This window comes from Poromitra crassiceps, assembly GCF_964638095.1.
Source record: "Poromitra crassiceps genome assembly, chromosome: 2".
Lineage (NCBI taxonomy): Eukaryota > Metazoa > Chordata > Actinopteri > Beryciformes > Melamphaidae > Poromitra > Poromitra crassiceps.
Genome location: NC_139624.1, coordinates 89,816,269 through 89,960,447, shown reverse-complemented (window position 1 = coordinate 89,960,447; position 144,179 = coordinate 89,816,269). Strand labels below are relative to the sequence as shown.

Sequence of the window (144,179 nt, the reverse complement as noted above, 5' to 3'; positions counted from 1 at the left end):
ACAGTTTTAATATGGAAGATCCTTCCCCCCCCCCCACATGTTCATTATGTTCCTCATTGTTGCTCTATTGTTGCATCAGCGATTGAGTGCAAAAACCAATCCCCAAAACCAATCTCCTCTCCTAAGCTTTCTATAGGTGCAGCGCTCCTTTTTACACACAGGTCCCATTAATCACACACATAAAAAACACACAGCCCTACTTCAGCCCTCATTCAAACCTCATTCAGACAGAGTTAAAGGTCTCATAGATTCTTAAAAAGCAAGCGGGGTGGGAGGTGAAGAGGGAGGAGTGGGAGAGAAAGGCACTGAAGAGCAAAGACGAAAGAGGCAGATGAAAAGAAAAGAGAGAGGACAAAAGCACAAAAAGGACTTAAGGTTGTGAAGCGATGACAGGTGCATTGACTTTGCAAACAGATCAAAGTGATGACAGGTGCATTGACTTTGCAAACAGATCAAAGTGATGACAGGTGCATTGACTTTGTAAAGAGATCAAAGTGATGACAGGTGCATTGACTTTGCAAACAGATCAAAGTGATGACAGGTGCATTGACTTTGCAAACAGATCAAAGTGATGACAGGTGCATTGACTTTGCAAACAGATCAAAGTGATGACAGGTGCATTGACTTTGCAAAGAGATCAAAGTGATGACAGGTGCATTGACTTTGGAAAGAGATCAAAGTGATGGCAGGTGCATTGACTTTGTAAAGAGATCAAAGTGATGACAGGTGCATTGACTTTGGAAGGAGATCAAAGTGATGACAGGTGTATTGACTTTGTAAAGAGATCAAAGTGATGGCAGGTGCATTGACTTTGTAAAGAGATCAAAGTGATGACAGGTGCATTGACTTTGGAAGGAGATCAAAGTGATGACAGGTGTATTGACTTTGTAAAGAGATCAAAGTGATGACAGGTGCATTGACTTTGGAAAGAGATCAAAGTGATGACAGGTGTATTGACTTTGTAAAGAGATCAAAGTGATGACAGGTGCATTGACTTTGTAAAGAGATCAAAGTGATGACAGGTGCATTGACTTTGGAAAGAGATCAAAGTGATGACAGGTGTATTGACTTTGTAAAGAGATCAAAGTGATGACAGGTGCATTGACTTTGTAAAGAGACCAAAGTGATGACAGGTGCATTGACTTTGGAAAGAGATCAAAGTGAGGACAGGTGCATTGACTTTGGAAAGCGATCAAAGTGATGACAGGTGCATTGACTTTACAAAGAGATCAAAGTGATGACAGGTGCAATGACTTTACAAAGAGATCAAAGTGATGACAGGTGCATTGATGACAGGTGCATTGACTTTTAAAGAGATCAAAGTGATGACAGGTGCATTGACTTTGTAAAGAGATCAAAGTGATGACAGGTGCATTGACTTTGGAAAGAGATCAAAGTGATGAAAGGTGCATTGACTTTGGAAAGAGATCAAAGTGATGACAGGTGCATTGACTTTGGAAAGAGATCAAAGTGATGACAGGTGCATTGACTTTGGAAAGAGATCAAAGTGATGACAGGTGCATTGACTTTGGAAAGAGATCAAAGTGATGAAAGGTGCATTGACTTTGGAAAGAGATCAAAGTGATGAAAGGTGCATTGACTTTGGAAAGAGATCAAAGTGATGAAAGGTGCATTGACTTTGGAAAGAGATCAAAGTGATGACAGGTGCATTGACTTTGGAAAGAGATCAAAGTGATGAAAGGTGCATTGACTTTGGAAAGAGATCAAAGTGATGACAGGTGCATTGACTTTGGAAAGAGATCAAAGTGATGACAGGTGCATTGACTTTGGAAAGAGATCAAAGTGATGAAAGGTGCATTGACTTTGGAAAGAGATCAAAGTGATGACAGGTGCATTGACTTTGGAAAGAGATCAAAGTGATGAAAGGTGCATTGACTTTGGAAAGAGATCAAAGTGATGACAGGTGCATTGACTTTGGAAAGAGATCAAAGTGATGACAGGTGGATTGACTTTGGAAAGAGATCAAAGTGATGGTATATGTCAGACGGGGTGCCAGAATAACAAAATTTGCATTGTACGTTTCTGCTATCCATGGAGAATGTTTCTGAAACAAAAAATATGTTGCATATCACGTTTACATGTATATCAACATTATATATCTGCTATTGAAAACTTTGGTCTTAATCAAACGTAAAAGTTTGTTAAACACCTGTAAATCAAGCAATCAATTTTATATTTATATAGCGCCAAATCATAACAAGTTATCCCAAGGCGCTTTACAAAAGAGCAGGTAGAAGACCAGGCTCTTTATTTTAGACCCAACAATTGAAACAATTCTCACATGCACTGGCCATTTGACTGCGAGGTCATATGGCAAGTGAAACAATTACCCAACAAGAGCAGCACTTGGCGATGGTGGCAAGGAAAAGACTCCTTTAACGGGGAAGAAAACCTTGAGCAGACCTGGCTCTTGGTGGGCGTTCATCTGCCCTGAGCGGTTGGGTTGAGAGATAGAGAGAGAGAGAGAGAGAGAGAGAGAGAGAGAGATGCACAGTAATGGCAGTAATAATATCATTAACAACTATAATAAGTAAGAGCATTTATTAGTAATGCAGTTACAACAGTAAAGGGGATAATGTGTCTGTCATTCCTGTTCTTAGCCTTCAGAATTACATATTACATATTATGTGCTGTAGACTACATATGCAATGACAGATGAAAGGGAGACGGAATCACAAAGGGGTTTTCATTTTTGGTAACGCGAAAGTACTCAGAGTACTCTAATGAGTTACTTTTCCCAGAAGGTAATGCAGTAACATAACAGATTACTTTTTAACGGAGGTAACTAGTAATGTAACAAGTTACCTGTAAAAGTAACATTCCCCAACACTGGTGATAGAGCAGCAAAACAGAGATTTATTTATATGAAAATGTCACGGTGTGATGAGGCCAGAAGAGGCGCCAGGGATGTGATCTAAAATAAGAAAGAAAACATTTTTTTCATTTCAGCTCGACTTTAAGCTTACAGTTTGCTGATACAATTCGGTGTCTGAACTGTTGAGAGTGCTATTTCTTTTTATGTTTCAGCCTTCATTTGGCCTATCGTTGAGATTGATGGTGAGTGTATTGTCATTAATTGTCATTGTAGTGTGTAGACTAGGTCTGATCAGTTGTGGCACAACAGCACTGTTGATCCTTCTGGACATGTCATGGCCCTATGATCAATCCAGCTCAACCAAACATATGTGATGGGAGGAGCCCACTTGATAATCCAGATGACAGACAGGACAAGGCCGACTGCCACATACTGGGCAGGTACGTCGTGTCCTCTGTATTGGCAGATTTTGAGATAACAGATATTGGGATATCGACTATCAATATTTTTCAAAGGCAAGTCATGAAGGACCACATACTTATGTTCAATTTATATTCAAATGCACTCATCCCAAAATATACCCTTGGAAGAGTTCTCGATAGTTTGACGGGTCTTGAATTTCATGTCTCAATTAATCTAGCACATTTTACTTTTTATCTTTTATAATCTAGTACAGGTATAAGGGGTTGTATCACAGCATCGAAGCTGATACTTAGTGTCTCTCAAAACATGAATAATCACAAACAAACACTGTGCCACAAGCTCCTGATACAAAATGCATAATCCCCATTGCTCTGAACTCCTGTGACATGAAAGATGCTATTTTAAATCCTTGGATTAACGAGCACATCTCCACGCATAGCGATGCCACTCCATTGATCTCACCCCGTGGGTGTAATGGAAGAGTCCAGTGTGACGTTTTGGAAAATGTGCTGTGGGGAATGACCTTCAGAGGAATCCTAAAAACTAAAACAAGCAGTGTCCCACTATTTTCCCTGCAGTCTGCGTGTTTATATGTCTGTGTGAACTGCATGGAGATAAAGGCCCCAGGGGCTGGAGGGAGCCGGCCTTCTCCCCCTGGAGGAGGGGTTGTAAGTGAGGGCTTGAACTGCTTGCTGTTCACAGTCCATGTCTCTTTTGTGGCCGTGTGAGTTAATCTTGCATTTCCCCCATTTTTTGTCATTCTCACCCCCCTCTCTTTTGTTCTGTCCCTCATCATGCACACATAAAACTTCCTCAGAGCCAGCAAATGATTATTTACTGACACAGATTACAAGTCAGATTCAAGGAAGAGACATTTGCGTCCAGCTAAATTTCTGCAGTAAAGATAATGGATGTTATATAGAGGGATTCTGTTAGTCTGCAAGAGCTAGGGTTCCCAACCACCGGGCCGCGGATTATATAATAATATATATAATTATATATATATATATATATATATATATACTGTATATATATATATATATAATTAAAATTGACAACCGGTCCGCGACTTTTTTTTCCATCTATCTACTGGTCCGCGACACAAAAAAGGTTGGGAACCCCTGTGCTAGAGCACGCAGATGCAGCAGTTAATGATACTGTAGACTTTTGTCCATATGGGATCTTCACTATAGTCTGTTCCATTTTGAAATCTTTACATGAAGACTTTAAGGGCTCTATCTTCGCAACCGCGCTATTTGCGTTTTGTACCTGCGAGCCGGGTGTGCCGAATGATAAAACCAGGCGTCGCCTGGCTTATGCTATCATCTGTAGGCACGCAAACCATTATTATAGGACTATAGCGCTTAGACGAGTTGAAACTACCTCGGTCGTGCACTCTTATTCTCCGCTGCTTGAGGACGCAGTGCAGGGGCACCTTGGATACATCATTAAAATACAAACACAAAACAACTATTATTCATTAAAAAACTTGTATTACATGTAAAGTGCCACAAACATGCTATCTTTTTTTTACCTGCCACTCTCCCTCTCTCTCTTCAGAACCTCATGCACGGCACTCACGCACGCGTGTGCACACACACACACACACACACACACACACACACACACACACACACACACACACGCACGCACACACACACAAAGTACAATATTGCCTAGATGTGCCAGCAGCGCACCGGGCCTCCGTCATTAGATCCCCTGCAATTCCAAATTTGGAATTGGATTTCTGTTGTCAGAAAAGATGCCAATGAACTGATGCCCAAATGCACATGTTGCATCGGCCTATGAACTACGCTCAACGCCAGACGCAGCCCAGAGTAGTGGGCGTGGACCAGCGCACTTGATATTTTGGTATCGGCGCTACACGCAGCCTTAAGCATTACACCCACGCCTTTTAAGCGTAAAATTATGCACTATCTGCTCATTGGGTAAGTGCATTAAACGAATCACATGCTTCACTTTTCAGCTCCAATTCCACTGAGCGATCCAGTCCAGCTTCAGAAAAGCAGAGGGCTCTGATCTCCCCCCCTCCCTTTTATCCCCTCTGTCTGTCTCCATATAGAGGCTATTATTCCATATTATTCTCAAACCAATCTAACTGCAGTTTAAATACTGCAAGCATGTAAATACGCTACACTATAGCAAGATCAAAGTGAAAAGAATGTTCTAAACGCATCAGCTAGAAAAATATAGCCTATCCCTATGATGAGATTAATTAGATTGGTGAAAGTTTGTCCAGAATGATATCGTTTTGCTACCTTTTCTTCTCCCCTGCTGCACAGGTAGGATGATGCACATAAATATAGCCTACATTATGTAAAGTCATTGCATAAATGTGTTTTTATTGTAAAACTAAAATGTGAAGTAGAGCCAATTTATTGGAGCGGACATCACAGTAGGAGAGTAGAACCGCATTACACTGTCACTCATCTAAATCATGTTAAATCTGCAAGGGATATTATAGCCCCAATATGACATATATGTTTCACATAGGGTGGTGTTTTCATTTCGATGTTTTATTTGCTCCAATATTGAAATGTTCTACAATTGCAGGTTGTGTTCACATTACACATTACTTAGATCTACCTTTATATCTATTTCGGCTCATTTGGTTGCTATTTATTAGCAAAATGGATTAGCCCAATGCATGCTGGGAGATTTCACATGTGTGGCTGTGTTGCAGGGAAGCCAGGCAGTGAATGTTTGCCCAGAATGATCTCGTTTTCTCTCGCCTTCACTGCACAGGTAGGTAGGATGATGCAACACCCTCTGAATGTCACGGGCTCAAAACTGTCACGGGCTCAAAACTGTCATGTTAGAAAAAACGGTCATGTTGTTATACTATGTACGGTATAACAACTTCTTTTTTCTATCGGACTTGTGTTGTGTCTGTCTGAGCGAGGGAGTCAGAGAGAGAGAGAACCGGCAAACTTTTTTTCAAGCAGTCGTATTGTGCCTGTCAGACTGATGAGCAAGAGAGAGGGAGTGACACAGAGAAGGGTGACAGAGGAGAGGCAGAGGAGCGCTCCGCGCAAACGGCGCACTGAATAGGCCTGGTTTTCAAAAGCGCAAAGCCCTAAATTAACGCCAGGAGGGAAGATATCATTAGGCCGGTATTTAAGGCCGAAACGCCCATTCTGGCCTATTCTGGGACTGCGCCACCCCTATTTCGCGTAAAGCACATTTCGGGGGCCTAAAGCCATGTTGCTATCTTTCCAAGGCAGGCGCAAGGCGCGTTTTTTTGCATTTAAGGCCAGTTTCTGCGCCTACGGCCTGTGGGAAAATAGAGCCCATAGGCTACCAACACGCAGCTCTCTCTGCCTGGCAGGAATAAAAAACTATATATATATATATACTGAAATCCAACGAATTATTCAACTAAATCTGTCAGATGTTCTGTGAGAAAAATCTGCAGACAAATCAAAAGAGAGAGTGTAAAATGTACGCTACTAGCGCACAAACCCATTATCATTTTCTCTCTCACACACTCTCCAAATCCCTCTCTTTCTCTGCCTCGCTTTGTCCTTATCTCTCACAGGTGGATTCATACCTCCATAGAGAAATGGAAAGAAAATCACTTGAAAAGCCCCCAAATAATAATAATAATAATAATAATAATAATAATAATAATAATAATAATAATAATAATAATAATAATAATAATAATAGACAAGGAGACTCTGTTGGAAGTGTTAAGAAACAGCTCAAAACGTATTTTTATGGCCTTGCTTTGAATTAATTTACCCCTATTTAATAATTATTTTATATTGTTGTGATGTCTGTTTTTTCTTATTGTGATGTATTTTCATTTTGTTGTGTTTTTGGTTGTAATCTTGACATGTTTCACTCATCATCAAAGGACAAATATTATGAGAGATGAGATGAGATGAGAGATAAATGGTGGTGAGATGGTGAGATTAGTGAGTAGATGCCTATCTATAATGAGCGGTGTGTTTTCGATATGTCTAATGCTCTCATTTGGCATTTGCGCAAATGAATTGAAGGGAATGAAAGAAGCTGATTGGTTGTGTGGATGTAACCCCCTCACCATACCTGTCATGATTTGCAGACATATTTCAAGGGATAGTTTCAAGGGATTTGGGGAAAATTGGCTATTTTTCCCTGCCTAACCAGATGACTCATGAATGGCATTAGCTTAGTTTAACCGCTGTACGCGTATGGTATCAAGTACTGTAGCATCTTCTCTGTGTGGTGGAATGGTTAGCTTAGTTTAACTGCTCTATGTATGCCTACATGTATGGGATCCAGAGCAGCTGCTCTGTGTGCTGGATCGAAACTTAAGACTCACATCCAAACGGTCTCCTAAACAGCAGCAGTGCTCCATCCAGAGAAAAGTTAAAAGTTGACCTTACCTCTGAAGCTAAAGTTCTAGTTCACCCACCTTATTCACCACAACACTGGCCAGAACATTCTTGAAACAACAGTAGATATTTGAGACTAATACACGTCTCTGGTTTCACAGTTTTATTTTGGCCACATTGTGTTCAAATGTTGAGATCACACATACAACATCCCATCGCAAAAGCAAAGTGTGCAGACCTGGCTCCATGATAAAGGCATTGAGGGGGGAGGGCAAGGGGAGGGCAGACCCAAAGCTTAGGACCCCTGAGGACGATCTATTGTATTCTACTAGTTTAGTCAAAAACAGGCAGGATGCAGGCCAGTGGTCAGGCCAAACAGCTTTATCTGTGTGTATACACGGCAAATCTCCACAGGGCCAAGACCAAACACCAGATAAAGCCAAACATCCTTCCCAAGAACTGAAAAACAGTCGAGAAAGAAGCTGTGTGCGGATAAATTAAGACCTATTGTGTTTCAAACTAGAATACAGTCTCTCCTCCATCTCTCTCTCTGTCGCTTCATTAGGCAATTTAGGAGTTTGTTTTCTATAAGGCGGACAGCTTGTGATGATAAACATGATTCAAATCTGCACATTCAGTACATGTTGTCTAATCATTGTAATTTTACTAGATTGATAAGGAGTGTAGTTTTTAATGCATGCAAAAACCTAGACTCTCTGTGTTTGTCTAGTTGTAGAGTCAACAATTACATTAATGGTTAATGTGACTGCATTTTGCACACTTGTCATGTTTCGGTAGATACAACATACATGTCTAGATCTTCAATTGTTGAAATTACACATTAAGTTGTGCGTGTTTATAAGCCACATTCTATAACTATTTAACTATTTTTTTCTTTTCTCTGCAAGACCCAATTTCCCCACAGCATCATTAAAATGCCATCTTGTCTTAGTCACAGTATCAAGAGAAACAATTGGATATTGTAGGAAATCTATGAGGATAAATCCTCATCTGATATTTGATCATTAACACTAAGTACATTAAATGAATATAGCTGTCAAAAACAAAAGAAGATATTGTATACTGCATCGATGAAGCTCTATTCATAACAAGAAGGGTAGGGCTATTTTAAGAAATATTTTGCCTGAGATAAATTAATTTTACTTGACATTAGTATTGAAACATGCTGGTAGGATGGGGAAACTGGTTTCACCTCCAGCACCAAGCTGTTAAAAGAAAAGAAAGTTTATTAGAGCTTAAATACTGGCACAAAACAGACATTTCTAGGCCAAGTGTAGATTAACATCATCACATTGGACTGATGAAGTAGCCTGGGTAAACCTAGTCTCTCCCCAGACTCAAATATGACGTTGAATCGCTGCACTCCACATACATACTACATAAGTGAGTCTGTGCCAGTTCACAGCCACTGCTGTTTTTTGAAGGCGGGTTGAAATTGAATGAGTGACAGGTCGTAGCACCGATGAGAGAGCGGTTCGAAAAATGGGTTGCACCTCCCATGTTGTCTGATCGCAAAGTCGTTACTGATTGGAGAGGACTGAATCCATCACTTACTCACTAGTCTCTTAAAACAGACTGTCTCATCTACATCCGGCGAATGCAGCTATATACAGTCTGTACGTTACACCCCCAGAACACGCACAAGGAAGTTGGGAAAAAAACCTTCAGACTGGAAGGAAGTTCTACGGAATCCGACCAATCACGACACGCGAATGCGGCATATTGGATTCTGATTGGACTAATGAGCGGAAGACCCGCCTTTCTGCTTCCCATTCCGGTTGGTGCATGATTCTCCCCCACGAAGTACAGACGGATTACAGACAGTAATTTAATTTCAAATTTTTATTAGGATTAACCCCTTGAGATGTATCATCTCGTTTTCGAGGGGGTCCCAACATAGTCAGACATTACAAACAGTACAATAAGGAGACATAGTAGACAACAAAAAGATAAATAACATAGTGTATCAGACCCAGAGAGAGATCTGCAGCATGCAGTAACATAGTGTATCAGACCCAGAGAGAGATCTGCAGCATGCAGTAACATAGTGTATCAGACCCAGAGAGAGCTCTGCAGCATGCAGTAACGTAGTGTATCAGACCCAGAGAGAGCTCTGCAGCATGCAGTAACATAGTGTATCAGACCCAGAGAGAGATCTGCAGCATGCAGTAACATAGTGTATCAGACCCAGAGAGAGATCTGCAGCATGCAGTAACATAGTGTATCAGACCCAGAGAGAGCTCTGCAGCATGCAGTAACGTAGTGTATCAGACCCAGAGAGAGATCTGCAGCATGCAGTAATGTAGTGTATCAGACCCAGAGAGAGATCTGCAGCATGTAGTAACGTAGTGTATCAGACCCAGAGAGAGATCTGCAGCATGCAGTAACGTAGTATATCAGACCCAGAGAGAGATCTGCAGCATGCAGTAACGTAGTGTATCAGACCCAGAGAGAGATCTGCAGCATGCAGTAACATAGTGTATCAGCGTAAGAACTCTCATGGGTCTGGCGTTGAGACTAGGGTAAACCCAGCCTTCACGTGACCTTTACTATCAGTCACTTACATTACAGGCATAGTCTGTGACGTCACGTTGAAGGCTGGGTTCACCCAGGCTAATGAAGCGCTGTGTGTTTGCCATCCACTCACAGCTTGTTGAATTTGATATGATAAACGAGCATTAAAACAAGGCAATAAGATAAACATAACCGTGTCATTGCCAAGAGGTCAGTGGTGATTTGGACCCTCGGACCACAGAATCTGTCACACCTGCAGACATCATCATTCACTTGGACGGGGAGAGCCAATCATGGTGGGTAATACAGGTGCTAATTGTTTACCCAGCGTGTCGTTGGCTCTACTGTATTTTTCGACTCTTATTTGCTGTTGCCCAATGACGAGACGAGGAGGATGTCATGCTGAACCGCGAGTCCTGCAAGTCCAAGTAAAGTCTCAAGTCTTTGGTCACATATTAGACCTTCCCTTAACGTTAATACACACAAAAATAAAGATTGTTTACAAGTCACAAATCTCAAGTCCAAGTAAAGTCTGAAGTCTTTGAGGACAAGTCTCAAGTCACTGTGTGTGACTTAAGTGGGACTCAAGTCCAAGCCCCCATCTCTGAGTCTGCACCACACGCACGCACGCACGCACGCTCGTACGTACGTATGAACATACGCACACACACACACACACACACACACACACACACACACACACACACACACACACACACACACACACACACACACACACACACACACACACTTGACCTCCATGCCAAATTGCAGCCCTCTCCCCCTGCCATCCTGCATTTCGAAATTGAATGTGAATAAGACGTGATTGTCCAACATTGCAGAACTGTTCACACAAATACTGATGACTTCAGCATTAATTATTTTGGTTGCAGTGTCGCAAATTCCTGGAGTGACTGATTCATCTTCCGCTGCTGCAGCATTTTGACACTGAATCGAAATTCTTGTCATTTTTTCCTTGGTGTTGGTTGTGAACTATGCAGCTCTGGTGTTGGTTGTGAACTTGGCAGCTCTGGTGTTGGTTGGTGAACTTGGCAGCTCTCGTGTTGGTTGGTGAACTTGGCAGCTCTGGTGAACTTGGCAGCTATGGTGTTGGTTGGTGAACTTGGCAGCTCTGGTGAACTTGGCAGCTCTGGTGTTGGTTGGTGAACTTGGCAGCTCTCGTGTTGGTTGGTGAACTTGGCAGCTCTGGTGAACTTGGCAGCTATGGTGTTGGTTGGTGAACTTGGCAGCTCTGGTGAACTTGGCAGCTCTGGTGTTGGTTGGTGAACTTGGCAGCTCTCGTGTTGGTTGGTGAACTTGGCAGCTCTGGTGAACTTGACAGCTCTGGTGTTGCTTGTGAACTTGGCAGCTCTGGTGTTGGTTGTGAACGTGGCAGCTCTGGTGTTGGTTGTGAACTTGGCAGCTCTGGTGTTGGTTGTGAACTTGGCAGCTCTGTTGTTGGTTGGTGAACTTGGCAGCTCTGGGTTGGTTGTGAACGTGGCAGCTCTGGTGTTGGTTGGTGAACTTGGCAGCTCTGGTGTTGGTTGGTGAACTTGGCGGGCTCTGGTGTTGGTTGGTCAACTTGGCAGCTCTAGTGTTCCTTGGTGAACTCTTAACACTGCATTACATGGTGGTGGTACATGCCGGGACCACGATCTGGACCACTCTACCGCCTTGCACGTATCCACCTTACTTCTAGCTGCCCTGATGCCTTATGTGAAATATGGGCGCTTCTTCCGGTGTAATCCTCCCAGCCCCCTCCCACTGTTACGTTGTTGACATGGACACAACATAGCCCGTCTGTAAACGATGTTTCAAAGCTGCAGGCAGGCAAACCGCGAACGGAACAAATCACATCCAGCTTGGCCAAAAATCTCACAGATGAATATCCCGAGTTGTTCAAAGAGCAACAGAAATAGCGGATGTGATAGATAACATTATTACATTCCCTCAAATAAGTCTTCAAACGAGTGAGCATCGGAGTTTTGAGGAAATGCGCCAGCTGCAACAATCAGTCACATTCGAGACCGGACCTTGCACCCATAATTATTTCACAGCGGGGCATTCAAAAATAAGGTGGATAAAAACTGATATTTAAGTATGTCCGTGCTGTCCAAAGGAGAAGGGGTGGGATTGGCAGACCTGTCTTACAACGTTGTCATGACGAGGGAACCGGTTTGGCTGTTACTGTGCCCCATTTGTAACCCCTACCCAAACCATGAGCCTAACTTTAACCAAGTTGTTTTACTTTCCTAACCTAATGAGGAAAGGCGATGCAGTTTCAAGCAGGAAACGGTGTCACACGACCGGGGGCCCTATTCTCCCACAGGCCTTCGGCGCTAAAACGGGCCTTAAACGCAAAAAAACGTGCCTTGCGCCTGTTTTGGGACAATATCAATATGGCTTTACGCTGCCAAATGCGCTTTAGGCCGAATGGGCGTGGCGCAGTCCCAGAATGGGCCAAAGTGGGCGTGTCGGCGCTAAATACCTATCTTCCGAGCTGGCGTTAATTTAGCGCCTTGCGCCTTTGAAAAGCAGGCCTATTCCTCCCCTCTCTCCTCTGTCACCCTTACCTGTGTCACTCTCTCCCTCTCTCCTACTGACAGGAGCAGGCATTGGTGTGCGTTTACCAGTTTATTGTGAAATAAATCCTTCCGCGTTGAGTTACTGTCACAAGCCTGTGTGACAACGCGTCCAGCCTGGGTAAAACAACTCCGTGTACCGCTTTGAGGCTGCAGGCAGTCTGACAGGCACAATACGACTGTCTCTCTCTGACTGCCTGTGAATGCCCCAGCATGCAATTGGGTACTCAATTTCGCTACTAAATAGCAACTAAATGAGGCGAAATAGATAGGCCTATAAAAGGTCGATCTAAAATAATGTGTAATGGTAACACAGCCTGCAATTGTAGAACATTTCAATATTGGACCAAATAAATAATCGAAATTAAAACACCACCCTAAGTGAAACATATATGTCCTCCTGGGCCTATATATATCCTTTGTCGATTTAACGTCATTTAGATAAGTGTCAGAGGAACGCGCTTCAGAACGCGCTTCTACTGTCATGTGCTATACTGTGATGTCCGCTCCAATAACTTTGCCCAACTTCACATTTAGTTTTACAATAAAAACACATTTATGCAATGACTTTACATAATGTAGGGTATATTTATGTGCATCATTCTACCTGCAGCAGGGGAGAGAAAACGATATCATTCTGAACAAACTTTCACCAATATAAAATTAATCTCATCATATAGGGATAGGCTATATTTTTGTAGCTGATGCCTTTAGAACATTATTTTCACTTTGATCTTGCTATAGTGTAGCGTATGTACATGCTTGCAGTATTGAAACTGCAGTTAGATTGGTTTGAGAAGCATAATAATATGGAATAATAGCCTATAATGCAGACAGACAGACTGGATGAAGGGAGGGGGGGGGGGGCAGAGCGTTTGGCTTTCGTCTGGTTTTGCGGGATCACTGGAATTGGAGCTAAAAAGGCAAGCGTGCGATTCGTTTATTGCACTTATCCAATGAGCATGACGGTGCATAATTTTACGCCTAAAAGGCGTGGTTGTAATGCTTTGGGCTGCATCTAGCGCCAGCACGACGATATCAAGTGCGCCTTTCCACGCCCACTGCTTTGCGCTGCGGCTGGCGCTCGGCCTAGAAACTGCGCCGCTGCAACGATAGAGCCCCCGGGGCCTCTGAACAAGGCTGCTTGGTGCTGGGCGGGGGGGGGAGGGAGGGAGGCGGCTTCACCTTGATGCCGGTGTCTGTGTTGGAGGAACGTAACCACTGTCAGCTAAAAATGGCGAGAATTTTAACACAGCCCCGGCACGTAATTTTAACACATCACATGCCACCACCACATAATGTATTTAATTGTCCATGGTCCAGCCAGCCTGATTTTTTTTTCATTTCATTTTATTGTTTATTTAAATCAGGGACAGTTCACAGCAAATGTGCAGTGTCAGATTGTAGCTAAAAGCTAATTCGCATCCGTCGTCCCTGGACGCACAAAGGCTTGTGCGCACATAGTTCACATTAAAATCAGAAGGTCCTAAATCTATACACAATAATAAAATACAGCATAATAAAAGGTAAAAGCCATAAAATTCAATACATACACATGTACAAAAGTAAATTTAAAAGTCAATGTCATAATTACAACAGGCCATGAGGCCACCCATTCTGCCCTCAATGGCCACACGCCTGGCCCTCTCTTAAAAACTTTTTCACTGTGAATTTAAAACCTTTAAAAGAACCGCAATTTCTTACCTCTATTGGCAGGGTGTTCCACAGACCAGCGGCCCTGATTGAAAATGCCGATTGGTTAAATTTGCTATTTCTAAAGGCTGTGGAACAGTCCCCTCTGGTGGAGGCTCTTGTAGCTCGCCCACCTGTGTTACGGGTAACAAACTTGTTGAATGGGGGGGGGGGGGGGGGGGGGGGTGAGGCCATTGAGGATTCTATACATAAGACAGAGGTTAGCCATCATCAGGAAGTTATCAAAGGTCAGGAGGTCATGTTTCCTGATAATCTCACAGTGATGGAAACTATTTGGCTTCTTGTCAAAGACCTTCAGTGCCTGTTTATACAGAGTGGAGAGTGGCTTTATTGCCGTTTTGACAGCCTGAGACCAGGTAGTTACACAGTATGACATATGCGACAAGATGAAGGAATGCAGATACATCTTTGCCGCCTCAGTGCTCAGCTGGTCCCGGATGTAACGAAACTGCCGGAGGTTGCGTTTGACAGACCCCACTGTTTTTTTTATTTGTTTTTTGAAGGTGAGATTACTATCTAAAATAATGCCAAGATATTTGAATTCTTGGACAACCTCCACCCTCTGGCCCTTGACAAAGATGTCAGGTGGGGGAGTGTTATTGCGTCTTATCGAGAAATACATATTTACAGTTTTCGTTACATTCAGGGTCAGGCATGATTCATCAAGCCAGGCACCCAGCTGTTCCATGACGCCTGTAAGCACAGTTGCAGCCTTCGATTTCGTGGCAGCATGTACATAAATGACCGTATCATCCGCATACATCTGCACCTTTACATCGGGGCAGATGAGGGGGAGGTCATTTATGTATATGCCGAAGAAGACAGGACCCAAAACCGATCCTTGGGGGACCCCCGTGTTACACTCTGAAAGTGAGGACGTATGGCCATTGATTCTGGTACAGTGTTTTCTGTTATCAAAATATGATGACATCCACTTCATGGTGTGGGCTGAGATGTTATGTTTAGAGAGTTTTGATAGCAGTACATTATGGTTGACTGTGTCGAATGCCTTCTTCAGGTCAATGAAGATTGCCCCGACTACACCCCCTTTGTCTAACATGCTCTTTATTTCCTCTATAAAGTAGCAGTTAGCCGTTTCAGTGGAGTGTAGTGGCCTGAAACCAAACTGCATGGGATGAAGTGGATGGTGGCCGGAATTCAAGTGTGCTGTTAACTGGGATGCAACCACTTTTTCCATCACTTTAGATAGGATGGGCAAGATGCTAATCGGTCTATAATTAGCTAGTTCAGAGCGGTCGCCACTCTTGAAGATGGGAGAGATGACTGCCACTTTTAGAGCATCCGGAAAAACAGCGTCATTAAAAGACCGATTAATCAGCTTGGAGATTGTGGAACACATAGTAGTTGCACTCCTCTTAAACAAACCAGAATCAAGGCCATACACGTCCAGAGCGTTAGAGGTCCTCAGGGCCGATAGGGTTTTTAACACCTCCTGTTCAGTTGGCTCGCTCAGGGAGAAGACAGGGTGGGCGTGGTCAGGTGGACTTATCACACCTGTCCTGTAGCCAAATGTTGTGGCCAGCTCCACGACCGAGTCTCTGAAGAACTCATTGAAGGATATAGCAATAGTTTTCTCATCTTGTGTTAAGATGTTATTTATTCTAATTTCAAGGTGTTTGGGGGCCTTGTCACCCTTTTTGGTTATATTGTTAATGTGTTTCCATATTAACTGACTATTGCCCTTGGCTTGAGTTAAGATGTTAACAAAGAAAGTTGCTTTGGCCCGTCTAAGAGCAATTACCACTCTATTTCTCAGGCCTTTGAAGACCATTAGATCAGTGGCAAGGCCAGATTTTAGCGCCGTCTTCAAAGCGTGGTCCCTTTTTTTCATTAGGGACCATTCTGTTTCAGTCAGCCAGGGGAGATGCATTTTTTTTCCTTTATTGGGGATTTTTTTCATGAATTTATTTTTAATTACGGTAGGTTTATTTGTTTTAGAAACTCTTGGCAGGAGCCCCCCAGATCCTCCCCCGAGGGTAAGCCGCCCCAATTGAACTGTTCCAGGGCCGAGTCCAACCTGGTTAGGTCCTTCTTAGGAACTCTGTAGGCTATTTGGTTTCTTTTACTTCCATATGTAAACCTATTTTTATTTAATTTGCGTGAAATAAGAGTGATATTATGGTCAGAAATGCCAGTTATTAAGTTGTAGGATTTTAGGATTCTGTCGGGTTTATTGGAGAAGATTAGGTCAATTTGCGTTTTGGTTGTTTTTGCTATCCATGTGGGTCCGTTTGTCAGCTGCGTGTAATCGAACGTGTCAGTAATGCCTTTGAGCGTCTTCCTTCCTGCTTTATCTGCCCAATTTATATTAAAATCCCCGACCAGGAGGACTTCCTTCCCTGTGCTTAGGAGTTCCTTTAAAATCGCTTTAAAACTGATATAAAATCGAGTGTTTGCAGATGGGGGGCGGTAAATACCAGACAATTGTCCAAGTCCCTCTGATCCGAGTCCCAAGCGAGTCTCAAGTCAATTGGTCCCGAGTCTCAAGCAAGTCCCAAGTCTTTCCTTTTGTCGGCAAGTCAAGTCAAGTCAAGTCACAATGTTATTTCAAGTCAAGTCTCGAGTCGAGTCACAGGTTATGTCAAGTCGAGTCACAGGTTAGAAAAAATGACAAGGCAGAGATTAGGCTGCAGACGTGCGCGTTCACGTTAATACGTGCTTGTTGCCAAGCAACACACTTCTCTCAGACAGCTGACAGACAGCTCCAACTCAGCTCAAACTTATAGAGTTGTATTCAAAGCATAGAAACGTTCTCACAGCTCAATTTAACATCGCCAACACAAGCAGTTTGATCACAAGTGCAATCAGTAGCCTACTGAATGCGATGGCAGACTGCGCACTGCGGGCAGTTGACGAAGTCAGGAAGAAATTGAAAGATCTTCCGACGCATCAGCTTAAAACCCGCCGACAAGCGGAGGTCCTGCGCCCAAAACGTCTATATTTACAGCACATATCGATCGATATTTTGGGAGAAGATTCCGGCCGCATCACGCGCAGATCAAGATGAGACAGCTGTCAGTGAGTAGCTACGCATTTGGGTGTAACTTTTACGCCTGCTCCATACACAGACGCAGCGCATACAGGGTGCACTAGTCATAAAATTAAGTTAGTCGTAACTTTGAGTTCTACATCGGACGTAGCGTGTAAACCTAGGCGTACGCCCAGCTGGTGCACTCGGCTGATCTTGTCACAAGTCCGAGTCGAGTTTCGAGTCATTTTCTTCCAAGTCCGAGTTGAGTTTCAAGTATTTACCTTCCAAGTCTGAGTCGAGTCGGAAGTCGTCAAATTTGCGACTCGAGTCGACTCGAGTCCGAGTCCCTATGACTCGAGTCCAATTGTCTGGTAAATACCCACGACCACGAACGACATTCTAGACTCCAACTATGTCATCATGTGTGTGATGCAGCATGGATTGTCCCATCTTACTGTATTGCTGACTGTGTGCCGACAATGCACCACCAAACCAGTTGAATTCTTTCTAAACAGGATATGTTGTGACATCACCCGCCCCCGTACTTCCCGTTGCGTCAAACTTTATTTTTTCCAGTCTGGCCGAGAATGAAGCCACACTCTATACCACTCTCAATCAGGAAGTCACCAAATGAGTCATGAATGGGTAGCCTATCACACCCTCACATGTCTGTAGACAGACACATGGGCTCACCTGGCTCCAGGAGAGACGCGATCAGACGAGGTAATTGGTGCATAGTTGGAGTCTAAATGTGAAGAATGTGCATCTATGATTGTGCATATAAACGTAGGCTAATGTGAGGTTGTTTGTGTGTGTGTGTGTCTTTGAGCGAGTGTGTGTGTGTGTGTGTGTGTGTGTGTGTGTGTGTGCGTGTGCGTGCGTGCGTGCGCATGCGTGCATGCGTGCGTGCGTCTGTGCGTGTGTGCGTGCGCGCGTGCGTCTGTGCGTGTGTGCGTGCGCGCGTGAGAGAGAGCATGTGACTTTGAGTGTGAGAATGGGTGTAAACAGGAAGCTGAAGCTGGGGGAACTCTGGTTTTAGAAAAAGCCACTCCTTTGAAACAGTCTTTTGTACTCGGTCTGGCAGGATGCAACACCCAAAATACAACAAGGCACCACCACGTCACCGGAAAAGTGAAACCCACTTTTAGTGAGCTTACAAAATACCTTGGAGATGCTTACACCTCTCTGTGAAACAGTACAAATTCAACCAGAGAGACGTGTTTCTAGAATGACAATGATTTATTAGATGATTAGATACATGAGCCTGTAGGCACATTACATATACAGTAGATATATTTTGGCGATTAGACTCCATCATGACGTCAGCTTGATTATGACGTCATGATCAGCAGGGGTAGATGCAGCCAGGAGTAGGATTGAATATCCCCCCTGTGGACTCTACCTGGTGGTGGTGAAGGTAGTCTTGGACTTGCTGGAGAAAGCTTCTGAATCTGAAGACCTCGGAGAGGACTGGAAGAGAATGGGGTGGAGGAGGGACGCGGGAACGCACTGAAACCCAGCAGACCACACATAGAGAAACAGGGCACTTTTAGCTATGACAGGTAGACGATGATAGGCGGAATGGGAAGATGTGTCTTACTCTGATTGGCTTAATCCAAGCATTACCCCCCAAAAACAGTGACGCTAGGTAGAAGTGGGAAAGGGGTGATTGATGACAGAGTTTTATGAATGAGTGGGCGTGACAATTAAAGGTTTTCTCCGAACCGGGAAAGAAGTGAATGACGACAGAAGGGATGAATGAGTGCCCGTGACAATTAGGGAGTTTCTCCTAGAAGCAGAAAAGCAGGGTGATTAAGGCCATGTCCACACGGAGATGGAGGCGATCTTTTTTTTTTCGTTTAAGAAAAGTTTTCCATAAACACGGAATCGTTTGAAGAAATGTGTGTATCCACATGAAACCACTGAATACCACTGAAACCGCTGTACTGTATATGCCAGGCCGGTAAGTGGCGCTGTAACGCTGCCGCGTGCCATGTGGTCGTCAAACCTCTCACTTCACTATTCACGTTGTATTTGCGAGGGATATATATAGAGCATCCCGAGTATGTCCGTTACACTCAGGGTTTACATTTCATTTAATTTCATTTTGTCCAATATTAAAATATTCCAGAATTGCATGTTGTAATAAAAATAAATATTATTTCTATCTAACACGTTTAGCCTGATTTTGTTTGTGTTATTGTAAAAACCTAGCCGCCGCTAAGCCTTCTGGGAAATAACCGATGAAGGGAGGGGAGGGGTGGATGGGAAGAGTCAGCTGTGGAGCCCTGAGGATGTTGTACACACTGTTCTCCGTGTCCACTTGTTGCTGACGGTGGTAATAGAGGAGCATTATATTTTGCTGCAAGAGCCCTAACAGGCTCAGTAGCTGCTGTAGCACGAACGCTAGTGCACTGTAAGCCTAAATTGTTGGAGAGTGGTGGGGCTATGGCGTCATCGGTTCAGGAAAGATGCGTATGGGATGTAAACACGGAAATGCAAGGGCGTCTTCAGATTTATTCACTCTGGGACCCGGTTTCAAAAATTAGCGTATACTCCCAGAACGTATACTCCCAGAACGCTGGTTCCGTCTGGACGAAACGTCTATACGAGAAAAAACTTTAGCGGATACACCTAAACTCGTCTCCGTGTGGACATGGCCTAAGAAGTGTGTATGACGACTAGAGGGTTTCTCCTAGGAGAGTGAATGAATGAAAAGAGAGTGAATGAATGACACTACAGGTCTCTCTTAAAGAATTTTCGCTAAGCTTCATATGACTACTGGCAAATTTTGCATGCCAATGCTTCTCTTTGTCCCCAGAAATTCACTGTATGTATATAAGCTCGCTTATTTTACCCATCCTGAATTATTGTGCGGAAGTCTGGGGGAATACCTATAAAAGTACCCTTCAGACATTATGCACACTGCAAAAAAAAGCAATAAGGATTGTTCATAAGGTAGGTTATTTGGAACACACTAACGCACTATTTATAAAGTCAAATGCATTGAAACTGATGGATTTGATTGATTCGAAAACTGCACTAATTATGTTCAAAGCGAGGAACAATCTATTTCCTGGTAATATTCAAAAAATGTTTGCAGACAGAGAAGGATGCTATGATTTAAGAGGTAAATATAATTTGAAACAGCCGTGTGCTCGCACTACTCTTAAGAGCATGTGTATTACAGTCTATGGGGTGACTCTTTGGAACAGACTGGATGACAGGATCAAAGAAAGTTCTAGTATCTCTATTTTCAAATCTAATTAAAAAAAATATGTAATCAAGAAATACATTGAATCTTGAGTTACTGTGATTCTTGCTGTTTTTTGGCAATGTCCTTTTTTCTTCCTGGTAGAGAATTACTGTGTTATTGGTGGATGTATGTACCTGGTCTGATGTGTATTCTGTACATTAATATACATACTGTATATGTATAAAAATTATTGTATGTGTAATGAGGTTATTATGCATATAATGTATAATACATGGTGTACATGATGTAAATTATATTGTAATATACATTATGTAAAGAATTGTTGTGTACATTGGATGGATTCTTGGATGCATTGGTTCAACACAGGTTGATATCAAAGCATTGGGTTTTTGGGGTAATGTTGGATTGTATTATTGGGAATGGGTATTGATAGGGATTTGTAGGTGGATTTATGATGTATGTGTATGGGTAAGTTTGTGTACGTTTGTGTATATACATGCATACATATGTATGTATGTGTATGCATGAGCATGTGGGGAGGAGCGTGAGAGTTGGGATATGCATATAATATAGGGATGTATGAATTTGTTTATGAATGATTTGGGGGCAGGACTCGATAAGCCTAGGCTTCTTCCTGCCCCTTTTCAAACAGTTCACCTTTTTTATGTTTGAGTTTACGTATTTTCCTTTTGATGAAGTCTATTAGACTGTTATGTTTACTGTTTTTTTTCACTTTATGTATTGTTTTCACTGTTTGAAATAAATCGTTTCAATCAAATCAATCAATCAATCAATCAATCAATCAATAAGCAGCTTTTGGATGTTTTGATTGCAAATTATATTAGAAGCAGGGACTATGCCATAGATTTGGGGTTTTAGGGAATTGATGTCCCTGCATTTAAATTTGACATCCAAATGCAACATCTGGCAGGTAATATGATGCTGAATAGCTAACAATGCATACTTGCATGTCTGATGCATCTAATGTGAACAGCCAACAATGCACATTTTCACACACTACATAATATATGCATAGATTGCAAACTGCAAACATCTGAAGCTGTAAATCTGTCAATACTCAACATCAGATTTCAATCAAATGAACTGGAGTTCTGCATGATGCTGTATCTTTATCTTCAGCATGGTGTCTTTGTTGTTCTCATATCTGGATCCATTCTTTGCTTGCAGCAATGATCCATTTTGAAGATGGAAAGCAAAGTCTAAATGGGATATAGTTTCTGACTTTCTTTCTTTTTTTATCTCAATGTAATGAATATTACTGTAACAGCCAAAGTTTCTCCGTTCTTCATCTAGATTTGACAACTTCATCTTGCAGTAGCTTAAAAGGCCAAAAATAATTCACAATTTAATTATTTAATTTTCAAAATGAACCGATTAATTTTTGATGAAAGTTCTATTAATATAATAAATAGCCTGGGAGGTAGTAGGCTACATGCATAGTTAATGCAGAGTTACAAGTATTTAATTTAAATCCTTCAAGTAGTGAGAACAGGTTACAGTATAGGCTATGGAAGCAGGCTTATACCATACTAATACAGTTGTTATTGGGAACATGATGCAAGATGGTGCAAAAGTTGGACTAAAGTCCTGACCTTAGTTTGGATATTTGGACACATGGAGACAGACACACACACACACACACACACACACACAGGCACGCGCACGTTAAGGATGCTGTGCTTATTACAAGGCTTAAATGAATGTGGTTATGACTCTGTGGAACGACCAGTCTGTTCCAACTCAACAGTGTGTGTTGGGTCCTTTGACCCGCTGACACACTCCAGCTGTGCGGTGATGCAGCCAGGGCTGTACAGGGAGGCCGGACACAGCAGGGCTGAAGGAAAGGGAGGAGAGGGGAAGGTCCAGAGGTGAAGCAATAAGAGAGGATGAGACAGGAGGGGAAATGAGGAAGAGTCACATCAGATAAGATGAAAACCAATTAAAAAGAAAGGTTGGAGCAGCGGGTTTGTGTTGGGAAATGGTTTGTAAGTGTAAGTCAGGGGACGGGACAATAGGTCATCTTTTCTGGTCTTGCCCCAAACTCAAGAGTTTCTGGGAAGACATTTTTCATTTCTAAAGTGACATATACAACAGACAGCTAATCCCTGACCGCTGTGATATCAGGTTGCTCCAACTCTGTGACTCTTCTGTCCCCCAGCATTACAACAAGCCCTCATGATTGGTATGAGTGAAAAGGGTTATCCTGCCAGAGTGGAAATCCCTTGTGTGCTTTAAAAATTGGTTAAATTACTTCTTTACCTGGAAGAAATTCGATATGCTACTCTGTCCAATACCCACCCCAAGTTTCTTCAAATCTAGGGGCCCTTTAGTGAACATCCGCACAAATTCTAACTTCCGGAAAGGGGTCATTCTCAGGATGGCGAGTGTGTGTTGCTGGTTAAAAAAAATCTGAATTTACATTTTGGGCTCATGATTACAATGAAAATACCCCAAAATCCAGAATACCTACTCCGGAGCAGGTTAGCTGTGCAGCATAAGTTGCCATGGTGATCTATCTCTGTAAGAAGTGAACTAGCGTCGTAGCATGGCAAACCCAGGGTTAAACCTGAAGTTAGCTCGCTAAGCCACTAATCTTGCTTCATGGTACAGGCCCAGGCATCAGCGCTGTTGGTGCAACTGACGTTAAGTCAGTGGCGTGCCGTCCATTAGGCGAACTAGGCAAATGCTAGGGGCGCTTGAGCCGTTAGGGGCGCCAGAGAGGGTAAAAAAAAAAAAAAAAAAAAATTACAAATACTTTTTCATGATAATAGGCCTACTATTATTTTACAATAGTAGACAAAAAATAAGCACAACAACGTCTTAAGTCTTTAAATAATAGTGAAATCATTTTTCTAATTCTGGCTTTCTGGCTGCCTGGGCTGCAGCACTTTCACCATGGTCCCTAATCCATACCACCCCACCCCCTGCGCGGCCGCGCCCCCTTCTACCTGCTCGGAGCTTTTTCCCAGAGTGGGGGAAGGGAGCTGGAAGGTGGGTGCTGAGGGTGCTGCAGCACCCCCTGGTGGCAAGAAATGGGATTTTCGAAATTGTTGGATTTGGCTGTCTTGTGTTTACTGTATACCACCACCAACAAGATGCATTAAAAAACAGTTTGTGCTTCCCAGCTCTAATCTTATTTCATACGCTCTCTCTTCAAAAGTGTTTGATTTTCATCATAATCTGGTTTTCCATAATAATAATAATAAGTTCAGTGTTTATGCCTGTGTTGCTGTCTGTTCTAGTGTAAAACGACTAAAGGGAGAGCAGGTGCTTACATGAAAGTGAGTGAGAAAAGGAGAAGATACTGAATAATGACATCACAACAGTATAATCCTAATGTTAATTTAAAATTAAATATTCTTCTAAATATGGATGAAAGTCCAAAAAACGTCAAATTTTCTTCGGCGCTGCCCTTCCGGGCAGCACCGAGAATCCCTTCCTTACAGCACCCGCCACCTAAAAGTGCTTCCAGCGCCACTGGGGAAGGGCGATTTTGAGCCTGCACTGCAGTGGTGGAATTAGCTGTGATATAATTTTTATTATATTTTCTTTGGGGGAGGGGGGAGGCGGGGGCACCAGCAAAAATCTTGCCTAGGGCACCAACTTGGTCAGGCACGCCACTGCGTTAAGTCCACTCTAAAGACTGGTCTTAACAAAGACCAACTTAGCAGTTAGGACCAGGCATAGTAAAGAGCAGTTGGTGCAATCCAGCCCTGGACTAGAGGGAGAGCCATAAACCCTGGCAACTAATTGTATCGGTCTGTATACTGTACTGTAATGTATTGCATTGTGCTTTGATCCACAAGGATTTCAGTTCTCTAGCCCTTGTCTTGGGGCTTCCTTGACCTCACTTGGTTTTGGCTCCATGGATTATTTCTGACCCTCAACTCATTTGTGGACATTTAATTGTACGGACTGACATGAGCACTTTTCTGTGAGCTGGCAGCTTGTTTGTTTTATTTTTGTTCTATCTTGTCTTGTCTTTTTGTTTGTTTTTTGTTGTTGTCATTTTTGTTTTTTGTTGTAAAACAAAAAAAATCATAAATAAAATATGTAAAAAATGTCAAGGGTCTTGGGGGGGGGGCAATACACAATGTTTTACTGTATGTAGCATAAAGGACCTGGGTTGATAGGCTTGTTAATCAATCAGTCCTCCAGAAAATACATTTTTATGGATTTCTCTGCAAAAAATGGCAAAACAGGTTCCTTAACTTGCAATTTTTGCCAATTCCTGCAATTTTCCCAAAAAAAATCACATAAAACTTTGCAAATTGCATTGACATTTTTGAGAAAAGTCGCTATATAGACAAAAAGCATAAAAAAATATCATCCCCCCCTCCCCAGCAAGTTTGATCAATACCAATGAGGTTTATAGAGTGAGTGTGTGTGTGTGTGGGGGGGGGGGGGGGTCAGCAGAGGGGAGGAGGAGGAGAGTGGGAACTGCAGAGGGTGAGGGATTGGGAGGACGTCCTGTTTGGGTCATGTGCAGCATAGCGTTTTACTGTGGGAAAGGCTGGGGAAAGTGTGTGTGTGTGTGTGTGTGTGTGTGTGTGTGTGTGTGTGTGTGTGTGTGTGTGTGTGTGTGTGTGTGTGTGTGTGTGTGTGTGTGTGTGTGTGTGTGTGTGTGTGTGTGTGTGACACAGTAATATGTGGTAGTGGTCTCTGAGAAGAAGGAGCACTCTGAAAGTTGTGGCGTCCACTCTCAGGCCTCTTCACACAAGCACACTGTTGGTCATTAATTACAGGACAAAAACATGTCACTTGACCCATACAGTAATAGGTCTCTCACTGTGTACATTACATCAAAAAATAGAACCACCATTTCTGTGTGTGTGTGTGTGTGTGTGTGTGTGTGTGCGTGCGCGTGCGTGCGTGCGTGCGTGCGTGCGTGCGTGTGTGTGTGTGTGTGTGTGTGTGTGTGTGCGTGCGTGCATGCGCACGCGTGTGTTTGTCAGGGTTGTGATCAGAGCAGGAAACACTGGGAGGAAAGTGGGGAGATGGTATAGCCTCTGTTAAGCATTGACCCAATCCGATCTGCTTATTGCTTACATTTAACGTTTGTCTAGGGGCAGACGGGTATTGACACTCAACACTCTGAAATACGGAACATTACAGGCTGGATTTATCAATGACAGAGAGCGGTGCACTCACCAAGCTAGCTGCCTGCCTCTGGTCGGGAAGCATCTGGTTGGTCACGAACCCAGGGCCAGAATTAATGTGCATAAAGTGTTTTCGACCAATGAGTGAATGCTCCATAACGTAACTTAAAAACTGAGACCAGCCACGTCTCTGCGTTCATCTGTTCTGAATTCTATTAGCAGACTTCGGGAGGACTCAGGCCAAGGTTTTACGGAAAATCGGGAGGATGTGACATTTCTGCGCATTCACGAGCCTGCCTCTCAGCAATTATTCAGCCATTAAATACACCAATGAAGAAGAATATACACAGCAGGCGCGGACTGGCTAATCGGGCACTTCGGGCAGATGCCCGGTGGCGTGGCCTGGCATGGCCTGCAATTTTTTTTATTTATTTTTTGCAGGCCATGCCACTCACTGAACAGCAGGCCAGTATGTATAAGTGTTCCTAGTTGCGCAGATTGCAGGCAGGCAGGCTGCAGGCAGCCAGGCAGGGAGGAATGAGTTAACTTTTCAGTCAGAAGCTGCTGAGACCCCAGCGCAGGTGGGCGGGGCTTGCTGTTCAATGGTGCCAAAATGGAGAAGAAAAGAGGTGCAGAGAGGTGGAAAGCAAGGAGCCTATGTTGTGTCTTGGCCTAAACTACAATATCAGTCGTATTTTTATTTATTTATTTATTTATTTATTTATTTATTTATTTATTTATTTATTTATTTATTTATGTATTTATTTATTTATTTATTTATTTATTTATTTATTTATATTAGGCTATATAAAAAATCCCATTGATCAAATGTAAACAGTATAGTGGCTAAACTGAAAGTATGGGTTGGATTGCTTTTGGGGTTTTCTTGACAAAAGTGGAGAAGGAGGCAGAAGCAGCACTAGCACTGCAGCAGGTCCTACTGCAGAGCTGGAGGTGGTGTTGAACTTATCAGAATCAGGAACCTTCAGGTAGGCTACAATTTCAGAGCATAAAGTGAAACATGTAGGCTTTATGCTTATTGCTTTCACATTAATGTGCTTTATGGGATTATCAGTAGGACTGCACAATACAGTTTAAAGTGGAGATGAAGCAGTTTGATTTTTTGTATTTGCATTTAACCTCAGACAAGCCAAGACAGGACACTGCACTCTTCCTTAAATGAAGTTTGCTGTGAAGCTTTTGTACAGAGGCATTTTTTTGTTTTTACGTCTTCATATTATACTTGCAGTTATCTAGGCAATGTTGAATTCTATTAGTGAACAAATAGGTAACATGTAACATCACGTTAGCATTATATTCACCAAATCTAGCTTCAAACGGCCCAAATTTTGTGTGTCCGCATGTGTTGGCCTGGCCTGCATGGTATCTAATGCCCGGCCTGAATTATGGTCCCAGTCCGCCCCTGATACACAGGCTAACATTTCGTTAGCTAATGCAGTCAACAAACGTCAGCAAACAACCTGCAACAACACAGTCTAAAAAGTCCACACAGAAAAAGAAAAATATATTTATCTAGTGAAGCCTGTCTGGCCAAACAGCAGCAATGTGACCGATGTATATAATATATAACGTTATCTGTCTCATACCTCTTTTGTGGGCTTAAATATAATTATCTGATTGTGTGTGTGTGTGTAAATGGTAAATGGCCTGCATTTATATAGCGCTTTTATCCAAAGCGCTTTACAATCAGTAGGTTCATTCATCCATTCACACACCGATGGCGGCAGGCTACCACGCAGGGTGCTGGCACACCATCAGGAGCAATTTGGGGTTCAGTATCTTGCCCAAGGACACTTCGACATGCAGACTGGAGGAAGCGGGAATCGAACCACCGACCTCTTTTTTCCAAAGCGATTAGTGGACGACCCGCTCTACCTCCTGAGCTACAGCCACTGTGTGTGTGTGTGTGTGTGTGTGTGTGTGTGTGTGTGTGTGTGTGTGTGTGTGTGTGTGTGTGTGTGTGTGTGTGTATGTTTGTATGTATGTACAGTATATATATATATATATATATATATATATATATATATATATATATATATATATATATATATACATACATACATATATTATACTTATATATATATATATAAAAGGAAGTGGAAGAAGAAGAAGAAGAAGAAGAAGAAGAAGAAGAAGAAGAAGAAGAAGAAGAAGAAGAAGAAGAAGAAGAAGAAGAAGAAAAGAAGCTAATTTGCAGTGTAAAAATAGCCTACATATTTATTGTTGGAGTCTTGGTTGTTGATGGCATGTGGGTTTTTTTTGTGAGCTGCTGTGTCAGCCTGATTACTGATAAGTGCCACTTGTGCGTGACTGACTCAGATGATTTGCCACTAAGCAAACTGAAGAAGGGCATCTGGCCTGAAACATTTGTGCAGGCAATACAATTTAAATAGCCTATCAAACTTATTGGAGTGCTGTCCTGGAGTAATTCCTTTTAGGCCCTGTGCTCTAGAAACATTTAGTAATATTTAAAATATAAAATACATTCTAATCATTTTCTGAATTGGGGTGTAAATAGTCACATGAGCTATTTACACCTGGGTACAAATAGACACATGGGTTATTTACACCCAGGTGTGAATAGGTGTGAATAGTCACACCTGGTCACAATCTGCCATAATTAAGGCAGATTCCCCAAAACTGGATTTGTGGGCATGAAAATTGTCAAATTGCAACTTCAATCTTAAAATGTGGCATTGGTATTGGCCTTGAAAAACCCATATCCATGGAGCCAAAGTGCTTTGTGTAGCCTCTCCTGAAGCCTTGCCATGGGCCATCACAACACGGCGGCCCTATGTGGAAGCATGGCACTCTCGCACATCCTGCGCCGCTCTGGGTTCGAAAACCACTCAGTCAACCCACTTCCCTGTATTCTTCTGTCAACTCTGGGAAAAAGTCTTAATATCCTTCCTGCCTCAGAGACGGCGAGGGCGCTGTGAGAAGCCATCCTCAAGAGTCTCCCCCTTTACCTCGGAATCAACTATTGTCTTTCTCTGTTTGTGCCCCCAAAACCCTGTTGTTATGATTCTCAACACAAAAACCCTGTTGTTATGATTCTCAACACAAAACCCTGTTGTTATGATTCTCAACACAAAACCCTGTTGTTATGATTCTCAACACAAAAACCCTGTTGTTATGATTCTCAACACAAAAACCCTGTTGTTATGATTCTCAACACAAAACCCTGTTGTTATGATTCTCAACACAAAACCCTGTTGTTATGATTCTCAACACAAAACCCTGTTGTTATGATTCTCAACACAAAAACCCTGTTGTTATGATTCTCAACACAAAACCCTGTTGTTATGATTCTCAACACAAAAACCCTGTTGTTATGATTCTCAACACAAAAACCCTGTTGTTAGGATTCTCAACACAAAAACCCTGTTGTTATGATTCTCAACACAAAAACCCTGTTGTTAGGATTCTCAACACAAAAACCCTGTTGTTAGGATTCTCAACACAAAAACCCTGTTGTTAGGATTCTCAACACAAAAACCCTGTTGTTAGGATTCTCAACACAAAAACCCTGTTGTTATGATTCTCAACACAAAAACCCTGTTGTTAGGATTCTCAACACAAAACCCTGTTGTTATGATTCTCAACACAAAAACCCTGTTGTTATGATTCTCAACACAAAAACCCTGTTGTTATGATTCTCAACACAAAAACCCTGTTGTTAGGATTCTCAACACAAAAACCCTGTTGTTATGATTCTCAACACAAAAACCCTGTTGTTAGGATTCTCAACACAAAAACCCTGTTGTTAGGATTCTCAACACAAAACCCTGTTGTTATGATTCTCAACACAAAAACCCTGTTGTTATGATTCTCAACATAAAAACCCTGTTGTTAGGATTCTCAACACAAAAACCCTGTTGTTATGATTCTCAACACAAAAACCCTGTTGTTATGATTCTCAACACAAAAACCCTGTTGTTATGATTCTCAACACAAAAACGGGGGGGGGGGGGGTGGAATCTCCTGCCATTGCTGTATTAATTAATACCCGATATCTCGCTGTTGATTTGTTTAGGTGGAGTCAGCAGTGATATTCTTATTGTTTTGCGGCTTGAGTTTTTAGTTGGCAGCTTCGTTGCTGGGAGCACAGACTGAGCGTCGACACCAGTCTCCTGACTGTATTGTTTGAGTTTATTTATATGCTGCAAAAACTCAGATAGCATAAGCCGAGTGGCTTGGTTGACTTTATATTGTTTAAATGTTTGGTTTGGACATTATTTGGTTTACTCAGATTGCAAGTCTGATGCTTCAACCGTTCTGCTATTTTGTGGTGGTGGTGGTGGTGGTGCGTGTTATCTTCGAGGGGTTCTTTATGAGTCAAGACACATTCACACATGCACCTACACACTCATATCTATACATTGAGGAGTCCACACACACACACTCACACATACACATGTACACACACTCTTATCTCTATACATTGAGGTGTTTTGACTGAAGAATGCGGTGAAGTTCACAAAAAGCTGTACAGCTGTAGGCTACCGTTCGGTACGGTTTCGGTACAAGTACGGTACTATACAGTATGAATACACGTACCTTTACACACACACATATATATATATATATACACACACACATACATATACACATACATATATATATATATATATATATATATATATATATATATATATATATATATATATATATATATATATATATATATACAGTATATATGTATATAGAGAGAGAGAGAGAGAGAGAGAGAGAGGAAGAGAGAGAGAGAGATACAGGGGGAATCTCATTGAGAGCAATGCTCTTTTTCAGGAGCACCCTGATCACATTCACACATACTGTACATTCACACCTGGAAGCTGACCCAGGGGCCTGTAATACAAAGCAAGATTAGTGGCTTAGCCAGGTAACTTCAGGTTTAACCCTGGGTTTGCCATCCTACGACGTTAGTTCACTTCTTACCGCGATAGAACTCCATGGCAATCATGCTGCACTGCTAACCTGCTCCGTAAAGTTAAGTTCAGAGGATAAGATCAAAATGCATGAAAGACCCAATTCTGACAAATCAGCTCTCTGGAAACAGCGAGTCACCATTCATATAGGATCCCATCCTTATTTGTTTGTGGTTACATTTTGTCTTTACAGTAAATTTATATATTTGATCTGTTCGAGATAAATAAAGATCAAGTCAAATTAAACAAGGGCACCGAAAATGAAACTGCCTGCACTTCCAGACATTTCCCTCACTTCCGCGTCACTTGCGTTTCCAGGGTGTTTGCGGGAACATTGGTCCTGAATGTGAACTGACAGTGTGTTCCCAGTGTGTTTGCGGGAAAATTGGTCCTGAATTTGTAGTATTGCCAAATTCTGCATCCACAACCCCTCTACCCCCTTTATTGTGTATCTCCATTTTAGGGGGGAAGTGGATACTACTGCTGCTGTGATCAAAGCAATCTGGGGCAGGTATTATAATTCTAGGTCAAAACCATAAATAGAACAGTAAATAATTTGATCAGATAACGACCAGATGACTTCAAATTGTAATCTTTGACAGTCCCCTCTGGATCTGCCAGTGTAAGCTGTTAATGACGTCATTTCCTTCGGACAGTGATGGATGTTCTCACTCACAAACACACACACACACACACACACACACACACACACACACACACACACACACGTACACACGTACACACACACACACACACACACACACACACACACACACACACACACACACACACACACACACACACACACACACACACACACACACACACACTTCCCTGATGACAAATCACAGGAATCAAAAGGAGACATTTTATCACCAGTAGCTGCAACAGAATCCCTGCTGAGCTTTCAACCACAGCAACAATACAGGCAGCAGGCACCGCAGGCTTGGTTTGCATCTGTCAGGTGGGTGGGGCTAAATGTACACATGTTCCCTGAGATGGAAAACATGCATGCCCTGCAGCGAAGTGTCAAACATCTGAGGGGTCGTTTTAAATGACATTTTGAAAGGATTTTGAATCAGAGGGGGTGTTTGATGCTGTTCATGCTTTAGCCATGAAACTTCAATTAAAGGTCCCATTTCATGCTATTTTTAAAACATGTCTCATGGGTCTTTAAAACAAAGTTATGAATTCTGTTCAATTCATTTTCCCATTCTATGCAGCTATATGCTACAGAGAACAAGGTTTGTCTTGCGCATTCAGTTTGGCGGGGGCAGCGCTGTAAGTGGGCAAATTAAATGACTGTGATGTTGTGATGTCACAACGTCACAGAAGTCAAAACGGCATTTGGAGGCATTTTTTTGTATCATGGCTGATGTGGCTTTATCTAGAGATGTGTTTCAATGTTGTTTATATATAGCATGTCCGAGTCCTTTAAAATCAAAGGGTGTATTCACACCGGTCTCATTTGGAGCAGTTGTTTCCGAAACAGGGGGCGTTTTCCCCCTTGGTGCGGTTTGTTTGAACATGTGTGAGCACAGCAATCGCACTCTGATGCGGGACAAAACAAGCAAGCCGAGAGTGCCAAGAAAGCGTGGTCTTGCTCTCCTCTTCCAAACCAACTCTGGAGTGGTTCGTTTGTGGGGATTTCTTATAAACCAGCTCCCGTAGCCAGCTGTGTGTAATGGCCTGAGAAGTGAGAACGAGCATTTTTAACGGTTAAAATCAACATCTTCATTCTTCGGATCATATTTTGGCGACACGTGAAACTAGCATTTAAATGGATACGCTTTTGGGGATTTTTGCATGATTGCAATCAGCAGCAGTTCGGACTCGACCAACTTACTTCTGGTCTCCATATGGTAAATGAAAACAAATTTGTGATCATCAGAGCCAGTCTTCTTCTGTGATACAATGCAGTGGATGCGATGTCTTCCTAGGCTATTCAATTATTTATTAATATTTTATTCCTGACAGGACAGGTGTCGATATGCATAATCCTCTGGAGTCTCCGTGATAATAATAGCAGAAGTTGCGAGACGTCTTGTTTCATCTTTACCAAAAAAAAAAGTGTATTTATTTTTTAATTGTGGGATGGTTAGATAAATAAATAAATAAATAAATAAATAAATAAATAAATAAATAAATAAATAAATAAATAAACAAACTCTTTCTCCCCCTTCTCTCCCACCCAACACACACACACACACACACACACACACACACACACACATTCTTATAATCTTATAAAAATCTCTGGGAATTATTTTTTTCAATCCCGGGAGGCTATTACCGGAGTCTGCTGGCCAGTCCAGAAAGTTTGGCAATCCTATGTGGACCGTTTGATTTGTGGCTGTGTGAACACAAATGAACAAAGGCATGAATACAAAAATTTTATCAATTAAGCCCCTGAATCAAAATGCCCAAAGAAGCAAGGAAATGATGATGTACACAAAATGTGACTTTTAGAGATGTGGTGTGTAGCATTTTAAACATCAACACATAATTATCATTGTGATTTCTTGGTATAATAAAACCAAGTTAAGAAAACTAATGGGTAACACTTTACAATAACGTACACAAATAATGTAGTAGTTACTAGTAAACTAATCATTAACTAATAGTTAGTTAATGAGTAGCTAATGAATAATTTGTCATTAGTCAATCACTAGTTAATCATAGTTAATGAGTAGGTAGTCATTAGTTAATGATTAGTATCTAAGTTCCTGAGTAGAGTAGTTAATCATTACTTAATGATTACTAAATTTCAGCTCGTGAAATATAGTAGTTAATCATTATTTACTGATTAGTCGGTCAGTTCCATGAGTAGAGTAGTTAATCGTTAATGATTAATAAATTATCAGTTCGTGAATATATTAGTTAATCATTAGTTAAGGTCACATTGTGAGTATAGTAGTTAATCATTAGTTCATGATCAGTTGTTAGTTCCTTAGTAGGCCTAGAGCAGGGGTGGCCAAACTTTTTTGGTTGTGGGCCGCATGCAGACAAATATAAGGAGTTGCGGGCCAAACAATATTAAGCGCGGCAGTTTTCGCGGCAAAAAATATTAGACCTGAAAAACCCTTGTGCCATCAAAAATTGAATTTCTACCTAAATATATGACCATAGATAGTAAATGACACATAGTTTATAGATGTGCTCGCCTATTACAATGGGTATTTCTGTATGTTTAAAAAAAAAAAATCCTGTGCCAACAGGTTAAGACAGAGATAATTTAACATAACATTAGTATTAAACATTCATTCAGTATTAAGAATGTTTAAAAATAAATGGACCAGGTCAGGGTAGGTCCGTGTACCTTCCGTTCATTCTATTTCCAATTCTGAAACGCAAATCGGAAAACAAAAAAACACGCATTTTTCTTTTTTCAATATTTTTAAACAAACAAACAAGAGCCGTTTTCCATTAAAATATAGCCATAAAATTGGATTTTGTGTTGTTTTCCTATTATGGATTTTTATATTCCCAGATAAACACGAAGAATCCAATCTATGTTAATCCAAAATGCAAAAATGCGGGGATTTCTTAATATCCGTATTATTACAAGGTGAACCGGAAGCAGTATGACCGGAAGCAGTATTTTAGCCTTTTTCCGCGATTAGCACGTCTTCAGCACAACAGTAGCAGATTCGGTTGGCGGCAGGAGTCTGAAGACTGTCTGGACGAGATGGTGTCCCTCGAGCCCTATGGAAATTTAATTAGAGAAATGATTGCTCAAAATCTCTCGCACGCGGACATTTCCACGAATTTATTACAATTAGGTGTGCAGCAAGGATGTTCTGAAATGAGTGTCAGGAGATTTTGTGGACATCACAACATTTCCAGGAGGGGACATGTATCCGACACAAAATTAGAGGTTGCTATCAGCAGGGCAATTAATCAGGTAGGTTATTTTGGTGTTCTTTGATGTACAGAGGTGGGTAGTAACGAGTAAGTCTGGCGAGAGAGCTCCAGGAACGAGTCCGGAAATCATCGATGCTAACAGCCCCCTGGTTCTTCACAGTTTTCGCCTATGGGAGTTTTGAATGGGTTTTTGGCGCGATGCTTCTAATAATCTCTCTGGGCAAAGCTGGCTTAATCAAACGCGAACCAGTGTTTAGTAACATCATCTTCACACATGAAGACCACTTTTATGAGTTTTGAAGCTTTTATGTGCCTTTAAAAGGGTGGCTAGCTAGCAAACGGCTAAATGAGACTACAATGTCGACGCGGATATTATACGTCATCACGAGTGAACGCGGAAATTCTTTCTCTCGCAATCAATGCGTGGACGCCTATGCGACACTGTGTGTAGTTCTGGATTAGCTTAGCACGAGCTTTTTACCTCTAGGGCTCGCAGTTACACTTCAAAACTCATGAAAGTGGTCCTCATGTGTGAAGATTATCCCGCTGAACCTTGGTTCGCGTTTGATTAAACTTGCGTTGCCCACAGACATTATTTGAAGCATCGCGCCAAAAACCCATTCAAAAATCCCATAGACAGAAACAGTGAAGAACCAGGAAGTTCGGGACTTCCGCATTCAGCCTACAAAAATACGTCATCCCTGGAGCTCTCTATTCAGCGGCATTTTAGTGCCAACTAGATAACGTAGTCCTCTCAGCATAGCCAGGGTCGCTGACACCTTCAAGGTGCTTACCGCCTGTTCACCTGCTGTACTAAAAGGTTATGTAAATGCAATATGTCCGTTTTCTGACGGTTCAGTGTTTCTTGTGCTGTAATTTGTTATTTTGTAAATATTTAATTTATTTTTCATTTTTATTTATTCTATTATTTTATTCATTGGAAGTACTAAAATGTACCTGAAGATTATTATTTTGTATTTTTGTCTGATTAAATGCATGTCTTCACAAATTAATCAGATGTTACTCAACAGTTACTCAGTACTTGAGTAGTTTTTTCACCAAGTAGTTTTTTACTCTTAACTCAAGTATTATTTGGATGACTACTTTTACTACTACTACTACTACTTTTACTTCTACTTGAGTCATATTATTCTTAAGTAACAATACTCTTACTTGTAGGGATGCACCGATATGAAAATTTTGGCCGATGCCGATAACCGATATTAACATTGCTGTTATGGCCGATAACCGATATTTACCGATGTCGATATGATCTGTATAAAACCACATTTTTATGATCATCACATTTTGTACATACTGAAAAACACATGTTAACACTGAATTTGAAAAAGTTATGCATTTCTTTATTTGCAAAGCCTTTGGAAAAGCCCATAAATCATAGATTTACTGCATTATTTCATATCAATGTGAAGAATTTGGCTGATAATGATAACCGATATTAACATTGCAACATCTGACCGATACCGATATGACCGATATATTAAAAAATGACTAATATCGGCCATACCGATATGATTGCCGATATATCGTGCATCACTACTTACTTGAGTACAATTTTTGGCTCTACCCACCTCTGTTGATTTATTTCTAGACTACGTATATTTTATGAAATATAAATCCATGAAGACTAGACCTACATGACACGGCTTACTTCTGTTGATTCATCAGACAGGGTCAACATATGGTCGAAAGATGATGACCGGGTACCTGTCTGCAATGGGAGTGGTTGCTGGTGAACGCCGGGTGGGGAAGATTTTAAGAACAACTCATTGTCCCTATCACGAAATGCGCAAACGTGTAAGTATCTTTTGCAAGCCTTTAATGTTGTGGTATATGGTATAATGTATTTTACTAGCTAACTTTTACTTACTTTTCCCCCAAAGGGCGCACGTAACCTTAACCCCGTCCCCTACAGTGCTGCATACATGGGACACAAAATCCACATCGACCAGAATGAAAAATTGGTGATGTTCGGAGTGACACACGTTCTCGCAATAGATGGGTACAGCAGTAAGGTCGTTGCCCACGCAACTATGCCTGTCAAAAATAACCTCACGATATATGAAGAAGTTTACAGGTTAGTCCAGTGCTTCTCAACTTTTTTGGCTTCAGTACCCCCTTTCTCTGATTTCTGAATCCAAGTACCCCCTAGGGCAAAAATTCAGGCAGGCATACTTTTTTGTGAAAAAGTCCATGGAAAAGTTAGTTACATACAAAGATTTTTTTTTTTTACTTTTGTATGTAATATAAAGACTAACTTTTCTCACAACTTCTATTTTTTTTGACTTTCTTTGTGACTTTTTTGCAACATGTTTTTTGAGATTTTTTGAAACAGTTTTTTGTGACCTTTTTCTGTCATTTTTCCCAACTTTTGTGATTGTTTTTAATGACATCTTTTTGTCATGTTTTACTGTGTGCACAATTATTAGGCAACTATAAGTGTGTAGAACTATTATCCAACTGAATGGAAAAATGTTCCCATCTCACCTGTTTATTCTTCTGTTAAAGTGAGAATAATAAACAAACAACTAAACATTTCCAAATAAACATTTGACATAAAAAAAAAATCTGTGACCAATATAGCCACCCTTCTTTTCAATAAGTCACAAAAATACAACTTGGCTAATAATTGTGCAAACAGTGCACTAGTAGATTGCAATATTGTTGGTCTATCCTACATTGCAGACTTAACATTTGATGAGTCAACATTTGATTGAGTCATGTTTCACTATTTTACAGATCAGCAGTTCTTGAATATGGGATGTGGGACCAGGTCAGGGTGGACCATGGTCGGGAATTTTACTTGTCCCTCTACATGCAGGAGATGCTGTCTAACCACAGACACAACTTGCAAAGGCAACCATATCTCCAAACTCAGTCAACAAAGGTGAGGTAACGGTCTCCTTAATGTACAAAATGTGGCTTCTAATGCCCAAAATGAGACTAAGCTTTGGAGATGTTATGTACTGGTACTGAACAAAATAACAAACTCTAGCAATGATTGTTATTGGAATATATAGCTATTTAACACTTAACTTTTTTTTCTCTACCCTTTTCTTGTCTACAGAATCATACGGTAGAGCGAATGTGGGTGGAGATAAATAACCGGGTAAATTACCCAGTGAAGGAGGCCCTCGTGCAGCTGCAGGATCAGGAAGTCCTCATGGACGACAATGTCACAAGATATTGTACATCTAACCTTACTGCTGAGCTGTGCAAGATTGGCATAACAAGAGCTGTACATGCATGGAATGCACACAGAATCCCAGGTGAGTTACATAGAAAAAATGTATCACACAATCCAGTCCTTTTTTTTATTTTAAAGTTGACACAGTGATTTTTAACAATAGCTTGACATTTTGTGACCTATGCTTTGCTTCACAGGCAAAGGAAAACCAAATCGTTTGGCAGCAGGAGGATGTCCAAAAAAACTAGGAGAGGAGTTGTTGCCACATGCCTCCCAAGCAGCAGACATGTACCAGCAGGATGTTGGCTCTTCACTGACTAGAGTCTCCTGCTTTGGAACTGACCCCTTCTCAACTGAGGAGGACAAAATATCAGCAGAACAACGTTTTGCTGCAGAGTACCCTGATATTTCAGTTTTGTTAGACAACGTTGTAAACTATAACTTCGTACCTTTCCAAGATGCATTGCTGTATCTGATAAACATTACGCAACAATATGCATGAAAATGTAAAATAAAGTGTCTTAAGTGCAACATGAAATACAAAAAATGTATAAAAATAAAACTATTCTGTATCCTCTACAGCTGTTCAAGTGCAAAATTCCAACTGGTCTTAGAACAAGGTGCCAGATGTAACAGGTAGTCAAGCTTAATTCACAGAACGTGATACAATCACACTTAAAGTGCCTTAAAGGGCTATAGAACAGGTCAGTCTGTGTTGGAATGCTGAGGGGGGCGGGGTCACGGTGGGGGAATTCACCCATTCTTTCTAGGCAGCAGAGTTAGCATAATAGCAACTAGCCCAGCCCAGGAAAACAGGATCAGGGATTCATCGACCGCAGTGAACGCATATTATCTAAACAGACTTCTGCTGGGGCAGAAGTCTTCTGCTGATCCTGTCTGTCTGGGCTGGGCTAGTTGCTATTATGCTAACTGCTGCCTAGAAAGAATGGGTTACTTCCCCCACCGCCCCCCTCAGCGTTCCTACACAGACCGACTCAAGTCGGTGACGTGACACCGCCTCGATGAATCACATCTTAATTACACCAGCCAATATGGAGAGAACATTGTCAAGACTGGTCAGCCTGTGTACATTGACAGAGAACTCCTCTGCCCTGCATTTGAGGCACTGGTCAGATGTCAGCATCCACTGGTCAACGCAGGTTTTGCAGCCAACAAAGCTTTTGCAGCAGATGGCAATCACAGGCTCTTCCATTAGCCCTGTTTGATAAAGAAAATAAAAAGGACAATACACATGCAAGATTAGAGTTCAATATATTATCTTGTCTGTACTTAAAGGAACAGTTCACCCAAAAATTTAAATTCCGTCATCTACTCACCCTCATGCCAGTTAAAACACAAGTAGCAAGTGGCTCTCCATTGACTTCAATACAGTGCATATAAAGTCAATGGAGACCCACTTGCTACTTGTGTTTTAACTGTCATGAGGGTGAGTAGATGACAGAATTTTCATTTCTGGGTGAACTGTTCCTTTAATCTACATATTACATGTTTAAAAGCATGGCAAGGGACAGTTTCACTATAACATGGAAAAGCAGAAATTAATGCTTGATTCACTTGGACATTCAATTTGATCCCGCTTAAAAAGGTAGACTTTAATATAGACCAAACAACAAATTATGTTACAGACCTTTGCATACAATACAACCAAAGGCATCCTTCATGTGTGTTATCATGGTGTGGGTCAGAACCAGCATGGCACCACTGGTGTTGCTGGCACACAGGTCCTTCATGACTGTGCTGACTTCACTCAGTCCTTGAGCAACCAAGATCACTTCTTCTATTTTATCATGGACCTCCTGAAGACCTGTGGAGTCCATATCTTTAGGACTACAAGGAGGGTTAAAAACAACAGAAAACAATTTATTATACAATATTCACCAGTTCTGTTCAGAATGATAACTTTTTTCTAAGAGATGTTATTTAAAACAAAATGAAAGACAAATATTGATAGACAGTAACTAAAATGTTTACCTCAGTTTCTTTCCCTTGGTTCCTTGCTGGAACTCATGGAAGATCTCCTCTGGGACAGCAAGAAACTTTTTTGCATTTTGCTTCCAATACTTGGATCCTAGCAAGAGAGGAAGACAAATCATGTAACAGATATAATGTAAACACTTTAACAGCTAAACAGAATACTTTGTGGGTCAAAAAATTAAGAGACAAAGAGAGCACAGTATTTAAGTAGATGGGGCATGTAGTTTATCAAACAAAGCATTTTTATTTATTATGATGTAATTTTTTTTTTTTCAATTAGTACCTCTTGTCCCTTCGGAGTCCACAATCGCATTTCCCTGGGCATCAGTCAGGATGAGAGGGTCATCACTCTGCAGGGCATCATGTATTTTTGCCAGGATACCTGTGGTTGTGGCTTCAAACTCAAACAGTCTGAGTACAACCATACGGGCAGGCTTCAGTTTCCCCTGGCTGAGCTCAGCAATGAAAACAGACCTAGAAAGATTGTTGTGGGAGTGATCAAATCAATTAATTCCATCTCAAATACATAGCCTACATTACAATTGATCCAATTACAATTGATTCAAGTTTTTAAATTATCTTGGTTACAACGAATCTTAAGAATTACAAAAACAAATACAATGATGTTGATTTATTCATATGTAGCTGGTAGGGGCTCTGAACTGATGGAACTGGGCGTACCTTTGGAAGGTGTTACTCATGCTTGCTCGGGGGGGAGTGGGAGCTATGGCCTGAGCAGCTGACCCTAGAGCAGCAGTGGGCTGTGCTGTACGGTGGAACTGGAAACGGTGCTGGCCTGACAATGGATGAGTCTGCTCGGCGACTGGTAGACCAATATCATCCCCATGAACCTGTAACAGTCACAGATGCAGTACCACATTAGTCCACCAGACCTCCATGCAGGTCTCAGGTCTGTCACTTCGCGTAACATTGGTGTGTGTGTGTGTGTGTGTGTCAATACTGCCACTATATTGTTCCTATACATGTGTGTGAGACATATTAGTGCTGTAGCGACAAGGCTTTATATGGTCGACCAACTTATAGTTAATAAAACAGTACGTGCGAAATCCCACAACTGCCGTAGCCTGAGTCTGTGCATGTTATGGTGCTGGCTATATCCTGGAGCAACACATACACACCACCAAGCTGTTACAAACCTCATAGTGGCCACGAGGTCTAAGGTCCAAGCAGCTGAAATGTCCAGCCGATCCCGGGAATATCGCCACATTGTCATCATCAGTTATGTACAGGCTAGGAGCATATACCTTTGAAAGAAAACATTGAGGAGCATTAACAAGTCGGCTAGTCGTGTGCTAGCATTGATCTTAGCATGTTCTCCAAGCAAACGAAAAAAAGTGTTACCTACCTGGAATATTCTGGCGATTTTATCGCCAATCATGTCGTCCTCCTTAAGCGTTAGCCTTTTGTTTCCTTTAAAAAGGATATAACTGGTCGAGTCCATTGTTAAGCCAGAGCTCCACATGAATTAGCACCGCACAACTTCACCGTGCGCTTCCTGGGCATTGAGCTGGGCATTGAACTAAAGTTCCTGGGGTACACCTGGGGTACACGGACCTTCCTGACAAGCGGACCAATCCGTGCGATTATTTATTTTATTTCCGGGCCACAGACTGAAAAGCGTAAAAATAGAAAATAGAAAATGGAAATACAGAAATGTAAGGCCTTTCCCCGAAAACTACATTTTGAGTGAAAATGCAATCGTTTTTTTTAAAAAGGGTAATTAAATTAGTTGTCCGATTTTTGTTTCGGGAATGGAAATAGAAAACATTGCCCTAAATTTGTTTTTTAATTTGCGTTTCAGAATTGGAAATAGAATGAACGGAAGGTACACGGACCAGGGTACTCAAGTATAACCCATTTTCAATGGTTTTAAATTGAAAAAACAAAATGGGGGGAATTCCGTTTTCGTTTTCCGTTTTAAACTTTAAAACAGAAAAACGGAAAAACGTTTTTAGCATTTTTCTAAATTCATGGGGGGCCACTTAAAAACGGGCAGCGGGCCGCAGTTAGCCCGCGGCCGTAGTTTGGCCACCCCTGGCCTAGAGTAATTACTCATTAGGTTAGTCAATGGTCAGTTTGTGAGTATATATTTAATTGTTAGTTACTCATTACTTAAAGTCCCTGGAAACCAGAAATATGTTTTTATTATTTAGCATTTTGAGTTCATCACATCACAGGAACCTATGTTAATAAGCCACCAGCCAAATTTGAACGATGATGAACATCGCAAAGTATATAAATTTAGGTTTGACAGTCATGGCGAAAGTCATGAGAATCAATTAGATTTTAGAGTGTATTTTCTCCCGCGGACTGTGTGGGCGTGTCCCGTCTGCAGCAGGTCTCCTCTCTCTCTCTTTCTCTCGGAGGAGGAGACCTGCTCGGAGGAGACCTCTCTCTCCGTTAACAGAGAGAGAGATAAGGAGAGAGAGAAGGAAAGAGAGATGGTGTGTGTGTGTGTGTGTGTGTGTGTGTGTGTGTGTGTGCGCGTGCGCGCGCGCGTTGCCTCGGCGCATAGCACAGACAGAGAGGAGGAAGAGATATCTGCTGCTGCGCTACTGTGTGTGTGTGTGCGCGCGTGCGTGCATGCGTGTGTGTGATTCGATTAAATCTTATGACGTGATAAGATCATGCATTTTAGCACCGCGTGCACTGTGATTGTGACTAAATCACTGCCGATGTTTCGGAAAAGACTAAAGACACACCTTTTCAGGCTCCATCTGGGCCCTTCTTGACCTAACTTCTTTCTCTCTTTCTAAAAAAAACTACTAACCTAAACTAAACTTGTACCACTGTTCCTTCAGAATTTGTAATTGTCATAGACTGTGCTCCATAGTTGATTGCTCTATTGCTGACAAAAATGTGTTATTGTAAGTCGCTTTGGATAAAAGCCTCTGCCAAATGACGTAATGTAATGTAATGTAATGTAATGTAATGTAATGTGATTGGTTATACTATTCATAGCTTTCAAGGGGCGTTACGTGCTGCCGGGAACGCCCACCTGGCGGTCAAAAAAAAACTTGTTGATTCCGTTGCCTGCGAGTCGACTCACGCTGTTTGTTCAGCCAAAGTGCCGCATAGCCTACCTGTTGTGCTATCGGTTGCACTAAACCGACGAGGAGACTCGCCTGGCTTGTGTTTTACAGAATCCCGTCGGAGAAAGAAAGGAGAAGGTTGTGGATTTGTGCGACGTGGTTCAGTCGCTGGGCAGGGGGAAAAAAATAGCTTTTTTTTCTACCATCAAAGTACACACGTCTTTGCTCTTTGCGGCCAACATTTCATCAAAGGTAAGCTCAAGTAACGTTACAATAATGATTAATACCCCGTTAACGTTACTTGAGCTTACCTTTGATGAAATGTTGGCCGCAAAGAGCAAAGACGTGTGTACTTTGATGGTAGAAAAAAAAGCAATTTTTTTCCCCCTGCCCAGCGACTGAACCACGTCGCACAAATCCACAACCTTCTCCTTTCTTTCTCCGACGGGATTCTGTAAAACACAAGCCAGGCGAGTCTCCTCGTCGGTTTAGTGCAACCGATAGCACAACAGGTAGGCTATGCGGCACTTTGGCTGAACAAACAGCGTGAGTCAACTCGCAGGCAACGGAATGAACAAGTTTTTTTTTGACCGCCAGGTGGGCGTTCCCGGCAGCACGTAACGCCCCTTGAAAGCTATGAATAGGTCTATTCCAATTGCATCCAGAGGCCTTTTGGTCTGTGCCTGTTGATAACGCCCCCTGAACATCGAACATTGAACTGAGAGTGTACAGACTCATTCACATTTGCGAATTGGTCTGGCAATGTCAGGATACCGACCCGGTGGCTCACAATGTAAAATGCAGAGTAGCGGCTGTAAGTCTGGTTTGTTTACAATAGTTATATGAATGTACGAATGTCATGATTTATATAGGTTATAATGCTATAAGACCTTTACAGAGGAATTCGAAGACCTTGAGACCATCTGACTTGACTGTAATATTTCACTGGCTTTCTTATGGAAGTGTTAATAAGTCAGGATGGTTTGTGATCAAATTAAAAGCCATCTTGAAATATATGTGAAGTGAAAAGCAGTGTAGGTGAGCCGAGGTTTTCACTGACTTTAAATCAAAGGACGAAAAGGGTTGCAAAACATCCACAAAGATGACAACCTACAGTATTAGCGGTGTGTTGTAAATCGTTTGTCTTCTTTCTTGCGTTACTTTGTTCACATACAGTAATGAGGAACTTGCTACAGATGACTTTGAGGGAGACTTGAGATTTAATCAGGGTATTTTTTGCTTAGGAGCTCATTCCAGACAATAATTCAACGGAGACACAGTAGTCGATTTGTACACACATTTCAGGGGGGATGGTGGGGTCTTATGGGGACAAACAATTTGATAGTGAGGAAGACAGAATGGAAGATGGGGGACCAGCTGTTTACCCTTATAGTTTATATTGTAACAAAAGCACAAAATCAATTCTCTACTCAAAAGACATGCATGTTAAGGATGTTAGATATCAGATTCTCCTGCCAATCCGCCTAACCAAGAAGTGGAGTTGGTACCCAGGCGCTGCACTGTGGCTGCCCGCATGAAAAAGTGCTACTGAATCACTACACAAACCCTATTTGTGTAGTAGTGGCTATGTAGTGACATGTAGCAATGGTGCAGTGATTCTGTAGTTTATACACTACTCACGACACACCAGAAGAGTTCTGTCGCAAAACAGTAGTGTTTTCAGTAGTAATCAAGCAGTGCATTTTGATACTTAGTGTTAGTAGTGAAAAAGCTGTTAGAAAACGACTGCTTCACTACACAGGCATTTAAATAGTAATCATGTAGCCTAGAGGTGTTACTACTTGCTCATATAGTGAATATGTAGTCACAACACTACAGCAACACTACAATGTTTTAAATAGTAATAATGTAGATGTTCTATACTTGCTTGTATAGTGAATATGTAGTCACAACACTACAGCAACACACATTTTAAGTAGTGATCAAGTAGAGGTTCTACTACTTGGGCAGGGCCAACAAAGCCAGATTGAGGGCAGCTGTGGAGGGAAGCAGCACAGTAGGAAAGGACAAGACCAAACTAGACAGAGTTCACGACAACTGCAAAGCTAAATGTTTCTTTTTCAATGTTGTAAACTAAAGAGATGTCAAGCAGAGCCGTTTCAGCAAGAAAGAGGCTCAAAACACCCAAATACAACAAATCCAACTGTGACAGCGACGGCACAATAAAGTAGAAGGCATTTTCCTACACCACAATCAAGTCTAGCATGGTGCGTTAGCTAGCTAAAGCTAATCTAAGTCTGTGACTCTGTGTGTGAGTGGAGGTCTTATTTACAGAGTGAAAGTAATGTGAGGCCAAGGCGGCTGTTCCGTGCATTTCTCATATAGGTTACGTGATGGGGAAGTGTGACTACAGGAAAAAAGATGTTCTGAAGATCGTCAAGGCAAAGTAAAAAAAAATAAAGTGTAAATAGGACAATATTCACTGTAATAAATATATTTGAAATCAAGCTTGTGTAAGCTCACTCTTGTTTGGTAGGAATCATTTATATGCACGATAATATAGCATGATCCCGAATAGGCAACTAGTAGCAAATGTGTCCGTTTTCAATAGTGATTCAAAAGGGATGGTGTAGAAATGAAAAGAAATTCAATGGTGATCATTAGTGATAAAAGACTACACATATAGAAGGATGTAGTAATTCCATAGGGATTGTGAAGGCATACAGTAGTAAATGTGTAAGCAGTGTGTAGTAATTAAATAATACATGTGAAGGAATGAGTAGTGTTTATATAGTCCCAAAAGCCAAATAGTGAGACAGAAGTAATTAAGTAGTAATCATGCAGTCATTTAAATAGTCATTATGTAGTAATTATCAGTAGTGATCAGTAGTGAAAGGTCCCAATAATCTACTCATTACTACTGAAACCACTACATAAATCACTATACATCTCAATAGCAATCAAGTAGTGGAACAGTAGGTTTTCTGTAGATATTGTATAGTAGTGATGAGTAAGTGATTCAGTAGTACTTTTTCATGAGGGTGGGGACCACTGGATGGGTCAGATGCACAAGAACATAAGGTGAGCAGGAGCTTGTTTGATAACTATACATTAAAGTTTAGATAAGATAAAATAGATAGCTGCATATTCCTTCACTCTCCTTAGCATGTAGCAATAGTTACACAAATAATTTCAGTTACAAAGATGGATCATGTGAAAATGTAAAAATGTCTGTCCGTTTACAAGTTAAATTTACCTGAACACATTGCTTTATCACTCACATTGGTTTGAAAATACGTAAGAATGTCTAGATTCTTTCTTTACATTTTCACACAACACAACCAGCTCAGTCAGCTCTGCGGTTTAAACTGTCTGTGCTTATTGTGTGTTGGTTTAAGGTGGCCCAGCTTCCTGGTTGCGTGGAGTTTTCAAGCTCTGTGATTGGCCGGAAGGCCTGGGAAACATTGGTGTTAAAATGAAATGAACCAGTTGTTTAATTGTCTTTTTCTTTTCCCTTTTTTTTCAGAACTGGAACATGTTGTCAAATTCACCGTTAGAATGCTCTTCTGTGTTGACATCCCTGAAAAGATTCGGGTCTAGTTTAAAAACAAAACAAAAAAACAGCCCAGAGTGGTCCACAGGGAATTTTTCTGGTAGTACCGACGGCCAGTCCATCCCTGAATGCAGATGCATTCCTCGCCCTCGTTTTTGCTGAAAACTCAAGATGTGCTACATTCTTCATCTTAGTGCCATGAAAGAGGAGGATGGCAGTTTTACAAACAGGATGGTTTTGAAAATTGTTATTTCAAGGGGGAAGGCATCCACTCCACTCGCATCCGCACTAATGGATACTGTAACAGGTGAAAGCAGAGCGAGTGACAGTTTAAGCCGACAAATGCACTCCTTCAAAATTATTTAAAAAGCTTTGGGCGGAAAAAAGCAGTGGTTGATTTAGTTCTTGCGGCTGGTGAGGATTTTGGTGCAAAGACCGATGAAGTGCTAAATACATTAAACCAAGCCTTCCCCAGGAATTCATTTCAAAGCATCAGTGTGTGTTTGGCACTGATCTGAGTGAAACTGGAGTGGCAATGCAGATACAGTAGATGGCACTGGTAGAGAAGATACATGTACATTATCAGGTCTCAATGTCCCAAAGTTTCTTTCCATTGAGAATCCCTCTTTGTGAGTAAATATACAATATTTTATTAAACAGTGTCTGATAAGTTATGCTGTTAGAAAACAGTCCCTTGGGGTTCAGTAAGTCACAGAAAGAAATTCAAGTCCCGAAATATCTTGGTCTCAGAGTTGCCTTTGGTGATTTTGGGTAACATATACATCCTTTCCACTGGTAATAGTCAATTCAGTAACCCAGTGATAGGTTAATAGGATAAGAAAATTCAATTGTAGAAGGAATACCATCTCGTTCAACTCCAATTTTGGCTTCTTCTTTTGGTCCTTCCAAGCCATCATACAGCCTCATTAGAAAGCATTCAGTAAATGCTGGCAAAGCAGTCCTCTGGAAGTCTTATTTCTCCCCAGTCAAGAGTTCATTAATTGTCTGTGATGCTTGGTGGATACTTTGGCCTTTCGCAACTATACAGAGTACTGATGAGACTCCAACATCCATGGTCTAGATCCGTGAGCTTAAAGGGATAAGCCACGTTCTTGGGAGATTGTCTCGTTGGTCAACTTAAGGCAGCGATCAGAACATAATAGACACCAAAATCATCTATGGGGCCCCAGTAGATCATTGTCCACTAGCATGATCTCAAAGTGAGAACATTAGAACTGGCAGCAGCTCTAAAGCTAAATGGTAAGCAGTCTCTAATGCAGTTAAGTCTAGAAGGTCTGTGTAGATTGGTCAAATGTACACAAAACATACAATTAACATACTATTTTGAACTAGGAGGGATTACTTTCCCTGTTTCCATAAGAAGTGGATATCGTGGTTGATGGGAGACCGTGTGCAGCTAAAACAGTGCTCATCTGAAACATTTCAAAAATAAACATGGCTAACTCAGCTATATTCAGTTAATTATACAGTATACCACAAATGATCTCGTATGAAAAAAAACTGACAGCTTTTAATAGATTTTTAAGGCTTGCTTCTTTGAGGTAATGCTAATGTCCAACTAATTATAAGTGTTAGCGTGATCTACCGGAGACACATGGATAATTTTGGTGTCTATGTTCTCATTACTTAACAGGTAAGTTGATCAAAAACTTGGTGTATTCCTTAAAGATTCAGATCTAGAAGCAGTGTATTCTTTTAGTGGAGAGGTTGAAGACCTTTAACCCTGTCCTCCTAAGCCAGAAGGTCACTCCTCTTGCTGCACCAGACCACCAGGGCGATCATGGCCAGGGTGAGGAAGACAGGGATGAGGATGAGGAGGGTGAGGGTTTCGTCTGGCGGGTCCACCCACACCACCCGCTCTATGGTGCAGTTGGAGAAGAAGTGCTTGTGTATGCGGATGATGTAGCTCTCTACCAGCGGGTTGGGCCAGTAGCAGTTGACACTCTGGGACTTGGTCTCTGTGCACAGGGTGAAGAAGTGATACTCACTGGGAAGACAGTAGAGAGAGAGAGGAAAAGGAAACAGGTTAGAGACCAACCAAATTGAGTCCTACTTCAGAAGAGCTGCACTTGAAGGACATTTTGGTTACTTTTCAGATTGTTGCGCTTGCTTGCAGGCCTTTATTTCTAATTCCCTCTGTTTGTATATTATATAAATTATATGTAAGTATATTTGCTCATATTTTCGTATGAAGCCTACTTGTTTTCTGATCTGCTTCTGTTGGGGTTAGTTAGGTAGCCATGTTTTGTTACTAAATGCACAGGACAGCAAGCAGGCCACACTGCAAATTAAGTTTTCAAAGAGGTGCTGATTGAAGGGCCAATGGCGCACAATTGCTGAACTGTGATGTCACAGGCAGTTGTGATGTCAGCCCTAAATGTCTACAAATAAATGAAGTGAAATCTATATGCAATGTGCAGACTCTACTTTTCTCTCACTACTGATCACTCACTGACTATCACTGTCACTTACTGAATATCAGTGATGTCATCAGTGATGCAAAGTTGAGCTGTGCATGCCAATAGATTAGGCGAGGCCGCGCAGCAGTTGAGCTGCAGGCGAGGCCGCACAGCGGTCGAGCTGTGTATGCAAGTTGGTTGGGCCAGCTCGGCGAGCTGCAGGGCGGGCAAGCCCACACAGCGGGCAAGCCTAGGACTCGAGCGCGCGAGGTGCTTATATACAGTATATATGCAGCAACTCGGCTACTGCATGGCCTCGCCTGCCCTATTGGTGCGTGCGGGTGTGTGTTGCTCACAAAATGTTATTGCCCTTAAAGGAACACTCCACCCATTTTCAACCAGCTTTTGTATCATTAGAACATCAGTAGTATATCAGAAAACTGTAAACGGTTTTGAAGTCTGTCATTTAATTTGACAGTTCATCATCATCATCAACCTTTATTTAAACAGGCAAGTTAATTAAGAACAAATTCTTATTTTCAATAACGGCCTGGTGGGAGGAAAAAAAAACCTCCTGAGGGGAAGGGGGTTGGGGGAAAAAAAAAAGCATTGAGTTATTGAGTGTTACAGTGTGGACCAGTGACATCACTGGTCCACACTAACTCAAATTAATAACTCATTAACTCAAATCAACTCTCAAACTGTAAACGGTTTTGAAGTCATTCATCTAGTTTGACAGTTATTGAGAGTTGATTTGAGTTAATGAGTTGTTCATTTGAGTTAGTGTGGACCAGTGATGTCACTGGTCCACACTTTAACACTCAATAACTGTCAAATTAAATGACAGACTTCAAAACTGTTTACAGTTTTCTGATATACTACTGATGTTCTAATGATACAAAGCTGGTTGAAAATGGGCAGAGTGTTCCTTTAAGTTTACATGTGTGCGGGTGTGTGTGTGCCCCCTTATGACATCACTAATGACATCATCAGTCTTATGACATCCCCTTATGACATCACTGATGACATCGTCAGTCATATGACATCACTGATGACATCAGTGATCAATTGATCAATTTGATTATGGAAATTTATTCAAATGCCCGTCCCTAATAACAAGTTTTAAACCTGGAACCAAGCCAACCAGCGGTGTACTGAATCGTCAGTGACCATACAAATTTAAATTGGAGCAAAAATAAAAAATAAAAATCGGGCGGAAATCTCCACGCTTTTTAATTTTAGTTTTTGCTCCAAGTCATCGTCATCTTCTGATGCGTTTTCTGAAAGTCACATTTAACACTTTCCCCGCCAGGGTTTCTGACCATTTTCACTATGACTATGTAAACACCGAATTAGAGGTCTTCACAGGGCTATTCGGACCCTAGGGCTCGGGACCCGACTCGAGACGCGTACGGGGCCGGTTCCACATTTATTATGGTCAATTGGGTCCGGGTTGGGTCCTATTCTATCACCACGGGCCCCAGGTCTGTTTATCATTATGTGTAATACCCGAGTGGATCTGACAATACCTGTGATCAACGCTGATCATGAGAGGAACGCATGAAAACACAGAACTAGCAAAGAGGACATGTCACATCTTTTTGAGGGGGGCGTTGAGGGTAGGCATTGAGCGATACCCCAGAAAATCTCCCTCTTTTTCACAGCCCAATGTTGGCAGGTACAATAAGAAATCCCATTGCCTTTTCCCCTTACCGGCATGGTGGTGATACTCTATTAGAGCATCAGCGGTCCTAAGTAATCCATCATTTTGACTCATTTGGGGGATGCAGTGCCTTTGTATTCCCTTTTGGCATCTCTGGATTCTGTTTCGACATATTACAGGTTCCGTATGTGTTGAGCTCTTCAGGCTAAGAGCTCTGCTGCGTGTATCCAAAATGACAAACGACCCTTTCTCCATCATAAATCCCCACTCCTCAGAGCCCGCCTCTTTTCTCAGGACATGCACAAGTCATTTGTATGCGTAACCGTCAATGCGGGAGGTACGGCGGTGCAGTGGTAAGCACTATCGCCTCACAGCTCGAAGGTCGTGGGTTCGATTCCCACCTGGGACGATGTGAACGCTGAAGGAATGTGTGCCCGTCCGCATGTCCTCGAGTGCCCACCGCCCGGGTGGGGTCGTCAAAAGGGCCTTTCTGTGGAGTTTGCATGTTCTCCCCGTGCCTCCCGGGGGGTCCCTTCATATAGGAACCCCCTTCACAAAAACATGCAATATCCTGGTTGCTAATGTGGTTCCTCCTCTGGTCGTTAAGGGCGCCTGTTCGGAGGGAGGGGAACTGTTTGGAATAGCGTGAACCTCCCACGTGCTATGTCCTACCGGTGAAGCTTCCTCTGGCAGGTGAAAAGAAGCGGCTGGCTGACTGCCCATGTCTCGGAGGAAGCATGGAGCCAGTCTCGGCTCTCCCCAGATCGGCAGAGGATGGAGTAGCAACCAGGATTGAGAAATCAAGTGAGCACTAATGGGGGATAAAATGGGATAAAAAATCGGGGAAAAAATTATAAAAAAAAAGAAAAAGTAACCGTCAATGCAGCAAGTCAACGAATAGAGTAACAGAACAGTTGTATTGTCTACACATCACCACACACACATACCCTCACTGGCTCCAATTAACCTTTGGAGGAAATATCTCATTTACATCACTGTGACCTAAATCTATGGACTGTGACATTTTGCAAGTGCAGGGGAAATCGCAACTGAGGCTGGATTCGCACAGGATCCAGCGCTCTGCACACCCCCCCTGTGCTCCATTCATAGTCAATGGAGGTAGTCCGTCAGGCTCCAGGAGTGGGTGCTGCATGAAAAACACGCAGAGGCCGTACGGCGAGAGAGCTCCGGGTGATCTAGCCCCATTAGAACTCTTTGGGCTAGCTATGCTACCCTAGAAAGAGTCCCGTCTCAGGTTCCTGAGGACCAACTCACTTGAGAGATTTTCAAATATCTGGGACCCTATTCTGGCCTACCTTGATGAGGCTAGGGGCGACGGGTAACTTGCCTGGCTGGTTTCTCATAAACCCCGTGGGATCCTATGTACAGCATCTCTTGCAAGCACATTGTACCTCACGCGGCTGGTAGCGCCATGTTGTAATATGCAACACGTTCTCACTCCGAGCGCGTAGCATATTGACGCTTTGTCCCGTCCCTTGTGCGTCGCTTGTTACTAACATGGTACCCTTGAGCGACCCATGACACGACTTGGGCTTTCCGACTAAACTCAATGTAAACCCATGGAAGTCATCTTTGACGCTTATGGCAACTGCTCCCCCATTAGCCTAACTGCTCCCCCATTAGTCAACTGCTCCCCCATTAGGGTCTGGGGGGAGGTTAGGTTTAGGCGTGGGGGGTGGGAGAGGTTAGGTTTAGGGTTAGGGTCTGGGGGAGGTTAGGTTTAGGCATGGGGGGTGGGAGAGGTTAGGTTTGGGTTAGGGCATACATGGGCAAACTACGGCCCACGGGCCGGATGCGGCCCGCGGGCGCCACCTGTGTGGCCCGCGATGGAATTGCAATTTTTTTTTTTTTTTACACAGTGCACCTGAACACAACATGCAAGATACCCGCTGAATAAGTGTCCAAATGTTCATGTCATTCTGGCCAATACTCCACTTCTGTTATAGCATTTCAGTCTGGAATATGGAATATCTTTCAATAATCTTTATGACTAAAAGGCTACATTGAATTAGAAATTTAAATAATTAACTCATTGGTTTTGGATTTATTTAGCTTCAAAACTGCATTTTTGTTCGTGTGACCCTCAACACAGGCTTTGATCATCCCGGGCCACTTACTGATACTTATGCTTAAATTAACCCACTCATATTCTGATTTATTTCAAGAAAAACATTTTGGCTAGTGGAAATTCTAATTGGCTGGTAACTTTAAAATCTAGCAGCCATATTGGCAGGTGGTCAAAAAAGTTAATTTCAAGCCCTGAGAGCAGGTGGTGACATAGGAGTGAGTGAGAAAAGGATGAAATATTGGTGGTTAAGACTGAATAATGACATCACAACTGTTAATTTAACATGAGTTATTCCTCTAAACGTGGCTTCAAATGCACCAAATTTTTCACGCTGGTGCCGTTCGGCCCTCAGCAAAACATTTTTTGTGGCCCTCTCTATCATCAAAGTTACCCATCCATGGGTTACGGCATGACAATATTTGTTCGGCCCCCGGCAACAATCTGGGTTTCTCATGTAGCCCCCCATGAAAAATAATTGCCCACCCCTGGGTTAGGGTCTGGGGGAGGTTAGGTTTAGGCGTGGGGGGTGGGAGAGGTTAGGTTTAGGGTTAGGGTCTGGGAGAGGTTAGCTCCTCCCCCCAGAGCAACTGGAAGTGTCCACAAGGTGTACAAAAGCCAGAAAGGCGCTGCAGCCGGTGACACTTTCAAACACTGAGAAATGTTACACTTTTCACAAAACAGTCGGGTGACGTGAACCGCTTTTTCCAGCCGGGTGATGGAGAAATAGGACGTTGTAGGCTAATCATTGAATTTATGTTACTGTAACAGTGATCATAAAGGCAGTGTGGATTATACCAGACATGTAATGTAAATATCTGCCATCTGGTAAGCCTTGCTTGTTCTACAACTGTATTGTTGTTGGTACTGCTATTAGTGCTAATGTTATGTTATACGTTAACCAGGTGGTTAGTTAGTTAGCTGGTAAGCTAGCAGGAGACGTCATCATCCACTTCTCCTCATAAACAGCACTCCAGGCAGCGACTTTTCCACACCAAAAAGATGACAAACACTATGTGGACACGCAGCCTGACAAACGCTATGTGGACACGCAGCCTGACAAACGCTATGTGGACACACAGCCTGACACACGCTATGTGGACACGCAGCCTGACAAACACTAAGTTGACACGCAGCCTGACAAACACTATGTGGACACACAGCCTGACAAACACTATGTGGACACGCAGCCTGACAAACACTATGTGGACACGCAGCCTGACAAACACTATGTGGACACGCAGCCTGACAAACGCTATGTGGACACGCAGCCTGACAAACACTATGTGGACACGCAGCCTGACAAACACTATGTGGACACGCAGCCTGACAAACACTAAGTTGGCACGCAGCCTGACAAACGCTATGTGGACACACAGCCTGACACACGCTATGTGGACACGCAGCCTGACAAACACTATGTGGACACGCAGCCTGACAAACGCTATGTGGACACGCAGCCTGACACACGCTATGTGGACACGCAGCCTGACAAACACTATGTGGACACGCAGCCTGACAAACACTATGTGGACACGCAGCCTGACAAACACTATGTGGACACGCAGCCTGACACATGCTATGTGACGCTATTGTATCTGACAAACGCTATTCATATCCTTATAATATCTCGTCCATAAATTAACGGGAATCCGTCTAGTCTCCTCCGGGCTGCCTCGGGCAGCTTCGGTTTCCTCATCCAGGGTCTGTGAATCCAACAGAGGCATTCCTCCTCTGTTCTCGGCAGTGCATCGCTTGTTCGCGCCTGGCCTGTTGTCCCTCTCCCTCTCCTCGTCCGCTCTTCAATTTCAATTAGCTCTTCATCCGTTGTTGGAAACAAGTCGATAGTCACGGGGAAATGGGCCCGGTGTGTGGGTGTAGAGTTGGTTTGCACCCTGTTTCGTGGACCAGTTTGTGAAAAAAACATGTTGAGCATGTTGTATAACCAGATTGCTCAACCAGTTTGTCGTCAATATGTTTTTGGGAAAATATGGTCATTCATCAAATTTATGTTCCATAAGATTGGGAAATAACACTGAAGGCCAAAAATTATGTTTGGAGGATCATCTCCGGAGACTCCAATCATCTCAGAGACTGTGTCTCTGAGCATTGAGCAATATTCTGTTGAATGGTTTTGTCCTGAAGCAGTAGAGCCAGGTCACGATGACACGATGAGCTAAGTGACATTCTTGCCAGGAAAATGTGTTTTGACTGACCAAGAGTGTATAAAACAGGGCTTCACTAAGACACTGTTGGGGCTTTTACACACATGCGTCGCCTTCTGTGAGAGCATCCTTCTGCTCTCACAGAATCTATCATCTGTATCATGCTACTTTTTGAGAATAAACCTCACTTTGGAGAAACGATACTGGACTGACTTCTCATTTGAAGAACATTGCATTTCATACAGATAAACCATATTAGGGTTTTCATGTTTTGTTTTGAGAAGAGGGGGCAGGAGCTCAGGAGTGGAGCTGCCCGGTTACAGTTAGGCCGTGTCAGGAATTTAATACCCGACAGGTGCGCGGTGATTCCTGGTAGACAATAGCCAGGTAGACAAAGGAGTCAGCAGGAAACTCACGAGACTTCAGCGGGACTTGGGGCGAGAGTTGGATTCACAGACCCCGGATGGGCCTAGGTTACAGATCTTGGCATCTTGGAATGACGTCACCCACTGGTTGGTAAGGCAATGAGACTCTCATCCAAAACCTTGTCTGAACATGGAGCAGTAGACCAAAAGTTTTAGTTCTGTCACACCAATTTTGTTTGATCACATCAATAAATGGGCAGATGGGCAGTTTGTCCCCATTCTGAAAAAGATCTGCTCCTACTTTTGACCAGGGTCTCTCAGGGAACTCTGTACGGAGCAATGTCTCTTTGAAGTTGGTTATTTGGCGGGCACACACATCACAGTTTTCTACTTCCTTTTGTAGCTGTTTGCTTAAGCCCGGACACTACACTGACTGCCTAGCCCTCTCTCTGCATTTGGTGACTCCAAGGTGTCCCTCATGCAGTTTGCACATTATGTCAGATTGGAGTGATTGCGCTATCACGATTCTACTGCCTTTCAGTAGCAGGCCATCTTGCTATTACGGCTGTAATATGTGTGGCACTCTGTACTTATCTGGCCACCCGGATGGGAATCTAGTCTATGGGCTAGAATTGCATGCCGCTTCTCTGACTGGGCACTGCCGGTGACTGTGACCTTTCATATCACGACACCTCTTACACTGTGAGTGTGATTGTCCAGATGTCCTTTTCCACGGCAATTTCTTGCCTGGCTGTCCTGCTTGTGCTTTATTTTGTCCGTGTGCTAATCCATGTCCCTGTGAAAATTACTTTTCACCATTTCTTGCTGCTTCTTTATTTGTTCACTCTGACGGGCTCTGGTAACTGCCTTCTGGAGAGTAAATTCAGGGTCCATCTGCAACTGTTCTGATAGTCTTATCTTTCAGGCCGACCACCAGACGATCTCTCACCATTTCATCATGTAATGCGCCATATCCACAGTGTTCAGACAGACAATGGAGTGCGGTAATAAAACTGTCCACAGTCTCTCCCGTTTTCTGCCGTCTGCTGTTGAATTTGTCCCTTTCAAAAATTACATTTCTTCGGGAAATGAAGTGAGAATCCAACTTTTCTTTCACTGTATCGTAGTCACTGTTTTCTTCTGCACTCAATCGTAGTGAAGTCAGTACATCCTCTGCTTCCTCTCCCATGGTGTAAATTAGCCTATTCACCTGCTTTTCATCTGATTGCAACTCCAACCCAGAAGCGATCCTGAATCTTTCAAATCTTTTCAGCCACTTCAGCCATTCCTCTGACTTTTTTTCTGGTGGTGGTACCTCAAATCTGTCCATCGTTGTTGTCTATGAGCCTTGAGCTAATGTTAATACGCTGTTAGCTTCGGCTAACGCCACTGTCACACGCAGACTTTTAATCGTTTCCCCGTTGTGCAGATTACAGGCTCGTTAGCGCTGTTCGGTAAAGCCAACCGCTGTCGCATGGCTTTATCCTTCTGACACCATGTTCTGTTATCACCTATAACTTATAGAGATATCTAGTAATGAGTTGACAACGAGATGACTTCCAGTCTGACAGTATGGATGCTGTCAGTTTATTAAAACACTCGGCCCACATGGAAAGGTTTGTACCTCAGACCTCGAACACTACAATACCGACATCCCCTCCGACATCCCGTGCTCTGATGGACACACAAAGTCACTTATAGAAGTGGCTGCACCGCGTAAAAATACGCCTGAAGCACAAAGTTGTAAGTTTAGTGACGTCACCTTAAGCTGAGAACACATACAGCCGATTAATGGGCTTCGGCCATGTCTGGGCATCTGTCGCCTTAGTATTTGCGGGCTGTCCGACTCCGTTTGCTCTAGTCGGCTTTGACAGCAGCCGTTGATGAGAGAAATCACTCTGATTGACTGGCCAGCTGGTGAAGAGAGGGCACACAGAAAACGCTCTGCTCATTTTCCAACTTCATCCCATCTGATAATTCCCATACACAGATATTTTCACGACGACGTGCCTTCAGGAAAGTCCCTTGAACATGTCACCCCATGATATCACCCATTTAGTGTGGTTTCTCATTATTTTTTCACCTCCACCTCTTCCACAAGTAAAAGACCAGACAAGGACTGACATACGCCAGTGTCATTTACAACTTTTTTATCAGACATTATTCTCGATTAGAAGTAGCTATATTACCAGTGGCGGCCGGTCACTAGAGGGCGCTATGGCGCCGTCCCCTCTGCCAAGGGAGAAGAAAGTCCACCTTTAACAAAGCCTTAAACATAGTCTAAATTAATTGGATAATGCAAAATAATTATAAAAATAATAATGCCTACTCATACAATGTGCCTGGGTAGTCTATCTGTGCCTGTCAGCATTGCAGCAGGCCCCAATCTGTGTGGGGGAGGATGCTGCAGTAGGTGGAAATTGTTTTGTGTTGGTGAAACATTTGCTGTTATTATTAACTAGCAATTTCACGCGCTCGATTCCTAGGCTCACCCGCTGTGCAGCCTCGCTTGCCATGTGGTATAATAGCCTCAGACTGATGGCATCACTAATGACATCATCCCTGATGACATCATCACATAATTTATAATAGCCTCACCCAAGGATGACATCACTTACTTTACTTTACTTTACTTTATTTGTTTATTTGGGAGGGACAAAGCATAATTAATGAACATGAAGTGTAAAAAATGCCGGATTTAGCATGAGGCTAGTTTCCATCCGTAGTCCCCAACATAAAACAACATAAGAACAAGGATATAAAATCAGAGCAACAACACAGGAAACAAAGTGCATTAAAATAAAGTGCATTAAGAGCATTAAAAGTGCATAGAAAAACCATAAACAATTTACAAAGTTGCGTATCAGTGTGTGCGTGTGAGTGTGTATGTGTAGGAGTATGTACGTGTTATGGATGAGTGAGAGGTTGCATATATGTTGTGTGTGCGTATGTACTTGTGAGCGTGTAATCGTGCGTGTGTGTGTGTGTGTGTGTGTGTGTGTGTGTGTGTGTGTGTGTGTGCGTGCGTGCTACAAAGTGCAGCGTGTGTCTATAAGTGATGACATCATCACTATCAGCCTTAGGGCAATTAGGGCAATTCATCTGCCCTAATTAAAAAATCTGGCTGTCAGGTCACCCACACGGGTGCTCTTTACACCCCCTGAGTTTCAGCCCAATCACGCGTAAAACGGCATAGCTGTGGCCGGCCAAAATTCTTGAAACAAACAACAGACAGAGCCCACATTGCCAAATTTATATATAATAATAGATAGATGTCTATGGAAAAATAACCTTGCAAGCCAGCTGGATTCTCTCGCGCGTCAAGTAATGGGAAAAAAGAATGGCAGATGAAATCTCTTGGTGTATATGCATAAACCGGAAGTGGGTGTGACTTCGTCTCTCTATGGCTTGTCTGTTTGGACAGATGAGCAAGGACAGGAGTTGCAGTCCAATCTTTTATGGATAGATTAAACTGGTTTATCTGGAAGGAAAAGGATCATAATTCCTAAATTCAATAATTAATAATCCAACATAGGTCATTTAACTTCAAACACAATTACGATGTAAACTAGGAATGAAGAAATAACCAATCATAAACTCCACAGCATCTTTAATCTGACAGCGATGGATAATAGCAAATTATCATAAAGAATGCACTGACATCCCGTCTCCCCTCCACTGAGAGCAGCACGATTGTTTACCTGTAATTGTTAATCTGGCTCGGTCGGGCGGACTCAGCACTTCATATTAAAACCGGCTATGCCGAGGCGTGCATATATTGATGATGAGCGTATGATGTCATCTGGTGCATAGCGACTTCCTGAGCAGCCAATACAAATGAGTGTATGATGTCATCTGGTGCATAGCGACTTCCTGAGCAGCCAATACAAATGAGTGTATGATGTCATCTGGTGCATAGCGACTTCCTGAGCAGCCAATACAAATGAGCGTAGGATGTCATCTGGTGCATAGCGACTTCCTGAGCAGCCAATACAAATGAGTGTATGATGTCATCTGGTGCATAGCGACTTCCTGAGCAGCCAATACAAATGAGTGTATGATGTCATCTGGTGCATAGCGACTTCCTGAGCAGCCAATACAAATGAGTGTATGATGTCATCTGGTGCATAGCGACTTCCTGAGCAGCTAATACAAATGAGCGTAGGATGTCGTCTGGTGGATAGCGACTTCCTGAGCAGCCAATACAAATGGGTGTATGATGTCATCTGGTGCATAGCGACTTCCTGAGCAGCCAATACAAATGGGTGTATGATGTCATCTGGTGCATAGCGACTTCCTGAGCAGCCAATACAAATGAGTGTATGATGTCGTCTGGTGGATAGCGACTTCCTGAGCAGCCAATACAAATGAGTGTATGATGTCATCTGGTGCATCACGACTTCCTGAGCAGCCAATACAAATGAGTGTATGATGTCGTCTGGTGGATAGCGACTTCCTGAGCAGCCAATACAAATGGGTGTATGATGTCATCTGGTGGATAGCGACTTCCTGAGCAGCCAATACAAATGGGTGTATGATGTCATCTGGTGCATAGCGACTTCCTGAGCAGCTAATACAAATGAGCGTAGGATGTCTGGTGCATAGCGACTTCCTGAGCAGCCAATACAAATGAGTGTATGATGTCGTCTGGTGGATAGCGACTTCCTGAGCAGCCAATACAAATGGGTGTATGATGTCATCTGGTGCATAGCGACTTCCTGAGCAGCCAATACAAATGGGTGTATGATGTCATCTGGTGCATAGCGACTTCCTGAGCAGCCAATACAAATGAGTGTATGATGTCATCTGGTGGATAGCGACTTCCTGAGCAGCCAATACAAATGGGTGTATGATGTCATCTGGTGCATAGCGACTTCCTGAGCAGCCAATACAAATGAGTGTATGATGTCATCTGGTGCATCACGACTTCCTGAGCAGCCAATACAAATGAGTGTATGATGTCATCTGGTGCATGGCGACTTCCTGAGCAGCCAATACAAATGGGTGTATGATGTCATCTGGTGCATAGCGACTTCCTGAGCAGCCAATACAAATGGGTGTATGATGTCATCTGGTGCATAGCGACTTCCTGAGCAGCCAATACAAATGAGTGTATGATGTCATCTGGTGCATAGCGACTTCCTGAGCAGCCAATACTTTCCTTGGAAAAGAGTTGGCAACACTGCCGGAGGCTGCCGTTGTACCTTCTGTGGGAGTCACAGAGACTGGAAAGTACTGCAAGACAACTTGACATTTGAGAGTTTAAAAGTCACCGCACATTTTTAAGTAGTTTTCTGTCATCTCCTCTGCCTCTGCGCTCTGTGTTTGTGATTGCATTTAATCCCAATAGAGTTGTCTAGTGTTGATCTAGTGTGGCGTTTTCATTCTAGACCCAGAAAGAGAGCGAGATCGGCTGTCACTCCTGATTCCTTGCACAATAACTCACACACGAGAGGCTAAAATCATGGCAGAAATAACCAGAAAATACAAAATTTTCTAGTAATCGAAGCAACATCCACTGAGGGGCACTTTACACGAGGACGATTTTGTATGGAAACGGGGAATTATTTTATCATTAGTACCTCCCTTTTAGACGGCGACGGCGAATTCGCGCTTAGGAAACGACACATTTTGGAACCACCCTCCAGAGTGAAATTGTTTGAGACGCTTCCCGCTGAGCGGGGCTGAGGGCTCCATGTAATCGCTTTGGAAAGGTACATTTCAGAAACTCTGACGTGCCTGTACACACAACACACGCGATTACGCCATAGCCGTGCGCGAGTTGGCAACCAAATAAAACGTCAGTATGAATGAAGTTTGGCAACATTCAGAATTAAGCTACACTGCGGCCAACTTCAGTTACATGTTCAGAACGTTACTGCTGCGAGGAGCCGATGGCTGTACCCGGTCGGCATTTAACGTTAGTTACAAAAGCACGTCGACAGTGTTTTCTCACTGCCAGTAGCCTACAGTAGGGTTTGACAGATCACAGTCAGCGCTCCCGGTCATCGCTGCTCGTTAAAGATTTCCAATAGGCGTTATTCTGATAAACTGGTCACATATATGTTACATTCTCACCCGACAAATATTAAAACTTTAAAACAGTTTGGATTTTTTTTTAGCTTGAAAAAAGCTTTTTGGCAAGTCTAAATGACTGCGGAAGGCGGACTCTACTTCTGTGTTTAAAAACTGGAAAGACGATTACGAAATTACGTCATGCAGCAGCGTCCTTGTATGGGCAAAGAATAAGGTGATCACACTGCCACCTAGCGACCTGGCATGTACATTACGGCGTTTTAAAAATTCAACAGCGCTCATGTAAACAGGGAGAAGGTGTGAAGGAAAAGGTGTGAAGGAAACGCTATTGTGTCGTTTCTTTCAGAAACTGTCCTTGTGTAGAGGGCCCCTCAGTCAAACATTCCGGGAAGAGTGACACCCCCCACCCCCCCTCTCACCACCCGCTGTTTCTTCCTCTTCTGTCCTCTTTCTCCATATTTTCTTTTTGACCTTTACTTTGGTGCGGTGTTGTGTGTGTTTCAGAATCAGAATCAGAATCAGAAAGACTTTAATGATCCCCGGGGGGAAATTGGGATGTCAAGAAAATTGTTAGGGGTTAACTGACTTACTCCCACCTGGAGCTTCCCAGTCTGCGATTGGCGGACTTGTCTTTCAACTTCCTTGAGAGAGCCGGTTCGCCTCCCGTCCATTTTTAATCTTTCTCAAACCATAACGCTAACCTTAGTCAAGTTGTTTTAGTTGCGTAAATATCACCGTTAATAATTTGCTCATATTCGCTCACACACACACACACACACACACACACACACACACACACACACACACACACACCATCATCAAGAGTCACGGACCCTTCTTGTTGCCAAGACAATACGTACTCATACCGAAACAACAGAATATGTTGATTTACAATAACTAAGTATGTCGTTTTGGGAGTTATTGTAAATCGACATATTCTGTTGTTTCGGTATGAGTACGTATTGTCTTGGCAACAAGAAAGGTCCGTGACTCTTGATGATGGTGTGTGTGTGTGTGTGTGTGTGTGTGTGTGTGTGTGTGTGTGTTTGTAAGTGTGTGCGTGCATGTGTGTAAGTGTGTGCGTGTGTGTGTGTGTGTGTGTGTGTGTGTGTGTGTGTGTGTGTGTGGTGTACGACGTTGATTTACATGACACTGTGTGGGAAACATGCACATTCTCATCAGTAGCTCGCTTGGGGGGCTGGAAGACACTGATAAGGAGGGAGAGAGAGAGAGAGAGAGAAAGAGAGAGGGAGGAACCAGAATGGAGCGAGAAGGATGGGGCCTAGACAGCGAGGGGCCCCTGTGTTTGAACAGCGCTGACCCCTGCCGAGCTTCCTCTGTTTGACAAATGAGCCAAGCCTCTCCGCTGCAGTGATGGCCGCCGGCCCAACGAACACTCAGCAAACACCACTGTTATTGTTTCAAACGAGAGCGTGAGTGTGTATGAACCTCAAACATCCATTTCTCTCTGTAGCCTATTGATTTTTGGCCCTAAGTGACTTACAAGTCCCTGGAAGGGCAGCCGGAGCCAATGCAGCGTGGTCCTGGCTGGGCCCTTTGTGATGAATACGAACTGTCTGAGTCACTGTCAGTCGCTGCCTACACCAGATGCTGCTCTAATGTCATCAAAGCCTTTTCCAGCAGCGGCTAATGACAACTAAACAGCCATTTAGGAAAGCTATCCTCATTTAGTGCTGGGCTTATTTAGTTCCTCCAACTAGGAGGAGGTTGTTATCGGAGTGTTACTAAAGCAGCCATGAAGGGACAGATGGCGAGAGGACAGTGAGAGGCTAACATCACTGGGATAAAATCACATTATACTGGATAATGATGCTGTTCTTTCCAGGCTCTGGAGAGGCTACACTCATCTAATCCTGTGTGTGTGTGTGTGTGTGTGTGTGTGTGTGTGTGTGTGTGTGTGTGTGTGTGTGTGTGTGTGTGTGTGTGTGTGTGTGTGTGTGTGTGTGTGTGTGTGTGTGTGTGTGTGTGTGTGTGTGTGTGTGTCCACACACGTGCGTGTGTGTGTTAGGGCATTCATGACCTACTCCCAAAAGGTAGTCGACTACAATAGTCACGGAATATGTAAGGGTTAATGCACGACGAGGTGTCCATTATCACTTTTTAAGGGACGACGTGGAGGCGTGAACCGTCCGAGGCGAAGCCGAGGATGGTTTGCCTCCGCGAAGTCCCTTAAAAAGTGATAATGGACACCTCAAAGTGCATTAACCCGCTTATACCATGGTCACTTGCCAAAGAAACAAAACAAGACCATTCATTTATATTTCCATGCATTTTGCAATCAAAATCTAGTTTTCATAACCTTGAATATGAGTTGAGAACCGGCGAGACAAAATAGTCCCCTCGAGATTAGGCTATCATGGGATAAAATGGCTGCTTAGTTTCTACACCTGGCACAATTCTAGAATCAAGCTAACTAATAATTTGGCCAATTGTAGCCTATGTAACAACATACAAAATAAAACGGCAATGTCTAAGAATGCAACGCCATGTAACTGGGTCGTTTAAACTCGCATTCCAGGGAATTGCGTTAACGTCTGCGGGTCTTATAAGACGTAAATGGCGCGAGGCAGGAGTAGAGTGAAAACTATCTGCTTTCAGTATGTTGGAGTCCAGGTATGTTTTGTACAAGGACGTCTCTCAGTGTGCAATCCCGCACCGCATCGTCAATACACGTTCGCTAATAAAACTGCTTGTTTTGCCATCTGCGGGAAGGCTCAAACTGTCAATAGTGTTTGGCAACATGGAAACGACTCTATACATGACTATTATTCTCCAGGGTTTACTGTGGGACAGAGAAAATGTGCGTATGAAGAGGCGAGAGGAGAGAGAGAGAAAGGAGGACAGCACAGCGCTGTTGACACACACAGTGCAAGCTTCCCTGCTCCTCTCTCTCTCTCTCTCTCTCTCTCTCTCTCTCTCTCTCTTTCCTCGGCTGTTCACGCCCATTTTCTCTGTCCGGAGAGTGGCTCATAATGGCTCAGAGCCGGCTTCTGTCAGGGGAGGGAAATCTCCGAAACGAAAATCAAAATTGTAAATAAGAGTTATTTTTGATAAACTGAGCACACAGGGGTGATTTAAATACTTACTTTGACCGAGTCCATTTTTTTCTCAACTTAGAAAATTGTCATATTAACCCTTAACGGGGGTATAGAGCTCAAACAGCTCTCTTGATACCACTGTGAAACTATGGCGCATTGATATGAACGGTGAACAGACCATTTAGCTAGGTGTCCATTATCACTGTACAATATCACAAAATAATGGACACCTTGCAGCCAATCAGAATCGAGTATTCACCCAGACCATGGTATAAATATATATGTGTGTGTGTGTGTGTGTGTGTGTGTATATATATTTATATACACACTAGGTATCTCGCCTGTGCAGTGTGCGAGCCCGTCCTGCAGCTCGCATTCGTAGTTTGTGGCCTTGCCTGCCCTATTGCCGCAATGTCTCCCTCTCTCTCTCCCTCAGTCTCCCCCTCTCTCTCTCTCTCCCTCAGTGTCTCCCCCCTCTCTCTCCCTCTCCTCTCGGGAGCGTACCTATGTTCCCCGGGTCCTATATTCCCCGGGTCCTATGTTCCCTGTTTTTGTGGGACCGGGGAACATAGAACCCTTCCTAACCTCCCCCAGACCCTAACCCAAAACCTAACCTCTCCCACCCCTCACGCCTAAACCTAAGGTCGGCATTGCGGGTGGTCGGCATAGCGGATAGACACCCCAAATGTTACGGAGAGTGTTAAAAACGGGGAACATAGGACCCGGGGAACATAGGACCCGGGGAACATAGGGATGACCCCCTCCTCTCACTCCCTCTGCCTCAGTCTCACTCCCACTCCTCCTCTCCCTCAGTCTCTCCCTCTCCTCTCTCTTCCTCTCCCTCTCGTGAGCTTCCTCAGTCTCTCATGAGCCTCAGACTTAGGCATCACTGATGACATCACTGATGACATCATCACTGATGACATCATGTCATCAGTGTGTGTGTGTGTCTCTTGTGTGTGTATGTGTGCATCACTGATGATGTCACAATGCTCGATTCCTAGGCTCCCCCGCTGTGCGACTAAAAGGAATTTTACTCTGCGCTGCGCTGCGCTGCGCTGCGCTGCGCTGCGCAGCACAGAGATTATGGTGCGCTCAAGCGCAGCGGGGGTATTTAGTAAGAGGTGCTTTTAAAAGCTCTTAGCGCAAAGTATTTGCGCACTGCTGATAGGATAATGCCATCTATCCCCACATTTTTGCGCTGAAACGCCTGCTTTGGCATGTGGCACGCCTATGTCCAGTACAATTATAACAGGCATGCGCTTGTGCACGCCCCCAATTTGCATTGCGCACGGCGTTAAACAAGCGCAAACACTAAATTAGCACTTTTGCGAAGATAGGGCCCTTCTTCTGTTATACCAACATTTGTTCCAAAAGGAAATAAATCATAACATTAATCAAAATGTTGCAGAAACATTAGCTAATCAACACAGAGCTGCAAAGATCAGTTCATCGGATAATTTCCCTCGTATGACGATGTAAAGTTGCCCAGCTACGGCAGCTCGGAGTCTGGCTGCTAGGAGCTGAGATGACCGGCTCCCCCCGGTTCCTCCTGATCTCCGACAACGAAAATCCGATTTCCATAAAGGTGTAATTTTGATAAACTGACCTCATAGTGGGAATCCACATGGTTACTTTTGGTGAGAGAAAATTTATAGAGCTTAAAGTGCCATATTTACAGAGCTAGAGAGCATTGATTGTATATAGCTAAATCCACTACGCACTGTCCACAAAGCTAGCACCAACAGCAGCTGCATCAAAAAGTTCAGAGGGGCGGGGACCTCACACACAACAAGCTAACTGTGCAGAATGTGGTCCAGTGATTTTACACTCAAAAGAATAGACTGAGAGGAGGTGGACTCGCAGTCTCCATATTTCTTTTATCTCAGTGGTCTTTGTGGCTATAGCGTACCTCATAAAGTGTGTGAGGTTGCACCAGTACTGTGGGTCTATGTGGCTTGAGCGTACCTCATAAAGTGTGTGAGGTTGCACCAGTACTGTGGGTCTATGTGGCTTGAGCGTACCTCATAAAGTGTGTGAGGTTGCACCAGTACTGTGGGTCTATGTGGCCCATGTCCCTCTTGAAGTGCTCCCCACAGACCTCCATCTCCCACTGCAGGTGGGACTCGTTGCAGGGCGGGGCCTTGGTCGGGGCCAGCAGCGTGGGCTCCACACTCACACCGTCTGTGGCTGAGGAGGCAGCAAGCAGAGCACAAAGCATTCAGTATATTGTATTTTACATATATTCTCATCTTCTTTCTCCATTGTATAGTATTGCATTTCTCTTGGTATTTGTAGAATGTCTCACTTATTTCATAGCTCATCTATTTCTTCTTCTTTTTTCTTTTCCCCCCCGGCTGGTCGCCTGAATAAAATGTCAGTTCATATTTCTGCAAACCACTGATATGTTGAATGTCAACATTTGTGAACCGAAATGTTGCATAGCGACATTTCTAGACATGTGTCTATGAATGTTATACACGTCATTCTGCTATTGAAATAGCGCAATGACCAGGAAGGGTGTTGTGGTCGGGGTGGATGGAGGGTGTAAACACTCCCCTTTCACACCGTAGGGCCGTGTTCGATCCCTATATTCCACCCAGATATTCTGGGTCTTGACTACTTCTCACCTGTTTCTTGCTCTCTCTCTTTCTGTGCCAACTCCATCCTGCTCTCTCTCCTCCTCTCCCTCACTATCCTCCTCTCTCCCTCTTTGTGCTGTCAACCAAAAAGCAAATATAATAACCAACCAACCAGAGTATTTATAGTCTATTAAGAGGTATAGATCCATCCATATCAATTTAATGTGTATGTAAAAACTGTACTGTAAAAAAAAAAAAAAAAAAAAAAAAATACCCTCAATTTTGTAGGGTGGGCTGAGATTCTTTTTGAAAATAATAATCAATAATCAAAAAGGGTCTAAAACCGCCCCTGGTGCTACTATTTATTTATTTATTTATTTATTTATTTATTCGTTTATTGAACAGGGACAAATGCATTGAACATTATTTCATATGACCTACAAAACAGATGCATACAGGTTTCTAGCCGAGGCTAATTTGCAACCCCTGTCCCTGGTTAGGCCTTTACTATTAAAACAAAAGTTCAAGAGAAAGGTTAAAACAGCTGCATAAGGTGCTTATGTGCTTCTAAGAGATGTTGTGTAAGAGGTCAATGAGGAACTAGCCAGGCAAGTCACCTGCTGTCCCTAACCTCATCGAGGTAGGCTAGAAACGGGTCCCAAATAGTTAGAAATGTTTTAATTGAGTTGGTCCTTCGGGACCTGAGTCTCTCCATCCTTATAACAGAGTTCATGTCTGTCAACCACAATTGGAAAGAGGGTGAAGAAGGGGATTTCCATTCCTTCAGAATTAGTTTTTTGGCAACAGTTGTCCCCAGTGTCAGAGATGTTGCACAGCTGTAGGGAAGTCCAGAGAGGTCTCCGAGCAGCCGAAGATGGCGAGTTCTGCCTCCGGCTGAAGGGTTATTTTGTAGGCCTTAGAGTACCAGTCAGATATTTTTGCCCAGAATCCCGTCAGTGAAGGGCAGAACCAGAAGGCATTAGGCAGAGTGCCCTCCGACGTCTGACACCTGTCACACAGTGGTGAGACAGAGGGGAAGATCTTGTGCAACTTATGCTTAGAATAGTGAGGATGATGAGCGACTTCTACTACTATTAACTGAGTTGTATCACAGACAGACTGCTACCCCATACAATGTCAGACAAATCAACACCAAGTTCCCCCTGCCACGCCTCTCTAATTCTCTCAGTAGAGGCCATGGTGCAGTTATCAAACAGATGTACAAGTCTAGAAATGAGGTGCATGGAGTGAGGAGGTCTCAGCAAAACATCGAAAAAGGCATGTTCATTTGGGAGCGCTTCAAAGTTATGAATCTTGGATCGAACATGATTTCTGATTTGCAGGTATCTGAACCGCGTGATTTCTAACCCCACATAGGATAAGCAATAACCACGCCCTGTGGCGCCAGGATTGGCCAGGAGCAACACTGGAGGGCACGCAGCCCAGCGATTTCATGAACCAACTGAATAGCTCTTGAGAACGGACAGCGATTTCGAGCGCGCCGCGGACATTGAGAGCGGACATTGAAATTAATTATGGTCACCTACCTTCCTTAGCATAGTAATAATAATAATAATAATAAGTATAATAATTGTAATCTACACAATGTACACAATCTACAAAAACATGCAATAATATAAACGGTGTTGTGTTCACGTTCATAGCTCATATAATATAATGTATCATATCGTTAATTTCAAGCTCAATTCTTACCCAGAGAAAAGGTACAGCACTGAAAATGTAACAAGCAATAGTTTTTTAAACATCTTTATTTTAAAAGATGAAAAACCCCAGGTGCTTTAGTCCCAAGCTTCAATGCTCCTGGCCAATCCCAGCACCACAGGGCGTGGTTATTGCTTATCCTATGTGGGGTTAGAAATCACGCATCTGAACCAGTGCGTGCCGGGCAACTCAAACTTCCTCTTTAGTTGATCAAAGAATGCAAAATGACCATCTATGTATAGGTCTTTGATGGAAACCAGTCCCTTCTCACTCCAGGCATGGAAGGCTTTTCCTGACCACGAAGGTGAAAAAGGGTGACCAAGACAAATTGGTGTATGGACAGAAACATCTGGTAGACTCAAAACACTTGGTTTAGAATTCTGACAGTTTCTCACAACAAAACTTACATTATTTTTGTAAAGTCCCAGGTTTCTCTAGCTTGGAAAACAATCGGGCTGGCAGAGAACAGTTGGCAACAGAGCTGGCCTCCATTTTCAGCCACAGGGGGCAGAGGTGTGGACTCGAGTCACATGACTTGGACTCAAGTCAGACTCGAGTAACAAATTTGATGACTTTAGACTCAAACTCGACGACAAAATCAACAAAGACTTGTAACTAGACTTGGACTTGAACACCAATGACTCGTGACTTGACTTGGACTTGAGCCTTTTGACTTGAAAAGACTTGATACTTTCCTCCAAACCCAAAGATAAAACATTTTAATCTAAAAACACTAATAATCCACTCGCTACAGCAAGCCTGCCGTTCGCAAGATGGGTCAATCAATACAGACACCACGGAGGGAGTCATTCACCAAGCTACTGTTCTCAATGAGCTGAGCGCAGCCTTTTGCCAATACATGAACATATGACAATGAATGTCGCGGGAGTCAACTTTTCAACCTTGACTGTTTATCGATTCTTGAATCGAGAATCGTTGGAATCGAGAATCGATTCTGGAATCGGATCGTGACCCCAGGAATCGGATTGGATCGCGGCTTAGCCGGATCGGAGCACCCCTAATAATATTACATCGTCGGCATACAAACTGATGCATGTCTCAATACCTCCGGCCTTCAGGCCTACGATGCACAGATGACTACGCATTTTTAAAGCGAGGGGTTCGAGCGCAACGGTGAAGAGGGCCAGCGAGAGAGGTGCAACCCTGTTGGACCGAGCGAAGTAATGGAAACCTGGTTGACTTGTCACCATTGGTTACAACTGAGCATGTTGGACTAGCATATATAAGCCCACTCAACCTGATCGAACACCTTCTGTGCGTCTAGTGATACAATCGCTGCACCACTGGTCTTACTGTGATCTGCGATATGGTGTTGAGGAGACATCTGACATTGGAGAAAGATAATCTATTCGGGATGAACCCTGTCTGGTCAGGATGAATGATGGATGACAAATGTTTATTTAGCCGGATAGCCAGCGTTTTAGTGATTACCTTTATGTCAAAATTCTGGAGGGCTATGGGTCTGTTAGTTGCCTAACCTTAACCAAGTTGTTTTAGTTGCCTAACCTGAACCAAGGTGTTTTAGTTGCGTAATGTTTTCAAATTAACTGGAAACTCTGTGATGTTTTCAAATTAACCATCATTTTCAAATTTACATTGGAAATTTGAAATGTTGATATGCAACGTATTTTTTGTTCACAAACGTTGAATATCACATATCTGTGGTTCGCAGAAACATAAACTGCCAACATTTTATTCTGGCGACTGGACTGATTCTTTTTTTTTTATACATTTTCATTATATTTTCACTTTTGCTTAGTATGTTCTTTTATTTGGCACGCCTTCATAATGCTATCAATATTTATTTTCATATCTGCCTTCATGAATTTCTAATTCATATGTTTTTCACATGTTTGAAATGTTGCATTCCCTCATTTGCTACTACAGTATGTTCTTATTTCTGTTCTTATTTCTGTTCTGTTTTTCTTTCCACACAGGGATCATTAATATTTCATCTTATTTTATCTTATGTATGATAGATAGATAGATAGATAGATAGATAGATAGATAGATAAATAGATAGATAGATAGATAGATAGATAGATAGATAGATAGATAGATAGATAGATAGATAGATAGATAGATACATAGATAGATAGATAGATAGATAGATAGATAGATAGATAGATAGATAGATAGATAGATAGATAGATAGATAGGCAGGCAGGCAGACAGAGAGACAGACAGACAGACAGACGGACGGATGGATGATGGATGGATGGTTCTGCTCACCTGACAGCCCTCTCATCATCCAGGCATTGACTGTGAAAAGAAGCAAAATAATAAAGACGGTTAGTGGAGATTGGTGGGTGAACTACCAAGAAGATGATGGCATAGCTTCACACACAATTATTTCTAATTTCTGTATTCATTTTTACTTTGTTTTTTACTGTCTACTGCAGGGGTTCCCAACATTTTTTGGCTCGTGACCCTACTTTGACGTTACAAAAATCTAGGGACCCGCGACATTCAAATTCCGGTACACCATCGATAATGTCATCATCAGTGACATCGTCAGTGATGTCACATAGTATGCTTTTTTTTACTGCAGAATTCTGACTTTAATCTGAGAATTCTGACTTTAAAGGAGAATTTCGTTTTTTTTTAACCTGGACCCATCTCCTGGCAATAATTATGATTTGGCCACTCACCCAGCGATCTCCGCGGCGTTTCTGGCCGTCCTAGCGTTGTTTTGAGATCAATAGCGTCCAAGTCAGTTGTAAAATGGAGCTGATTTGGGGCCAAGTGTGAGCCTGTCTTTCCTGCATCTAAATAGCTATTTTTATTCCTGTTTTCGCCAAATATCGTCATAATCTGATCCCTCAAGAACCACCAGAGTGATATTTCGCCAAAGGCTGTTTCCTGGAGTCGCACAGGGATCAAATTACCTCAAACGTGATCTCGGTCACCAAGTCTCGTGAAGTCCCGCGATACTTTCCTGCCGACTGGCCAAGTACAGGTAGGACGCTTTGCGGTGGTGGTTTTAGCGTAACCTATGTGGGGTTTGGCATAACCTTCGTTATTTCGAATCCCACATAGGTTACGCCAAACCCCACATAGGTTACGCTAAAACCACCACCGCAAAGCGTCCTACCTGTACTTGGCCAGTCGGCAGGAAAGTATCGCGGGACTTCACGAGACTTGGTGACCGAGATCACGTTTGAGGTAATTTGATCCCTGTGCGACTCCAGGAAACAGCCTTTGGCGAAATATCACTCTGGTGGTTCTTGAGGGATCAGATTATGACGATATTTGGCGAAAACGGGAATAAAAATAGCTATTTAGATGCAGGAAAGACAGGCTCACACTTGGCCCCAAATCAGCTCAATTTTACAACTGACTTGGACGCTATTGATCTCAAAACAACGCTAGGATGGCCAGAAACGCCACGGAGATCGCTGGGTGAGTGGCCAAATCATAATTAATGCCAGGAGATGGGTCCAGGTTAAAAAAAACCGAAATTCTCCTTTAACCTTAAAACTCTTTTTTTCTCAAAATTCTGACAGTAACTCGGAATTCTGACTTTAATCTCAGAATCCTGATTTAAAGTTATAATCTCAAAGATTTTCATCTAAACAAAACAAAAAAATTAAGAATCACTCACAATGTTGATTGAGGCTATGGTCCATTGATCAAAGCCTTTGCAGTATATAGTGACATTAGTAATGTTTCATAATGCAACACTGTTTGGATGTCACCTGTAATTACCACTCATCGCCATAGGTGTCACCCAAGAGAACAAAGCTGAAATCTTAGAGATTATCACTTTAGCATCAGAACTAAGTATTAAATTGTGTCGGGTGTTAAAAAAAATCAGGCTACCCTATTTGAGTTCCAGGCGACCCCACTTAGGGTCGCGAGCCAAAGGTTGGGACCCACTGGTTTGTTGCTGTTGTGACAAATGAGCTGGTGCCTTGTTCTGCCCATCCTCCACCTAAAAACACATATTCTCACTAAATGATTACTGGCATGACATTTAAATACAAACACTCACTAGAGAATATTATTGCAGTAAGTTATTATCATTTTGAGTCTATTGATGATGACACATTTCTACCAAATGAACCATTATCTCTCCCAAGTACTGTAGCTAGTAGACTAAATCACATCTATCTACTTAGCAACATGTCAAATGTTTTAATTCTTGCACTTAATCTTCTCACACATCAGATCCCACCACCACACCCATCCTCCCTCTCTCTCTCTGTGACCGTCTCCATTCCCCTGGTTGTTATGATGGACCAGCGGTCCCTGCGTTGACCCCGCGCTGAATGCTAATGTCCTCATTTATTATCATACTCCCTCGCCCAGTAGACCCAGCCGAGGCCGATTACGACCCCGACCCGCGTCCCAGAAGCAGCCGCTCACAGATCAGCGTTCCTACTCTGTCTGCAACGTTGCCCGCGGAAGGGTTGATCACGCCCAATCCGCTGCAATAGAGTTAGTGCTACACCGCATTATTGAAAGACCCTTCGGTGCATGGAGGTCTAAGGCCCTGTGGGGTGATTCCAGGCCGGGCACCTCCTTCGTCTCACCAGAACCTCCCGTGGAAGAAGGCAATCCTACCATGCCATACCATGGGCAGGGAGGATGCCTCAAGAATAGCCTAGGTAAACCCAGCCCCCAGTGACCTGCTCTCAGACCTGTGACTAGTGAGCAGGGTCTGTCTGAGAGCAGGTCACTGGGGGCTGGGTTTACCCAGGCTACCTCAAGAAGGCCTGTGCGCTGCACGTCATTTGCCTGCGCCGAGCACCTCGCTCTAGCCTGAAGGACCCCAGGCCGCGCCGATGTTTACGCAGATTTTCAGGAGGTAGAATAGTAAAAAGAAGAAGAAAGACCACAACCAAAACTTCAGAGGTAAAATTTAAGATACCAAACAATCAAATATTGACGCTGATCTGATCTGATGTGCAGGGCCCTGAACAAGTCCTGTAGTGTGTTGGAATCACAGATTTATTCATGATTTAGATTAACTCCAAGAGCAGAGACCATCATTAGCCAATGAGAGCCAAGTTTACAGTGTTTATGGTCTGTTGAAGATTTGAGGTCCTGATATCCTTGACCTCACGAGTCAGTAAGATAACTTCAGCTAGCTAAGTGTGTGATACTGTGAGCTCTTTTAATTTTACTATAGGATTTTAAGTCTTCTAGTCCAGTGATTCTGAACATTTTTCATACCAAGGACACTATTTTAGTCCACATTAAGGCCATGGACCCCCATTCGATGAGATGTTGTCTCTCAGACCCAAATCTGAGAATGTTTTTATTATTATAAATGATTTGTCCAGAAGTCCATGACTGTAGGGAGATAACAGTTGAAACTATCAACAAAGCAGTCATTCTCCTACATTCTAATTCTGTTAACTTCTTCTAAATGATAATGGTGAAGTTTAACAATTCATCAGTTTGCTGGGGACCCCCTAGAACCCCCTTCAAGGACTTCTGGTGGTCCTCAGACCTCACGTTGGGAGAAAGGGGAGAGAGAAAGAAACAGCGAGAGGGGGAGAGAGAGAAACAGAGAGAAACTACAACTGGTCCCCCCGCACTGGACACAAGGAAGCTGCCCACTGCTCCTGGCCTGCCCCCCGGAGGAAGGACAAGCCTGGATGGGATAAATGCCATGCCCGGATTAACACAGTGTGATCCCCCTGGGTGACCCTGGGTGACCCAGACTTGAAGTGCACCCCCCCCCACCCCCCCCCCCCCACCCCCCCCCCCCCACCCCTACACGTAAAAAGTTAAATTTAATATGGCAATACATACCACAGATTTACTTGACTGTATTGCTAAAGTAGAGCCTCAACACACACATACCAGACACAAGACACAAAGTAGATGATGGGGACTAACATCATCACACATGAATACAATTGGGCTAATTGAATTTACAAGAGTCTCAGCTTTCCAGTCACACTCAATTTCTGCAATTGAAGCAATCCCCTAGGTGCGTTAGACAAGACAATAAGTTAAGGTAATAAAGATAAGGTATAAAAAGTAACGAGGTAATAAAGGGTAAAAGTGTCTAGTGTATAAGACACATAAGACACACACACTCAAAACCTTTGGTGACCGTGCTTTCTCCCGCGCCGCACCCTGACTTTGGAACTCCCTCCCCCAGACCGTCCGAGACTCTCCCTCACTCCCCACTTTCAAAACCCGACTTAAAACCTATCTGTTCTCCCAAGCTTACAACCTCCTCTACCCCTGACCACCTCCTCCAAACCATCACCCTCCGCCCCCCCCCCTCCTTCCCCCTCTCCCCCCTGCCCCTCCCTCCTGTTCTCTTCTCTCCATACAACCTTGCCCTGAACCGCCACTGTTATTTGTACGTGTTGCCTGTATCTGTTGCCTGTTTCTGTTGCCTGTTGATTGTCTTTTTTTGTTTTACTGTTAAGCGTCTTTGGGTTTTGAAAAGCGCTATACAAAATAAATGAATTATTATTATTATTATTATAAAAGTATGAGGTAATAAAAAAAAGTAAAAAGTGTCTAGTGTCAGGTTTGTTCTGTGTACACTCTTTGTACACTCTATATACAAAAAGAAACAGAGAGAGCATGTGAGAGAGAGAGAGAGAGAGAGAGAGAGAGAGAGAGAGAGAGAGAGAGAGAGAGAGAGAGAGAGAACACACTCGCTGTCTAGCTCCCTCATCTCTGATGGAGCCACTTCACTTGCCCCCTCCACAGTCTCCATCCCCTGTACTGGCTCTGTGCACTGAAGCCTGTGACAGCTCGCTGCAGTAGGTGCCATCACAAAAGGCCAAAGCTGAAAAAGACATTTGAGGAGGTCATTTTGGGCTTTGGGGAAAAAGTGATCGACATTTTCACCATTTTGTGACATTTTACTGACCAAATGACTAATCGATTAATTGAGAAAATAATAGTCAGATAATGAAAATAATTGTTAATTGCAGCTTGTTGTTAATTGCATTACACTTGTCTATGGGAAGGCCTTACTCTGAACTGATTCTAATGAGACATTTTGACTGGAAACATGAATATTGTATATTATTCATAAATCTGTGGTTATAGTGTCCCATGATAGTCTAAATGCGAGAGGCTTTTCCACCCTGATAAGAATAACAGTCTGGTCAAAAACACTGAATTTTTCATTTTTATTCATTTCTAGGCATGAAAATGATTTAAAGATACTTAATATCAGCACAAAATATCATCTTGAAAACCCCTCATCAGTCAAATCCTACTGTTATCCATTCATATTTTCTGCAAATGTACGTTCTGTTGTAAAATAGGCTATAGACTGATAAAACTTCAAGAGTAGGTTTTCACAATTGTGTAACCACTGGCGAGTAAAAAATAGTTTGGAATGTGATGTACAGTAAATGAATTGTTTTTCGGGAACACCAGAGGTTCCAGACAGGTCGGAGTTGAGCTGAGCACGATGACCTGGATGAAGATTGAAATGGGCTTGCTGGAGCCATGCAGAGACGGACTGAGTGGAAAGGTTTTAATTGTGGAAAGGTTTTAATTGACTGAGGGGAACAGCGAGAAGTAGCAGCTGCTGGGTCAGTGCCGTTCAAAGTCTGGGTCAGAACACAAATGGCTTTTGAGAAAAGGTGGCAAGACTCATAAACTCAATTATCAAGTATAGCGAGGAGTTCTGCCCCTGAAAAAAGACTGAGTCTAAAATATGGGAGTAGATTAGGGCTGCAACTAATGATTCCTTCCTCGACTAATTGATTAATCGTTTGGTCTATAAAATCCGGAAAGAAAAAAGAAACCAGAAAATATTCACATTTTAAGAAGCTGAACGAGATATTCCCATTTTGAAGCCTCGGGTTTGGCATTTTGGCCGCTGCCATCTCACATGAGACCAGGAGTTTCCCACAGAGCCGCAGCGCCACCTGCTGTTGGTCCATGATCGGCGAGCAGTGCGATCACTGGTCAGGTGACCTGTTAATCACGCCCCAAAAATCGTTCAAGTTCTTCTATTTAACTCTAAACGGGTGAGTTGTATACAAATTCACCCCCGTACATCATGAAAGGTGAAATTAGCTATACAGACCAAAACCACTTTTTGAACCAGACTGTAAACATGTTTATTAATGCTGAAAAATTCTGGAGAATGGCTCCCTTTTGCAGCCAGCCTCAAGTCCATTCGAGAAACTGCAGTTTTTGGTACTTCACGTTGGCTTCATCTGTTCAACAACAAACAACACACCCTCATCCAAAACACATGCCCTGTGGCTGCATTGCATTATGGTCTATTGAGGCTGCTGTCCAACGTGAAGCAACGTGAGGCAACGTGATTCCATCAAAAAAATCTATTTCCCACCCGCATGTATACTTGGACAAGGACAGTAGTCCAAATAAATAGCCTAATCAAGCTATAACAATAGCTCCACTTAACTGTGCATGTAAACGTACTGAGTGTGATGGTCTCGGTCTTGTCTCAGACTCAACCTCCATCGGTCTTGGTCTTGTCTCGGTCTCGGGGCGGGCAAGCCGGACTCGGGATTTTATTTCAAGACCAGCCGAGATCACAACTGCAGTGACAGCATTACCTGCCTGTGTATCTTTTTTTTACTGTGATTGGGTGTAAAAATCCCTCCTTCAATCGCAACCAATAACCTTGCAGTTTGAAAGTTTTCAATCAATCAATCAATACATTTTATATTTACATATCGCCAAATCGTCCATGCACAAAGGAAGACAACACAGGTCAACAAGGTGATTGGAAAGATGTCGTCCAAATCGTCAGTCATATAATTTGCTTATACAAACCACAAAGGGGAGGAGTCATAGCAACAGTAAGGTGTTTTATGTTTCATTCTGTCCACTGTGTTGAGCCTTTCTCAAGGTCAGTGATATGGAATTAAAGTCCCTGGAAACCAGAAATATTTTATTATTATTTAGCATTTTGAGTTCATCACATCACAGGAATCTATGTTAATAAGCCACCAGCCAAATTTGAACGATGATGAACGTCGCAAAGTATATAAATTTAGGTTTGACAGTCATGGCAAAAGTCATGAGAATCAATTATATTTTAGAGTGTATTTTCTCCTGCGGACTGTGTGGGCGTGTCCCGTCTGCAGCAGGGAAATGTCCCTCTCTCAGACCTCTCTCTCCTCCTGGTTCTTAAAAGAGCCTTTGTGTTGACGCAATGCAAAGCTAGCTGCAAAAAGGTGTGGGACCACTAGAACTCTGAAGAGAGATGGAGGCAGAATGTGCGGGACTGCGGGTTGCGCGCGTGTACAAAGGTTATATAGAGCTTATGACGTCATAAGCTCCTGCATTTTAGCACCTCGCGCACTGCTCTCTTCAATGAGGAAGTACCTTGTAGAATCTTGTAGAAAAGTGTCGATTTTAAGGCTTTGGGTTGAAAGTAATGCATAATAATTTCGGAGGCACACAATTACTAACATAAGACCCTAAATAACATAGTTAGAACGTTTTTGTGGATTTTGGTTTCCAGGGACTTTAAAGTGTTTCAGATCAAAGGATTGCATTCTGCACTGAGTGTGCAGCCATTTGATTTAAATTTTACTATAATTCCTAAATAATGATTTATTTCATTGTTAGTGTAAAGGTTAAGCCATCATTATGGTCTTTTTCTCTTTTTTTTGGTCTTGAAAATGGTCTCGCATCGGTCTGGTCTTGGTCTCGGTCTCGGGTTAGGTGGTCTAATGGAAATTATGTCAATTCCCCTTGGAAAACAAATCGCTTGTTCTGCTGTTCTGCATGACTATCTCAAGATATCAAAACCACTTTCAACTCTCTCTCCAAAAAGCAAGTAGAGGTTCGTAAAGAAGTTCAGACAGACTGAAAATCATTCCACAAGAAAATATACCCTCTGTATCTACCAATCAATGCAACAAATCAAATATCATGGAACATTACAGTACAGTGCACTCTCTTTCTGACATTGGCACTTTCTCACTTCTCTCTTTCCCACAGGTATCCTCTTCCATCCCAGGCTTTCCTAGAAATAACCCACATGCCAGTCCAACAATAACATCCAGCCTATTACATCCAAAAATAATACATCATAAATACATAAGTAAGTAAGTCACAGCAAAAGCAAAATATCCCAAATATCTCTCTCACACACACACACACACACACACACACACACACACACAAGCGCGCACGCAAGCACACACACACACACACACACACACACACAGTGTGGACAGCAATCCCCTGTGGGAGCTTCCAGGAACATTTGGAAATGGATTATATCAAGATGTTTCACAGCTCATACATCTCGGTGGAACAGCTTCTAATATGTCAACAGCTCATTTAGGGTTTGACCAAAATTGGCCTTTAAAGCCGATGCCAATAACAGTTATTTTGGACTAGGCTGCCAGTACTTTTCATTATGGGTGGAAAAGCCTCTGAGACAGCATTTAGAGACCATAGGACACTAAAATACACGGATCATCATCATAATGAAGAAGAAGAAGAAGAAGAAGAAGAAGAAGAAGAAGAAGAAGAAGAAGAATGGTATAACCTACACATTAAAGCCCCATTCAGCAAGTTTTCCAAGTTTTGCTATTGGAGAAACTGCGCCCTCTGAGTGCAATAGTATCGATAACAATATCGCCGTTCAAAGTCAACAAAACACAGCGCCAGAAAGCTCTATGTACATGTTGTGACATCGGGTACTCACCACGTGATGAAATAATAATCCATAGTTCCGTGAAACATCATTTTCGTAGCAAATCCGAATCGAGTTACTTCCTTGTTTTCATGAAGACAGCGCTTCCGCTGTACAGCGCATGCGCGCATCCTTTTCTTTCTTTTTTTTTATTGCCACGGGACGTGGCAGACAACCTGCTTAGTCCCAGGGCTGGCCAATGGAGGGCGGTGTGGGATAAATAAAGTCGAGAGTCTCCCTATTACAAGTCAATCTACCATGTCCTCTGACTAAAAAGCTCTTATATTACAGTAAAAAATGTCAAAAATCTTACTGATTGGGGCTTTAACACTTCATGTCATCATATATTATCAAACGACATCATATCCACCTTATCAGAGGTGGATGACACTCACTGGCTGATATCTCATTTAAATATAAAAGGCCAATATTGCTTGCTGATATAATTAGATTTCTAAGTGACCTAAGTACCTGACCAGATGACCAAACTGACTGTACCATGCTAGTGCTACTCAATAAATGCTACCTTATATTTCATAGCTTGATGTTTTGGTGCCAGCATTTGCTTCTCCTGCAAAAATGTGCATAATCCACCCATCATAAGTTGTAGACTGCATGCTGCTATTCCCCCTCCGCTCACATCTGATCAGTCACTGTGTTTACAATGGTCTATGTTTGAGAATTTACGGACACCGTAGTAGTTTCGGGAAGTTATACTACAAGAATGGATTGGCTGAAGGGACACATCATGTTGTGCAGTACTACTACACATAAAGTCATCAATCCAACAAGAGCTGCTAGATATTCATGAGCAGGGCAGATATGAATATCAAAACCTTTTTGAAGGCTGTTGCATGTTTTAATATGCAGTATGGCTGTTCGACTAGACCAGGGGTCGGCAACCTTTTTGGTATGAAGTGCCACTTTCAAATGTGCTTGTCACTCAGTGTGCCCGAGGTTTTTTAGCTGGAGGACGGGACATTGTCTATCTTTCGCGCCATCATTCATCTGCTCTCTGCTGCTTTGGAATGTATGGAATGCAAGGAGGCTAACCAATCAAAGGCAGAGTAGAATGGGTCACTTTCTGTAAATATCGTAAATAACAAGCAACAGCAAAAAGCTGTGAAATAGGTAATTTGGCAGGGCATTTCAACATTTCCACAAAAAAATCTTAATTGCACACTTATTGCTACTGTGTGGTGCTGTGCCACTGGTTAACCCTCCGTGTGCTAGACGTTGCACTCGTGCCATAGGTTGCTGACCCCTGGACTAGACGCTGGATCAATTGACGGTCTGGGTGACATTCATGCATCATTTGAGACTGCCTTCTCATTTATATATTTTTTCACAATTGTTTGGGGGCATTTTTCCTTTATTCCATAGGATAGTATGTGCTAGCTAGCTAGACAGTAACAGGAAGGCAGGGAGGAAGAGAGGGAAGGACATGCAGCAAATGACCGCAGGGTGGATTTGAACCTGGGTTGTACGGCGCTATCGTTTGCGCTGCCTTTGCGCTGTGTTTGCGCGCCCCTTATTGCTATCTTCCCAGCGTCTAAGCTATCGTCTGCCTCCACCGTCCAGTTTTGCGCTGTAATGACACAGGTGTAGGCGTGGCCCAGGCGTGTCGGTGGGCCTCTAGCCTATCATGTGTCTCGCGCAAGTGTCATTTAGCGCTGTGGGGAAGATACCGTCGGTATGTGCCGAGCGCAAAGAGAGGTTTGGGAGTTGCCGTTCCAAAATAGGCGTTCCAGCGCAATGTGTCAGAAAAAAATCACCTTGGGTGCTTTCAATTTTAACGCCAGGAAATAGCTGGTCAAACGCAGACGAAACGCCTGAGCGCAGGCAGTCTCCACATCTCCGTGCAGTGCAGTAAATCCTTGCTTGGATCCATTTACGCACGGCATGGATGTCACTCTCTACTCGCGCCTGCACACACTCTTCTCTCCTCGGAATGCCTAACCCAATCTCCAATAAAAAAAGAAAATAGCAACGTTTGTGGAGCAACGTTGCTATTTTACAATTTCGGCTCCGAAATTGAGTTGTGAGCTGTGAGGCTTCGAGCTGTGAGGCGACAGCGATTACCACTGCACCACCGTACCCCCCTTGATTTAAAAATGAGAATTTGTTTGACATGGTTTTATTAGGCTACATAATTCCCGACCATACAGGTTTGTGGTGTGAGGTAACATTATATTGCTTTTGAGAAAGTTGTGACGGTGTTGTGCCAAGCTGCCTCTCCCCACCCTGGCCGGCCCAAAACACCCAGGGCACTGACCCACACCCACCCCACCACCAAGCCTGCATACCCGTCCAGCTCCCACCTTCTCGGGGGAGACCCCCCTCCAGTCCAGCACACAGACTCCCGCCCCGCCAGATCCTCGCTCCCCTAATCCAATTCAAAACGCATAATTTTTTCGCACAACACCTGTGTCCGGCCAGTACAGTAACCTATTTCCCTGCAATTGCACGTAAGACCAGCTTCTCCACAGCGTGGATGGCAGCTGAAGTCCCTCTCGCCATCAAGCAGACAGTGATGGAAGCATGTGTCTTTATGTGCGCCAAGGGAAATGACAGAATAAATTGGTGGGATTCGATGTATATATATTAATAGAAACGAATAGAAAATAGCTGATTAATAAAATGTGTGCTGGTGGAACGAAATTCAACTTCTTCAGATAGAGCAGCATGATCGCGGCTCTCAGTACGCTGCGTAATTACGCATGCAGTAGGCTATATCACCCCAGTGGAGATAGAAGAGAGCCCGAAAACGATAAGCATACAGACGTTTGGGCAGCAGCCCTTTTTCAGCGTGTGAAATGGCAATAATACACATGTGATTCACAGGTGGGCATGAGCACGTTGTTATTTGATTTATATGCATGACAGCCTCACATCTCTCTCTCTCTCCCTCTCTCTCCCTCTCCCCATCTAGGCTATTTTTTCTCTGTCCCTCTTTCTCTCTCTCACTCTAGTCCCTCTGAGTGAGGAGGAAGCTGCTGATGTGACGCTGTGGTTTTATGGGCATGACCACACCTCCACAATGCTTTTGGGCATAAACACGCCTATAGACGGTTTTAACTTGACAACAAAAACATTCTAAATTGAACCCCCGCTCACTTCCTGTTGCAGTGTTTGCTATGGACATAAAAGAAAAACAAGGCCAGGTCGAAACCTGGCATAGCCCCGGTGCATGGTATCGTCACGCATTTTTTCCAAAGGTGGGTTGTATCATTTTAGATAGTTATTGTCATGCTAATGCCTGTGCAAGTGGTCATTTTTCTGATCAGTTTGTACTTTGTACTTATTTGACATATAAAAAGGGATGATTGACAGCTGTGGCAGCCAGTCTCAAGCCGTCATCTACATGCTACAGGCTCTTCACCTTATAGATCTGTTTTAGATAGAGAAGACACTGCTTGGTAAAACAAAAGGAAGACACTGCTTGATCTGTCTACCAGACTGTATATCGATGGACCGCAATAAAAAGGACATTGTTTTGAGAAAGCTGCGGGAAGTTGGTTGGGGACTTAAGTAAGTTCAGAAAATAATGTGTTTTATTAGTTACTCCAGCTACGTTATCGTTTATTTTAATACACAATGGTTTTAATGGAAGCAGACTAGCATTAACCGCTTGTCTGTTTTGCCGGTTTTTGTCGGCTTCATATTACTCTAACCTAACAACCGATAACGATAGCTGGAATAACACAATAATAGACACATATTTTCAGAACTTACCAGGTTTTCCAACTACCTGCATATGCCAGGAAATGTGTTTTATAATGTTAACTCCCGGGTCTAACCATAACATGGGGCCTACACAAGTGTACACAACAACCAGCCAATAGCTAATCGCTAACGCGTTAGCGTTAGCTTACAGACACTGGAGGTTTTATTTTTGGTATTAAAGCAATAAACGTTTTTATATGGATATCTCAGGGAGGTGCTTTGACTGTGGGGATGTTCGTTCAATCTTCACAAGCTCCTCTCTTAGCTGTTGTAAGGATATACAGAGAAGAGACCAGGCAGGCTGGCGAACATTGTGTAAAACAGAAGGAACACACTGCTTTATGTGTCTACCAGACTGTATATCGATGGACCGCGTTAGCTAGCTAATTAGCCATGTTAGCTGCCTCAGTAGGTAACGTTAGCCTATAGAGAGTATTTATCTGACGTTTATGTTAGCTACTCCTCAAACCTGCGGGTGGAAATGGTTTATGCGATGCGATGTATGTTGAAGCAAGACAACGTTTTAATGTACCTTGAATTTGACAAATTACGACGGGTCGTGCTCATGCAGATCTAAGCCCTGGCCATCCTAGGCTCAACGCGAGACTCATCAGTCATTCGGATGAGTGTTGCGTTGAGGCTATGGCCATCTGTATTTTTACAAACGCCGAAATATTCCCATACAGCCGACGTTTTTAGATGGGGGAAAGTTCAGGGGGGTCCTTGCGTTCTCCTGCTTTATCACACACATTGATTGTAAACACACAGGGACAGCTCCTCACAGCTCCTCTCTACTGTGCGTCTGGCATGCAGCAAGGGGGAGGGGCCGCGTAAGCTGCATTCTGCAAAGCGACCTGGGCACGTTGTTTTGGGGAAACAGCTGATACCGTGAGGAAGGTATGACGGCAAATCTTAGTGGGGCAGCGGCGCCCTCTAGTGGCCGGCCCGCCATTTAGTCGCCTAAAAAGGTGCATAATGTCTTGGCGACATGCGGGAATGTAAGGCCCCTGGTGCATTACCAGCACCGGGGCCAAAAAACATTCAAGTGCAGGACTGACCATTCCGTGAAAACCGTCTATACAGCTGAGCGGCGAAAACAAAAGTAACGATGTCAAGTGAATATTTCTGCAGTTTGCCGAATGCTGAGAAAAAGGAAGTGCTGTGGGGTTGCGCTCTGGTGAAAACCGTCTATAGACGGTTTTAACTTGACAACAAAAACATTCTAAATTGAACCCCCGCTCACTTCCTGTTGCAGTGTTTGCTATGGACATAAAAGAAAAAAAAACATTCAAGTGCAGGACTGACCATTCCGTGAAAACCGTCTATACAGCTGAGCGGCGAAAACAAAAGTAACGATGTCGAGTGAATATTTCTGCAGTTTGCCCAATGCTGAGAAAAAGGAAGTGCTGTGGGGTTGCGCTCTGGTGAAAACCGTCTATACGGAGATGTGCGCCAAGATGACGTGAAGCGCAGCGGGCCAACACGCCCACAATTAGGGCTTTGCGCGGCGCTATTCCAGCGCAAAACGGGCGCTAACGCAAAAATACCGCCGTCGGGAAGATAGAGCCCTAAGCCTTAATGGTACGCGTTCTACCAGGAGGTGAGCCACCGGTGATTCTTTATCTCCTAAGATACTAATAAATAAACATAAGCAGGATGGAGGAACTGATGAAACTAAGGGTCTGTCTGTAACTCAAGTGAGCTCCTATCACCTAGCTACCTAACTAGTAGTCACTTAAAACAGACTCATCTACATCCGGCGAATGCAGCTATACAGTCTGTACGTTACACCCCCAGAACATGCACAAGGAAGTTGGGGAAAAAACCTTCAGACCGGAAAGAAGTTCAACGGAATCCGACCAATCACGACAAGCCCCGAGTTTCGCGAATGTGGCATATTGGATTCTGATTGGACTAATGAGCGGAAGACCCGCCTTTCTGCTTTCTGATTGGACTAATGAGCGGAAGACCCGCCTTTCTGCTTCCCATTCCGGTTGGTGCATGATTCTCCCCCACGAAGTACAGACGGTATGGCGGAAGCATTTGAAAATTGCGGAAGCCAACTCATCTGTTCTAAGAGACTACCTAACTAGATACTCGATTCATTAGGTATCTCATTTTAATATAGGTGACTGAAAACTAACTAGTTTCAGACGTCCTCATGCTTGAAGGTAGCATTGCACATGTCGCACTGGTGCTGTTTCCAATGAATAGACAGATTTTTTCTGACCAAGCTTGATCAAGTTGAATCCCAAAGCATTTGGCAATAAATTAGTATAAAATGGCATGGCTCGGGGGCAAGGTGGCGCAGTGGTAAGCGCTGTCGCCTCACAGCTAGAAGGTCCTGGGTTCGATTCCCACCTGGGACACTGTGAGCGCTGAAGGAGTGCGTGCCTGTACGCATGTCCTCGAGTGCCCACTGCCCGGGTGCGGTCGTCAAAAGGGCCTTTCTGTGTGGAGTTTGCATGTTCTCCCCGTGCCCCCTCAGGGTTTCCTTCATATAGGAACCCCACACCAAAAACATGCAATATCCTGGTCGCTGAAGTAGTGCCTCCTCTGGTCGTTAGGGGCGCCTGTTCGGAGGGAAGTTAACTCGTTGGAATAGCGTGATCCTCCCACGTGCTATGTCCTACCGGTGAAGCTTCCCCTGTCAAGTGAAAAGAAGCGGCTGGCTACTGCCCATGTCTCGGAGGAAGCATGGAGCCAGTTTTGGTTCTCCCCAGATTGGCAGATTGGCATAAAAAATGGCATGGCTGATGGCTTATACATACTTTTATAATCCAGACAGGCTAACGTTTCATGCTCAATCTGCTATCACACCATTTCCCCTTTCCGCCTTCAGATTAAAAGCATGAAACCCAGCTAACGAAAACGTTACATTATGAACAAATGGGAAGTAATGACAGCTTATCATTTAATAAAGCACGGTTAAAACGAACTCCACTTTCACTTGAACGTCAGCAATGAGGCTATCATCCTGGCTGTGTAGTCCTGCTTTGGGGCGGGCAGATCGAGTTCTCTAACATTAGTTATATTAGCAATCTAACTAGCCGGCTGCTGTCCAGAACACAGTCAGCTAAGATGCTTCCTACTATTGTTCAAAAGTGACTTTCCTGACACTATACAAACATCTGACTGCACTAAAATTAAGTAAAGGTTGGCGTTATTGACTATTCTAGAATGAAAACGAAAAGAAAGTGACAGATGCTTCATTTAGCCAACGTTGTTTCACTTTTTTCTGATGCGGGAGGCTTTGTGGGCGCCGTCATTAGGGGCTCGCTCGGGCTCGCTTCGTTCTTCTTCGTTGATTGGAAGGGTCACAAGCTATTATGGGATATCCTAACCCACCAAAGGTACCATTGTATGGTTCCATGAAAATTGGCCAAAAACAGGTACCTAGAAAGGTTGCAAATTCAGTAAACTTATGTATCAAACTAGTTTTCAGTTTCAGTCTAATAATTACAACTTCATACCTAGAAATGCCACCTATATCGTTCACTTGAGAATCAGACACAACCTAAGTGTGTGGGGGGTGGGGGGGCCGAGGGGCAATATGGTTTGCAGTGAGCTCAGAGCGTGAAACAAAATCTCCTCTATCTGCTGTATGAACTGTGGGAACAGATAGCACTGAGGGAACTGGCAGCGAGTGCATGTGAGCAATGCAGTTCAGTTTCAGGCTAAGATCTGAACTGGAGTGTTATAGTGTTCAGGCTCAAATCAGACTAGAGTAGAATAGGACAGGGCAGACTAGGCTGTAGATTAGCTAGATTCCTTGTGTGCTAGTTAGTTCCGGTTAATGGCTAGAGTAGTGAGATTGTCTGACCTGCTGCTCATTTGGCCTGGCCGCTCTGCTGCTGGTTCCAGTGTGCCGCTGCAGCGAGATGGCCAAGCAGACTGAGTAGCTTCTGTATGCCCTGGGGCTGGGCGATAAATGTCAATTCATTTCTTGCTTATTCAGTGGCTCTTTTCGCCTGGTAAGTAAAATACATAACCTGATTGCTAAATTGTACTGTCCCCTGTGACTATTCATGACCATATCGCCCAGCCACAGTATATCTGTTCTGCTCTTCTCTTCCCCCTTCCCCTGCTCCCTCCCCACCTCCTCCCTTTCCCTGCTCTCTCCTCCCCCCTTCCCCTGCTCCTTCCCCCCTCCTCCCCTTCCCTGCTCTCTCCTCCCACACATTTTCAATTCCCTCCCCACCTCCTCCCTTTCCCTGCTCTCTCCTCCCCCACATACCCCCGCTCTCCCTCCCCTGCTCCGTCCCCACCTCCTCCCTTTCCCTGCTCTCTCCTCCCCTACATACCCCCGCTCTCCCTCCCCTGCTCCCTCCCCACCTCCTCCCTTTTCCTGCTCTCTCCTCCCCCACATTCCTCCCGCTATCCCTCCCCTGCTCCCTCCCCACCTCCTCCCTTCCTTATTCTCTCCTCCCCCACATTCCATCCCCCTTTTCTCCCTTTCGCTCTGTCTCTGTCTCTCTCATATGATTGTTCAATTCTTGTTGTTATTATTACTACTGTAATTGTTACTGTTGTGTCAGCTAGATTTAGCTAGACATATTTTCTGTGAAGTCCTCTGAGACATGCTTGTGAATTAGGGCTATACAAATAAACATGACTTGACTTGACTTCAGTTAATTCATATCGGCTTCGGCTCGTCCTCGGCGCCCAACACTTTGATAGACAGCAACACTACAGACGGAGATTAAATGGAAGGTAGAATCTCCTGCAGAGGAGTAGTCTCGCTGGCCAGCCTCCCCTCCCTTCCGGGAGAGGAGTCTGGTGGCGCAGGTCTCCATTGTGGAATTGCGATGGCCGGCGCTTAACGGCAGTGCCCTTGGAAAATAGTTTCCAACAATCCAACTTGCCATTTTCAGCGTGTAGCAAAGAGCTACCGTGTAGGTTGCTTGCTAGCTAGTTAGCATTGTTGTTTTCACTGAGGCAGCAGGGCACTATTTACAGCAACACACAGGGAGGAGGGAGCGGAAGCCGCTCTGATTGACATGGTCAGAGCCAATGACAGAGCTTGTAATAAGCCGGGAGTGGACATCCGGCAGCGACTGAAACAGTCGCTCCAATGGGAGAGCAGCTGTAGAGCAGGGGAGGGCTTATACCAGTAGCCTGTTTCCGTGCAGCCAGACTCCTCTCGCAGAAGGGAGGGGAGGCTGGCCTTTCCTGGGGGTCCCCAGCAAATTGATGAATGGTTGTTATTGTTTCATTTACATGAAGTTAACACAACTAGGGAATGTCGAAGAATGACTGTTCTGATCATCAATTCTGTTATCTCTTTACAATACAGACAGTCATGGAGCTCTGGACAAAATCATATCTAGAAATATTCTATATTCCCAGATTTGGATCTGAGAGATAAATTCTTATCAAATGGGGGCCCTGATGTGGACTAAGTTAGGGGTGCTTGATATGAAAAAAGGTTGAGGATCACTGACCTCAGGCACCTAGATCTCTCTCTCCCCCTCCCTGTCGTTCTCTCTCTCTCTCTCTCTCTCTATCGCTCTGTCTTTAAATAATGACATACATGTAGCATATAGGCCTAAAACTGTCATAAAACTTTAGCAAAAGAACTGGAGTTGGTCCCCGGGCGCTGCACTGCGGCTGCCCACTGCTCCTAGTTCTAGGAATGTGCCTAGTAGAGGATGGGTCAAATGCAGAGGATGAATTTCCCCATGGGGTTAAATAAAGGATAACTTAACTTAACAAGCGACTGGGTTATTAAATGTTATTGCAACAGTCACAGGCGACTGGGTTATCAAATGTTATTACAACAGTCACAGGCGACTGGGTTATTAACTGTTATTTAACAGCCACAGATGACTGGGTTGTTATTACAACAGTCACAGGCGACTGGGTTATTAATTATTTAACAGCCACAGATGACTGGGTTGTTATTACAACAGTCACAGGCGACTGGGTTATTAAATGTTATTACAACAGTCACAGGCGACTGGGTTATTAATTGTTATTTAACAGCCACAGATGACTGGGTTGTTATTACAACAGTCACAGGCGACTGGGTTATTAAATGTTATTACAACAGTCACAGGCGACTGGGTTATTAATTGTTATTTAACAGCCACAGATGACTGGGTTGTTATTACAACAGTCACAGATGACTGGGTTATTAATGTTATTACAACAGTCACAGGTGGATGCATGGTTCTGTATTTGCTAAAATACCTCTCATCCAGCTGCTTGGCTATTTAGTGTTTACTGGGCCATCAAGTTCCTCTTCACATAACTGAGACAGCTGTTACTGAGAAACAGCTGGCCCGGCAGAAAAGGCCAGAGAAGCCACACACAGTCGGGCTAATGAAGCCTTTCCTGGATGCTATTCAGAGGGCTGGTCATGGATCAAGTCTATTCAGAGGGCTGGTCATGGATCAAGTCTATTCAGAGGGCTGGTCATGGATCAAGTCTATTCAGAGGGCTGGTCATGGATCAAGTCTATTCAGAGGCCTGATCATGGATCAAGTCTATTCAGAGGGCTGGTCATGGATCAAGTCTATTCAGAGGGCTGGTCATGGATCAAGTCTATTCAGAGGGCTGGTCATGGATCAAGTCTATTCAGAGGGCTGGTCATGGATCAAGTCTATTCAGAGGGCTGGTCATGGATCAAGTCTATTCAGAGGGCTGGTCATGGATCAAGTCTATTCAGAGGGCTGGTCATGGATCAAGTCTATTCAGAGGGCTGGTCATGGATCAAGTCTATTCAGAGGGCTGGTCATGGATCAAGTCTATTCAGAGGGCTGGTCATGGATCAAGTCTATTCAGAGGGCTGGTCATGGATCAAGTCCAGCATTTCATGATAGAATTGAATCATTTATTACTTTGAAAGGAGAAACCGATTGTAGGTCAGCATCAAACACTTTTTGAACACTAAATAGTGGTGCCATATCCTGGCAAAAATACATATAAATAGGTTAGTGGGTGATTTTTTTATTTTTATGTGAGGCAGCTACAATGTTTTCTTCCTATGTTTTCTTGCTTTCAAATCTAAAATCTACAATTAAATTGTGGATTTGTTCTGACAAAGGGGAAGGCAATCTTCATTCAACTCCACTAAAATCCGCCATACTGTATGAAATGAACAACTTCCATCGGTGCAAGATGCCCATAACCAATAGCCATTACCATCAATATGGACAGAGTCAGCGTGATGTCACCCATTGTTCTTTGGACTCCCGTGTTGAAGCCTAGTGTGACCGTCACCATCTTCAGGTTCTTGCCACTGACATTTTAGTTTCCAGTTTGGAGTTGATTCGTTGGCCGTCGCCATCTCGATTTTTCATCAGCAGAGTGGGAGGGAATGGGTTGAGTCCTTCTGCAGCTCACGTAAGATGGGGGTTTCCTAGAGCCACAGCTCCGCCTGCTATTGGTCCGTGGATCACTGGACAGGCGATCTGTCAATCACCCTCTTTTCTATCATCTATTTCACTCTAAACCGGTGAGTTATATAAGATATGACCCCCCCCTACAGTTGTTATGAAAGGGTGAAATTAGCTATATAATGTAGACCAAAACTGTGTTAAGGTCCAGGCTGTAAAGATGCTTAATTATTGTTACAAAGTGGGGCATTTTAACAGGAACGACGGGACTTCTGAGCCCTGCCTCAAGTGGCAATTTTGAGAATTACAGCTTAAACAAAGACTGTACTTCAACTGTACTTAAACAAAGACAGCATCTTCCTGGGAAAGGGGCAGAGCTTGCCCACTGGTTCTTGCGCAGCTCACGTGAGATGGCATGAGACCAGGGGTTTCCCAGAGCCGCAGATCCACCTGCTATTGGTCTGTGATCGGCAAGCTGCACGATCACTGGACAGGCGAATGTCAATCATGCCCAAAACATAGTCTTTTCTATAGTCTATTATACTCCCCACACACACACACACACACACACACACACACACACACACACACACACACACACACACACACACACACACACACACAAAACAAAAACAAAAAAAAAATTGGGTGCTTGCAGTCAGGCCACTCACTGAACAGCAGGCCAGGCGCCGCCTACTGGTTTACTAGTGGTTTTATTATTTTATTAGTTAGTCTGAAGTAATAATTACACTTCAGGGTTAAAGTGGGTGCATCTCATTGTAAAATTGGACTTCAAACGGCCCAAATCTGGCTTCAAACGGCCCAAATCTGGCTTCAAACGGCCCAAATTGGGCTTCAAACGGCCCAAATTTCACGCGCGTCGGCCCATATCGGCCTGGCCTGCTTGGTATCTACTGTAATGCCCGGCCTGAATTATGATCCCAGTCTGCCCCTGTTTTTAACTATATCGCCCAGCCCTACTCATGATATATAATATACAGTCTCTAGTGTATGATTCAACTTTCCCCATGTTCTAATCTAGTGTAAAAAAGCAAACAAACTGAAAAAAGAAAAGAAAAAAATAAACAAAAATCACAATAAATCGTAATATCGAATCGCAATAATCGTAGAATCGCAATACTTAACTCATTGAGTGCCAGCCACTTTTGGAGAACGGACGCTCCCAGTGCCAGAGTTTCAGAGCGTTTTCAGTGATTTCTCGAGGCCCACAGAATATTGTGTGATATTACTATGTAAACACCGAACACGCACAAAGAACGATGAGACTCTATTGTATCAGCAGCAAAAAAAGTTTATTGATATCATTTTCCGTTCTTTAGTTATCAGCCGGAGAAGATAGGTAAAAAACAGAAAAAATTGGCGTTTCCATCTAGAAGCTGAGATATTGAGCCTTTTGTGAAATATAGCATTTCAAGCAAATCATTGACTCTGAAGCTAATATTTTCTGACCTGAAACATCTGAACAGTAATTTCCTTCAATATAACAGCACCCCCACCACCCTCTACTGCAAACTCCTCCTCCGTGGGTGTGTCTCTGGTGGCTCTGCTCGCTCTGAGTGCTGCTTGTGTCAGGCGAGTCTCTGCTGCCTGGATGGCGGCCGCTCGTCGCGGCAGTCTGGATCGGGCTCGCTCGTTTCTGGGGTTCGGTTGTGAGCTGGGATGAAGCTGCGTCTGATTCTGGGCTTTCTGGGCTTTCTGCTGCCCTGCGTGCCACACCCCCCTCCTCCTCCTCCATGGGAGTGTCTCAGGGTTAGGGTTAGTTCTATGAGTTAAGAATCGCAATATAAATCGAATCGGTACCCAAGAATCGTGATAGTATCGAATCGGGAGATAAGTGAATCGCCACAGCCCTAATATATATATATATATATATATATATATATATATATACGGTATATACGGTATGTATATTTGGAGAAATGGACAGTGGCTGCGTCAGGCAAGTAGAGCTGTCTGCTGAGTATGAACAGGGTCAATAAAAAACGTTAAAAAAAAGATAGAGGGGCGGGGCACAGAAAAAAACAACATCAAACAATCTGAACTACCCCTATAACATGGGGGTGAACAGGGAACAACTCCATTTTGGAGCCAGCCTCAAGTGGGCATTCATGGAACTACACCTTTCAGTATCACTTCCGCGGCTTCCTCCTGAGCTTAATTGCCGCCTGGCCATTACTCACTCGGTGTCACTCGTTCTGCTTTGAACCAACAACCTTCTGCACTCAAACATCTGTCGACTCAGCTCAAACATAGATGTTGCTCTCCCGTTAAAGCTATGAATTATGCAGGGCCAAGCAGAGCTATTTTAAACCAGAAGTGAATTACATCAAACTGTTCATATACTGTCTGTCGCGTACATGCTGTTGGTGTCGGCTCAGTTGCCACGCTGTCATCCAGCGGCTCAAAGACCTGTTAGACTGGCAAAGATGGGAGAAAACAGAAGATGAAAGAAATCGAATGTCTATAGCACTCGCAGACAGACACAAGCCAGACAGAAGTGAGAGCGCTTGTGTAACAGCCTCTCTCTCATTTACCAACAATCACGTCTGCCTCTACTTCCTTCTTCAGGACAGGCAGTGAGTTAAGCTGACCGTGCCTAGCAGGGGCGGACTGCATAATCGGGCACGTCGGGCAAATGCCCGGTGGCTTGGCCTGGCCTGCAAAAAAAAAAAAAAAAAAAAAAAATTGCAGGCCAGGCCAGGCCACTCACTGAACAGCAGGCCAGGCGCCGCCTACTGGTTTACTAGTGGTTTTATTACTTTATTCAGGGTTAAAGTGGGTGCATCTCATTGTAAAATTGGACTTGGCCCAAATTGGGCTTCAAACGGCCCAAATTGGGCTTCAAACGGCCCAAATCTGGCTTTAAACGACCCAAATTGGGCTTCAAACGGCCCAAATCTGGCTTCAAACGGCCCAAATTGGGCTTCAAACGGCCCAAATTGAGCTTCAAACGGCCCAAATTTTTCGGATGCCGGCACGCGCATCGGCCCGTATCGGCCTGGCCTGCTTGGTATCTAATGCCCGGCCTGAATTATGATCCCAGTCCGCCCCTGGTGCCTAGTACAAGAAAGAGACCATTGAAAGGGAAGTTTCTACCACAATACTGCACCTGTCCTGCAGGGGGTTGATATTGCTGTTGTTGATCAAAACCAATCAGTGCTTACAAGGCCCTGACCTTTCTGCCTTTCAAAACTCACTTTGGGAGAAGTGAGCGAGCAACCAGTGAACTGAGCAGAGCGGTGGCCATTTATGTAGTTGCTTCTATATGAACATCGTGTCAAGTTGCTGAGGTGAGACATTGTGAAGACAAAAGGAGTGTGTCCCTCTCTTTGCTGCCATGGTTTGCTAACATGCTAATGTTGACTAGAAGAGCTAGAGAAGTGTCTCTGATAAAGCTAATAGCCTTGTCGCTAATGTCAGCTTTGAGTTGAGTTTTGACAGTTGGTTAACAGATACACCTGCACAGTTCTTGCAATTTATGGTAAGATACATCAAATCCACAGTATCTCTATTTGCCTTGTAGTCCATTTTGATCATGGCAATCAATGAAAAGCCATTCTGGCTCCAAATTGGGTATTTGGGTTAGAGTTAGGGTTATTAAAATAAAATAAATAACTTATTTTATTTTATAATTTATTATTTAAAAATAACTTTTTAAATAACTTATTTTACTACACTTCAGCATCTTTCCGTGGTTTACATACACACACACACACACACACACACACACACACACACACACACGTGCGTGTGTACACACAAACACACACACAAACACACTAAACAGGATATGAAGGACTGTTGTCTATCTCTAAATCTATGCTTACAGCAATAATGCATCCTGTTTTAAATATCTAAGACATTGAGGATGGAGGAAAATCTGATCTCTTTTCCGCTCTGTCTTGTCCTCTCTCTCTCTCCCTCCCTCCCCCTCTCTATCTGTCTTGTTCTCTCTCTCTCTCCCTCCCTCCCCCTCTCTCCTCTTCCTCTCTATCTGTCTTGTCCTCTCTCTCTCTCCCTCCCTCCCTCCCCCTCTCTCCTCTCCCCCTCTATCTGTCTTGTCCTCTCTCTCTCCCTCCCTCCTCTCTCTCCCTCCCTCCCCCTCTCTCCGCTCCCTCTCTATATGTCTTGTCCTCTCTCTCTCTCTCTCTCTCCCTCCCTCCCCCTCTCTCCTCTCCCTCTCTATCTGTCTTGTCCTCTCTCTCTCTCTCCCTCCCTCCCCTCTCTCCTCTCCCTCTCTATCTGTCTTGTCCTCTCTCTCTCTCCCTCCCTCCCCCTCTCTATCTGTCTTGTCCTCTCTCTCCCTCCCTCCCCCTCTCTCCTCTCTCTCTCTGTCTTGTCCTCTCTCTCTCTCTCTCTCTCCCTCCCTCTCTATCTGTCTTGTCCTCTCTCTCTCTCCCTGCCTCCCCCTCTCTCCTCTCCCTCTCTATCTGTCTTGTCCTCTCTCTCTCTCCCTCCCTCCCCCTCTCTCCTCTCCCTCTCTATCTACAGATAGGCAGCTCGATCCCCCAGAGTGAAATCAGCTGAGGACTCCACATTTTTGGATTTGTTCTGACAAAGGGGAAGGCAATCTTCATTCAACTCCACTAAAATCCGCCATACTGTATGAAATGAACAACTTCCATCGGTGCAAGATGCCCATAACCAATAGCCATTACCATCAATATGGACAGAGTCAGCGTGATGTCACCCATTGTTCTTTGGACTCCCGTGTTGAAGCCTAGTGTGACCGTCACCATCTTCAGGTTCTTGCCACTGACATTTTAGTTTCCAGTTTGGAGTTGATTCGTTGGCCGTCGCCATCTCGATTTTTCATCAGCAGAGTGGGAGGGAATGGGTTGAGTCCTTCTGCAGCTCACGTAAGATGGGGGTTTCCTAGAGCCACAGCTCCGCCTGCTATTGGTCCGTGGATCACTGGACAGGCGATCTGTCAATCACCCTCTTTTCTATCATCTATTTCACTCTAAACCGGTGAGTTATATAAGATATGACCCCCCCCTACAGTTGTTATGAAAGGGTGAAATTAGCTATATAATGTAGACCAAAACTGTGTTAAGGTCCAGGCTGTAAAGATGCTTAATTATTGTTACAAAGTGGGGCATTTTAACAGGAACGACGGGACTTCTGAGCCCTGCCTCAAGTGGCAATTTTGAGAATTACAGCTTAAACAAAGACTGTACTTCAACTGTACTTAAACAAAGACAGCATCTTCCTGGGAAAGGGGCAGAGCTTGCCCACTGGTTCTTGCGCAGCTCACGTGAGATGGCATGAGACCAGGGGTTTCCCAGAGCCGCAGATCCACCTGCTATTGGTCTGTGATCGGCAAGCTGCACGATCACTGGACAGGCGAATGTCAATCATGCCCAAAACATAGTCTTTTCTATAGTCTATTATACTCCCCACACACACACACACACACACACACACACACACACACACACACACACACACACACACACACACACACACACACACACACACACAAAACAAAAACAAAAAAAAAATTGGGTGCTTGCAGTCAGGCCACTCACTGAACAGCAGGCCAGGCGCCGCCTACTGGTTTACTAGTGGTTTTATTATTTTATTAGTTAGTCTGAAGTAATAATTACACTTCAGGGTTAAAGTGGGTGCATCTCATTGTAAAATTGGACTTCAAACGGCCCAAATCTGGCTTCAAACGGCCCAAATCTGGCTTCAAACGGCCCAAATTGGGCTTCAAACGGCCCAAATTTCACGCGCGTCGGCCCATATCGGCCTGGCCTGCTTGGTATCTACTGTAATGCCCGGCCTGAATTATGATCCCAGTCTGCCCCTGTTTTTAACTATATCGCCCAGCCCTACTCATGATATATAATATACAGTCTCTAGTGTATGATTCAACTTTCCCCATGTTCTAATCTAGTGTAAAAAAGCAAACAAACTGAAAAAAGAAAAGAAAAAAATAAACAAAAATCACAATAAATCGTAATATCGAATCGCAATAATCGTAGAATCGCAATACTTAACTCATTGAGTGCCAGCCACTTTTGGAGAACGGACGCTCCCAGTGCCAGAGTTTCAGAGCGTTTTCAGTGATTTCTCGAGGCCCACAGAATATTGTGTGATATTACTATGTAAACACCGAACACGCACAAAGAACGATGAGACTCTATTGTATCAGCAGCAAAAAAAGTTTATTGATATCATTTTCCGTTCTTTAGTTATCAGCCGGAGAAGATAGGTAAAAAACAGAAAAAATTGGCGTTTCCATCTAGAAGCTGAGATATTGAGCCTTTTGTGAAATATAGCATTTCAAGCAAATCATTGACTCTGAAGCTAATATTTTCTGACCTGAAACATCTGAACAGTAATTTCCTTCAATATAACAGCACCCCCACCACCCTCTACTGCAAACTCCTCCTCCGTGGGTGTGTCTCTGGTGGCTCTGCTCGCTCTGAGTGCTGCTTGTGTCAGGCGAGTCTCTGCTGCCTGGATGGCGGCCGCTCGTCGCGGCAGTCTGGATCGGGCTCGCTCGTTTCTGGGGTTCGGTTGTGAGCTGGGATGAAGCTGCGTCTGATTCTGGGCTTTCTGGGCTTTCTGCTGCCCTGCGTGCCACACCCCCCTCCTCCTCCTCCATGGGAGTGTCTCAGGGTTAGGGTTAGTTCTATGAGTTAAGAATCGCAATATAAATCGAATCGGTACCCAAGAATCGTGATAGTATCGAATCGGGAGATAAGTGAATCGCCACAGCCCTAATATATATATATATATATATATATATATATATACGGTATATACGGTATGTATATTTGGAGAAATGGACAGTGGCTGCGTCAGGCAAGTAGAGCTGTCTGCTGAGTATGAACAGGGTCAATAAAAAACGTTAAAAAAAAGATAGAGGGGCGGGGCACAGAAAAAAACAACATCAAACAATCTGAACTACCCCTATAACATGGGGGTGAACAGGGAACAACTCCATTTTGGAGCCAGCCTCAAGTGGGCATTCATGGAACTACACCTTTCAGTATCACTTCCGCGGCTTCCTCCTGAGCTTAATTGCCGCCTGGCCATTACTCACTCGGTGTCACTCGTTCTGCTTTGAACCAACAACCTTCTGCACTCAAACATCTGTCGACTCAGCTCAAACATAGATGTTGCTCTCCCGTTAAAGCTATGAATTATGCAGGGCCAAGCAGAGCTATTTTAAACCAGAAGTGAATTACATCAAACTGTTCATATACTGTCTGTCGCGTACATGCTGTTGGTGTCGGCTCAGTTGCCACGCTGTCATCCAGCGGCTCAAAGACCTGTTAGACTGGCAAAGATGGGAGAAAACAGAAGATGAAAGAAATCGAATGTCTATAGCACTCGCAGACAGACACAAGCCAGACAGAAGTGAGAGCGCTTGTGTAACAGCCTCTCTCTCATTTACCAACAATCACGTCTGCCTCTACTTCCTTCTTCAGGACAGGCAGTGAGTTAAGCTGACCGTGCCTAGCAGGGGCGGACTGCATAATCGGGCACGTCGGGCAAATGCCCGGTGGCTTGGCCTGGCCTGCAAAAAAAAAAAAAAAAAAAAAAAAATTGCAGGCCAGGCCAGGCCACTCACTGAACAGCAGGCCAGGCGCCGCCTACTGGTTTACTAGTGGTTTTATTACTTTATTCAGGGTTAAAGTGGGTGCATCTCATTGTAAAATTGGACTTGGCCCAAATTGGGCTTCAAACGGCCCAAATTGGGCTTCAAACGGCCCAAATCTGGCTTTAAACGACCCAAATTGGGCTTCAAACGGCCCAAATCTGGCTTCAAACGGCCCAAATTGGGCTTCAAACGGCCCAAATTGAGCTTCAAACGGCCCAAATTTTTCGGATGCCGGCACGCGCATCGGCCCGTATCGGCCTGGCCTGCTTGGTATCTAATGCCCGGCCTGAATTATGATCCCAGTCCGCCCCTGGTGCCTAGTACAAGAAAGAGACCATTGAAAGGGAAGTTTCTACCACAATACTGCACCTGTCCTGCAGGGGGTTGATATTGCTGTTGTTGATCAAAACCAATCAGTGCTTACAAGGCCCTGACCTTTCTGCCTTTCAAAACTCACTTTGGGAGAAGTGAGCGAGCAACCAGTGAACTGAGCAGAGCGGTGGCCATTTATGTAGTTGCTTCTATATGAACATCGTGTCAAGTTGCTGAGGTGAGACATTGTGAAGACAAAAGGAGTGTGTCCCTCTCTTTGCTGCCATGGTTTGCTAACATGCTAATGTTGACTAGAAGAGCTAGAGAAGTGTCTCTGATAAAGCTAATAGCCTTGTCGCTAATGTCAGCTTTGAGTTGAGTTTTGACAGTTGGTTAACAGATACACCTGCACAGTTCTTGCAATTTATGGTAAGATACATCAAATCCACAGTATCTCTATTTGCCTTGTAGTCCATTTTGATCATGGCAATCAATGAAAAGCCATTCTGGCTCCAAATTGGGTATTTGGGTTAGAGTTAGGGTTATTAAAATAAAATAAATAACTTATTTTATTTTATAATTTATTATTTAAAAATAACTTTTTAAATAACTTATTTTACTACACTTCAGCATCTTTCCGTGGTTTACATACACACACACACACACACACACACACACACACACACACACACACGTGCGTGTGTACACACAAACACACACACAAACACACTAAACAGGATATGAAGGACTGTTGTCTATCTCTAAATCTATGCTTACAGCAATAATGCATCCTGTTTTAAATATCTAAGACATTGAGGATGGAGGAAAATCTGATCTCTTTTCCGCTCTGTCTTGTCCTCTCTCTCTCTCCCTCCCTCCCCCCTCTCTATCTGTCTTGTTCTCTCTCTCTCTCCCTCCCTCCCCCTCTCTCCTCTTCCTCTCTATCTGTCTTGTCCTCTCTCTCTCTCCCTCCCTCCCTCCCCCTCTCTCCTCTCCCCCTCTATCTGTCTTGTCCTCTCTCTCTCCCTCCCTCCTCTCTCTCCCTCCCTCCCCCTCTCTCCGCTCCCTCTCTATATGTCTTGTCCTCTCTCTCTCTCTCTCTCTCCCTCCCTCCCCCTCTCTCCTCTCCCTCTCTATCTGTCTTGTCCTCTCTCTCTCTCTCCCTCCCTCCCCTCTCTCCTCTCCCTCTCTATCTGTCTTGTCCTCTCTCTCTCTCCCTCCCTCCCCCTCTCTATCTGTCTTGTCCTCTCTCTCCCTCCCTCCCCCTCTCTCCTCTCTCTCTCTGTCTTGTCCTCTCTCTCTCTCTCTCTCTCCCTCCCTCTCTATCTGTCTTGTCCTCTCTCTCTCTCCCTGCCTCCCCCTCTCTCCTCTCCCTCTCTATCTGTCTTGTCCTCTCTCTCTCTCCCTCCCTCCCCCTCTCTCCTCTCCCTCTCTATCTACAGATAGGCAGCTCGATCCCCCAGAGTGAAATCAGCTGAGGACTCCACATTTTTGTCCTCTCTCTCAGAATCAGAATCAGAATCACTTTTATTGCCACAGTATGCAAGTTACATACGAGGAATTTGTCTTAGTGCCTGTATGCAGCGTAGCGGTCACATCAATATACAGAGATAAGAAGTAGGAAGATAACTAAAGACAATCACAAAGTTGCAAGTGCAATCAAATCGAGTAAATATATACAATATGTACATGAGTGGTGAAGTGTTCTGTGGATGATAAATATGAATTTACGTTAAATAAATAAGAATTAAATAAGAGTTTACATTGAATGTACATGAAATTTACAGGCTAAGTTAAATAGCCCCCCCCCCCCTTCCTCTCTCTCTCTCTCTCTATACAGATATAGGCATCTCGATCCCGCAGAGTGAAATCAGCTGAGGACTCCACAGACAGATGGAGAGACAGAGTGACTGGAGGGCAAGAGGAAAGAAGGGAGAGAGGGGGATGGGGAAATAGCAAGGACGAGAGAGAATATGGAAGAGACAGACCAACCGAAGTGTCACAAAAAAAAAAGTCCAGCAGCTGGTGCTGCATGTGCAGAATGATGCACAGCAGAGCATAGCTGCAGAGCTGAGCAGTGGAGCAAATTCTGGACATTTCTGAGTCTCTTCTGTTGTGCATATGACCCCCTTTTTTGTCCCTGCCCGTTAGAGATTCCAGTGGTGTATAAAGTACCGGTACTCGAAAGCCATACTTGAGTAAAAGTACAGATATCTTCCAGGAAAAAGACTTTGGTAAAAGTCAAAGTTACACATTAGAATATTACTTGAGTAAAAGTCTTAAAGTAGCTGATCATTTCTGTACTTAAAGGAACACTCTGCCCATTTTCAACCAGCTTTGTATCATTAGAACATCAGTAGTATATCAGAAAACTGTAAACTGTTTTGAAGTCTGTCATTTAATTTGACAGTTATTGAGTGTTAAAGTGTGGACCAGTGACATCACTGGTCCACACTAACTCAAATTAATAACTCATTAACTCAAATCAACTCTCAATAACTGTCAAACTAGATGAATGATGAATAGTTTGACAGTTATTGAGAGTTGATTTGAGTTAATGAGTTATTAATTTGAGTTAGTGTGGACCAGTGATGTCACTGGTCCACACTTTAACACTCAATAACTGTCAAATTAAATGACAGACTTCAAAACCGTTTATAGTTTTCTGATATACTACTGATGTTCTAATGATACAAAGCTGGTTGAAAATGGGCGGAGTGTTCCTTTAAGTATCAAAAGTAATTTTCTGATATTAAATGTACTTAAGTATTGAAAGTAAAAGTACAAGTAAATGCTGTTTAAAAAAGGCAAGCAAAAGACATGCCTGGGCTGAAATGGAAGTCTATTTCTTCTTCTTGAGTTTTATAGCGGTTGGCAAACAACATTATGTTGCATTACAGCCAGCAACTGGAATGGTGTGTGGATCGTTATTAATGTAACTTGCAAACTAGGAGCACTGATTCTCCAAACCTGATTGCTTGCAGGCTATCAAATTTCTTCTGATTTTACTGTAACTAAGATACTTGGGGGAAATGAAGTGGAGTAAAAGTATCCATTTTATTTGGGAAATGTAGTGGAGTAAAAGTGAAAGTTGACAGAAATATAAACACTCAAGTAAAGTACAGATACTCAGAAAAATACTTAAGTACTGTACTTAAGAATTAATACTTTGTTACATTACACCACTGACAGATTGTGGCTTTGGTATAGAGACACTGCGGAGCGCATCATCATAAAGAGAAACCACGCCCAAAACGGGGGAAAACAGAAACCCCCCCCTCCAATCCTGGCGTTCTCCTATGTCGCGTGCATGGTTGCGTGTTGCACAAAAAGATCGTACAGTATATACGGAAGATGAACACTCCAACTTACTTCCTTGACAGCTAGATCCACATTTTTCTTCTCGCCAATTCTCAATAGCTTCCATGTTTTGCTCAGGAGTACAGAAAAACTTTAAATGTTGATTTTTTACATTTGTTGTCTGCGCAGCCCACCACACAACAGCTTTTAGCTATGTTTAATTCAAGGAAAATGACGCTGGTGTGTGGAAATTAACGGAGCTTTTCCCCCGTGATGGGCGTGGCCTATTTCATGCAGTGTCTCTATCTCAGCTCATAGGCCTTGACAGCGAATCGGATTTGTTTTTGTTTTGTACCACATACTTGGCATCTGTGGCATAATAAACCATCTGTGCCGCAATCCGCCTGACTGGCATCAGTGTAACACTGTTAGATGGATCACTCTGGCTAAGTTGAGGTCAAAGTAAGCAGAGTCAAACAAAAACCGAGCATATAGTGTTTCTGAAGAAAACTGAGACGCAATGAGGTGAATCAAACTCTCTGCTCCCGTACTTTGAAGATCAGATAGAGCATTCAGAGTTTGTGTTTGGTTTTTCCCACCATGCCACCCCCTGTGTTCGCCACGTGCAGAAAAACAATTGAAGCATGGCAGATCATTGAGAACGCGCAGCCTTCCCAGGAAACGTCTGTTTTGTTTGCATTGGAGACGTAGGAGACATAAGAGACGATGCAGGTCACAGCGAGGCAGGCCGGACGGAAACAAGAAAAACTTCTGGGTACCCCATTTTAGAATTGAGGTCACATGAGAGGTTTGTGAGGCCGTGAACTCTCAAAGTCATGCTGGCTGCTACAAGCTGGCTACTTATGGCTCATATATATATACTAGGGCTGTGCCGATTCACTTATCTCCCGATTCGATACTATCACGATACTTTGGTGCCGATTCGATATATATTGCGATTCACGATTATTGCGATTCTACGATTATTGCGATTCGATATTACGATTTATTGCGATTTTTGTTTATTTTTTTCTTTTATTTTTTCAGTTTGTTTGCTTTTTTACACTAGATTAGAACATGGGAAAAGTTGAATCATACACTAGAGACTGTATATTATATATCATGAGTAGGGCTGGGCGATATAGTTAAAAACAGGGGCGGACTGGGATCATAATTCAGGCCGGGCATTAGATACCAAGCAGGCCAGGCCGATATGGGCCAACGCGCGTGAAATTTGGCCCGTTTGAAGCCAGATTTGGGCCGTTTGAAGTCCAATTTTACAATGAGATGCACCCACTTTAACCCTGAAGTGTAATTATTACTTCAGACTAACTAATAAAGTAATAAAACCACTAGTAAACCAGTAGGCGGCGCCTAGCCTGCTGTTCAGTGAGTGGCCTGACTGCAAGCACCAAAAAAAAAAAAAAAAAAAAAATTTTTTTTTTTTTTTTTTTTTTTTTTTTTTTTAATTTGCGATTATCGATTCTGGAATAAAAGATCGATCCAAAAAATCGTGACATTAAAAATCGCGATACTTAGGTGAATCGATTTTTTCTCCCACCCCTAATATATACCTGCTGCTAGTCTACTAAGGGGGTGTGGCAGTGAAACCCACATGACACAAATACAGGAATTGAACTGAAGTTGAGCTGTCTCTAATAGTGTAATGTCTCTGACTAGACAGAATGACTTGAGCTCATTTGAGATGAGCAAGTTCTGTGCAGATTCGACCAGCGCCTTGCTTGCCCCGTTGCATGCTGGTTAGAAAAGTTGTCTGGGACTCTCGTGAGAGCGAGGCGGGCGCAGATTCGGAGCGAGGCGCCGCAGTTGCTCCCCACCAACTGCGCCCGACTGCGGATAACAGAGGATGACGAGAAACACATCAAGCTGAGCGCTCATTGGTTCAACACAGGTGCATCACAAACCCACAGTGAAGTGTAGAAACTTCAATTTTATATCTATTCCAAGCTGTCACTCCATATCTTACATAAATACCACCTGTAATGCGTACATTAAAATAAAAATACATAATCTGAAGGGCTGGGTCATTTGAGCAGTGAGTGTGGGTGGTGCTAATGCATGTTTTAATTTGTTTACAAACCGCTGTTAAACAAAACTGTAGAAGAAGAAAAGCAGCAGTGAGTGTGCAGTCTGGGGTGTTTGACTTGTTGATGCCTCACCTGACTGCGCGCGGCTGCTCTCGTCTGCTTTCCAGGCGAGGCAGCAGTCAACTCAAACGAGCCTATTCGCTTGTGTGCTCCTTCCCTCCACACATGCCCTCAATGTTGTCTCATTTGCCCTTCCCTTACCTAGAGTTTACCTAGAGTTCACCCCAGACCAATCAGTTCTCCTCATGTCTCCCCACTGTGGCTACCTGTGGCTATTTAGGCCTTTGTCTCCCCTGTCTGTTTGTCGTGTCATTGCTTAACCTGCCATCGTTCTCATCAGAAGCCTAGCCCTGTCTAGTGCTGTCTTGTCTTAGCCCTTGTTCACACAGGATGCCGAACGTAAGCAGAGCAGAAGCTTGAGGCAGGCACAAGCAGAACTGACGCTTAACCGTTCACACAAGAAGCCTTCTCTTTTCTTCTCAGCGCCTACTCGGCGCGCCTTGAACCCGCCCACAACTCCTATTGACTTCATGCCTGGCAGCTTCAGTCACGCCTGGAAAATAGGACTGAATCCTGAACGATCGCTTCAGCGCGGCTTCAGCGTGGCTTCAGCATGGCGTGCGGCTGGTGTGAACGGTCTCACCTGTTAACAAGGACGCTGAAATGAAACTGCGTGGCTTCGGCGTGGCTTTGCCGTTGCTTCGGTGTATAGTGTGAACGGGGGCTTAGTCTTTTGGAGAATTAAAACCTTTTTGTTTTACTGATTAATGCCAGCTGCCTTTCGTGTCGTGCATTTGGGTCCTCCTCACCACACCACAATGACATCATCAGCATCATATATTCCATGTTGGAAGTGATTTTTCCTTCTGACTTTCGTTAGAAGGAAGTGGCTAGAAACAAGTTCTAGCCACTTGTTTGGCTAGAACAGCCAAACAAGTGGCACACAATGTAAAATGTAGTGTAGATGCTGACATTCTTCTCAATGATGGTTTGTTTATGGTCATTTCTAGAAACTAACAATTTAACTTTTAACTTTAACAACAAATGTGGAATGCTTTTGGATGTTAATGTAGCACCTATAATGAATGAATGCTTGAGGAAAAGACATTTCACAAGCTTCTCAATTTGCCCTGCAGCCATCATTTTTCTGCAGCACGGTGAGAGAGAAGCAGAAATAGCTTCTGTCTATCATCCCTGTTCAAGCCGGCCCTCTGTCATTGAACAAAATGAATGAAATGGCAGCAGAGGGCAGCAGTAAGTGGCCGCCCCTGGCCTAATGTGACAGCAGAACAAGGAGAGGATGTAGTTGTGATAGGAGCATTGACCTGCCCAAGGTCATGTGAGGTCGCAATGCAAAATGCTTGTCATGTTATGAGAAAAGATGTCTGGAACCAAAGTTTTACCAGAGAGGTCAAAAGAAATTGTTGGATAACAATATTCTTGGTAGGTCTTCGTATAACAAAATGAAATAAAGCCGAGCTTGTATTGACTCTAGTGCAGTGTGTGGCTGAGTATGTCTGCACCGAAACAAAGCAAAGCAATTTGACATCTGAGCAGTAGTAACATTGTATGTAAGAATGAGAAGCCATTAGAGTGAAGTCTGTGTTAGCCACCTCACCTGTTCACCTCAACTCTGTGTGTATGACCTTTACCTTACTTGGTAAAAGTGAAATTGTCTTGGAGAAAGTTTCTTGTTTTCCAGATTTTCTTAAAGTCCCTGGAAACCAGAAATATTTTTTTATTATTTTGCATTTTGAGTTCATCACATCACAGGAACCTATGTTAATAAGCCACCAGCCAAATTTGAACGATGATGAACGTCGCAAAGTATATAAATTTAGGTTTGACAGTCATGACAAAAGTCATGAGAATCAATTAGATTTTAGACTGTCTTTTCTCCCGCTGACTGTGTGGGCATGTCCCGTGTGTGTGCGTGCAGGACTGCAGGTCTCCTCCGAGAGAGAGAGAGAGAGAGAGAGAGAGAGCGAGAGAGAGAGGGAGGGAAACAGAGAGAGAGAGAGAGAAGGACAGAGAGAGAGAAGGAAAGAGAGATGGAGTGTGTGTGTGTGTGTGTGTGTGTGTGTGTGTGTGTGTGTGTGTGTGTGTGTGTGTGTGTGTGTGTGTGTGTGTGTGTGTGTGTGTGTGTGTGTGTGTGTGTGTTCGCTCGTTGCTCGGTGCATACTGACAGAGAGGAAGAGAGACTCTGCCGCTGCGAGTGCACAGCGCTACTGTGTGTGTGTGTGTGTGTGTGTGTGTGCGTGTGCGTGCGTGCGTGTGATTCGATTAAATCTTATGACGTGATAAGATCATTCATTTTAGCACCACGCGCACCGCTCTCTTCAATGAGGAAGTGGAAATCCAGACCTTGTAGAAAAGTGGCGATTTTGGGGGTTTGGGTTGAAACTAATGTCTCCTACTTTCTGAGGCACATAATTACTCACATAAGACCCTAAATTTAATAGTTAGAAGGTTTTTGTGGATTTTGGTTTCCAGGGACTTTAATTGTTTTATGATGATTTCTTGAAAGAATACTGATATTGGCATGAATCAAGAGAAACCAGCAAGATTATCTGCTAATGCAGTCAGATAATTTGACAATATATAATGGAAAATATAATGGAATTAGCTCAATATATCTGGTGGGGTGGGGGGGGGGGGGGGGGGGGGGGGGGGTTGTTAAAAACACTGGACAGCTCGTAATATAGACATGAAAACTCATTTGGATGTTTTTTCTCTTTTCAGCCCTCTAAGGCTGCAAGGAATGGCTTGTTATCAGTTCTACTTTACCATATTCCACAGCAAATGAGCTGCAGGAGCCATTGCAGAACTAATACAGGATAGATGGATGATAAATGCCTAATCAATAACTGTCATAACCCAATAAGTCAAAACTGCAGCTGCAGCCATCGGTAGCCGGTGTGACTCCTCACCTGGTGCCACGGCAGTTCGTGTTGGCAGTCACGTTGTGTAATCTTGAGTCATGTACACGTTTTGTTCCATTTCAGATTAGGGCTGCACAATTAATTGAATCCATGCAATAAAAATCACATTTTTCTTCCCAATGAAAATTAAACAATCATAATATCTGTCAGCATAATTGCAATATGATTTCTTTAATATTCTTTTGCATATCGTGCAGCTCTAAGTCAGAATGACGTATTTCATGTTTTTCAAGTCACTCAGCTCGACCACGTACTGTACTTCAACTGGAAGTAGGTCGCTGACAGGTCAGGGAGTAGGGGTGTGATCGGTGGACTGACGGTAACTTCCTCATCTTTCACACCAGAGTTCACTCCAGCATGTGGATATGCCGTGTCCGATGTGTTCATTTTAACCCCGACCCACAAGCCTAAAACAACAACCGTAAACACAAGTTGTGACCATTTTTGGATCGTGTTCCTTTGCATGTTTTAAAATGTGTGGTGGAGGCACAGACTGTCTGCACAGACTGTCTGCATCCTACTCTCCACACTGTCAACAGCTCCTGCACAGACTGTCTGCATCCTACTCTCCACACTGTCAACAGCTCCTGCACAGACTGTCTGCATCCCTCCTGTTCCATTTAATTACTCTCACATGTCGAGTCAGCATGTCTGATTAAACCAGGATTAAAACTTTCATCCGCCAATTAAATGCTAATAAACCTTCCGGCAGATTGCAGATGATGGCGAGCAGCATGTCTAACCTCATGTAATCAGCTCATACCCAGCAAACATTTTGATGAAGAGATGTTGACAGGAAAACCCTTGTGAGTTTGTAAACCAAAATGAACCTAAATTACTTTTTGATATCCGTTCAACAGCTTCAAAGCAGTTTTAATTTAAAGATTTTACCACCTTAATATCAAATTGTCCAAAAATCTGCACATGACCGTCCGTCAAATGCTTGCTGTGTATTCACAGCAAATTGCATGTTTACAGATTAAGCACGTCGCACTGCTGCTGAACTGAGAGACAGACTTTTAAAGCCTAAAATCTTTAAAAGCCAAAATATCCTCAGTGAAGCACGGCGACCATGCAGACGGCTGCTGCTGAAACAGACCTTGGCCGATAAGCCTCAATGAAAAGGCTCAGAAGCCAATGTTCACACATCAGAAAAATGCCTTTTACCCAGAGAGACAGACCTGACAGACCTGACAGACCATTAACCCCGAGAGACCATTAACCCAGAGAGACAGACAGGGAGACAGACCCTTAACCCAGAGAGCCAGACAGGGAGACAGACCCTTAACCCAGAGAGATGGACAGGCAGACAGACCCCACAGACATCACTGCCTACAAAAGCAATCATTTCCCGACACAGAAGGGGAATTGATGTGATCATCTTCTATTCTTCTCACACAGCCTGCTGAATCCAAACAAGCCTCTGGTGTGATGATGGTGTGATCACCTCACAGTGATGATTATCAGCCACTGAGCCACACATAAAAAATAATGGAGAATACGCCGAGAGCTCTGTGAAGGAGATTGAACAAGGAATTTGAGTCATTCTAAAGCAGGAAAAGCACAAAAGAGGTGAATATCGCCCATTAAATGGAAAATATTACGTCATGGGTGCTGTGGGAATGGCAAGGTATGGAGCTTGCGATAACGAGTCTAAAATGTTATCTTGTAGTTTCTGTTGAGCATGGAAAAATCCATAGAAATGTTGGAGGCTAACAAAATCAAACCAATCAAACTGATCATTTATCACATTGACCAAACAATAACATGTTGTCAGTAATCAGTCATTGCTCCACTTTGTCCCCAGAAATTCAGTCTATTTATATAAGCGGCTTTGGAAGTTTTTGGCGACAAACGGCATTAGAAGCAGGGCCTTTGGGTTTAGTGAATTGGCGCAGCAGCCGATTATGTTTCGATCGAGGGTTTCTCAAGGATAAAATTAAAGCACAATGGGGAAGGGCATTGCTTCTTCCCTTACAGCACAAAATCAACCCAGCTGGCCCAAAGCAACCCCCGGAAGAGGAGAGCGGACAGTGACACACTGATGTAGGAGACAGAAAGGGGCTCGGGGTACTTGGCAAACAAAAGCAGGAAGAGGAGGGGGGGGGGGGGGGGACTGGACAGCCATGACGGAGAAGGACAGAAATAAAACGCCATGGTCAGGAGAGAGAGAGAGAGAGAGAGAGAGAGAGAGAGAGAGAGAGAGAGAGAGAGAGAGAGAGAGAGAGAGAGAGAGAATCCACGATGGGGGACTTTCCATAGATAAATTAGCTTTTTTTATTGCAAGTCTATAGAGAGGAAAGTTACAGCCAAGCTTCAGCTGGATAGGCCCCCATGGAGGAAATCTATCTGGCTATGAGCTATCATGAATAGTTTATAGGCAGGCTGTCCTCACAAGGAAAAGGACAACATTGGTCCATTTTCAAGCGGGTTAAACTGACCGATGTTTACGAATGCGAACTCTTGCAGCAGAGTCGGGAGCTGTAAACAGGAAGTAATGACAGTCTGATATTGAATTTGCTTGCTGACACGTAAGGCCGAGGGGGGGAGATTGGCAGACCGGTAACTTCGTCGTCTTTCAACTTCCTCATTACCAGAGACCCGGGTCTTATATGCTGCGTTCATGTGCTCCTCGGATATATCGTATTTAGCATATTTACAAGTTGCGAGAACATGAAGGGCCCTCAAATGTCGTATTTACGAGTGGGAATTTGGGAAAATTTCTGATACCTGAGTTTCCCAGTTGTGATGTTGCATGAGGTTTCGGGAGTACAACAATGGTGGAAAGTATGGAGTCCGTGTCACCAATTGACTGTAAAAAGTGATATATATCGTTATTCTGATCATAGCTATCATTTTAGTAGTTGCACATTATGGCCGATGTAGCTACTGTAACCGAGGTGAATCAGCGCGGATTCCTCGTGAGTCCCAAGTGGTAGCGAGTGGATTGGTTAAACTCACTCCCCAGTATAAAGGCATGTTAATCAGCTCCGCCAAGGGAGCTAGCTCTCTTTGTGTTGCGGTTTACATGTCGGACTCCCAAGCCGAAGGTCGGCGGTTCGTACCCACCCCTGGACAAGCCCTTAACATGGGTTGCTGCAAGTACCACCTACACAACGCCGTGACACTACCATAATGACCAGTGTTGGGCAAGTTACTGAAAATGGGTACTTAGTTACTTCTCTCAAAAAGTAATTTAATTACTTTAAAGTTACTAGTTACTTCAAAGTAATTCATTAGGAGGGAAAGTAACTTCTGCGTTAGTAAGAGTCTACTTTGATTGTCTTATTCATGCACACATTATTTTAGTGTTGTTGTGGCATAGTGTGCGACAAGAAATACTGTCAAATTTGATCGATTGTACCTCCATGGGATACTTGAACATTTGCTTATTGGGGAGGCTTATAGCCTACTCAAGGTCATTAGCCTCTGTGGCGTATAGCCTACTCAAGGTCATTAGCCTCTGTGGCGTATAGTAGGGGTGTGCCATCTTAGGCACCTCACGATTCGATTCGATTACGATTAAGGGTGCTACGATTCGATTATTAAACGATTACGATTAATCACGATTTTCGATGCATCTTTTTCACCAAACAGGATTTTTTTTAAGCAAGGTAGATTTGTCAGTATCCATTAATTAAAGTAAACAAACAAATGTACCTCCATTATCTTCAGTTGCGACTGAAGTCCATGCATCACATGTTACAGCCACCCTGCATGCTTTCTTCAGTGATTCCAGTTTCCAGTACTTCGGTTTTGGTCTCGTTTTACAGTTAAGGAACTGCTTTCCGGGCGAAATACCGTATTTTTTGCAAATAAAGCAAAAAAAAAATTGCAAAAAAAAATTGCAAAAAAATAAAAAATTAAATTTTTTGCAAATCGATAATCGAACATTGTGAATCGATTTTAATCGTCACGTGACTAATCGCGATGCATCGATTATACGATTAATCGGCACACCCCTAGCGTACAGCCCACTCAAGGTCATTAGCCTCTGTGGCGTATAGCCTACTCAAGGTCATGAGCCTCTGGGGCTTATAGCCTACTCAAGGTCATTAGCCTCTGTGGCGTATAGCCTACTCAAGGTCATTAGCCTCTGTGGCGTATAGCCTACTCAAGGTCATTAGCCTCTGTGGCATATAGCCTACTCAAGGTCATTAGCCTCTGGGGCTCTGGCTGCAGCTGCAGTGTGTGGGACATTTTTGCCAGGCAGGGAGGCGGCTTCTCTGCCCGTTCTAGGATCAGAAAGCGGATAATCCTATGAAGTTGTCTGTTATTTTCATGCCCTAAAGTAACTAGTAACTAGCCCAGTTACTATCCACCACGAGAAGACAACCTTACTTCTGGCATCCATGGTTGTTGCTCTTTCCGACCAAGAGCATTTGAATGCTGTCATGTCATAATTACCACTGCACAAGTGGTAAGTACGAGCTTCCCAGGAGCACGTGAATGCAGCATTATCCCAACATCTTCTGTTTTGAACCATAACCCAACCAAAAACCTAACCTTAACCAAGTTGCTTTAGTTGTCTAAACATAACTGACATTTAACCATAGCCGTGTGACGTTTTCAAATCAACCGACGTGAGGCGTATCACCTGCACTCATATATGTCGTTTTGCATTGGGAAATGACTTATTCTTCCATTTTGGTATGAAGACGTGTTGTCTATCAGAGAAGCTGGAGCATTTTGTCTGTGATTGAGCATCTAAATGAAAGTAGAAAAAAATGTTTTTTAGAGTTCATGAATTTGTATTAGGGGTGTCACGATACACTAATTTCACGATACGATACACGATATTGGGTTCAGGATAACGATACGATATTTTAACAATATTCTTTTTAACAAAAGTAAATAATTTTTATGTATTTATTTATCATTTATTTAAGCATGTGAGTCCCGTTGAAATCGAAACCTCTTTTCAAGGGAGCCCTGGGAAAATACTGGAAAAATAGTCTTTCATTTGAAATACACAAAATACAAAACAAATGCTGTTTTTGGAAATTGTTATTATAATAACTATAAAACAACATGGAAGATAATGCTTCTCTTGCAATAGAATGTGTCACACTGTCACAAACTAAATGTTTGTTGCATGGTGAAAGAAAAATAAAGTATACAATCTATTTCTTAAATAACTCATGCTCAATGGTCCCTAAACTTATGTAATCTTATGTACCCCTTGAGCTGTTTTGCCATGCCAGTAGTAGTCTACCCCCTCACTCATGCGTGTTGATTCTGCTAAATTTATTCTATTATTATTCAGGAGAATTAACCCTAACCCTAGAAAATTATTTTATTTTTTTACGATATAATTTTTTTCTGACGATACACATATCGTGACGTTTCGATATCGCGATATATCGTGCGACGAAATATCGTTACACCCCTAATTTGTATACTTACACGATTACCAATGCAGGCTGTGGGTTATTACCAATGCAGGCTGTGGGTTATTACCAATGCAGGCTGTGGGTTACAGATCAGAAGCATAACACGATTACCAATGCAGGCTGTGGGTTACAGATCAGAAGCATAGATGAGCTTATGTACAACACAGTGGATTGGCCCAATCAGCCGACTTTTGAAGTTCCCATGGCTTCTTCTTCGTTAGTGGAGATAATCATCGGGGGAAAGCAGCAGTGAAAAAGCAAGGCAGAATCATTTCATTCCATCAATATTCCCCATGCTCTCTTCCTCAACTCCAGTCAAGTGTTTAAACCCTTCCAAATAAATGTTGAAAATGGCTTAAACAAAAAGAGAACTCAACTGGAAACTGAAACAAAACATGTTTTGTGTGTAACAGCATCATGGCAGTCATTCACCATGAGCTTTATACAGGCGTTTACAAGTTGAGAAAAACACCAAATGCCACTGACTCAAGTCTCAGTTGCATGGCTACAGAATACAATGACAAAGCTGTAAATTTAGAGGTGCAATTGAGCTGAGGCAAGCAAGTTGTTTAAATTCAGACTTCAAATTCACTGGCAAATACAGGATACCTGGTGCCATAATATAAGCTCTCAAAGCAATGTTGTGCTATTGTGCAAACTCTTCCTGCTCGATCAGATGACCTTGTCTCCCTCCTACAGTCAAAATTACATATAATTATGCTGCACTTTCCCCATTTACATTGTCCAATTGCTTTAAAACAAGGCAACATGTTGCCCCCCCATGAAAGATGCAGTCCCCTTTACAGCCAATCAGTATTATCTATTCTACTTGACATTGTTCACATATATTTGTTGTGCAGATGCAAGTTTTGTCAAAATCCCATCAGCAGTGTGATCAAGGGGCAACCTCCAGCTCTGAAAAATGAAGCTATGCACTGATGTATCTGCCCTACATGTATATCGGTATCGGCTGATATAAATCACTCACTGAAAAGCGCAACTGACTGGGTTGCGCTTTTTTTAATCAACATCCAATCAGTGGTGTTCAAGCTATGTGATGAAGGAACGAATGAAGACAGATCCATATAGTCTTTTTCCCTAATTTCACTGAACAGGAAACAGGGGAGAAGCCATATTGCAGAAAAGGAATTGAGCAAAGATTGCTAAAAAAAATTGAGCTGCTGCTTGGGGAACCTTTGCCTCAGTGGCACTGCCAACAAGCTGTGAATCTGCTGTGTGAGAGCCAATGGGGTGAGAGACAAGAGAGAGAGAGAGGGGGGCGGTGTGACAGAGAAGCTGGGGAAAAGCAGTCAGACAGAACGGCAGAGAGGCAGACAGAGCGGCAGAGAGGCAGACCGAGCAACAAGACAGAGCAGCAGACAGAATGGCAGAGAGGCAGGCAGAGAGGCAGACAGAGCGGCAGAGAGGCAGACCGAGCAACAAGACAGAGAATCAGACAGAGCGGCAGAGAGGCAGGCAGAGAGGCGGACAGTGCAGCAGAGAGGCAGACAGTGCAGCAGAGAGGCAGACAGAGAGGCAGACAGAGCAGCAGACAGAGTGGCAGAGAGGCAGACAGAGAGGCAGACAGAGCAGCAGACAGAGTGGCAGAGAGGCAGACAGAGAGGCAGACAGAGCAGCAGACAGAGTGGCAGAGAGGCAGAGAGGCAGACAGAGAGGCAGACAGAGCAGCAGACAGAGTGGCAGAGAGGCAGACAGAGAGGCAGACAGAGTGGCAGAGAGGCAGACAGAGCAGCAGACAGAGTGGCAGAGAGGCAGACAGAGCAGCAGACAGAGTGGCAGAGAGGCAGACAGAGAGGCAGACAGAGCAGCAGACAGAGTGGCAGAGAGGCAGACAGAGAGGCAGACAGAGTGGCAGAGAGGCAGATAGAGCAGCAGACAGAGTGGCAGAGAGGCAGACAGAGAGGCAGACAGAGCAGCAGACAGAGTGGCAGAGAGGCAGACAGAGAGGCAGACAGAGAGGCAGGCAGAGAGGCAGACAGAGCAGCAGACAGAGTGGCAGAGAGGCAGACAGAGAGGCAGACAGAGCAGCAGACAGAGTGGCAGAGAGGCAGACAGAGAGGCAGACAGAGCAGCAGACAGAGTGGCAGAGAGACAGACAGAGCAGCAGACAGAGTGGCAGAGAGGCAGACAGAGAGGCAGACAGAGTGGCAGAGAGGCAGACAGAGAGGCAGACAGAGCAGCAGACAGAGTGGCAGAGAGGCAGACAGAGAGGCAGACAGAGCAGCAGACAGAGTGGCAGAGAGGCAGACAGAGAGGCAGACAGAGCAGCAGACAGTGGCAGAGATGCAGACAGAAAGGCAGAGAGGCAGACAGAGAGGCAGACAGAGCAGCAGACAGAGTGGCAGAGAGGCAGACAGAGTGGCAGACAGAGAGGCAGACAGAGAGGCAGGCAGAGAGGCAGACAGAGAGGCAGACAGAGAGGCAGACAGAGCAGCAGACAGAGTGGCAGAGAGGCAGACAGAGAGGCAGGCAGAGAGGCAGACAGAGAGGCAGAGAGGCACACAGAGTGGCAGAGAGGCAGACAGAGAGGCACACAGAGTGGCAGACATGAGGCAGAGAGGCACACAGAGTGGCAGAGAGGCAGACAGAGAGGCACACAGAGTGGCAGACAGAGCAGCAGAGAGGGAGACAGTATGGCAGAGAGGAGAGACAGAGTGGCAGACAGACAGACGGGAGTTTTAAATGGACATCACATTACATAATCTATGACCTGTGTTCACTATTAGGCACCAGTGGGAATTGCAACAACTTTGACAGAACTTGTCTCCTTCTACATGAGGCTCATTGCCTCATGGCATTGCTCTCCATTATAATGATTAAATTACAGGGGTTCCCTGGGGTTTTTGGCTTGTGGCACCACTTTGATGTCACAAACTCTAGTGACCCCAGACATTCAAAACACTGACAATTATTTTGCTAAAATTATTTTGTTTTGGATCATGTCAGTTTGTATACTATGTATATAAAATATATACAAAATGTCACTTCTCCTGGATTCCTTGGATCAATACGCATCTATCCATATAGGCCACGCCCATTTGCGTGTGGCTATATTTTCCGCCATTTTGGATTTGATCAAAAACCTACTTTTGCAAACTCCTAGACCGTTTCGCCAAATCACACGGAAATTCTTCTGGGTCATCTATGGACTACCCCGACCTAAAGTTATTAAAGGATTTTGGATACGTGAAACCGTTTTGAAATGATAAATGTCTAAACTTTTGTGTATTTGCTTTTGTTCTTTTCCTGCGCTAAAAGTGTGTGGATCTCAGAAACCATACACCCCCCATCACCCAAACTTTCCACACAGGTTCACGACATCACCCACTACTCAGAGTAAAAAAATTACATCAATCCACCAGATGGTGGCGCTATAACAGCCAATTTCACGTTTTTCGGTCCATAACTTCTGAACCACGAGCAGTAGAATCAAAATTCCACATCTACTGGTTTCCCTGGAGCATCATGCATCTAACCTACTAGGCCACGCCCATTTCTGTCTGGTAGATTTTCCGCCATTTTGAATTTGATCAAAAACCTACTTTTGCGAACTCCTAGACCGTTTGGCCAAATCACACAAAAAATGTTCTGGGTCATCTACGGACTACCCTGACCTAAACTTATCAAAGGATTTGGATACGTGAAACGGTTTTGAAATGATAAATCTCTAAACTTTTAATGAAACACACCCAACACTAAATTGCCCACAACTCATTAACCGGTTAATTACAACTAGCGCTGCTACTACTGCTACCACTCCCACTACTACCAACACTACTACTACTACTATTACTACTACTGCTACTACTACTACTACTACTACTACTGCTTGGAAACCGGTAGGTCACCGGATCTCAACCAAACTTTGTTTACTTGTGCACATACCAACTCTGAATAAATGTGCACTATTCAGTGTCATATTATCTGACATATACCCCCCAAGTCACCGGAAGCTTGGACCCCGCATCGCCGCTTGCGGCTATATTTATTATTATTATTATATTTTTTTATTAACTAAAATTAACCAACTGCTGCTTGCTGGTAATGTTAATCTCATGTCAGAAAAAGTCTGCAGATTTGTCGCGTTAGTCTCTTCTGAGAAAGATTGTCTCCAGGGTCTGAAAAGTTGTCTCGAGTTGGATGCAGCCAAGTTTGTGAGGCAATGTTGTGACTGTGAGCGTCCAAGCTAACACAGCAGCGGAGAGGAGCTGACTGACTGGACCATGAGGACAGCTTTTTTTAATATTCTTTTAATATTTTATATTATATATATTTATACGATGTAACTGGCAGGCGCGGATTGCATAATCGGGCACGTTGGGCCGATGCCCCGTGGCCTGGCCTGCAAAAAAATATAAAAATAATAATAATTACCGTAAATTCCGGACTATAAGGCGCACCGGTCTATAAGCCGCACCTTCAAAGGTGACTATTTTTTTCTTATATAAGCCGCACCGGACTATAAGCCGCGGGTGTTTTGATGTTTAATTACCATATGTAAGGCTTCGTGCACAGAGGGGATTGTCGGGAAAGAGATGGCTGTTTGGGGAAGCTCCCATTTATTAACATTTCAACAAAACAAAAGTCAGGTCACTAATCCCCAGACAAAATCACACATTGTGAGATGCTTAAAAATCACCATCGGCGGGAGCTTTACTCCAGATGCTGTGCAGCCAAGAACACGAAGTGAAATTCGTTCTCTCGTGACCTGTGGTTCTCAACGTGATGGACGATTCACCTTTCTTGTTAACAGTCCTAGTGAGAGGCAGGTCGAACGTCAAAGGCACTTCATCCATATTTATGATCTGCTCCGGTCCGATGGAATATTCCTTGATCTTTCTTTGTGTGAATTCGCCGAAGTTTGTAATTTTCTCCTGGTAGTCGGGAGGGAGTTGCTGACACAGTCGTCCGCGCCCTGACGGACAGTCCCTTTCGTCTCGGGTTTGTGCATGATCCTTTGCTGCTGCTGCTGTTGTTGTTCCTGTCTCGCTACTGTCTCAGACATGGCTTTCAGGCTCAATCGCCGCCATCGTCGTAACACAGCCAGTTCTCCATCTTTTGAAGCATGATGTTAGATTACAACGAGCTAGTTGTGTGGCTTAGCCTTCCAAAATGTTGCTGTTAGTTTTTTAGAATGTAATACATAGAATTGGGAATGTTACATTCAATTTCATTCAGACTGTCTTTCAGGCTCAATCGCTGCCTTTTTCCCCCCGGAGCGAGGGAGGAGGGAGGGTGTTTTACCGTAGTGGCTGAGAGAGAGTAGTGGCACAGTGATCCAATCAGGTCGCGAGGCACATTTTTTGCAACATCATCCAATCAGGGTCTCGCTCTCATAATGTCTGTCTTGCTCTCGTTCTGCCTCATACCAACATCCATAGATTTTGGAGGTTCCCGAGTGGCCGTTTGCTGGAAAAATCCATAGATAAGCCGCACCGTTATATAAGCCGCAGGGGGCAAAAAAGGCCAAAAAACGGGAAAAAAGCCGCGGCTTATAGTCCGGAATTTACGGTAACCAAAAAACTTCGAATATATTCAAACATTTTGCGGGCAATTCGAAGTTCGTTCGAACTTTATTTTGGGAAAAAGTGACAGCCCTATTAATGAGTGGCTCTATCTATGACAATTATCTATATTTACATTTACATTTTGTCATTTAGCTGATGTGAAAATGTAGGATATGTTCAGTTGTTGTATGGGGCCCCAAGTTTGGGAAAGCCTGGATTAAAACTATCATAAAGGTTTGTCTCATCTGACCTGTTTTCTAAGTGTATTCCCAGTTCTGCCATCAGACCTCATCTGAGTTACACGTTCCAATCTAATTCAGTTCAGTTTTGCTCATGTCCCGTCCTTTTCTGTGGCCCTTTGTGGTGAGAAAGTTGCAATTTAAGACCGTTCTAGCCTGCAGTCTGTAGATGGCACTACAGCAGATGGTGTTTAGTCTCACGACAGCATGCAGCGCAGAGCCCGATACTACGAAGCTATCTTAACAGATCCACGATCTGTCACTTTGATCTGGTTTGACTGAACAGGATCAAAGCTATCTAGTTTAACGATACTACGACGCTGGTTTTCTACTCGATAACTGAAGCTGGATTTATCTGGGATCTGCCTGTGCACGCGCACATTTTTCAGGGTTAGGTGAAAGAGGTGCGCTAGCCAATCACATTATGAACAGCTGAGTGCCACGGGCAGGCACACCCATTTCCTCGTTCAATGAAAGCGCAGTGTGATCAGAGTTTTTAGCGGATATTTAATGTAGCCTATGTCAGAATGAAAATCCGCATTGGATATAGTCTGCTGAAGGACTGTCTAAAGCTGCCGCTTGTATTCACATCAGTCATTTGATTTACTTTGATCAGCGATTTCTGTCTCCTACAGCAGCTTTTTGCGAGTGTAAATGTATATGTGTAATCTCAGTCTATAAATTTCCACAATCTGTAAGCCTATTTAGACCATAGATTTAGAAACGCATGCTCAATGAATAATGATCTCTATCACTCATTATGTGTGTGGTTGCACTGATCGAATAATTCATATATAAAATAATGATAGCCTAATATAAAAGAGAAAACTGCTGAACTGAATTGAGACGATGCAGGCATAGTTTTCATTGATAAAAACTAGCCTATTTTTGCTCATATAGCCTATTGGCATACAGCCTACAGGACACAGTTCCAGCTGAAACATGCAAGAGTAGCCTGCATATTTAGTATTGGGGCTATCCCATATTTATCCCATATCTATATTATACAGTATGTATAGGCTTTTCTGGCATGTAGGAGAATATCACCCTCACTCCATTTGAGGCTCCGTTTATGATATGCGCTGCGGTGATTAATAGTGATCATATTTCTCCACGCATCGTTCAGCTGTTAAGACATAAAGTGGTAAGTAGGCTTAATTTAATTATGTAGCCTACAGAGCCACAAATGTTTTTCTTGTTCTATTCTCAGTTGACTGCAATCTATTTTTCATATGGCGATCTTATATGAATGATGAGTGACTCCAGAGAGCCGATTATATGGGTCTGTCATGGATTTTGATCTTATCCTCTGACCATTTAGGCTCAATGAATAATAATGATCTCATGATGTGTTTAGTCGCACTGATTGAATAATTCTTATAGGCTAATCAATAAAAAAAAGAATGATAAAAAAATGCTTCTGAACTGAATCGACACGGTACGTGCGGGCATAGATTTAATTTATAAAAAATAGCCTATTTTGTGGTCACATAATAGGCTATTGTCAGCAGAGTCGTATATCTCCATATTTCATATAATGATGCTGGAAATATGAAGTTCAATCACATCATACAGGCCAAAAGCAACACAGTTGCTGCAAAATGCAGGAGTAGCCTAGATATGAATCATCTTAATATGGGATCGCCTGTGTGCAGGTGATCCCATATTAAATTGCTTAGATGTAGGCCTAGTAGGCTATTCTAGCATGTGTGACCATTTCAATTCCAACCCAACGTCAGTCTCAGCTCCGTTGCGCACACGGCACCGTGCGCTTTGGAGACATTATGTAACCTTTTTATGCCGGTTTAGTGAAATTTCTCCACTCACTATTCAGCTGCAATCGATCGGTGGGGTCAAACAACGTATAGGCTACTTGAGAGCACACAAATTAATATATAAAAATATATTCCAAAGTGGTAAGTAGGGCTTAATTTAAATGTAGCCTGCAACAAGTGCAAGGCTTTACAGTAGCCCTTGATTAATTCAACAGGAGCCTTTTTTTTCCTTTTTTCTTTTTCTGAATGATCAAATCGCGAAACACTCTTTCTCTCCTCAAAGCCCCCCTTACAATTTGTGCTGCTTCCTCGATGGGAAACTCCTCCAGAAAGGGGTTGGCCATTTTTCCAAACTGCTGATTCGATTGGTTCGTGGGCGGTGCCTTTTAAGGTCTAATCTTATCCTTGCAACTTAACCTGCTGCGGACCAGGTTAAGTGTGAAGCATAAGTTGCTATGGAAATATATGTTGGTAAGAAGTTAACTAGCTTTGTAGCACGGCCAAACCAGGGTTAAACCTGAAGTTACCTCGCTAAACCACTAATCTTGCTTTGTAGTACAGGCCTCTGGTGTCTGGCAGACAACCGCTTCTCTGTCACATCCAATAAAGAGACAACGAGCCACCATCCTGCTCCAACTCTGCCCTCTTGGTGCTACTTTGAAGCCCGTGGCACACCAATCAAACAAGGATCATGTTTGATTGCTGTGCCATGGGCTAAAGAATTGAACATGTCGAATCTGACCAAACATCTCCCAACAAGGAGGCTGTCACATGGCCATGGCACACCAAACACACATCTGTTTGTTGTCGAATGTTTAAGTAAGTTAAGTTAAGTTAAGTTAAGTTAAGTTAAGTTAAGTTAAGTTATCCTTTATTTATCCCCATGGGGAAATTCATCCTCTGCATTTGACCCATCCTCTAGGAACCTTCCTAGACCCTAGGAGCAGTGGGCAGCCACAGTGCAGCGCCCGGGGACCAACTCCAGTTCTTTTGCCAGTGCCTTGGTCAGGGGCACTGACAGTATATTAACCCTAACATACATGTCTTTCGGTGGTGGGAGGAAACCGGAGCACCCGGTAGTGTGAGGCAACAGCGCTAACCACTGAGCCACCGTGTGTGATTGGTGTGCCATGGGCTTAAGAAGACAAGTGTGATGGCTTCTGGAAATGAGATCAGATAACGAGCTCTCGCTTCGTCCGCTCGCTGCTTCCTGGGATTATTTGCAACATTAGTTCACATCACGTTCTGTTCATGACTGAGATATTCATCTACTTACTCAGACACATTATACTGGTGCTAAGATTTAGTCTGCAGATGTTCTTTTATCAGCTGTTTTTCCTTTTCCTTTTTCCCCCTGAATACAACATGTATTCTGCACATACATTCGTTTCCAGCATCTCTTTTCCCTGAAGCTGCTGAACAAGGAATGGGCAGTTGTAGCCCTAAGGGCAAATGAGCTGAATCTTTGCCTGGAGACTAATCTAATCAATACATGTAAATCTTCCCCACCAATATTAATGTGACATTCAACATTTGTGAACCAAAAACATTGTGCATATCAACCGGCAATTAACAGGCAATTTCCAAAGTACATTTGAAAATTTGAAAACATCCACAAGTTTCCAATTAATTTGAAAACATTACACAACTTGGCTATGTTTAGGCAGGCAACTAAAACAACTTGGTTAAGGTTAGGCAACTAAAACAAATTGGTTAAGGTTAGGCAACTAAAACAACTTGGTTGGGGTTAGGCAACTAAAACAACTTGATTAAGGCTAGGCAACTAAAACAACTTGGTTAACTCATTCATGGCCAGTTTAGGACTGCCAATATTTAGCACAGGCCAAAGATTTTCATAATTGTTGGTCATCTTTCAAGACCCACAGTAAATTATCTATTAGCACCAAAGTGATTTGCAATACCTCAAAATGAAGATGTACGTCTCTGGGTTCACCAGGGAAAAAAAAGTGAGCTTTTAGCATGTTCTGTACTCTACTTATAGCCATTTATATACACCCTGTTTTCACCCAAAAGGTCTCACTGAGAAAATAAACAGGAGAAAAGGCAATTTTTGTAAAAGGGCACAATCTCAGGCAGAACTCGCTCTCAATTCTTTTATTTTGAACTGTATTGACATCAGACATGTAAATATTATTCGTTAGGACACAAATGACAAAAAAAAAAAAATATATATATATATATATACACATGAAGTGCTTTTTTTTTACATTCAACAATACAGTTTACTCGGTGTGAGTGAGTGTGCAGACAGACACACAGACAGACAGACAGACAGACAGACAGACAGACAGACAGACACACCGACAGACAGACAGACAGACAGACAGACAGACACACACACACACACACACACACACGATCCCCCTTTTAGATTTCTAACCCCACATAGGATAAGCAATAACCACGCCCTGTGGCGCTGGGATTGGCCAGGAGCAACACTGGAGGGCACGCAGCCCAGCGATTTCATGAACCAACTGAATAGCTCTTGAGAACGGACAGCGGGCTGCTGTGACTGCCGCTTCTGCCTATAGCTGTTTGTGTGTTTATTTTGTTTTGTTCTGGTCCACCCGTCCTCGTCCATGTCTCCCTGTCCTATCCTCCCTGCTAGTTGATCGTTCCCGTTTTCCCCTCGGCTATTCAACACGTCCTCACCGCCCTCGCAAACTGATCGATCATTTCCTCATTCCTCCAATGATCAAACACATCTCTTGATTACTTTCTCCCGTTTTCTCCCGGCTGGCACAGAGGAAGGCGACTCCAGCTCGTGCAGCGCGCCGAGGGGCGTTTCAATGGCGTTTCTCCTGTCTGCACAAGGAAGCGTTACCCGTTTTCTGCTTTTCCTCCTGCTCAATTTCAAAACAACAGCTGCGGTATGTGTTTGTTCACGTGTTGTCTTAGATGCTAGGGACCTGATACTATGTCAGAGGCTGGGGAAGTGTTTGAACTACGCGCTGCAGTAATAAAAACAAAAACACGTCAAAGACGTCATTGGCCCTCTGGGCTATTCCTGATAACACGTCAAAGACGTCTTTGGCCCTGAATGAGTTAAGGTTAGGCAACTAAAATAACTTGGTTAGGGTTAGACAACTAAAACAACTTGGTTAGGGTTAGGCAACTAAAACAACTTGGTTAAGGTTAGGCAACTAAAACAACTTAGTTAGGGTTAAGCAACTAAAACAACTTGATTAAGGCTAGGCAACTAAAACAACTTAGTTAGGGTTAGGCAACTAAAACAACTTAGTTAGGGTTAGGCAACTAAAACAACTTGATTAAGGCTAGGCAACTAAAACAACTTAGTTAGGGTTAGGCAACTAAAACAACTTGATTAAGGCTAGGCAACTAAAACAACTTAGTTAGGGTTAGGCAACTAAAACAACTTAGTTAGGGTTAGGCAACTAAAACAACTTGATTAAGGCTAGGCAACTAAAACAACTTAGTTAGGGTTAGGCAACTAAAACAACTTGGTTAAGGTTAGGCAACTAAAACAACTTGATTAAGGCTATGGGCAACTAAAACAACTTAGTTAGGGTTAGGCAACTAAAACAACTTGAATAAGGCTAGGCAACTAAAACAACTTAGTTAGGGTTAGGCAACTAAAACAACTTGATTAAGGTTAGGCAACTAAAACAACTTGATTAAGGTTAGGCAACTAAAACAACTTGGTTAGGGTTAGGCAACTAAAACATCTTGATTAAGGTTAGGCAACTAAAACAACTTAGTTAGGGTTAGGCAACTAAAACAACTTGATTAAGGTTAGGCAACTAAAACAACTTGATTAAGGTTAGGCAACTAAAACAACTTGGTTAAGGTTAGGCAACTAAAACAACTTGATTAAGGTTAGGCAACTAAAACAACTTGGTTAAGGTTAGGCAACTAAAACATCTTGATTAAAGGTCCCATTCCGTGCAAAAGCTGTTTTTACTTGTAAATGCATATATACTGCTGTCAGCCCTCCCTGTAATGAGTGGTCACACGCTCAGAACTGCCACAGTTGGATTTGTCCCTATCCAGCGTCCCTCTGCAGTCTCCTCCAAGCCACACCCCCAAACGCTTCGTTTGCCCAGAGGGGAATCTGGGGGAATCGGGACGTCACTAGCTTCCTCCTGCATACTACGCGGGTCTCTCTCACACAAGCTACCTGCACTATTTAGTCTATAGCCACAAAATTAACACTTCTAGCTGGAGCGACGCCAACTGTACGTGATCCAGCAACTGCAGAGGTGCATTCGGTAAGTCTAGGCATTTTGAGATGTCCTCTTTAGCGTAGTACCGTTTAGTTAACGATAACTCGCAACCTAGCGTGCTGGTCCACAGACGCTAATCTGATTGGCCGCTGGGAGCCTGGGGCGGGCTCTCCCTCAGCGGCCAATGGGAACTGTTATTTCTGAATATATTATAGAAACAAGCCGTTCTTGGGAAGCAACCAGAAGAGGGAGTGAGAACTCCGTCACAACAAACGGGTTTGCTATATTTTCGACAGATTAATCCAGAATCATGTTTTATGGACCAGAGACACACGTTTTTAAGAGGTTACAGCTGCACGAATTGGGACCTTTAAGGTTAGGCAACTAAAACAACTTGGTTAAGGTTAGGCAACTAAAACAACTTAGTTAAGGTTAGGCAACTAAAACAACTTGGCTAAGGTTAGGCAACTAAAACAACTTGATTAAGGTTAGGCAACTAAAACAACTTAGTTAAGGTTAGGCAACTAAAACAACTTGGTTAAGGCTAGGCAACTAAAACAACTTGGTTAAGGCTAGGCAACTAAAACAACTTGGTTAAGGCTAGGCAACTAAAACAACTTAGTTAAGGTTAGGCAACTAAAACAACTTGAATAAGGCTAGGCAACTAAAACAACTTAGTTAGGGTTAGGCAACTAAAACAACTTGATTAAGGTTAGGCAACTAAAACAACTTGATTAAGGTTAGGCAACTAAAACAACTTAGTTAAGGTTAGGCAACTAAAACAACTTGGTTAAGGCTAGGCAACTAAAACAACTTGGTTAAGGCTAGGCAACTAAAACAACTTGGTTAAGGCTAGGCAACTAAAACAACTTAGTTAAGGTTAGGCAACTAAAACAACTTGAATAAGGCTAGGCAACTAAAACAACTTAGTTAGGGTTAGGCAACTAAAACAACTTGATTAAGGTTAGGCAACTAAAACAACTTGATTAAGGTTAGGCAACTAAAACAACTTGGTTAAGGTTAGGCAACTAAAACATCTTGATTAAGGTTAGGCAACTAAAACAACTTGGTTAAGGTTAGGCAACTAAAACAACTTGGCTAAGGTTAGGCAACTAAAACAACTTAGTTAAGGTTAGGCAACTAAAACAACTTAGTTAAGGTTAGGCAACTAAAACAACTTAGTTAAGGTTAGGCAACTAAAACAACTTGGCTAAGGTTAGGCAACTAAAACAACTTGGTTAAGGTTAGGCAACTAAAACAACTTAGTTAGGTTAGGCAACTAAAACAACTTGATTAAGGTTAGGCAACTAAAACAACTTGGTTAAGGTTAGGCAACTAAAACATCTTGGTTAAGGTTAGGCAACTAAAACAACTTGGTTAAGGTTAGGCAACTAAAACAACTTGGTTAAGGTTAGGCAACTAAAACAACTTGGTTAAGGTTAGACAACTAAAACAACTTGGTTAAGGTTAGGCAACTAAAACAACTTGGTTAAGGTTAGACAACTAAAACAACTTAGTTAGGGTTAGGCAACAAAAACAACTTAGTTAGGGTTAGACAACTAAAACAACTTGGTTAAGGTTAGACAACTAAAACAACTTGGTTAAGGTTAGGCAACTAAAACAACTTAGTTAGGGTTAGGCAACTAAAACAACTTGGTTAAGGTTAGGCAACTAAAACAACTTGGTTAAGGTTAGACAACTAAAACAACTTAGTTAGGGTTAGGCAACTAAAACAACTTGGTTAAGGTTAGGCAACTAAAACAACTTGGTTAAGGTTAGGCAACTAAAACAACTTGGGTAAAGGTTAGGCAACTAAAACAACTTGGTTAAGGTTAGACAACTAAGACAACTTGAACTAAAACTAAAAAAACGTGGTTTAGGGTGATTAATGTGGTTAATGTGATTCACGGTTGAAATGTAGACTTTGGAAATGCTGGGGATCGAACACAGCTGTCCAGTGTGAAAGGGGCGTGTTTATACCCTCCATCCACCGTGACCACAACACCCTTTACACTGCGCTATTTCACTAGCAGATTCTATAACATGTATAACATTGATATACACGTATCTAGAAATGTTGATATGCAACATATTTCTGTTCACAAATGTTGTCATTGGTTTGCAGAAACGTAAACTGCCAACCTTTTATTCAGGCGGCCATGCTGCCCTAACCCACTACCACTGATGTGTCTTTGAACAATCCTGGAGCTGTGTGTGTGTGTGTGTGTGCGTGCGCGTGCGTGCGTGCGTGCGTGCGTGCGTGCGTGTCACGGGTAAATGAAAAATGTCTGTGGACCTTGGGAAAAAGAAGAGAACGAAGAAAGGAAGTATCTGCTTCCAACGGTCGTTACACATGGGACTGGACTGGGGGCATAAAGTTCTCCACTGCACCATCAACTGACACTATGAACACACATGTGATGTGATGGTATCCTAGCCTTGTCATTAGAGAGAGGCCAGTGAAAAAGAGAAATCTATAAAGTATTAAGCGGCTCCAGAGTGTGCGGAAGCACTCAGAAACAGGTGCATCAGTAACAGAGTGGACACCATTAAACTGTGATATGAGCGAGATGAGTGAGACAAAGTTCAAGTCCCTTCTGAGTCCATGAATTTTTAATCAGGCCATTGAAAAATTAATTGTGCTGTTACGCAACACACCCTCCCTGCAGTTTGGAGGGAGCTCATAATATAAGCAGGTGCTGTCTGTGAATCAGCACAATTTAAAATAGAGACTGTAGGCTTTCTGTAGGAGTGGTGATATTTCATTATAAGGACACATTCATACAAGCATGTTTGGAGTGTTTTTATTTAAAATCTGGAGTGTTTACTCCATCAGTTTTGTGGGTCAATCTGTGTACAAATTTGACTTTACCCTGGTACAGGTATTATGGCGGAAAAAAACTGAATCCTGCGCTAGCGCTAGCCAAAAATGTGGTTAAGATTACGGTTAGGGTAGGCATGTCCAAAGTCCAACCCTGGGGCCAATTGCAGCCTGGACCGATTTTAAGTGGCCCTCAGCTTGTCTCTCAAATTATACCATAGTCTGGGTGAATGCTCGATTCTGATTGGCTGCAGTGTGTCCATTCATTTGTGATAATGTACACCTAGCTAAGTAGTTCCAGGCAAATGGTCTGTTTACCATTCATATCAATGTGCCATGGTCTCGACAGAGCCATTTGAGCTCTATTCAACTTACAGTATGTTCCCTCACAGGGGTCAGCCAGTTATTTCCTATTGTGTTTTCACTTCCTGTGAGAGTAGCCTACAGTACTAGTGAGCAGGTAAAACAGACGGTGTTTTGAACAGGAAGTCATAACATAACTGGGTCAAGTGGGCGGGGCTACATAAGGTGAATACCACCGTTAAGGGTTAATATGGCACTTTTATAAGTTTAACACAAGTATAAAATTAGTATATTTGTTATTATATATATATTATTATTATATTATATTGTAAATTTGTTTTGGTCATAACTTTCACAATAAAAGCCCCTGCAACACGACCGATTTGACAACGGTTGTAAGGGTTGTGTTTAGGCGAGTAAATCAACTTGCTTAAGGTTAGAGTTATGGTTTGAGTTATGCCTAAATAAACATTAAATGTGACTTAAGACTTTGAACATTCCAGGACGCCAACCACGGCTCTCCGGTGTGAAAGACCACTAGACCCTACTTATTTCAACGTCACGCTACTTCCTGGTTCTACTGCAGCTCCCGACTCTGGCATATCCACTGCACGTAATTTGAAAGTGTCATGTTGTGCTATTTGTACACAGTGTGGGTATAGCCATGTATGGTGACATCTGACAGCCAGCAGTAACTCATATTTGGAAGGCCTAGCGTAAAATGAAGTCCAAACCAGTGGGCTGTACCAGGAATGTTGTATAAGAAGATCCAGGATCTGTCCCTTGATCTGGTTTGGCTAAACCAGATAATTGCCATCTAGCTGGATTCTAGTTAACTCATACTACGAAGGTAGCTCGCCACTCGTTAAGTGGAACCAGGTTTTTCTAATCAAGCTGAGAGCTCGTGCACATGAAAATGCCCGTGCACAGGAGCTTGTGCCCGCAAAAGAGGCGTGATTTTTAACATCTGCCAATCACATTGCAATATGGACTGCTCCAACTTCTACAGCGCCAGACACGCCTATTTCCTCATTCATTAAAAGCGCAAATCGTGAAGCTTTACTACTGTCAGAATTAAAACCCGCGTTGGATATTATTAGTCTGTTCCCGAATGACTGTCTAAAGTTACCACTTTTATTCACATCAGTAATTTATTTGAAGAGCGGTTTCTGCCTCCACGTAGGCTATCTACAGCAGCTCAATTCACCCTCTCAATAGACCAAATCAGCGGGATGTTTACATTTACTTCCGGGTACCCCTGGGTCCACACATTATAATGGCGGTGAACGGCACAAACTGACGTGTTGAAGACAAAAACAGACAAAGAAGACAAAAATGGTTCGTCCGTGTTGTGTTGTTGTTTAATATCATTCATAACAACACTTTCACTAACGTTAGTGGAGACCAGACTAGCTTATTTACCTGTTGGACCAGACCAGAGTAGACTTGACGCTAAATTAAATTAACGTGGCGTCGGTAGCTCTGTCTGTAACGTTAACGAGTCTGCTCTCGCCGAGAAGAGCCTGGTGACGCGAGGTTACGAGTCTGCAAAAAAACAGCGAGTTTGACAGACAAACAAACATTATTAGCTAGCTAACACTACATAAAACAAACACAGAAGAAAGGCTAGATACGTCGGACAAGCATGTTTACCAACCGTTTAACCATTTAAATTGAAAGTAGTCGGCCGAAAACAACGAGAGGGTTTGACAGCATTTATTTGACAACACGCACATTTAAACCTGCCGCCTTCCCCAAGTGGTACCCGGAAGTAAATTTGTTTACATGGTGACGTCACGGTGATTTGGTCTATAAACTCAATATAACCTGCATGTCTATTTCCAAAATCTGTAGGCGTTTTTAGACCATTCTCATGATGTGTTTGGTCGCACTGATGGAATAATTCCTATAGGCTAATCAATAAAAAAATAAGGATAATGTAACTGACCGCCTATCTCCTATTGTGGCTTGAGTTTCTTTCTTTTTTGTAATTTATATGTTCCCCCTTTTTATGAGGAATTATTATAGTTATTGGTGCCATTTATTGACTTTGACAGCTCAACTGTATTTACCTGTGTGGATCCCACAAGATGGCAGACGTTACTGGTCATCTGCCCATGTATATAATGTCATGTGACTAGGAAACCCTGTTTTCAAGGGGCAATATCACCACCTGTCTCTGGTAGCCTCATTAGGGTGCTAGAAGCAAACATGTAAGCAGAGCTTGAGAAACTCCCTACATACTGCAAGGAAGAAGAGATAAACCACTTGTAAATCCATAGAGGTATGTAGCAAATTACCTTTAGGAGCTGTGTATTAGTTTTTGTTTTAATTTAAGTTGATGGTGACGTTTCTCTCGCCTCATTTGTTCGGCAGCATGCCAAATTATGTCCGAGATGCATCGATAAATCCTCGGGTTAACAGCCTTGGTGAGCGGATTGAGGTACGCTGAATTTGTGATTTATTGGGGGTGATTTATTGACATGTATCGATGTACTTAATTCTTAATTCTCATGGTATGCATGCATTTGAATGTATGGTGTAGTTAAGTAGCTACACTTTGTATTGAGCTGCCAGAATATAAACCTGTTTCCCACAAGTGTACTTTATCTACTTGCACTTTGACCTGGTGGATAAGTATTTTTAGAGTTAATTTGTTTAATAAATTCTGTATTTTAAGTTATTTTTAGCTTAATAAATGGTGTGTTTTTGATATTTTATCTTTGTTAGTAAATTGTATTATTCTGATTCAAGGTGGAAACTGTATATTTGTATTTTTGTATGTTTTATAGTTTTCACGGTGTCTACCACACAGTGCCTGATACGATTACCAATAAACCACTGTGGAGCATCAGTCGAGACTCCCTGCCTCCTGTTTACCCCAATCCAAGTGCTGTTACAGTGAAAACTCAGCCTAGGAGAGTGTCTTCATCGTCATCCCTATCAACGAAGCCAACCTACCTACACTCAAATGTCAGGCAAGAACTGAATATCATGCCCCACAGATGCAATGAGAGACGCAACAAAGGATCACAAAAAAGAGCCACGCACATGTAATTTATGGTTTTAAATGTTCTTTTGTTTCAGTGCTTTGATCCTTTAAGTTTCATGCCAATTGCTAAAATGAAAGTTTAAAGTGACTATTGGCGACGAGATCCTATGGTATGGTCGGTGGTGAAGTTTGTCAAATGTTAATGTTTTATAAATGGTGAATCCTGGGACCTGTCTTTAATGAAAGGTGTTAAGGGTGAAACGGTTGACCTTTGGAAGTACTTCTGCTTGTGACATTCATATCGTGCCTGGTTTGTGCTAAAACTTTGGGTCTAAATGTGTTTTGTCAGTGCCTGGATAGAGTAGTATCGTTATCGTATTAAGGTTAAAGTATTGAGGTTAAGGTCACTACTCATAGATGTTCGTTTATTCCAGACATACTACACATCATACTCAAAGGTCAAAGTCGAATAGTCAAACCAGCCAACAAAACATGTCACTCCATGCAGAAGGAAAAGACAAACCCCTTAACACAAAACAGGACAGGTCAAGGCCACATCCAACAACATTAATAGAGAAGGCCAGAGAGATGCAGGATCAGATGGCCAAAAGGCACAAAGTAGCATTCCATAAGGCTTATGACTCCTGGAAACAGGCAGCTCCTGGAAACAGGCAGCAAGAGAAAGCAGAACAAAGTTGAGAGCCTACTGCTCTCCAGACGATCTTGGTGAAATCGAACATGACATTCACACCACGCATGACATAGTACACCTTCGTTATGAGTCCATTTTACGGAACCAGGCCGGCACTCTGGATATTGATACAATTACTGTAAAAATGGAGGCCTGTACAGCCCTGACCGAGGAGGTGGTAGCCCTTGTGACTAAACGAATGGAAATTATCAACAAGGACTTCAATGATCAAGTTGAGGAAAGAGAGGCTGAGGAAGTAGAAGAGCCCCCTAGTGTTAAGGCGGAGACTGGCATCGCTCAGTCCATGCCGAGTCTGGTATGTGAAGCAGACCTCCAGATTATGAGGTTGATCAAGAGTTAGGCTGCAATCCAGTCAAGGTTGTGAAGCTGGGGGCTGTAGGTGAGTCAGGAAGGGTCTCGTCGGTCGTCTGTTTTCAACCCTTACCTGTGGTGACAGAGGCTGCAGATTTCAGTTTGGTTGAGTTTGTAGTTGGACACGAGGAGTGTGGTCCACCTAAACTAGTAGATGAACAGGCTCTAGAGCTTCAGCTAGAGACTCATCATTCTGACAGTTTTAAGGTAAGAGGAAAGTCTAGCACCACATCAGACAAGGTAGAGCATCAGCAGTCTGAACCTGCAGTGGGGGCTGTGGAGCTCAACCTAGAGAAGGAGCAGAAAGCAGTGAAGTGTGTTTTCGACCCAGGTGTTCTAGGGTTAGTCTCCAGGTCTGAGGCGGTGGTTTGTGCAGCAGTGAGTGTGTTTCCTCAGGAAAGAAAAGAGCTAGATGTTGACCATTCTGCTCCGGAGACAGAAAGCACTAGACTACCCAACAAGGCCTTGGAGAACCTGTACTGTTTCCTTCCATGTAAGAAACTGTTAAGACAAGAAGTGCTGGACTGCATCTGGCTTATCGGAGTCAGTAAACTGACTCACAATCTGTGGAGGTCTTCTGATTTCAGAAAGGTGAATGGAGTGGCAGAGGGAAAGGCTTTCTCCATCCCTCACCTAGTGGACTGCCAAGGAGAGTGTTGTCGTTGAGGTTTCCGACAATTAGTTGTCTATTTTCTTCACAGTAGCCTACTGTTGTTCGTTGCTGCTACAGCTAAATTGATGTCAGGAGTATCAAGTTTCCCCCATTGTATTTTAAGCGGTCAGACGTGCGGAAATCCCATATGTTTAAATAATTCACTGAAGTTGTTCATAATGGGATTTGGGGGGAGTGTAACTGACCGCCTATCTCCTATTGTGGCTTGAGTTTCTTTCTTTTTTGTAATTTATATGTTCCCCCTTTTTATGAGGAATTATTATAGTTATTGGTGCCATTTATTGACTTTGACAGCTCAACTGTATTTACCTGTGTGGATCCCACAAGATGGCAGACGTTACTGGTCATCTGCCCATGTATATAATGTCATGTGACTAGGAAACCCTGTTTTCAAGGGGCAATATCACCACCTGTCTCAGGTAGCCTCATTAGGGTGCTAGAAGCAAACATGTAAGCAGAGCTTGAGATGAACCACTTGTAAATCCATGGAGGTATGTAGCAAATTACCTTTAGGAGCTGTGTATTAGTTTTTGTTTTAATTTAAGTTGATGGTGACGTTTCTCTCGCCTCATTTGTTCGGCAGCATGCCAAATTATGTCCGAGATGCATCGATAAATCCTCGGGTTAACAGCCTTGGTGAGCGGATTGAGGTACGCTGAATTTGTGATTTATTGGGGGTGATTTATTGACATGTATCGATGTACTTGTCTTAATTCTCATGGTATGCATGCATTTGAATGTATGGTGTAGTTAAGTAGCTACACTTTGTATTGAGCTGCCAGAATATAAACCTGTTTCCCACAAGTGTACTTTATCTACTTGCACTTTGACCTGGTGGATAAGTATTTTTAGAGTTAATTTGTTTAATAAATTCTGTATTTTAAGTTATTTTTACCTTAATAAATGGTGTGTTTTTGATATTTTATCTTTGTTAGTAAATTGTATTATTCTGATTCAAGGTGGAAACTGTATATTTGTATTTTTGTATGTTTTATAGTTTTCACGGTGTCTACCACACGGTGCCTGATACGATTACCAATAAACCACTGTGGAGCATCAGTCGAGACTCCCTGCCTCCTGTTTACCCCAATCCAAGTGCTGTTACAGATAATAAAATTAAAAAAGGCTGCTGAACTGAATCGAGATGGTATGTGCGGGCATAGATTTCATCTATAAAAAATTGCCAATTTTGTGGTCACATATAGGCTATTGGCCACAGAGTCGCATATCTCCATATTTCATACAATGACTATGCTGGAAGTTCAATCACATCATACAGGCCAAAAGCAACACAGTTGCAGCTGCAAAATGCAGGAGTAGCCTAGATATGAATCATCTGTGTGCAGGCGATCCCATATTAAATTGTTTAGATAGTAGTAGGCTATTCTGAAATGTATGACTATGTCGAACCCAACATCAGCCTCAGCTCCATTGCGCACACGGCACTGTGCGCTTTGGAGACGTTTATGTAACCTTTTTATGCCGGTTTAGTGATATTTCTCCACTCACCATTCAGCTGCAATCGATCGCCGGGGTCAAACAACGTATCTAGGCTACTTGAGAGCACAAAAATGTATATATAAAAACATATTCCAAAGTGGTAAGTAGGACTTAATTTAAATGTAGCCTGCAACAAGTGCAAGGCTAATCAGTCCTCGATTAATTCAACAGGAGCCATTTTCTTTCTTTTTTCTTTTTCTTTTCTTTTGAATGCAATGTATTTTTCATATGGGGACCATATGAATGGCGACTCGCTGTTTCCAGAGAGCTGATTGGTAAGCAGGTGGGTCTTTCATGGGTTTTGATCTTATCCTCTGAACTTAACCTGCTACAAAGCAGGTTAGCCGTAGAGCATAAGTTGCCATGGTGATCTATCTCGGTAAGAAGTTAACTAGCGTCGTGGTACGGCAAACCTAGGGTTAAACCTGAAGTTACCTCACTAAGCCACTAATCTTGTTTCGTGGTTCACCCCTCTGGTGTGTGTGTGTGTGTGTGTGTGTGTGTGTGTGTGTGTGTGTGTGTGTGTGTGTGTACACACACACATATATATATATATATATATATATATATATATATATATATATATATATATATATAATGAATGTTATATCATATATATAATGAATATGTTATATCATATATATATAGTAAGAATATGTTGGTAACCCTTTATTTTACAGGTACCCTAGTTACATATGAACTATTTGTAATTACACATGAACACCAAATGTAATTACACAGTAATTACCAATAGTTCTAAATTACGTTCATATGTAGTTACATTGTAACAGACCTGTAAAATGGAATGAGTCTGTTCAACTGTAGTTCATATGTAGTTACATTGTAACAGACCTGTAAAATGGAGTGAGTCTGTTTAACTGTAGTTCATATGTAGTTACATTGTAACAGACCTGTAAAATGGAGTGAGTCTGTCCAACTGTAGTTCATGTGTAGTTACATTGTAACAGACCTGTAAAGTGGAGTGAGACCGTTCAACTGTAGTTCATATGTAGTTACATTGTACCGGACCTGTAAAGTGGAGTGAGACTGTTCAACTGTAGTTCATATGTAGTTACATGGTACCGGACCTGTAAAGTGGAGTGAGTCTGTTCAACTGTAGTTCATATGTAGTTACATGGTACCGGACCTGTAAAGTGGAGTGAATCTTTTCAACTGTAGGTCATATGTAGTTACATGGTACTGGACCTGTAAAGAAGCTCCCGGCTGGGACAGAGATTGCTAAAACCCAGTGGTGGATTCGAACCACTGAACTTCTGATTGCAAAGCAAGCGGCTTTAACCACTCAGCCACGAGGGCTTTCCAAATTTCATGGTGGAGTTTAAGAGGATAACTGTATGTCACTCAGATGTAGTTGCTGTCACTTCATAGCTTTGTTATTATACACAGAGACTTGGGGGAAAATATTGATACTTTATTTAGTTGTAGCCAGGTATGATTTTGTCCAGAATTCCAATACAAAAATTCTAATAAAAGTATTGTAGATATAGAGGTAACAGTGAAACTATAATCAAAATAGCCATTCTTCTACATTCTAATTGTTAGCTTATTGTAAATGAGTCATTTCCCCATCAATTTCCCAATTTCTCAATTTGTTGGGGACCCAGTCGAAGCCCCTCAAAGACCCCTTTGGTCAGCAGACCAAAAAAAAGACATTCTAATAATTTTCTGAATTGTGGTGTAAATAGTCCCATGAGCCATTTACAGCTCATGGCGGGGGGGGGGGGGGGGGGGGGCTGACACAGTCACACTGCAGAAATGCATTTACATTAATCAATATTGCCTGTCTTTCAAGCTACAACTAACAAAGTATCAACATTTTCCCCCAAGTCTATGCTTATAATAACAAAGATAGGAAGTGACAACTACATCTGACTGACATACAGTTATCCTCCCAAACTCCACTAAGAAAGTTGGAAAGCCCTCGTGGCTGAGTGGTTAAAGCCGCCAGCTTTGCAATCTGAAGTTCAGTGGTTCGAATCCCCCACTGGCTTTTAGCAATCTCTGTCCCAGGCCGTAGCTTCTTTACAGGTCCGGTCCGGTACAATGTAACTACATATGAACTACAGTTAAATAGACTCACTCCACTTTACAGGTCTGTTACCATGTAACTACATATGAACTACAGTTGAATAGACTCACTCCACTTTACAGGTCCGGTACCATGTAACTACATATGAACTACAGTTGAATAGACTCACTCCACTTTACAGGTCTGTTACAATGTAACTACATATGAACTACAGTTGAATAGACTCACTCCACTTTACAGGTCTGTTACCATGTAACTACATATGAACTACAGTTGAATAGACTCACTCCACTTTACAGGTCCGGTACCATGTAACTACATATGAACTACAGTTGAATAGACTCACTCCACTTTACAGGTCTGTTACAATGTAACTACATATGAACTACAGTTGAATATACTCACTCCACTTTACAGGTCTGTTACCATGTAACTACATATGAACTACAGTTGAACAGACTCACTCCATTTTACAGGTCCGTTACAATGTAACTACATATGAACTACAGTTGAACAGACTCACTCCATTTTACAGGTCTGTTACAATGTAACTACATATGAACATCATTTATAACTATTGGTAATTACTGTGTAATTACATTTGGTGTTCATGTGTAATTACAAATAGTTCATATGTAACTAGGGTACCTGTAAAATAAAGGGTTACCAATATGTTATATAATATATATATTAGAATATATATATTAATATATTACAACAACAACAACAACAAATTAGAATATATAATGAACATGTTAAATTAACCAAACATACAAGTCAATTAATGTCAGTTTCAGTTTGACTAAATTAAGATTTTTGTTTTGCAAAAATAAAGTCTGCTCCACTATCTTGAGTACTAACGTCAAAGTATTTCATTTCAGCAATGCATATTATAGGTAATAAAACCGCAACAGCTTATCACAATATCTCAGTTTAAAAAAATAGCTACAGTATATTGAAATCAGCCATAAAGAGCCCAAAAGAGCCAACAGCCTGAAATCTCAGCCCAGGTCTATGAATAACTTGAAAAACATTCTTCTGAGAACAATGTATTTTTTCCCCTTTTTTCCAGAGCAGCAGTGGAACAGAAGGACCCGGAGGCATTTTCTCCGCTGTATCAAGAGCCATTATTGCTTGTTTATTGGAGTAAGCAGATGCTTCGCAGTCAGCGGGGAATCGTTCTGTTTTTTTTTCTGTGTCACAGATGGGGGACCTTATTCCAGTTTCCGGTGCATCAAACACACACTAGGGAATAGGCATACATACTTAATGTTGATGATCAGAGTGATTTGAGAGGTTTGGGTGTTCTTTTCCTTGCATGCACTGCGCCTGGTCTGTGACTTTTCTCCTCTCAGTGGGACTCTATGGGAAAATCATTTGAGTCTAGACAAGGGCTAGCAGGAAACCATTCCTCAGCCTCTGTCTTGACAAGACATGGAAATAAAACCACTCCACCGCTTTGATAAAGCAAATGGAGCTAAATCAAACAATGTCTATTTTTGACATGCAACAAATAGGTTAGAATCTGTTTCATCACACATACATCACTTCCTCTCCTGTTTTCCATTATGCTAGAATCAGCATTTAAAGAGCCTGTGCATCGCTTCAGGTCAGGAAAGCCAGTGTAAGCTAGTTTTCTACTGGGACGCAGAGCCGTATAATAGAAGAGTTCCGACATCTCCATTCACTCCAATGGACCAGTTTTTTTCCAGGAAGTAGAAAGTGGAACTCTTGAGTAAAAAAAGCAGCAGTAACTGGGTTTCCATCCAAATGTATCGCATAATTCAAGCGAATTTTGTGAAAATCCGCAAAATAAAATGCGAATTTATGCATGTTTCCATTCAGTTTTGTTTAGCGAGTTTTGGGAGTCGGCAGGTTGAGCAGTCGGTGTGCGCTTCTCGTCAGGAGGAGGCGTAACGTGCCTGTGTGCCTGAGATCTCTATCAGCGGAGACCTGCTTTGATTGAGTCATCACCCGGTGACGGTGATGATCACCGTCCTCATCGCCGTAAAGTCGCCTTCAAAGCATGATGTTAGATTATAACGAACTAGTTGTGTGGCTTAGCCTTCCCAAATGTTGAGGGTCGTTTTTTAGAATTTAATACATAGAATTGGGAACGTTACATTCAATTTCATTCAGACTGCCTGGCGCTAATCGCCACCATTTCCCCCTGGAGTAGCATAAAGCGGAAGTGAAGTCACATCTGGTACGTCATCGTTAATTCGCAAAATCTGTTTCCATTGCAAAAGTTCGCATCTTCCTACTGTCGATACGCTGATAAATCCACCCCCTCCAAGCGTAAAAACATTTATGCGATATTTCGACCTTTATTCGAATTTCTGGTGTTTCCATTCAAGTTTATATTCGCATTTTGGGTAAATGCGAATATCCAGAGGTGGATGGAAACCCAGTTAGTGTCGAGTTGCAACAAAATAGACAGTGTTGTACTTTGAAAGGGTTTTTCATCCCTTGAAATTAATCAAATTGTACATTATCAGCTTTATTTTAGCATGCAAAAGTAGCGCGAGACCCATTCCTGGCTGTTCATTGGCTAATGAGTCTTGCATTTTGGTCCTCTGCTGACGCCACTCTCTTACTAGAGGACACTACTGGGACGGTATGGGCTAACAGCTGTTGCATGCTGGGACGGTATGGGCTACAGCTGTTGCATGCTGTGACGGTATGGGTTACAGCTGTTGCATGCTGGGACGGTATGGGCTACAGCTGTTGCATGCTGGGACGGTATGGGCTAACAGCTGTTGCATGCTGGGACGGTATGGGCTACAGCTGTTGCATGCTGGGACGGTATGGGCTACAGCTGTTGCATGCTGGGACGGTATGGGCTACAGCTGTTGCATGCTGGCACGGTATGGCCTACAGCTGTTGCATGTCGGGGATCCAGGGGAGTCCAGGCTATCAAAACAGCTAGACCTTTTCATTGTGTGGAGGGAATTCCTCGGCTGTGTTCCCCCCATGCACCGTCACCTTTATGAAGACGGCCAGGTCGTCCCTCCGGAGGCTTGAGTTGAGCCAACCACTTTGGCACTAGATAAGGGCCTGAATTTGAAGTATTTTTGGACTGCAGACCTTGAAATTGAGATTCTGGGCTTTGTCCCAACCTGCCCACACAGGAGGAGACCAGGCAAATTCAATCAGTGTCAGAGCAGATAGCACCAAGACCAAATGTCAGTTCAACAGCATTTCCCAAACAGCCATGAGCCTACCCAGCCACTGTCTGTCTGGACTCATCTTCACCACTGTGGAGCTGATACTAAAGCCATAGTAGCATTATTACCAGGCTCAACTACTACACTGCATCCACCACCCCGACTAATGGACAGTGGATCAGAGGTGCAAGTTCAATGATTAATCGATTAATCATGATTTAGTGGTCAACTATTGAATTAATCACCAACTATTTTGATGATCGATTAACCGGTTTAAGTAAAAAAAAAAATCTGATTCCAGCTTCTTACTGTAAATATTAATATTTTCTGGTTTCTTTACTCCTCTAAGGCAGTAAACTGAATATCTTTGGGTTGTGGACAAAACATTTGAGCTTTGGGAAACACTGATTGAGATTTTTCACCATTTTCTGACTCTTTATAGACTAAACAACTAATCCATTAATCAAGAAAATAATGGACAGATTAATTGACAAATGAAAGTATAGTAATCATTAGTTGTAGCCCAGCGGGTACCAAGCTGCCTCTCTTTCTGTCATGACAAGGCATTGTAAACAGCTGCAAAATTACTGTGGCAAATCATTCCATTAAAATGTAATTCTTACAGTATCTTACCATCCAATGCCATTACTAATACCAATATTACTATTACTCTACTACAGCTAGTGTACTACTACTAAGTACTACTAAGTACTACTACTACTACTACTACTACTGCTGCTGCTCTGCAGCATCACTCTGGCATCGACACAGAACAGGTCATCACCATACCACACAGCATCACTCTGGCATCGTCACAGAACAGGTCATCACCATACCACACAGCATCACTCTGGCATCAACACACACAGAACAGGTCATCACCATACCACACAGCATGAGTTTGGCATCAACACACACAGAACAGGTCATCACCATACCACACAGCATCACTCTGGCATCAACACACACAGAACAGGTCATCACCATACCACACAGCATCACTCTGACATCAACACACACAGAACAGGTCATCACCATACCACACAGCATCACTCTGGCATCAACACACACAGAACAGGTCATCACCATACCACACAGCATCACTCTGACATCAACACACACAGAACAGGTCATCACCATACCACACAGCATCACTCTGACATCAACACACACAGAACAGGTCATCACCATACCACACAGCATCACTCTGGCATCAACACACACAGAACAGGTCATCACCATACCACACAGCATGAGTTTGGCATCAACACACACAGAACAGGTCATCACCATACCACACAGCATCACTCTGGCATTGACACAGAACAGGTCATCACCATACCACACAGCATCACTCTGGCATCAACACACACACAGAACAGGTCATCACCATACCACACAGCATCACTCTGGCATCAACACATAACAGGTCATCACCATACCACACAGCACCACTCTGGCATCAACACAGAACAGGTCATCACCATACCACACAGCATCACTCTGGCATCAACACACACATAACAGGTCATCACCATACCACACAGCGTCACTCTGGCATCAACACACACAGAACAGGTCATCACCACACCACACAGCACCACTCTGGCATCGACACAGAACAGGTCATCACCACACCGCAGCGGTCATGTCGAACAATATGCCACTGCACTCTACGCATGTTGCAGCACATGAACTCATCAATCGCAGCCAGGCACATGAGGAAACAATATTTCATACATGATTTCTCCCTTGTTACGACCACATAATGAGCCAGATCCACAAATTCCCATAGCCACCAACTAGGTCAGCTCTGTCCAGTGGGGCATGACTTTCCATGCCATGCATGTACTTTGTGCTTGATCTCCTTGTTTCATCTGCATCAACATTTATGCATAATTGGACAAGAACTCAATTACTTTGAGTGCAAACAGTAAGCTAGTCTATGCATAGATACTGTAGGCTACATTCAACTATGTGCATTAAAATGATAACAGTATGACCGCCTACAGTAGCCTACTTTGCAGCTGCACATAGCAATACACTGGATCACTTACACCGAATTGGGAAAATAACATGAAATAGTTCATGAGCGCTGGAGAAGTGAGACATTTCTGAGGCTGCGACTGTAAAGTGCCACTAATTAATAGCTTTAGGCCTACTAATAATATGAATAATTAAGTTCATGGTGACATTTGTGCCTGTAGGTAGTTTAGCCTATTCTGCATTAAAAAAAAATACTAGATCAACTAAAAACAAAAGCATCCTAGTAGGCCTACTCACCCAAAACCCCAACCACAAAAAGTTTCAGCACTGCGAGCACATTTGTATCCATCACGATGAGAGAATCCACTCCGACTTTGAATGAGATCAGCTGCAGCTCCGTGGAGATCTGTGGCGAACCATAATTATCCCAAAGAGGCGAGTCCCCTCGTGCTTCCCTGTGTCACGGCACGGCTAACAGGCAAACAGAAAGTGGGTCCATAAAGCAAAGCAGCGTGATCCTGTCTGGATGATCGAGTCCACTCCTCAGCCTCCGTCCGCCCGCCGTTATCACACGCTCAGCACTGCACTGTAGCTGCATCCTCTATAGGAGGTATGCGGAGGAGGGAGGGAGGAGGAGAGGACTATGATAGGGTTTCTCCAAAGCTATACTAAGCAACTATGTTGAATTAATTAGGGTGTGTGTGTGTGTGTGTGTGTGTGTGTGTGTGTGTGTGTGTGTGTGTGTGTGTGTGTGTGTGTGTGTGTGTGTGTGTGTGTTTAATTAGATCTTTCATTAGATAATAATTAAAAAAGTGTGTGTGTCTGTGTGAATGGGATGAGCAGGCTTGGGAAGTAACTTTACATGCAATCTGGTTCTAGTAGCCTACATTTAGCCGACCAGAAATTGGGATTACTACAGGATTACAATTTAAAATAAATGTATTGTAGCCTATATTCCATTGTATATATTGTGTAGCCTATTTATCCAGGTGGCTGTGGACTGTAAATATTTACTCTTCTTATTGTCTTTATGTTGGTGCAAATAAATAAAAACTAAAAAACCTAAAACATTGGAGAAAAATAAACACACTTCAAAATACACACTTTGCTCTTAAAAAGGACCAGTGCACAGAGAAAATAAATTACTAGAAAACCGATAATAGTGTAGCCTACTGTAATTAGGCGACACAGATAGATTGGCTGAAAGCTTGCTGTAACACATAAGGTCTGAAATCAGTAGGCCTATTTCAGAGCTGTTTTTTCTTTGGAAAAATGTCCTCCCGAGGAATATGCCAGTAGTCAAATGCAGGAAATGTGTTCAGAAGTAATCTAAAAGTAACGGAAAGTAATCAGTTATATTCCTTTAATATTGTGATACTTGGAACCCTCCCTACCCTGGAGATGAGATGGATTAGCATAGCATGGGTACATAGGCCTACTGACATACTAGGCCTGTGTGTGTGTGTGTGTGTGTGTGTGTGTGTGTGTATGCGTGCGCGTGCGTGTGTGTGTGTGTGTGTGTGTGTGCGTGTGTGTGCATGCGTGTGTGTCAGAAGGTTGCCCACTTTAGCTGAACCTAATAAATAGCTCATTTAAGCTAAAATGAAGCTCCAACCTTACCTGGTCTATTTCTCCTGTGATGGTCTAATTCAGAGGTTTTCAAAGTGGGAGGCGGGCCTCCCCAGGGGGGCTCCAAACAGTTTCAGGGGAGGCTCAGGGAAAAAATATTACATTAGTTATCAAAAGGAGATCACATATAATAGACAGAATTAATGTGATTTGGGGGGGCTTTGTCCACTGTAAGCTTTGTCTGAGGGAGGCCCACAGTCTTTGTATGGTATGGTGATGACCTGTTCTGTGTGTGTTGATGTCAGAGTGATGCTGTGTGGTATGCTGATGACCTGTTCTGTGTGTGTCGATGTCAGAGTGATGCTGTGTGGTATGCTGATGACCTGTTCTGTGTGTGTTGATGCCAGAGTGATGCTGTGTGGTATGCTGATGACCTGTTCTGTGTGTGTCGATGTCAGAGTGATGCTGTGTGGTATGGTGATGACCTGTTCTGTGTGTGTTGATGCCAGAGTGATGCTGTGTGGTATGCTGATGACCTGTTCTGTGTGTGTCGATGTCAGAGTGATGCTGTGTGGTATGGTGATGACCTGTTCTGTGTGTGTTGATGCCAGAGTGATGCTGTGTGGTATGCTGATGACCTGTTCTGTGTGTGTCGATGTCAGAGTGATGCTGTGTGGTATGGTGATGACCTGTTCTGTGTGTGTCGATGCCAGAGTGATGCTGTGTGGTATGCTGATGACCTGGTCTGTGTGTGTTGATGTCAGAGTGATGCTGTGTGGTATGGTGATGACCTGTTCTGTGTGTGTTGATGTCAGAGTGATGCTGTGTGGTATGGTGGTGACCTGTTCTGTGTGTGGCGACTTTGGAAACCCCTGGTCTAATTAACCTGACCTCACCCTATTTAAATGAATGACCCTTGCCGGACAAATCCCTGTCATTCTTAACCTTTACTTGGAGATGTCAGTGTGGGATGGGGAAATTTAGTCAAGCCTATAGGTGTAAGTAGGCTATAGGTGAGAGTGGCAGGCAATACCTAGTAGAATGTTAATAATAAAACAGTCACAATTGTGATTTCTTACGTAATTTTGATCTTCACGTCTTAATAAAAATCAACATTTGTAGGCTACACTCAGGCGCGCATGCACACACAACCTCAAAAACAATAATAATAATATAGGCCTATATGTATACAATTATGTAATTATAATATACAATAAAATAATAATGATGCAATTGTGGTTAGTTACATTTGTACTGTATGGCCTACCCACAGCAACAGCACAGAAACAGTGTCATCAAACTGCCAAATGTTTTCTGTAAAGCAACACTGACCTCATCTGGTTTCTTTTCACATTGCATGTTGATGACTCATTACCTTGGGCCTAGTGTTGATTTGAATTACTAGAAAAAAAAGCGCTCCTTCTGGCCTACCATGCCCTGTCATCGTCCTCCTTCCCCTCCTCCTCCATCCATCCCTCATTTCTACCGTATGTCATTGGTTTTCCCTCGAGGTCTCGCCCACTTCGCGGTCTCGCAGGTTCCAGCTCACCGAAAGCGATACAAGGCGATCCGCTCGCCTCTGGTTGGCTGCCTTGCTGTATTTCCATCTTCAATTGGTCTATTTTGATTTTGGCCCCTCCTCTCATCTTGTCGTTCGCGATGTCCTGCCCCCAGGTATCCCAGCATGCTTTGCAAAGTGGTGAGCGACAGACGGCAACAACGAAAGGAGGGGCCATTTTGAAATCAATTAATTGAAGACGGAAATACAGCAAGGCAGCGGGGCAGGGCCGGCAGGGCAAGGGCGAGTACATCGCCCTGTATCGCTTTTCGGTGGGCAGGAGCCCTGACGGTTCCTACAGACCGCCGACGAGTCTAAGCGATAAACTCGCATGTACTCGCACTCGCCCTGCAGCGTGGTTGGCTGCCTTGCTGTATTTCTGTCTTCAATTGGTCGATTTCGAAATGCCCCTCCTTCCCTCGTTGCCATCTTGTCGCTCACCAGCTTGCAAAGCATGCTGGGATACCTGGCGTCAAGACATCGCAGGCGACAAGACGAGAGGAGGGGCCAAAACCGAAATAGACCAATTGAAGACGGGAATACAGCAAGGCAGCCAACCAAGCTGCAGGGCGAGTTGCGAGTACATGCGAGTGCCTGCGAGTTTATCGCTTAAACTCGTCGGCGGTGTGTAGCAGGCTTGACAGTTCATGCCCACCAAAAGCGATCAGTCCACATGGACTCGCCTTCGCCCGGTCAAGCCCTGCCCCGCTGCTGCAGCTTGGTTGGCTGCCTTGCTGTATTTCTGTCTTCAATTGGTCTGTTTTGATTTTGTCCCCTCCTCTCGTCTTGTTGTTCGCGATGTCCTGACGCCAGATATCTCAGCATGCTTTGCAAGGTGATGAGCGATGGACGGCAACAACGAAAGGTGGGGCCATTTTGGGCTTGACAGGGCGAAGGCGAGCC

At 43.2% G+C, this 144,179-nt stretch overlaps 3 protein-coding genes across 3 annotated transcripts; 1 reads left to right on the top strand and 2 right to left on the bottom strand.

The window, feature by feature from the left end:
• Positions 1 to 34,356: 34,356 nt before the first annotated feature.
• LOC310793590 (uncharacterized protein) lies at positions 34,357 to 38,370 on the top strand. The gene is made up of 6 exons (XM_083655415.1): positions 34,357 to 34,617; positions 36,267 to 36,395; positions 36,482 to 36,675; positions 37,338 to 37,485; positions 37,666 to 37,867; positions 37,983 to 38,370. Exons 1-6 carry the CDS (start codon positions 34,402 to 34,404, stop codon positions 38,285 to 38,287), a joined length of 1,194 nt encoding a protein of 397 aa, XP_083511541.1. The 5' UTR covers positions 34,357 to 34,401; the 3' UTR covers positions 38,288 to 38,370.
• Positions 38,371 to 38,495: 125 nt separating this feature from the next.
• LOC310772369 (uncharacterized protein) lies at positions 38,496 to 41,237 on the bottom strand. The gene is made up of 7 exons (XM_083632156.1): positions 41,147 to 41,237; positions 40,938 to 41,045; positions 40,462 to 40,631; positions 40,064 to 40,254; positions 39,778 to 39,874; positions 39,434 to 39,633; positions 38,496 to 39,003 (listed from the first exon to the last, which is right to left on the bottom strand). The coding sequence occupies exons 1-7, from the start codon at positions 41,177 to 41,179 to the stop codon at positions 38,813 to 38,815; spliced, it is 990 nt and encodes a 329-aa protein (XP_083488282.1). The 5' UTR covers positions 41,180 to 41,237; the 3' UTR covers positions 38,496 to 38,812.
• Positions 41,238 to 48,099: 6,862 nt separating this feature from the next.
• Positions 48,100 to 140,498, bottom strand: LOC310772473 (receptor activity-modifying protein 3; the record flags this gene model as incomplete). The annotated part of the gene is made up of 4 exons (XM_083632297.1): positions 48,100 to 48,355; positions 66,166 to 66,331; positions 70,699 to 70,728; positions 140,447 to 140,498. The coding sequence occupies 4 exons, from the start codon at positions 140,496 to 140,498 to the stop codon at positions 48,100 to 48,102; spliced, it is 504 nt and encodes a 167-aa protein (XP_083488423.1).
• Between the last annotated feature and the right edge of the window lie 3,681 nt (positions 140,499 to 144,179).

What these genes read in the sequence shown, in the direction of transcription:
- LOC310772369 (XM_083632156.1), bottom strand. Translation starts at nt 41,179, where the DNA reads ATGATTGGCGATAAAATCGCCAGAATATTCCAG. An exon ending in ATGAGTAACACCTTCCAAAG is followed by an intron (nt 40,255 to 40,461) that starts GTACGCCCAGTT and finishes CAATCTTTCTAG; the next exon opens with GTCTGTTTTCATTGCTGAGC. An exon ending in TGGTTGTATTGTATGCAAAG is followed by an intron (nt 39,004 to 39,433) that starts GTCTGTAACATA and finishes TTTATCAAACAG; the next exon opens with GGCTAATGGAAGAGCCTGTG.
- LOC310793590 (XM_083655415.1), top strand. Translation starts at nt 34,402, where the DNA reads ATGGTGTCCCTCGAGCCCTATGGAAATTTAATTAGAGAAATGATTGCT. An exon ending in TCAGCAGGGCAATTAATCAG is followed by an intron (nt 34,618 to 36,266) that starts GTAGGTTATTTT and finishes TTGATTCATCAG; the next exon opens with ACAGGGTCAACATATGGTCG. An exon ending in ATATATGAAGAAGTTTACAG is followed by an intron (nt 36,676 to 37,337) that starts GTTAGTCCAGTG and finishes ACTATTTTACAG; the next exon opens with ATCAGCAGTTCTTGAATATG.